Below are 144,179 nucleotides of genomic sequence, written 5' to 3'. Positions count from 1 at the left end.
TGCGGCTCATAACATCATGAACAAATGGCATGTGTCCCTACACTGCTATACCATCACCATGCGCTGCCCCGTCACAAAGTAACTTTATAACTTTCTTAAAAGTGTATTTTTCTTTGTCACTTTGTGTCATTACTTTACAATTACTTTGACAAACTGCAGCCTGGGATCCCTTGACTCTTTCCTCTCAGACTTTTTTAGTCGATCTGAAATCCTCCTTTGACCCTCTGACATGCTGCTGCCTTCATGCTGGCAGCTGTAATAGCATCCTATCCACAGAGACCTGACTTCTGGTCTAACACTGCTTCTTCCGCTACCACACACACACACACACACACACACACACACACACACACACACACATACATACATATACACAGTAAATCAGGCTTAGTTATACCCTGCCTGTTACACTGATTACTGATTCTTACTCTCATTCTCTCTCTTTCATTCTCTCTCTTACTCTCTCTCTCTCTCACACGGTTTTTGAATTAGAGGAATTGATGTATTGGTACTACATTATACAGGTACACACACACACACACACACACACACCACACAGGTCGTAGGTATATTAAAGACATACACACACGCATACACTTTCACCTGCTTGAAACAAAATAACACACTCTGAAAAACTAACAACGATACACACACTGACACCTCCCCCTGTTACCTTGATCTTCAGGGCCGTCACTGGCTTGGTGGCTGACTGAAGGTGGAGACTCCAATCTTAGAATCCATGGCCACACACACACACACACACAGGCAGGTCATGTAGAGCGGCAGCAGGAACAGGCACGGGCCGGGAGAGAGCTGGTCTACAGCACTCACAACATACCAGGCCTAGTTATACCCTGCCGGTTTGAGGTACACTGATTACTGATATTACACACACACACACACACACACACATGCACACACACTACCTTCACTGCAGGGTATGTGTAAACTCACCATGCAGAAGCAGGTTTGCTGCATTAAACACAAGCATATGCTAGCAAGGAGTCTTACTATGATCTTGCACACAGCACTCCACTAGACTGGGCTTCAGCACGCTACACTAGTCGGTATTCCAGTGCATTACATTGGGCAAGGCAGGCTAATGCTAGGTGATGCACTGCCACAGTAGCTACAACAACTGCGGGCCTTGCTAGCAGGATGCTAGGCTAGGCTAAGCTAATCTAGGCCTCCTGCAGTCATTGGTGTGAGAGCCCATTTTCACAGTTCACACCCGACCTGCTAATGGCTGATCTTTCATTCACGCTCTCTGTTGATTGTGCAGGCAGGGGGTTGGCCAATCGTACAGTTCGCTAATGTACCGTACATAGCGAGGATAATCGGTGAGAGCAATATGCATGCTAATGTTCTGTTGGCCATGAAAACCGAGGTCTGGTAATCTGGGAATACTTTCCAGCAAGATCCTCGAGTGAGTTCTGTGTGTGTGTGTGTGTGTGTGTGGGGGGGGGGGGGGGGGGGGGGGGGGGGGGGGCTTCGATGGACATTTTGAGATTCAATCAAGGATACATGCTACAGTACTTTTTTGAACTTGCAATCAGTGAAATCCACTGATAGGTTTTCCAGTTAGGGAAACAATATGTGTATGGGATCTACATATGTAGCCATCATAGAAGTCCACCGTTTTACTGCGTGTGCTGCGTACAGCAGTGAATTAGTGCGGTCCTATGCAGATCTTGTGTAGGGAATTGTTTAGAAAACTTATTTTGTGTCTTTTCAGCTGTCAGAAAGCGCAAAGAATGAAATGGAGGTCAATTCATTTAGAGACAGAATTTTTTGTTACAAATATAAGCTCTGCCTCTTGACTATTAATTGAAGAAAGATATTGGACAGGTAAATGAAGGGGAACTTCTCCAGTAGGGCTACCACTGTGTGATCTCTGAGTCCTAAGCTCTTTCAGGCTGTATCACAGGGATAAACAACCGATGGAGGGCCGAGAGTCTGCAGGTTTTCATTCCAATCAAGCACTACAGCGGCTGATTTCACTGATTAGTTCCTCCTCTCTGGTTGAACGTGTGCTAATCAGTGAAATCAGCTTATGTAGCCTAGCCTTTGGTAATGAAAAAATGCATACTCTTAGGCTTTCATGGTTACCCAACCCTGCTCTCAACTATCTAACCCCCAACCAAACATTTCATATACAACGAAGGAGAATAAATAATGGGGTTTTTCTTTTTTCCAGCTCCTTCATCCCCACCTCTATTTTATATTATTCGTAGGCCATTCCCTATTGCAATGCTAATCCTTAATGTCACTAGACTGCTATTACGATTTGAGGTGATGTCCAATTAATTGAAATGTAATTTGCTCACTGACAGCATAAGCCAGACAGCAACCTGAAAATATATTTAAAAGTTGTGAAATGTCTTTATTCCAGTGCAAAAGAGTTACTTGTTTAGAAACATCCTGCCAAAGTTACCAAAGTTGTGCCTAAAAAGCAGAAAGATGTCTACAAAAGTGATACAGTAGAGTGTATAATGATGGAATTCATGGCACTGGATTGAAGAGGGTTTATCAGGAGCATGTTCGGTGAAGTTTTCAAATCATCAAGAATCTATGTAGATTAATACAGCTTTAATCTATATGACAACAAACAGCCTGATGATGTTACTGAGCGAACAGAGAGGCAGGGGAGCTAAGACTGAAGGAAGAATGGGTGGACCCTTGCAAGAAATTCCTCATACATCAAGGCAGCGCCCCCAAGGCAGTGTGGGGCTGTTAACGGCATAAGCACATTTCCCTCCCTGTAATTAATGTCAGTAAATACAGAGAAATACTGTACACATTCTCCACAGTTGCCTCGCCTTCATTGTATTCAGAAATTCTAATTGACGTTAAGCATGTATCAGTTTAGCATTTTCTGTGTCAGTAAAAAGCTATCAGGCGTGCTGATGTGAAACATGTTGCATCCGCCTCCCTCACAGGTTTTTCACAGTGCATTAGGAGAACCTTGTAGAAACAGTCACTGAGATCACACTGCATTTTCTGTGCGACTACACATCCTTCCCCTGTGGACGGGCTCGACTCTGCTACGCTGTCCATCTGCATATCCAAGCTCATCCCAGAGAGTCCAATTCCGCCAAACATGACAAACTTCCTCAACTAGATTGGATTATAGCAAGAGCGGGAGCATGCAGCCACAGCCACGGTCTTAAATGCTCTCCGGGCTAAAGAGAGACTGATAGAGTTGGTGCCAAGGAAGCATAATTAATGTTCCTTTCCTTACAGTGGCGAGTGATAGTCCACTCATAGCCAGTCGTGGCTCCAGGGCCTCTGCTCATGATGTGTGTCCTGTGCTTGTCTGATCTCATACGGTCGCTGGCCTTTTTTCTAAGAAGAATCTGTCTCAGACAACACTCAGCTGTGCTCTGTGGTCATAGGAGATACACTCTTACAAAACAGGGCATCGAGCCGCATAACAGAAACCCTTTACTCTGCTCAGACAGAGCACGTCACGCAAACAGCTCATAGCTATTTTAACAGCTGATTCAACCTCTGTTTTTCATACTTCTTGAGCGGCTATCTTTATCAGTGACTACCCCTCTCTCCCTCTTGTTTTGGGATAATCTGCCCCCTTTGTTGAATGATGAATTGAGTCATGGCGAGCCTCTCCGTGTCCCTTTTGATCGAGACCTTTGTCTAGTACAAGATGGCTTTAACCTCCTGAACCTCTTCTCCCCCAGAGGTTTTACTTACAAGCACTCTCGTCCTCCGTCTGGCTGACCCGTGGCTTTAGAGGCATCAGAGGGGCAGCGAGGTGTAAATCCGTTGCTCTCACAGACCCCTACCACCAACACTCTCCCTTACACAATTAACGCAGAAGTGACACATGAAGCCTAGTAGGCAGGGAAAGGTAAATCCACATGTGCTGAAAGACTGCTTTTGTGGTAAGGCTTAAGCAAATTATTGCAAAGGTTCGCTGCTGTTTCCAGTGATGTAGAAATAAAATAAAAATAAAAGCTGTATATATGACAAGTCCAGTTTAAAGACAGTCAGAAGTCAAGCTCCCAGCAATAGTGGAATAGCATGCATTTATGTTTTATTTTCTGGAAAAGGCCATATGACACCACTTTCTACCATCTAGGTATGAAAAAATATGGATAAACTCTTTTCCAAAAATACAAATAACAGCAGGTAAACTTAAGTCAGGCAAACTGGACTTAGTTGAGTTCCTAGTTCATTAGATTCCCGGTTGTTTTGGGAAGCATCAGACCAGCAGGGGTCAGTAGTGCACCACTGTCAGAGTTTCTTATCACTGGCTGAACCGCTTTCTCTCACAAACCAGCTGCACTGAGCTTTTACAATGGGAAACACAGGCAACACTCATTACACAGTCTACAAGCATTACATAAAATATATTAAATATCATAAAGTAGTTGTTCCAGCATGTGTATACCATATAAAAAGAGGATAGTGATATCAATAAATATTTAGCAAAAAAAATAAAAAAATAAAACTAGAACCCTAATCCTATCCCTAACACACAAATAAGACAAATTATTATTAAAAGCCCTCAGATTGCCAAAACATAAAATTAATTATGTTCTTGCTTACAAGTTTCCCATTAAAAATGAGGATGAGGAACACAACTTCAGGGAAAACCCTTAACAGCGGAGGGCTCTTATTTTTAAATCATAATGAACTTAGGTTAGAGTAAGAGGCTGAGACATCACATGGATGCACAAAGGTAGAGACAGCCATTACCTTGTAATTGTTAAATTTAATCAGGATTTATAATACACACCTCAGTGAATTCAGATAGCCCCTGACATTCTGCCCTAAATTTAATTCACTTCATTTATAGGTCTAATTAGATAGTATTAGACTGCATGTCTAACTATCTATTTTTGCTGTCTCTGCATAATGCTGTCAATGTTTATCATGCAGGGCTGAAATGTGGCCACAATTATTCCATTGTGTGACTATTAAAAAATAACATATCTCAATAAAAAATGAAGAAACCACTAACTTAAAAACAAACGCCTCATACTGCAATAAACAAAGCCTATATATTTGCATCAGGATACATATCAGCATGCTGATATGCCATGTTTCTCGGCTTTCATGGTTAGAGGGACGGGGTGGCAGCGCAGCGTCCAGCATGGGGAGAGACTGACACACTTTCTCTCTGTGTTTTCACCCTCAGGCAGAGAGCTAATTAAGGAGGGACTCTGGTTTTATTTACTGTCAGCTCCTGGCCCCTGGGTGTGTGCGTGTGTGTGTGTGTGTGTGTGTGTGTGTGTGTGCGTGTGTGTGTGGGTGTGTTACACTGATTTTGCCCTACCCTATCTGAGACCGTTCTCAGTCACACCAGTTTAGTTGGGCCTTGCCATTTTGCCCATATTCAGCCGGCGGCACAATGATAGCAGTAATGCTGACCGTTATCCATTAGCTAAAGCTTCTCTTAGAAGGGTATCTCCGCGGCACGGGGAGGTGCTGGGCAGGGCAGCCAGCGCTGTGGGGAGAGATGTAATTACTACGTCCTCAATATGATACAGATATCACACAAAACCAAAGCTGTGATCTGGAGATTCCCTGTGCAATTTGCATCAGAATGAAGCAGCAGAGTAGAATGGTTATAATAGAGATCATTGTAGCATCTTTCAATCATAATATATCATAACATATACACTGAATGTACAAAGTATTAGGGACATCTTCCTGATATTGAGTTGCAGCCCCTTTTGCACAATCCACATCTCAATTGTCTCAAAGCTTAAAAATGTTTCACTAACTTCTCTTTATCTCCATCTCCAAGGGAAATCAATAAAGGATAATGACTTTTACCTAGATTCACCTCATCAGTGTACTTCATTAAAAGATTAAGTGTTCCTATTCCTAATATTTTGTACATTCAGTGTGTTATAAAGCACTTGACATTATCATGAGTGCATTTTCATCATGGCTAGCCCCAGGGAGAATCAAACCCCTAACGCTCTACCCACTGAGCACTACAGGACCGGTTTATTTTTCATTTTTACTTCATTGTGATGCTGTATTTTTAGCAAATCAGACCCTATTCTCGTAAACTGTAGCTAATCTCTCTCAAATGTATAGCCATGTATAAATAGCCATTGTCTGTGTGTTGACTGTGGATGGCCAGTTGTAGTTAAGCTGACAGTGGACGTCCTCCCGTCCAGCTGATGTTGATCAAACAGAACCTGCAGTCCCCCACCGGCCCCAAACTGATTCAAACAGTACCTCAGCAGGACTCTCTTTACAGGGTTCCACTAAAGCTCCATTTGTTGGTGACAGCGCTGCTGCAGAGGTGACACACCACAGTGACAGGGGCAGCCTCCCCCCCACCCCTTCCACCACCATCCACTCACCCAGCGGTGGTGCCCCAGCGAGCCCTGCACCTCGCCCACGTCAGTCAATAAACCGCAGGCGGCCACACACAACATCCCTGACAGACTGAAAACGTTGAGGAAGTGTGGGGAAAGACAGGATAAATAGGGAAAGTAACTGAAAGAAAGGAACTGATGGATGGATGGAGAAGAGCGGTTCAGCTGTATCTGAGCAGCGAGCACAGCAAGAGGAACTCTCATTATGTGCTGTTGTTTCTGACAGCGATGGTGCTGTAGCTGTTATGGGGAGTTGATGACCCAAGTGACCCGGAAAGCAAGGCGTGGCCCACACAGCTGTGGTCACCGTGGTGATCTCACACAGTGTAATTAATGCACGCAATCAGAGGTGTCTACGTATGTGTGTGTGTGTTGTGTGTGTGTGTGTGTGTGTGTGTGTGTGTGTGCGTGCGTGAACACGCGTGCAGGGGTTTGCCTGCTTATTACAACCAAACAGTGAGTTACAATCTGACAACAGAGAGCTCTGGGTAATTTCCCATCATGCCTCATCAGGAACAGTGGGGGGCCAAGAGCCTCGCCACATCAGCTCACACTCGGACCTGGGTAGAAAATTACCATCATTAAACAGCGATGTGTGAGGGAGAGAAAGAGGGAGCCAAAAAAAGAGAGGCCGTGATAGACAATGGGATAGACGGAGACAGGCGGAGTGGGAGACAGACACTTGAGACGACTGATACAAATGGAATCAGATGAAAGGAAAGAGGCAGATAGGCACACGCGCACTACAGTACATGCCAAAATCACGATGCAGTATTGATCAAGGCGAAATGGAGTTCTCAGCATCCACGGACCTCAAAAGACAAATCTATAATATAATTCCATCTTGACAAAAAAAAAAAGAAAGAACCTGGCTTCACCATTTTTCTCCTCTTTCTTTTCTCTGTCTGTCTTGTTCTCCCTCTCATTAGCGAGTAGCTGTGATTGTGTCGGATCGAAAAGTGTCTCTGTATCGATCCAGGCGCTCCTCTGGGGACTAATGCAATCAGTGCCCTCTGCCTCTGGTTTTGCACGTTGTGGGCTGAGAGGCAGGTGGTGGAGGGTGAGATTAGTGGTGGGACAGGTGGAGGTATAGACAGGAGTCTTGTTATTGTTTGCACATGCCTTGTTGATCCCTCATACATACGCATGCTTATGCACACGCATTGTGTTCCATGAGAAAATATACATTTTTTTTTAGAAGTCATACAGAGTGAAAATAGGTTATTTAAACCCTTTACTTAAAGCAAAGGGAGACAATCTGTTGCCTGTCAAATTTCAGTCTTTGTTTCATAACTGCAATGCAAACAATGTGATCGATAAATGATCTGTGGGGAGGCGCTGAGCTAAATCCCAATCTGTGACCTCTCATCTTAAATCAGCTTAACGTAACAGCCAGGGGTAAATGTCTGGGTGGAATATGAGCAGATATTAAAATTGCAGTTATAGACATATCACTTAAATCACAAGCATGTTGTGTGCTAGGCTGAGTCGTGGTTGTTGTGGGAGGGACAGGATCATTCCTGACAGTCCACGGTCCCTCAGCTCCCTGGCTGTCTTGACAGCTCCACTGGGCCCATGGCTCTTCTTAACTCCTTCTGTCTTCCTATCTTTTTCTCAGCCCCGTGCTGCAAGTGTTTAGCCTCCTATCCTCTGCCATTACCTTCAGTGTCCTTGCACATATGTCTACAGCTTGCCGTTACCCACCTTGACTCTCTCTCACTCTCTCTTTTCTCTCTGTCCAATCCCACAACTCTCTTTTACTTCCTCCTCCTCCCCGTCTCTCTCTCTCGCTCTCTCCCTCTCTTTCTCTTGTGAAATTAGCAAAAAATAGCATCACTTGATCACTTGGCTGAGAGTTCACCTGGCTGCTTTGCTGGCTGGAGATGAGAGAAAGGAAGGAAAAAAAAACGAATGAGATGGAAAATAAACAGAGAAAAGAGGAAAGAGAGAAAAACCCAGGAGGAGAGATGGACATATGCAGAACAGAATTTATGTTTTGTTGAGGAGGGGTCACACTTTGCCCATCACCCCCGGCCCCTTTATAAACACATACTGTATCCTCTTTAAAGGCACACACGCACACACACACACACACACACACACACACACACACACACACGCATACAACACACACACACACACATTCCCCATGTAAAGGCCTACACAGATGCGCTCTTGGTGAGGAGGAGAGAGAGAGTCTTTGCATGGATGACCCAGTTGGGCTTGTGCCAGTTCTGGAAGAGCCTGGAGCCAAAGCGTAGACCTGGAGACACACACATACACACACACACACACACGCACGCACACACATACACAGACACACACACACACACACACCATCTGGTCCTGTGCCTTTTAATAACTGGAACAAGGCACAAGATGTAGGCAGCATGGTGCATGGTTTCCCATCAGCCTGGCAGCCAGAGAGCAGTAAGTAACAATAGCAAGATCCTTAGCCCTCAGAACAGTAAATACACAACGCATTACAGGTGTAGATGGAAACGCAAGGCAGCGGATGAGGCCTTTGTTTGCAGAAAATTGGGGAATTTGTTGAAGGGGTGTAATGCTTTCTGGGTTTCGGCACGCAGGATGTTCAAAAAGATGCGGCTGCTCTCCCGTACTCTCCGTCTCGCTATACCCAGCATAAATTCTTTCTCTTCCTTTGCTCTTTCCCTCTCTTTTCTTCCTCTCTGTCTTTCTCCCCTGCTGCGTACAGGAGTCAGTCTGACTTTTGATCCTGACATCTGCGTCTTGCAGGAATGTCTGTGTGCTCTCTCTGCCCTCTGATGTAGCTCCAGGAACTAATGGAATGTGAAAGAGACAGACGGGCTTCTCGTCTGAAAAACACTGCCCTCTCTCCCTACACGTGTGTGTGTGCGTGTGTGTGTGTGTGTGTGTGTGTGTGTGTGTGTGTGTGTCGGGAGGGCACTCTCGCTCCCACACATATCTACTGTCTGCTTCAATCCAGCCATTTCCATAGCATCCCTGTGAAATGAAATGAAGAAGGGGGGGGGAAGATGACAAAACGAGCGGAACACCTCAATTTACATTTCATTTAGAGTGTGTATCACTACAGACCAAACCGAGATAGCCTAGTCCTGACCCGCACACGGCAATACGGTACATGGTTTTACATCGGCTAACCTTTGAGCTGCAGTGTACGGGTTAATCCCACAACTCTTTCACTTTCTCTCTCTCTCTCTCTCTCTCTCTCTCTCATTCTGCAGAGAGAGTCTGAAGGTCTAAAAGGGTGTTTACAATTCGCTAATCTGACTTCAAAACCAGCTTAACTCTGGGAGACATCAAAGGTGCGCGCGTGATGGCCCCACTGATCCCAGTAAGGGGGGGATGTATGATAGACTGGAAACACAGTGAGAGAGGGGGGGGGAAGAGAAAGGAATGGAAGGAACAAGAGGAAACTAGATATTTCTGAGATCTTGTGATGACTGTCTCACTTGATCCAAAAACAACTGTTCCAGACTTATGATAAGGCTTAAAAACAAAAAAGGACTTCATGAGGAAGGTCATACTTTTTGTGTCCACCATATCCCTCTGTGGGTTGATTGGTTTCAGATCAATCAAATCAATGAAATAATCAATAGAAACATGTGTGTTCATTAACATGGAGGGTAATCACTGTCACACACATCTAACAGTCCAGCTATAAATTGTTTGTGTCCCCATAATTAATACATCCTTCTGGGTCTATCATTTTATCAAAATCATTCATGATGAATAGCCAGTTAATACATCTGCCTCTGCGTTTAATAAACATATTCATTAAGAATTGATAGCCATTTTCAAATACAATTTCAGGAAGTGGACAGGGAAGGCTTTGTCCTGGTGAGGCTAACTAATGATGGAGAGCTCATTTAAACAAGAATTGCATGAATATCCGGATAGGAGGAAACGTAGGCAAGGTAAAATTAGCCAGTAATAAATGAACATTGTGGAAATACGTCTGGCATTAATTGTCATCCAAAGGTCACGGTTCATTAAATTACCATTAAAGAGTTTGACAAAATATATTTGGTGCTCATTGAGGTATGCTGGCTTTGTGAAGTAAAATGTATAAATAACTGTAATAACTATAGCTGTGTTTCTAAGACCTATTAATATCAGATGGAGAGGAGAAGCCTATTCTGCAGGGACATTATCAAGGGATTCGCGCTATTAACAGATGTATTTTTCCTCCTCCTTGAACACGTAGAAATAATGCAAATTATAATAAATTGTAATCTAATGAATAGTCAGGCCAAAATGAGGACAGTATGATTTGATGGAGATGAACTGATCGCAATCCTATTAGTTATTCAGTATGTGTGTTGAATACATCTCAATGCAAAGTTCTTTGTGATTTCAAGTTTGTCCCACATTTCTATTGAGCTATCAGGAACAGACATGCGAGACAGCCTGGAGCAAACATCTGCTCACATATGTACACATATGTATAAACATACACAGGCTGACATACATGCCCACGCGCACACTGGACCCGTTGGAGCCCAAACACTTCAACAGAAAACAAAGGCTAGACAAGGGAGAGAGGAAAGAGAGAATGGAAATAAAGAGAGAAAAAGAGTGTACAGTATGTGCACATTTGACTAAGTCTAGGAGAAAGAGAATGAGAGAGAGAGAGAGAGAGGGGGGGAGAGAGAGAGGGAAGGGAAGGAGAATGTGTGTGTGTGTGTGTGTGTGTGTGTGTGTGTGAGAGAGAGAGAGACAGAGAGAGAAGGAGAGAGAGAGGGAGAGCGAACATGAGACGGAGAGACTCGGGTGGACAGACACTGATTCCCCCAGGTGCATGTTGGGTAAGTCTTCAATAATATGGAGTGACAAGGAACAGAAGGAGCCGATTTCTCCTCATGTCATATCCTCTTTCTCTTCTCGCTTCCTGCTTCTTGTCAACAGGACTTTAAACTGGTGTTTGTTAAATTGGATGTCAGGGGCAACAGAGGACTTTGTTACATCGAATGATTGTCTGTTATTCGTGTGCATGTGATGTGTTTGCCCGTGCACGCACGCACGTGTGTGTGTGTGTGTGTGTGTGTGCGTGTGCATGTGTGGGTGTTCAATGCCGGCGTTTAGGTGTGGTAACATGTTGTCTCGTGGTATTAGGAGGTCCGGGCTGGAGAATGAAACACTGTTGAAAGACCTTAGCGCCAGAAATTTTAGAACCCAGCTTCAATATGTAATGTTACAGCATTGCAACACGCGCCATACAAAGACAAAAACCTCCATTATACTGATTCACTGAGCTCCCAACCACAGTGGAATCCCCACTGTATTGGATGGCAAAGCCCCTGGAGCCTTCATTGTGCACCCATGCCACTGTAGCAGGTCTGCCCTGCCTTTCCAGGAAGCCTCAGATGAGTAGGAAGCCCCTGGACATCTCTGCTAATCACTCATCCCTAAACAAGCACTTTCTAAATGACCTTAGAGAGACAGAAACAAGAGACAGACAAACCACACAGCCAAACAAGGCCCCCAGGCCTCTCACCAATTTAAATCCCAATTAGATTTTCAGATACTCTCAAGAGGTAGGTGTGTGTCCGTGTGTGTGTGTGTATGTGTATGTGTGTGTGTGTGTGTGTGTGTGTGTGTGTGTGTGTTGTCAGATAACCAGTTCTTCATATAAGCAACAAAGGTCATTCCCTGTCTGAGTCGGTGTATGTTATTGTTGCGATTAGTGTGTGTGATATTGTTTTGACTGTCATTGTTACAATCACAGAAGCAGCTGACCTATGACTGGAAAAAATAGAGGATCACATTATTGTCATTGTCAGAATATTTTCAGGTTCGCTATCTTGCTATAGCAAGTCAATACTGATAATGAAAAAGTGTTCGACGTTTAGAAGAATCTAAAACAACTGGTGGAACACACACACGCGCACACACACACACACACACACACACACACTACCTGTATTATTACTGCCGTAGGTTCCCACATTATGGTAGGCTTGCTAAAGGCATCCAGAATAAGTAGCTAAATTGTATTTGTTGTGATACACCATGTCTATGAGGGTTGTATCAAGCTGCCTCCAAATAATAATTTAAAAAAAATGTTTTGCACTAGCCAAACTCACCACCCATTTCCAACTTACTTCCTCATATTCTGCAGTCTTCAGCACAAGACTGAGTCGGTTCCATATATAAGTAATTGTTTAAACAGTATTTCACCCATCTGAACAATGACCATATGGATGGTGTTAAGCATTTTATATGTTAAAGAGTTTCAACTCAGTCTGTTAGGTTGAAATCACAAGCACCTTTATCTACAGATAAAGAAAAATGGGATGAGTTTTGGGTAATGGCAGCTAGAGCAACCCATTGACTTTATAATGGCACTAAACAAACACACACGCACACACACACACACACACACATGCACACCCGCACAACACACGCGCACGCGCACGCGCACACACGCACACACACACACACACACACACACACAGCAGATGGCCCCTCCCCCCCTCACCTCTCACATTAGGGTCCCCGTGGCAACAGGTCAAAACAGGTCCCACCTGAACGGGGCCTTTCTGGTTCACAGGTGAGCCCTCTCTCTTCCTCTGCCTCTTCCTTTCTTTATAGTCGTCTCCCACATCTCTGTCTGACAGCAAATGAGCGCAGGTCAGAATGTGCCGGGTTACTTCTGCAGGCCAGATGGGATTCGATAGAGATGACAGTCGGTGGATGACCCACCTGATGTAACCATATTGTAGCTAGAGACACCTTTTCTCGTCCTTTTGATAACCCCAGCGCAGAGGTGAACACACACACGTACACACACACACACACATGCACACACAAGCGCACGCAATCATGTGCAGCCTTGACTTCAAATGGATGCGATATTGTAATACTGTAAAATGAAAGCAGCACACATATCAAGTAGGGTATTAGTCTTTTTGTGACTACTGTGGCAGGACTGAATGAGGTTTTAGTCAGTTAGGCGGTCATGCACCACTGCCTCATTTCCCCCACAGCCTCTAGGTGGCAGTATTGTCATATCAACCTCTCAGACTGACAGCTCTGTGCTCCAGCTTTCTCAACTCCACAAAAATCTCCACACCCTTCATCCAGACTAGAATAATACAACTCCTGCTAAAGGTTCATCATCTACCTTGCACTCTTTCAATGCAGCGCAAAATATTCAATGCTACTCAAAATATTCCATCCCCCCCCAGAAGCTGCCAGAGGGTAATGGCCATTCTGTTTGCATTTGATGCTGCATAAAAGATAAAGCTGTCAAAGTTATTAGCTCAGAAAAATCTATTATATATACAACATATACACAGAAGACCACAGCATAATGTTGTGGGTCTTGCACATTAATTGGAAAGCATCTATCTACTGATGTAATAATCACTTCCCAATTAATATGGTTTGAACTTGACCCCCAGCTGACCTTGTTGACTGAAAAATAATTTTGCTGTTTTGGTTAATTCTCTGCACAGTGCAAAAATACTTTTCATTTTTTCAAGAAACAAGGACACAATAAATAGGCTACAGTACATGACTCAAAGGTGAAGTCAACAAAAGCTCTCATCACCACAGTGATAAAGCCATCTACAGTGTTTTTTTGTTTTTTTTTTTTTGCTTGGCTTTAGCCTCAAAATCAGCCGGGCCCACATATGTGTGTAGCTCTTTCTTAATGAGCTATAGGGAGAGAGGTGTTTGGGGTCGGGGTGGGTGTGTGGGTGGGAGCATTGCGTGCAGAGCAGCACTTGTTCTGACGACAAGAGTGAGCGAAGAAGCGAGGCAGCAGCAGACGCATGATGTGTACAAGTGAGCGACACACAATTAGACTCATTATTGTATCCTGGAGATGAGAGAAGTGCATCGTGGGCAGTTCCCCCGCTGTGACTTGGCAGCCTTTTGAGACGGTGAGTCACGTACACATGTGCACATCTCCCACAACAATACACTAGAAATACTTAAAACAGCCTGCACTATTCATGCTCTCTCCAGCCATCAATCACACAATTTACACACATCAATCAAATGATATTTAGGTATCTCGCCAACTCACCAACTCACCTGCACTAGGTACAGGTTTCTCAGCAGATAGACACTCAACTGCGGGCCCGTTTTCCATCCTGGCTTGAGGACACTGGGATATGAGCGGCACAGCTATCCTGCATCACTAGACACAAGTCCTGAGCACATTCTGGCCTTAGTTCTCCAGAGAGATCGTTCTCCATGTGGACAGGCCTCATTGGCTTGTACGGGGTTGACAGTAGAGCGGATATAGCGAATCTCAGGCAGCACAAACTAATAGCCACCGTTAATAGTTTGGGTATTTATACACACGGGCTACAAGACGCCTCCTTGCGCCCTTGTTTTTCCCTCCTTCCTTGGCTGCAGGACTGTGGGTGCACCTGGACTCCCCAGTAGAGTGCAGATCTGACAGCTAACAGTGCACTGTGTCACGGTGTGCACTGATTGTCTTATCTGCTCATTTATCACAGCTGAATTGGAACCATCCTTGCTTGAAACCTGCTTTCAGACTTTGTTCGGGTGACTTAGGATGCATGATGCTGCAATTGTTGAGCTTTCAGAATGGAGGTTCCGTGGCAAATATATTCAAGGTTATTTTAACAAACCAAGATAGTTGCATTTCACGACTCTATTTCGCCAGCCTGAGATAATAATGACAATTAGCCTGCCACTACGGCATAGTAAGGGTTTAGGATACAATGTCCTGTGCAAAGACTGTTTCAGCAGATTGACACAAGATTACTCCCTGACCAGTGTAGGTTTCTCCCGCTCCGAGTAGCCTTAAATGGGATCTTGCATGATTGCAAAATTTAAAAAATACATCAATGTGCGAGAAGTGGCTGGCTCCGTAAAGCTGTCCACACAAGCTGTTTGCACACAAACCAGCGCTGATGTCTTCTGTCAGCCCTCATTTTGGTAAACACTGATGTCTATGTGAGGAAAGGGAGTGACAGGTGCATGATTGAGGTACTTAAAAGCAGCCACTCTCAGCAACTCTCCCCCTCTCTCCCTATCTCCCTGGGTTGCTGTGATTCTCTTCATGCACTTCTATCCTGACATTATATGCATCAGCTCTCTTTCATCTCCTGTCTCATCTTTTGGGTCACCTTCGGCTGAACTAGTGCACCTTTGGCAAGCTTTAGTTTTGATTGTAAAATAGTTTAAGACGTAATAACATAACAATAACATCACCTCATTATCTTTCGGAGAGGCAGAATATCCCACTGTTTTGACAATAAGAACAGTAGCGCTTCTTCGGGATAGGACGAACTTGTTGGCTTCACGTGGACTTTGCCATCCTTTCAAAGACTTTGTGAACAAGTCCCCTTTAACGAGATCTGTAAAAGATAAACATTAAATATGCATCCGGATCTTCTGCTTGGGCGAGTGGACTGAATCTGTATGAATGGCTAATGTGTTGCTGTGACGGCAAGCAACTAGATTGATCACTCATTACGATATCTGCTCCATTGGCCATTAACACCCGCAAGGAGCCTAACCACGGGCCCCATCACACACCAGGGTTAAATTGAGAGTGAAGAAGTGAAGATCTGCGTGTGTGTGTGTGTCTGTGTGTGTGTGCGTGCATGTGGGAGGTATAAGGTTGGTGCCATGAACTGAATACGGTCAGCTGTAGGCTGCAAGGGGCCTTAAAATTGGTGAAGGACAGAATGATAGCGTAGGTGTGTGTATCGGGGTTCAGGTGTCTAGGTGTACATAAAGTGTACAATACATTGCTGTAGTTTCTCACCGGGGAAGCTGCCCCCTGCATTTATCACACTCACTAAACACATTAGGCCACAATGCAGCAGATCAAAGCCTCTCCATTAACCCAGATGGCTCTTCAATGGAGGAAAATCATATGTGAGATATTATTAGAAATGGACTGGGCACTGTATAGGCGTCTGCCCTCTCATGTGGCCCGCTGGAGCCCAGAGGAGCTCGACTTTCCCTCCTGGTGGCCTAGTGCTCACAGCTGATCCAAGAGGAGGAAAGAACAACACATGTAAATTTAAGTTGAGAGTTGAGAGGTGTTTCACACCCAACGCCAAGGGCCGTTGTCAAAAGAGCAAAATTTAATAACCTGCCCATGACACCTGCACACACACTCTCTTTTTCACACACAAACACACGCACACTTTCTCTTTCTCTCTCTCTCACACACACACACCTGCCCATGTGAAGGATTTACTTCTATTACACACAGAACATTGAACATGCCAATCACCCAAGAGTGCAGCTGTCTGTGTGTTGTCTGTGAACTGTCTGCATTCCTTTCGAAATGAACTGTGCACCTCAAACTCTCAGACATGCCGCTTTAAATCGTGAAGTGGGGACAAATGTCATGACACACTATTCCATCATTTTCATGTCAAAGACGCTCAAATCGGTTTTAGTTATCATAATCGAAACGAGCGATGCTGACTCAAATTTTAAAAATGTAATTTGTACCACAGTCATGCGCTTACTGTACCATAGCAAAGAGAAATACTTACTAACGACTTTCATTCAGAACACAAACAAACACAATAAGCACATCCACTCTGCTACTGTACAGTCTCACACTCCCTCACCATTCTTTGCTTTAATCCCAAGATGTCAGACCTTTTAAGCTTAGCTGATGCACAGACTTTACAGTTACAGACAGCTGTTGTAATTCTGGTTCTGAACTCATGCTAGCAATAATGAAATTGTGAATCAAAAGGTGGGTAAACTACAGTATAAACACCGGTCAGTGGTCACCATAGGCTGACAACAAAGAAACAAATAAATCAATGTACACATATATATATATATATGTATATATATATACATATATATATATCGACATTCAGAAAGTATTCATTTTGGGATAATTTCCTTGAAAATAACTTATTTTCATGCAACTTGCATCAGACAGATACAGTACTACCTTGTATTATGTATACTAGCCCAGTGGTTCTCAACCACTGGACTAGTAGACCCCAGGGGTTCCAGGGGGTCCCCAGCAAATTGATAAATGAAATGAAATTGATGAAATTGATAAACTGTTAAACTTCACCATTATTTCATTTACAAGAAGTTAACACCATTAGAGAATGTAGCAGAATGACTGTTTTGATCATAGTTTCACTGTTATCTCTCTACCTACAATACAGATAGTCATGGAATTCTGGACAAAATCATATCTGACAATAAAAATATTCTCAGATTTGGGTCCAAGAGACAAAATCAGATCATATGGGGGTCCGTGGCCCTAATGTGGACTAAATTAGGGGTCCTTGATATGAAAAAGGTTGAGAATCACTGTACTAGTACTGTATCAGTTTAAAAGAGATGTGGAGGAAATTAATTTAGGTGTGTTCTCCCTCCACAACGTTCCTGCATACTGATCAAAGCCAAGTTCCCCAAATCAACCAGCTTCAAACCCAACTATAGGAGGGCCGGCAGTGGCTGTGAAGCGCTGTGTTTAAGGAGATGTCAGAGATGCGAGAGTGTTGACATAAAGCCTGTTTACTCCACTGTGCTCTCTCTGTAAAGATTCTGTCCACAGAGACCTCATACGGGGTGAGGGGACCCCTATTCATCTCCTCCCAAATGGGATAGCATCCTCCAGGGGAGAGGGGTGACACAGTTCCTGCCAAGGCGATGGGGAAGTCCTTCTGTAGATAATAGCAGTCGGCGGGGGGAACAACCTCAGCAGGCACCAGGCCAGACAACTGTCAATCAAAGTACCTCTCTTCTTTCTCCAATTTTGGTCGCCGCTGCTCCTCCCCTCTACGTGTCTCTCTTTCTTCCATCTCAGCTCCTCTTCCTCGCAGTGCGTACACTCCACAACACTCCAGTCCAGATCTCCAGTCTGGAGATACATAATATCAGTGAACATAATAGGCATGTGACTACGACATGGATTTGTTGGGGCTCAGACGAAGACGACGAAGACAAACATCAATTACAGATGCATAATTGTGAATAATAAGCCATTTTAATGGGTCAGCTAATTGCATATTAGCAAGGACATCAACAAAAATAAAGACAAAAAAAAAAAAACATCAGAAAATTCTGTCCGACTAGTGTTCTTATTTATACTTTCCATTGCTTCCCTTAGTGCATTAGATAACAAATAACAATCAACAATTGTGGATCCCTTATACCTAATTAGTAATTACCACAATGATAATTACACTACTGTGCAATGGCATGAAACAAATTGTTATGAGGATAAAGTGCATTCCCCTCTCAATTTGTTCAATTTGTAACTTTGAGTCTAAATCATCCATCCATCATTTCTAAAAAAAACAACAAAAACAAAAACAAAAGAAGCCGCTTGGAAGAGAGAAGAACAAGAGGATTAACAGAGAACTTGGGTTGATGGAGGCAACGAGCTTTTGCCAGTATCATATAAAGCTGACTGACGTTCCAAACAATAAACTGATACCACCTCACATTTGAAGGATTCCACTTTTGTAGAGGAAACCAGTTCTAATCACATTTCCTGTGGCATGTAATATTTTGAGACAAAATGCTACTAAACTTATGCTGCATCTCATTTCCTGTGGTCGCAAAGCCAGAATATATGACAGACAGCAGGTTTCATGTCAGCCCACTTTACCATTTCCTAATCTGCTTTGAGTAAATTCAAAGGAAAGAAAAACATTTCAGTGATACATAATATTTGAGTGCCCACAACAGTCAAGTACCTCAGCACAGGCCTTTGTAAATAGCTAATGATTTTCTACAGAAAGTAATATTGGAATATAACAAAATACCTTGATTTTAAAGTAATGATGTTTCCCAGACACTAGCATGAACTTTGAATGAATTACATGAATGGCTTCGATGTTGAGTGTCTACATGCACATCCAAGTATTTCACAGGTTCCTGACAAATGAATAAAAAAAGCAAGAGAGTCTGCATACCACACTACTCTCATTTGCACAGTTATTTACCAATTACCAGCTCTGTTTTTTATTTTTCATTATAAATGGTTTAGATGGCATCACAGAGAGATGGTACCAGGTGGATAACCAGATATTACTGTTAAGCAATGTAAGAATGGGAAATTTGTGTGGAAGGAAGCAAGCTAGAATGATTATGCCAATTTGTTGACATTTATCTACATTTATTTAAGTACAAATTCAGTTTCTAGAGAATCCACTCCTTTGCTGGAAGTTGCAACACTGCATTTATTTAATTTGTCTTGGAGATCAGGTTGTGACAGTGCTGTAAAAGGGAAAAGTGATATTCTGTGATATATTTTTACAGAGGACCTTAATTTATTGAGCCTGCTTGATTAACAATGACATTTGAAAGTACAGTAAACATTTAATAGAAATTACCAAATACTAGGAAAACCTTGGTTGTATTCTAATAGTTATCAAGATATCCAGTGGGAACGTTTCAGAGCCATAGAGCTTGTGGACCAGGGAGGCAGAAAGACACTCATTCAACACTCACTCGCTTTTAAATGCCAATCTGAAGTTGTGAGGAATGCTTGCTGATAAAAGCAGAACTGTCACCACCGCCCTGTAAAACTGGGAGAGATAACGCCATGCTTTGGCTTTAAGCTGTCTATTAATGAGACATCACTCCATCAGGGGTGGTCTGTTATGACAACTACCGGAGGCATTCTGTGTGTGTGTGTGTATGTGTGTATGTGTGTGTGTGTGTGTGTGTGTGTGTGTGAACGTGTGCTTGTGTGTATTTGGAGGGTTGCCACACATGGCCCAAAGCAAAACACTGAATAATGCAGATTTCCAGGAAATGCTTTTTAAGTAGTGAGACCTACTGTATGGTATTTGTCATGATGGATGTGGGCATCATAATTTGGGGGAAGAGGCATGAATACTAATCACAGTCTTTTGTGATATACTACATATTCAGCGGGGAGATCAATACATCATCATCCAACAGAATGCAAGGCTAAAATAAAGGATCAACTCTCCTCTAACTGCTGCACATTAACACTGAATGGTGTCTGTCAGCAAGCCTGAAAGTACTGATACTATACAGCAGTTTTCAAAGAATACTGTGCCTACAATAAAACAGGGGAGAAATGACAAGTCAATTATTGGCAATGATTTGTATAATATAAGTTGTTTGATCATGTTTATCATAGGTCAACCAGTCAGATCCTCCAGCTCAGACCATCAGCAAATCTTTTCAGATCAGTATAGATTTCTAGAATATGTTGATTCTGTGCCTATTTTCCCCCAAAATTGTGACCGTTCTTTCCTTACTTTCTTTCCTACTCAAAAAACATAATTGTAGCATCAGCGGTCGCTTCATTGGTGAAACAACGCAATCTGTCCTTGCTAAGACATCGGGGTTATCTAGGTTAAATAACTATACATGTACTAGACTTGCGTGTGTCACCATAAGCGCGCTGTGTATTATGGGATGGATCAGTCTTACTGAGGCAGGGTGTCCACTTCTTTTATAAGCAGGCTTTTTACATTTACTCGTCGGTGTGTGTGTGTCTTAACCAGCTACATGTATAGCAGGTATGTGCGTGCCTTAGAGTGGCATGGTATAAAAAGAAACCCCAAGACTCATGAAATATATAACACGCCCCATCTTGCAGATTTTCCGATTGGAAACATTGGCATTGGCGCACACACACGCACACACAAACACCCACACACACACACCAGTATGTTATTTTAAAACAGTAGTTTCACTATCTGTTGGAAATGGTCAATCAAAAAGGGAAATGTTGCCTCACTTAAATGCCATCTTCATTCCCAGTGTTACTTGAAAGACTAGTTACTAAAAAAATACTAATACTGCATATAATACATTACTTCTTAGTCAATTAACAAAGTTACAGTTGCACAGTATTACTTTTGATTAACTTGATTAACTTTTACTTGTTTAAAAAGTAATGTTGTTTATCTATCAGTTTGGTAATGTGGGGTTGAAGACACATTTGACTAAAATGTTTTTTGTTTTTTTTTGGCTTATCGCTCAATTGATTTTAGTTAGTGTTAATGTGCCTTAATACTCTGACTTCATAGATCCCTCTTGAGCTCCACCCTCACTGCTTGGCTCAGTCATTCTCTCTGTGAAGGGCATCCTCCCACATCTTCTCAGGTCAGCTGATACAACAGTAACACTTTCGCTGTGGGTTAACTGTGACTGTGAGACCCCTCTTCATTCAGCTTTAGAACTCCTTTTTTTTTTTTTTTTTAACGGCCTCGCAAAGTGGCCTGGCACCGACAGAACGAACACAGCATCCTCTTTTACACAATGGATTCCCGAACACACCAGACTCCCATAATGACCATGTCTCTCAATCCATGGATGGGGTTGATGTTTGGCTTGCACTGTCGCTGATATTGCCCCCTCCTCCTGCTCCATCCTTTCAAGTCCACCCATTTGACAAAGTGAAAACAGCAACAAAAACACAAACAAAAACCTCCCCCAAGCTCAGGCACGCACAGCCAACCCTGACATTCTAATTAGTTTTAAAAGTAATTGCTCGAAATGATTAGTTGAGTTGGGCCACTTTCCCCCGTTACCTCTGAATTGGAAATATAATTGCGGCGGACAGTAATTGGCCAGCCATAGACTGTTGGTTATTGTAGTCTGTTGTGGCCGGCTGCATCATTACCAAGCCTTGGACGCGGTTCAGCTTTTGAACTACAGTGACCGAAGAGGAACACAAACACACACGCACGCAATGCTCTGCTTCCCCATGCCAGCTCTCCATCACCACTCGGGCCCATGCCCCGCTCTAAGGATCTAAGTTGTTTTCCATCCTGACCTCTCTGTCTTTCTCTCCTCTCCCTCGCTCTTCCCCCTGCCCTGCGCTTTCCCCTGCCCTCCTCTACCGAATGAATCGCCTGTTGAGAGAAAGAGAAGCTGCAAGCTCTGACCGGGAGAGGCGAATCTTCGTCTGCCCCCCCATTTTCCCATCTACAATCTCAAGATTCGAGAGAGAGAGTGAGACAGGACCCGGGTGGATAGTGAGAGAGATCCATCAGACTCAGCAGGACAGGGAGTTTGCTTCAGGCCATCCCAGCCTTTCTGAATACCAATCAGTCCACAGTCCGACACGGACTACAGCTGAAATATTTCAAGAGGTTTGCAAAGAAAGTTCAGAAGTGAGATCGCCCTCTGAAACCCTTCTGAGCTTTCATATTACAGTGTGGAATGTATTCATTTACCCCTGTCATGCACACATTAATTACTATGTCCTTTCTGTACATATCTACACATGCGTCTGTGTCTCAGTAGTGTGTGTGTGTTTCATTGTGCATGCTCTCTCTGTTATTGCCCGGATCAGTCTGTCTGTGTCTGTTTATGTTTGTTGTGCAGAGTTTCCTTTGCTAAATTGTCTGGAAGCCGAACAGCCCCCATCAGTAAACCAGGCAGAAAGGGCTGTGTATCCCACTGCAGGATCCAGGACATGCCAGGGGGAGCACACACACACTCACACACACACAGACGCACAGACCCACACACACACAGACCCACACACTGTACCTGATTCTCTCTGACTCACACACATACACATACAAACTGGCTGACTAATTGATTGACCATCAGACAGACTAACACATACACACACACACACACCTCTGTTTGTATCAGCAATACAGCCATTAGACTTACTTATGCTCATGTAAACAACACAGTGAAGAAAACATAACCAAAAGTAAATCTGCAGTAACAACCTGCAGTAGAAGAGGATGCCCAACTGTTTTGTTTTTTTTTGTTTTGTTTTTTTAGTCAAAGAATAAGTATATCTTGTGCCAAAGCTTGCCTTTGTTGTCTTGAGCCAAAGGTGATAGACATCGTAAGAGCGGACAAACAACACAAGACAAATCCTAACAAAGAGGTGAGGAAAACCCCAAAGCATGCGTCTCTCTTCTCTCTTGGCCACAGAAAACACTTTCCAGAGACAGAGAGAGAGAGAGAGAGAGTGCTCCTAACAGCAAATGTGTATCTGCCAATTACTCTCTCTCTCCCTCTTTCTCTCTCTCTGTAGCTCTCTCTCTCTATTAAGCAAAAGGGGGATATAGGTCAGGCCTGTCAGACTAAGGCTGCTGTCATCCCCCCCCCCCCCCCCCCCCCCCCCCTCCACCCCCACTCTCTGCATCCCTCTTCGCCTGAGGATAGAGGTCCCATAGCCTTCCATTAGGACCTTCGATGACTGTATGTACAGCAGAGGCCCCCCGCCCCGCACATACACATACATACACATATACACAATCCCGCCCACCCGCACCATTAGGGAGAAGAAGCACTAATAGTGTCGACTGCCTTTGGGGGGAAAAAACACCAAGGCCTGGCACAGGCATGCTAACGTTCTCACTTAGAGGCTCAGTTTATCAGTCCTGCAAAATCCACAGCTTCACTGTATTATTGACTTGAACAGTTGTGCTCATTTACACAATGTATTTGTACTGAAAAAGGAAAAAAAAAAATAACATTGTGTGATACTTTAGAAGAAAGTTCATGGTCTCAACTCTTTAATGAAATCCAGCCAAAGTTAAGTTTTCGCCTTCTAAATCGTCTTTGTGTTGCGTTGGGTTTTTTCTTTGATTGCTGGGCTGTGAGTATTGACAGCCTGGTGTGTCTGATCATCACAACAAACTGACGGTAGGGAGCTCGATAGCCGTCCTACCCAGCCTCCGATACCATCTGTCTGGTATGGATCTCTGGGGGTCGACGCCTGTTGGCTTGGGAGATCTACACACCACAAGCCTCAAGGGCTGGCAGAGTTAGAGGAGGTGTATTTCCCCCAATTGAAGCTGTTCAGTCATCTTTACACACAGAATAGGGACTGGTAGAACATCTCACTCTTTCTCATGCTCTCTCTCTGTCTTTCTCTCTCTCTCACACACACACACACACACACACGCACACACAGAAACCAAGCATGATCAAACGCAGCTGTGATGTCTTAATTAAGAAGTACTAACAGGCTTGATTAAAAGGAGAGAATGAAAGGATCCATCAATGAAAGGAGCAATTCCCTCATCAGCTAACAGAAACACAAGTGGAGAGGAGTAGGGGGAGTGAAAGCAAAAGCAAAGGAAGAAAGCTGTGTGTGTGTGTAGGGGGAAACGGGATGCATCAACAGAACAGAAATATGCAAAGAGAGAGGGAGGAGAACTGAAGCGTGATGTAATTCATGCAGCAGTGTGATTGATATGGCTTCAAGTTTGTTAAAGGGTTTGACAAGCAAAAGTTTAGTTTGATAACGGCTACACAGACTTTCAGTAGCGACCTCCTCCTGGTGGAATCTTTAGGATAAAGATATGTTTGTTTACAGAGAGAGACATTTGCTTGTCAGACAGAGGGATGCAGTCACACTGTTGGTTGTCAGATACAGCAATGCTGCAGAGACTGACCCAAGTTTACTTTTGGGTCAGGTTCTCTACCATGGATATGAAAACAAACAACCCATTACCAACGACGGGCGGTTCTCTTACTCTCTTTAGCCCTGCCCCCCGTCTCCTCTATGAAGTGTCTCTGCATTTCTAAAGAATTCAATTAACCTGAAATGAACTAAGGAATCAAGCAAACAGATACAAGCTTTCTTTCTGTCTCTGTCCCATGCACAACTATTCTCCACTTCATTTTCCTCTTGTCCCTTCTGCCCTCCAGGTATTTATCTTCCTCCCCTTACTTCACTCCTTAATTTCCTTTGCAATACAGTTTTAGGAAAATACAATGGCCAGGGAAAGTACGGGGACCCTGTGCCAATTTGTTGTTTTGTGGCCTCATTTTGAATTAATTAGTGATAATTGATCATGTAAATTTGAGTGAAGAATTGTAAAAAAAAAAAGATGATTGAATGAATGATTTGACATATTTTTAACACGTTTTGTTTAGTCAACAAAACTGATTAACCATAGAGTGCATCTTTTGGAAACAGTAAACCAAAATCTATAATGTATCCTTTAAAAGTATTAACTTTATGAAAAGGTTGAATTTGTCACATAGTAGAAATGTTTCATAGTTAGACTTGTTTCACAGCACTCTGGTAACACGATTCAATGCTGAAGCCCTTGGTAAACATAAGTAATTTCTCAGGGTAATTTGATGTGTTAATTTTGTCTCTGAATGCAGTAGAAAGACTCTCTTGAAAAAAAGGTGATTTTTCAATGATTGGCTCGCCTAGGACTTGGACACCAAATTAAAAGTAATGTTAAGCTGAATCAGAAGAACACAGTCGAATGCTAAAACACGTGCCATGTAAAAGAACTTGCCAAACCTGAAACAATTATGGCCCAAAATTCCTCTCTGGCACAGCAAGTGATTGATCAACCTTTGACAGCAAGCAACTTTACTGAGTTGAGTTGACGTCAAGACATTTTACCTGATACTTAACAGATGGTTTGATTAGTTTTTTCTGCAATTGATACTTTAACGTTTAGCAATTCTTTTGGAAGAAGGAAAAAGTTGTAAAAATTAATGTGACCCTTTATATAACAAATTAGCATGATCAAATATTATTTGATGAAAAATCACAGAGATCAGCTTAACAATCTGCTTAATTTTAATGTTTATATGACATCACACATTTTGCAGAATGTCTGTCTTGCAGCTATGTCCTTATTCCAGAGTACAGAAGCATGACACTCTGCTTCATCCCGCCCCCATCTTCTCTTACAAAGGCAGCAGACACACCTCAGTGCTGCTGACAGCCCATAGCCTGACTCTGTGCTGCTGCATAGCTCAGCACAGCTGTCTATCGTCCGTTTCTTCCGATCTCTATCTCTTCTTCTCTCACTCCCTCCCTTGTGCCCAGTCAGCATAATAATGATATACACCTCTGCCCGGTCATCTCTTTGGAACTCAGGTCTCCTTGGAGAACTTAAGTATCAACGTAGGCGACATACAAGAAATTGCACCAAATGATATGGAGCGTAAATTCTGGTATCAGGGAGGTCTGGTCAGCCTACTCATACCACGTTTGTGACTAATTAGAAAGCTTATGTTATGCCATTGAAGCTTTGTGAATACACAGTCCTCAACTTTAATTTTACCCGCATTACTTGAACCATATAAATCTTAATGTCCGCCAGTGCTTGAGTTACATTAGGAAACAGTCAGAGCTCCCTCTATGGGGCACAAGCTTTATAGGGACATAAGAGAGATTACTTGTGTCAGCATTTCAGCTGAACACTGACACTGTGTTGACACGCAGCAGATGAACATTAAACCTTGAGAAACAAAGATGTGCTTGAAGCAAAACCCTGCATAAATATTTTTCATATGCACGCACAGACAGACACACACACACACACACACAATCTTGAGCTTCCCTCCCAGCAGGCACGATCACACTCAGGCAGATAATTCAGTGTCACAGGGAGCCTTGTCTCTGACCCTCTGGCCCCCTCCAGACAGAGGAAGCAGCTGGACAGGGACCCACGGCTGCCTGGAACTCACTTCCCCCGGGGAGCTCTAAGGAGAAGAGTCCCTCTCTTCCCTTGGAGAATGACCAGCTGAGCTTCCACAGCTCAGTGTGTGAATGTACTGTCACGTCCCCGCGTCCAGGACGGTCTGAGCGGGAGGAACGGGGGCCTGAAAAATGGCAGCAGGGACGGGGGCCTTTTTGCGGGAGTCAGCGAGGTGATGAAACAATGTGATGTCACGAACAGCTTGGTTGTTCCCTCTGGTCAGACTTTTGTAAATTTTCAAACCATCCCGCTTCCTCTGCCTGTGATACACAAAAGGGTTGGCTCCATACACACACAATCTATTCAGTGGCGAGCGTCGCCTTACTAAGTGCTTATTAATATTGTATGGTTAAATGGGAAATGTTAACATTTTTTCAATTGCCTTGGCAGCCTAATGAAATATTAAACACTAAGAGAGCTTTTGTTTTGCCATAAGAGTAAGAAAGGGTAAACATGAAATTAATAACATCTTTTTTGAGGGAATGAGACATGTCTTTGCCGAGGCTGATGTTTGTAGATCTCATTTTATCCCTGCTTTGAAAGCACATCTTCAAACATCCTGCAGATATGTGCTTTAAATGTATTTCAGAACTAGTACAACACATAATAGGTTTTGAGGCTTAAATATGTAAATTCTACCACAAATAAACCATCCAAATATCTGTACTGTTAAGTATGATTTGTTGTTTAATTCTTTGGAAACATAATTCTTTTTATGTCCTTTTCCTAAAAAAGCATGATCCCAACATCAAACCTGTGGAGAGAGTAGAATCGTCCCGTCTTCGCCTCTACCCACTCTCTGCCATTAGCAGCTCCATGGAGACGCAGCTTTACTCACTGCTCACGCAATGCTGTTCTTGCGGTGCTGCACAGCCACAGCCAACACACTGTAAGCCCCAGAAGACAAGGCCTTGTAAGTTATGAAATAATAAAATCAACCTGCAGATGAACTATGTATGGCTCCAGAGTGTTTTTCCCCCCCAAAAACATACCTTCCAAACACAGGGCCGGAGCCAAATTAATTAAAAGGGATGAAATAAAATGTAGGCAGGCAAAGAATAACCATTTTATAATAAATATGAGCTTTATTTATAAACGATTAAAAACAATGTAACGTATGTACACGGTGTATGAGTCAGTCCGAGTTACTCTGAGTTTTAATGATCCGTCCGGTTGGGCTTTCGTCGAGGGTGCCGAAATTATGTGGAGGCCAGAGCTGGATAGGACAAAGGGCACAGAGAAACGTGGGGTTAAAACAGGAGGACAAACGACTTCCCTTCATATTGTAATGTGTTTTATCATTACTATTCTAACAATCTCACTTCCTGGAAGCACTTGCTAATATGGCTTTTAATGAAGTGTTCGACTTCGTAAAATATCTTGTTATTTCGTCAGCCATCGTAATAGGGCCTCCAGTGGAGTGCTGCTGTCCAATCAGATGGACAGAAGGTTGGCTGACCTGTTTCCAGGGTCATGGTTGCTATGACATCCAGTGACATGACAACACAGCAGAATGGAAAGCTAGACAATATGGTGTCCAGGCCTTGGTCAATCAGACAGACTTGCTTTGAACTTCTAACTGACTCACGTCTTTGAATTGTGCTTCAAATGTCCATACTTGACCATGCAAAAAAAAAAAAAAAAACACAGAGAAAAAGAAAGGACCTCAACACCTAAGAGTGCAGTGTCAGAACCCATATACGTTTCATCAAAACTGGTTTCCCGATGAAATTGAAATGAAATTTTCCAATATGAATACACTGAGCCACTGAATCTGTTTGAGGGGTTAAAATGTGTGCCAGCTTATATCTCCTCTGTTACCTTTAAGCAAACACGGCCTCGGATGAGGGCGTAGGGAACTGGGCCATAGCTCCTGGAGTCAGTGGAATTCCTAAGGTTATCCCCTTCTAGCCATACATGGCCTTTTGGAACCTGAAAACATCACCGCAGGGGAAAAGAAGGGAAAAATGATCTATGAAAAAAATGGGTTTTTTTTCCCCCACAAAACAATGGAGTCAAATACAAAACCATTGTCAGAGATTATCGCACAATTTAACTTTGTTTACATGTAGAAGTGAGCCTACCCGCCTCCCATCTATTATGTAGTGAGAATCTACCTTAACCCCTCCCAAGTCGCCTCAGCCATCCCTCCCTCCTCAGCCTAACTTATCGTCAACCTCCCTGTCCCTCTTTAACCCCATACCGTCTTAGGAGTGGGGTCATGGGTAACGGGCAGGGTCGAGGGGGATTTAGAGGAACTTCAAACGGGGTCATTAGGCTGTTGGCTGAGATCTGCGCCCCTCTTACCCAGGGAGGGCAAAGCCAGAGAGGGGCCTGAGAGAGCCAGGCATATAGAGATAGAGAGAGAGAGAGAGAGAGAGAGAGAGAGAGAGAGAGCGAGAAGAGAGAGAGAAAGAGAGAGAGCGAGAGAGAGAAAAAAAGAGAGAGAGAGCGAGAGCGAGAGAGAGAGGCCTAAGCTGCGGCTAGCAGCAGTGTCCAAGGGTCTCCACCACGGTCCGACCTGCCAGTGGGGCGGTCATCCAAGCGAGCTCTAATTCACAGTGACACCAATTATGATTAATCTCATCACTTTAGGAGAGTAGGCTTGTCAAGGCCCTAATTAAGTGCGCTGTCCCCCCTATATGTGCAGACAGGATCAACAACACATTATATTGTCATAATGGGCATCACAATCCGCGAGTCTATTTTTGTGTTGCCTAACTTTTTAACGGCAAAAGTCCTCTGGAGGAAAGAGGATAAAGAGAATAAAGAAACAGAATATTATCCAAACTGAGGTGACGTCACAGATGTCTTCGCCTCGCCTCGTCTTCCTTGTTCCGATCACCCGGCTCTCTGATTAGTTCTACTGTGGGATGCTGTGTTTCGTTTCATATTCGATAATTGAGACAGATGATGTGACATAATCACGAGGCAGTGACATGTTGACCTAACATGAGGTAAACAACTCGCTGAATAACGACGACACAAATGAATATCATTAAAGGAGTCATCTGAGAACCATATGTCAGCATGCTGGATTCCCACCATTACACCTCATTAACATGGTAACATATGCTGGCTCCCAAGCACAGGAAAGAGAAACACCACCGTTTGTCATCTGCCAAACCAGAACCCCCTGTTTCTGCTCATCTTCCATCTTAAAAACATCATTTTCTTTGTCCTCATTCAAGAGCTTAGGGGTGTGAGACAAACATTTCAAGCGTTCTGCCCATCATCCTGTGAAACTACTGCAGAAAGGACAGCCACAACAAACACACTTAATTACTTCAAAAGGGGGGGGAATCTTTTCATAACCCATCTTCACATTAACTCAGTTCTTTTCAGGATCTGGCTTGAGTGAAACCACTAACAAAGTCGATCAATCCGATCGATCTGTGGGTGACTAAAGAAACTGCCAAAAACAAAACAAAACACTTTGATTTTTAGTCTAATAATACAGATTAGAAACTTAAGCCTCAGTAAGGACAAGATTACATTAAAGATCAACCAGGCAGTATTTTAGAGTAGTGGAGGTGGTTAGTTTAGAAGGAGCCTGAAACCTGACCTGTCGAAATGTGGTCAGAGAGAGAATGAAAGCTTATGCATATCACCTTGCAGGTCGCAGGTGTGTGGAAGAGAGAGAAAAAAATATAAACAGTCAAAGGCAAACCGCTGAATTAAAACTGGATGGTTGAAAAATGGCAATATGGCCAGAAAATGTGCCATCCTTGACTTTCCCTCAAAGATAACTGCTGTTTCAAGCACCTGCAAACATCCCCTTGGGCTGTAACCCCACGGGCCTCACTTGATTTCTTGCATGTATATCAAGGTTGCGTCTGAGGAGAAGCTCCGTGATGGACAGGGTGATGAAGGCATATTTGAATCATTTTATCATTTCACGACACAGACGGCATCAATATGCTCTCTCTCCTCACTCCCTCTTGAGTCACTGGAACAGAATGAGCTCAGCCAGCCAAGCTGTAATCAATCGACGTTGTTTCCAACCACACAGATTTCCAGAGAAGCGGGCAGGCCCGGCGCCCAGTTGTAGTATTTCGTTTTGATCAGCGCTGCCGGCGGCTGTGATGTGATGGATGGCGGCGATGGAACCTGTTCTGTGGTTGTGGGCTGGGCCGGGCCGGTGCAAGGCTTTGTGTACCTGTCAGAGAGACGTGTCGGGGAGCAGCGCTGAAACTGGAGCTCACCTCGCTGCGGAGGTGTGTTGTTTAACAGCCACACCATTACAGTGCTCATTATGTTAACATGATTGAGGTGGAGAGGTATGCTCACCTTAAATACATACTGGAATTGCTCTTTCACTATCTTGCTTCCTCTATCTTTCCTACATGGTACAGTATGTGTGTGGACGTTTCAACTCTCTCTCACCGTCTCTCTCTCTGCTTTAATATTAGGGATCAAGTGGCATTGTTTTGACACAACAGCTCAGACACAGAAATGATTCCTAAAAGGTGACAGGGCAATTAGTCTGCTGCTGAATCTCTGAGGGCGGAGAGGACCTGCCTGTCTGTCAGAGCAGAAGAGGAGGTGATGACAGGGTCTAACACCGCCTTCCAAAATTCATCTGTACCCTCTCACAGGTCCACCCACAATGCCTCACACCATGCTAATGCACACACACACACAAACACATACATGCTCCTGCATACAAGCTCCCCGAGGGAGGCTAAACATTTATGCGAACAGCGGGTATTTTCTCAGTTGCCTAAAATGCTGTCACACAATGCCTCCATTTCATTAACACTAAAAACTAAAAAAAAAAAAAACAACCACCACAAAAGAAAATCAAGATGGCAAAGCATATATCAGGCTAAATGAAATAAACTCAACGCCTAAGGTGACAATCAGCCTGGCTTCCCTCCACTTTTTAATACGTGAAAACTAGTTTAGTGTTAGTTTCAAGCTTGCCACCTGTTTTGTCTGTGAATCTTGACCAATAACAGCTTAAAGCAGGGACAAGCAGCCATGGGCCATGGAGGGCAGAGAGTCTGCAGGTTTTCATTTCAACCAAATACTAAACCAGCTGATTTCATTGATTAGCATTTCCTCTCTGGTTGAAGGTGTGTTAATCGGTGAAATCAGCTGGTTTTGTTTTTGGTTGGAATGAAAACCTGCAGACTCTCGGCCCTCCATGGCACATGGCTTCCTATCCATGGCTTAATGTATCAAATCCAACTACATCAATTGTACATTCACAATTTCCAATAATTCCCAACATCTAGGCTGAGCTGAGGACAATACCACACAAACCACAACAATACAGACAGAAAGCAGGAGAGATAGAGTGATAAGTGATCATCTTCTTTCATTCAGACCTATTTTCATATTGAATTTACACAACTCAAACAGGGCCACCGTTTTCCATTTGCAAATGTATTCCTATTGCATATTCAGCACTACCTCCACCCACCAGGCACCAAGGAAAATTCAGGTACATTTATTATATTGGCAAAGTGTTTTCTGCTTCTGATTCTGAATGCTTAGGGAACTCAGTCAGCTCTGTTCCACTTTTCTATATTTGAAAAGCAAGTGTAAATGTAAAAAATGTGACAAATAAAATGAATGCAACGAAGATGTATCTTACTTGTGTATAATGTATCCTCTTAGAAAGAGTTTTTAGGATGTCAGTCAGCCACATTGCATCAATGCCTTAGCCTTGACTGGGGATCAAACTGCAAACTCCCAGCTCAACATTTTGCATTGCCACTGTCTGCTCAAGACTGGTATGTTAATCAGAATACTATTTATACAGTAGTTGACTGAGGAAATCATCCATTAATGCATCATCTCTACAATGTCATGCAAAACGTATTATTTGCTCTCTTTTTTGTAATACAAAATTACCTTTTAAACTGGAAAAGCTACATGTTTCGAGATTCCTGTTTAGCTGAGGCTGCTATTAAAAACGATCCATTTTCAGAAAAGCCGCTAACAATCAGTATTTTTTGGCATAAGGTAGGTCTAGGCATATCAATGACTTGCAGTGTTTTGTTGACACCGCCACATTGATTCCCAGAAAAGCAAAAGCAAACCTTTCATGCGCTACCAGTTGCAATAGGTAAGCACCTCAGTCATCAAGCACACACTAACATGTAATTACTATGCTTGGATAAAACTTAAACTTTATTTACATATGGATAGGCCAGCTATGTCAAAATGCATCATTTGAATTGCCGATCAGATTGGTGATCAGCTGATCACACCATTACAAAATCAGCAATCTGTATCGGCTCCAGAAAACCTGATCGACCCATCCCTAATACATATATCTTATTCACGACAGCCGGTCTCAAGCACTAAAAACACAAAAGTTGGCCCACTCGGTGCCATCTACTGACCGGTAAAGGCAACTGCCACGGATATGAGCGAATGAAGTGAATAAGCATCTAAAATGAATGGAAGTCAATGAACATTGTCCCCATATGTCCTCCTGAGAGACAAACCATCATTTTGAAGCTCTCCACCTAGTGTCAAGCTTAAAAATTACATCTAAACCTAAAGCCTACATGATCATGACCTTTGCTCCACTGGAATATGAATCAAACCTACAACAATGATGGCACCTATTACCAGTTCAGTCCTCTATATGTGGAGGTGAAGCTTGTAGCATAGGAAACATTTTTTTATTTCCTATTTCATTTGCTGAATGACACTTATAGGCTTGGCCTTATGCTGTGTATTGCTGAACCCATTCAATAGCATACCCATAAAGTCTATACAATACACAATAAATACAAAAACATGCAACATAAACACAACCTTTGACTTGCGCACTCGCGCACGCACACACACACACACACACACACACACACACACACACACCTCCGCCCACCCATCAGTCTGTCCATTCGGCTGGCACTAACTCTAACAGGCTTCAGAGAGATTGCAGGCCTGAGCTGTGGGCGTTGGGGAGAGTAGTAATAGAAAAGCAATGACAGTGGTTTCACCAGCAGAACCCCTGCTCACTCTCTGGTTTTATCACTGTTCTGAGGAAATATAGGTGTTGTCAAAAGCTGATATTTTGACCAATGACACAAAATGGATGTGTGTGGTCTAAAATGTAAACAACTACAATGGTCTATAGGCTGGAGTACACACACAAAGAAGACCAAAGACAAACTCGGAGGCGGTTTTGCATTATGCATGGAGATTCTGGCTGTCATTTTAGTAGAGTGTGAAACAAACTATCAAGTGTTTTGTTGTGAACTAATCATTCATTCATTCACTACTTCACTGTATCCTTTTAACCTTTCTCTTCCAAAGAGACTCCTCTCTGAGTTGTGGCTGTTGACGGCTGAAAAGTAAAACTGCCACCAGGAACCTTACTTGGTAAAGTAGGTAATGGAAGGATGTATAAGAAAAAATAGTTGAAAAGCTAGACTCTTTCAACAAATGTGGCCTTTTATGTTATAAACTCATACATACTCACATATGTGTGGGTCTTGAATATATCCGAGGGGGTACTTGTGCAGACCTTGTCACCCTCCAACCCAATGACCCTTTTACAAATGTTCATATGTGGATCAAATGGACTCTTTGCAATCACTATATCACCCCTGAAAGAAAACAGAAACACTGTCACTTACTTTGCAACAATTCGGTGTGCATTAAATCATTAATAATGCTTGAGATCTCATGGTACATCAAAAATGTAAATAGTAAAATGTTAATACATATTCCAACATGGTTGCCAGTTGCCCTCTTTGCATATTGAATGTGAACGCATAAAATGAAACTCACTTTTCTATTCTGTAAAGATGACGGCTCAGCCGTTCTGAGAAGACGACGTCATGGTTGATGATAGTGGGCTCCATGGATGGACCGGAGCACTGCAAAATTAATGACACAGCAACAGTTATTTCTACTCCAACTCGAATTGATATGAATGTGGAGACATGTAGTCACTCATTAACAATGTAGTCTCAGTAAATACGGACCACCACCAACTCTCCAATGTATTCAAAGGCACAATGGGCGATGCAGCCGTACTGGATCGTGTAGCCCACAAACCCAAAGGTCTTCCCCAGCACCTGGCGGAACATCTCCACCTGCAGTCACAAAGCACAATCATCAGTTAGGCCTCCAGCACCATATGGATACTAGTTATAAAATGCATCATACAGTGGTGAGGAAGCCATATAGTATCTGTTCCAGTTAGTGTAGGCCGATGTCTTTTGCAGGATTTCTAAAAACAAAAGCTCTTCAGGGTTTAATTTCTAAAGGTGTGGACAAGGTTGTCACAGTTGGCCTACTGCTAAGATGGCACATTCCCTGGTGTTTCATTCTCAGGGGCTCAGCAGCCAGTTCACACCAGAAAACCGCCCTGAACTTTGATCCTGCGTAGGACGGCCCAATCAACACCTTGCTCTCAGGTGATGGACAAACACAGAAGCTGTGACACTTCCAGCCAAGCAGCTCCATACTGTCTACAGCTAGTCACTGACACTGTGCTGCCTCCACTACAACCAGAATCATCAGGGCGGTTATCAACTTCTGTCAGCACCATAGAAACACAATGAGCCCCCCCACCCACACGGACACACACACACACACACACACACACACACACACACACACTGACTATAACAGTGTGTCTTCTGAGCAAACATCACTGCAACACTCAGACTATTGACTTTTACTCAGGCTGCAACCTGCCGGATGGGCAGAAGAAAGTGAGTCAAAGTGAGTCAATTATACACTGTCATGCACAGTATGGATGCAGACCCACATGCACATACAGTACATACACAGAAGAGATTGAAGCTATAAGATTAGAAGGTATAGATACAGCGTGGCTTAGAGGATATAGATACATATTGGCACAATAATGAACTAGGCAGGATTAATGCCGTATATGTCATGAGAAGTTCATATCACACCCGGGTACAGGAGTTAGTCTACACTTCAAAAAAAATTTTTGGCTTAGGCCCCTGTCCTGCCAGTCCACCACAGGGTAAAGAAATCTTCTTTTTCTCTCTCTTCCCTATTCCTTCTGTTTCTTTCTCTCTCTCTCTCCATGTCTTCTATCCCTCCCAGGGTATTATTAACCAAAGCAAGCAGAGCGGAAACCAAAGCCCCAAATCCGCAGAGCTCTGGGAATGACTTCCCAAAGATGGACACGGATTAGACCCCCAACTTCTCCCTTGCCCCACCACCTCCTCCCTTACCCCACCACCTCCTCCCACTCCCCCCGCTCTCCCCAGGTCCCCAACAGACCGGGTGTCAGGTGGCTCTCCCGGCCCTGCCAAAGGTGTTACCCCTAATCCCATTACCCCCCTCCTAACACACACACACATACACACACACACATGCTATGCTCCATCATTCATGCCAACTACATTCCACCTATTACACCCTCTATCTATTCTTTCATCCCTAGCATGATTCATCTCTTTGGCCCACTCCCCAACCTCTCTGATCCAAAAAAACCCCGGACTTCATCCTTTCACCTCCCCGTGTGCTACTACCCCGCTCTCCCCTCTGTCCCTTGATCACCCCCGGCAACCCTCTGTTTTTCACCACCGCTGTGAATGACAATGCGCAAGCAGGTGGAAGGGGACATATATATATGCACAGCGCAGGGCCCAATTGAAGTGCCCTGTTCCAGCCACGGACCTGCTCCGGTCTCTTGTTCTCTTCCACGGGAACTGTATGGTCTCAGTCCTCCCCCAGCTGGTACAATAACACCTCTGGCCCTATAATTCCTCTGTTGGGAAGCAAGTGGTCTAAAGGTTAATGTGAATCTCGGGTCTGCGCTAAGGCGACACGTTCGGCTCTATTTGTCTGGTTCTCATCTTCCTCCTCCAGTAGCCCTCCATTTGCGGCACTGTAATGCACTCTCAGACACATGATCTCAGATGTGCTCTTCCTTCTACTGGGATCAGGAATCTTCGCCGTCATTACAGCGCTCATTCGCAAAGGCACAGTGGACAGCCTCCCATACAGCTGCCCTCATATCTGTGTTTCAGCCCCCCCACCCCCACCTCCTCCTCCATTCCTGTGTGCATTCATCATAGGTAGGGATTAAGGGACTTTGCATAACAAGATCACACGGCCAGTGACTGATATCAAGAGAGAGTCCATATGCAGCCTCCTGGTTTTCTGTGGCACCCTCTGTCATTGATAGTGTGTGTGTGTGGGTGCGTGCGGTGTGATGTGAGTGTGCACACAAACAATAGTGTCACCTATGTGTTTCATAGAAAGCGTGTGTGTGTGTGTGTGTGTGTGTGTGTAAGCTATGGTGGCTCATTTGGGATTCAGTATGAGCTGGACATCCACAGAGACCTCTGATTGGATCTCTATTACCTCTAATTCCCCTGAGTAGAGAGTCGAGAAACCCACACTATCTCTTGCCCCTAATACCCAGTGTGTGTGTGTGTGTTGGGTAGTACTAACATTAATTGAATGCTGCATTACAGCTGTAAATTAACACAAAGTCTCTCTGTTAATCCAGGATTACACGCCAAACATGTTCATGGGAAAACAAAGAAAGTCAACGCAGCCCTCTCTGCAGAACCATCTGTGGCCAGCGGCCTCCCATGGTCACGGCACAGCGCTGCAGAGGGGAGGACAGGGGGATCCCAAATGAATAGCTGCCGATGGAAACACCCCGTTGTGTGTTTAACTCTGTGATCCTCTTACTAGGGGAGCCTCATTCACTCGGGCCACACTTCCTCAGCAATCACAAGCAGCTGAATCAAAACTGAAAATTTTTGCAATATCAACAAAAAAACCCACGATAGAGCAGAAGTAGTGGGAATGTGTATCCATCTGGTATCACTAGATGCTTCCATCCAGCCGTCAAGAGAATTTCGAGTGAACTCCTGAAATGTCGCAAACAACAAAACGTGATTCTCGTGTATTTTCATCAGCTGACATGAATAAATAGCCTTCCTGAATGTTGCTATGTCAAGAAAACACAGATGATCCACGAGAAAATGGAAAGAGTCTTTCAAGAATGGATAAGCATTGGCCCACCAGTTGTTATTGCTCTTTCATGTCAGATAATGTTTGATGCTTCCTGAAGACGAAAATAAGGAAATTCACTTGCCAGTATTCTAATATTTAAACAAAAGGCCATACAACTATGACTGGTGGCTAATACATGCGAGCGACAACACGTATGACACTTCTGGAAGGTTGTGGTGGACAGATAACTACTGCTAATGTCATTATTAATTTGATAAAAGCATTTCCAGTGTGTTAGTTCTTCACTGACAAAAAACTTTTCTGTTTCAAGTGAGCATAAAAAGTTTTTAACAATATTGAGGATATTTTATAGAAATTTGCCATTTCCATACAGCTTTTCTAATTCGATCCATGATTTGATAATTTACATTAAAATGCTTGGATGGAATTCCAGCTAATAAGGGGAAAGTAAGCAAAAAATGAATTAAGAAAGTGACCCCGATAACAGCATAGCAAAATTGATATCCAATTAAAGATACATTATTAAGGCCATAAGGAAAGATTCGGATAAGAATCACTGCTCCTTGTCTCTAGAGATTTGGGCCTGCCATTGGTCTGGTAATGCTAATTGATATACATGCCCTGTCTGTTAGAACCACAAAGAGAATCTCAATCCAAACAGCTCACAAGGGCCTTGCAGTAGACTCCTTACACACCTAAATTAGGAAAACATGGGCTGAGAGAGAGCTGGGCAACAGGGGGGCTAAGAGGCTTACAAGCCCCTTGTCAGATATGCTTCTTCTCCCTGAGGATCCCAGATGGAAGGGAGTCTGGAGGAGCAGGCAGGACCAGAGAGGGAATGAATCCCACCTCTGATGTCTTCCTCTGGGCAGCAGAAGGCAGAGGAGGGTGGGGCATTAGTCCTGTTGTGCAGAGCTTGATTTGATCTTAATGTGAGCTATAAAAAGGGGGAGGTTTGGCAACCAGGGGGGTCTGTTTGCAACTATCAGTCCAATCAGAGATAATCCTGCTGATTTAGACACAGACACCTGTCTGGATGGAGAGTGACAGATGTAAAAGTCCCAGTCATAGACCAATACTTCTCTCCACTAGGCCTGCTTTCTATCAGAGGCTTTATTGAGGCGACTGATCTCCATATTGCTCTTTTCATTGTTGCTAACGGCAACACAGCCGTGAAACAGCTGAGCAAGGTTACTATTTGAGGAGCTAGGGTTTAAACCTACAATCAATGGGTCAGCCAGAGCAAATAATGGCCAAGTGATATGAATACAACTGCTATGAATTCAAAGGAAGTGTGGGACGACTGAGTCCCCTGCCAATTGCATTGAATGGAAAATCAGCCACTAAGCTTTATTGTATTGACCACAGGCGTATGTGTGGTGCTGGCATGGTGTTGAGAGAGCTGAGAGATCTTATCGGGTGTTGTATCAGTTTCACAAAAGAGTTTGTGTTTTGCCCTGAACAGCTCATAACAAAGCCACTAGCTAATGACAGACACCTCAACTGAAATACAAGCCTACGATATGGAAGACTCGTCTAGGTTTTAGTTCTCATTTCAACTGAGCATATATTTTTTTCTATAGCCTTTTTCATTGTAGAGATATCTTAAAGGCTAAGCTAAATATGGCTCTCTTGTATTTCACACAACAGCTGTTGGACATCCAGCCAAAACACAGCTATTCAAACCATTTTGGATGTTGGACAAATGGAAAAAGTCAAATCCTTGGTCAAAATTAGCAATGCCGAATACAAAACCCATCCTAGTCTTATTGTACTTTTACCCTTAGAATATAACTTTCCTTTCAACGCTAACAAAACAAATGTGGTGCATGTTGATGATAATCTTGCATCCCCCGGACACAAGACGTCTACTGCTTCTCCCAGTTCCACACTGTTGGCAGAATTAGACTGAAGAAACCAAAACAATCTGACCAGGAAAAGTCTGACATGTTATGACTGCTACCATTATATAGCACAATCAGATACAGAGACTGATAAAACTAACATTGCAGAAAAATACACATGGACAGATGACACATTGAAAAAAGGGGAAAAGATGTTATTTTTGTAAAATTAGGCTGCTGTGTTTACACTGCCACACATTGAATTGTGCTGTATTGTGCCCAGGGGTTAAATCGGGATTTAAGAGTAGTGGAAATTAGGTGACTGGCACTGTACAGTAGATGAGGTGGAACTTTCCACTGTAATGACCTCGAGCATCCCGCATGTTCACTGCTGAAGCAGGCTATCCTCCTTCTGAGATGCAGGTCAGTCAGAGCCTCTTATTTGTCTCTTATAGGCTTTCCACAATGCCCAGCGTTGTCAGTCATGATATATTCCCTTGGTCTCCTGTCAGCACATGTAAAACTCAACAGTGCTGTCAAAACAACAGGACTGCCTCTGCTGAGAGCATTTGTAAAGTGAGCAGTTGGGCGATTGCTTCCTCTGGAGCATTACTGTATCCTGTGCTGCCTCAGCCCCTGGCCAATCCCTGCTGCACAAGGCTCTGCTGCAGCTGTCTTCGGGATTACTCTGATCAATCAACCATCAAACAGTATTAACAGTGGACATATTCCGTATTCAGTGCAGGATCTAATTTATTTACTCACATATCAATTCAAAGCATTTTAGGCTTGGTTACCGTTGGGGACATCACCATACGCTAAAGCAGCCAAAATCTGATTGACTGTCTTGAGAAACAGTTTCTACTATTGCAATACTGCAACTACTGCAATTCTCAAAAATCTTGTGTCTTGTGTATTTGTGTTGTAAAATAGGGCCATATTTTATTTTTACCATTGGTATTTGTATATTAGTATAATAATGAATTCTATATATAGTTATTATATTATATAATTTAGATATAATCCATTTTGGACAACTGTAAATCCAAATTATGTAAAACAACACACAATGTAATTACTGAAATCAAACTTCCTTTTTTAACAGTGGTAAAATCTCCACTATTATTGTTGCAGCTGTAAAACAGTATAGGCTAATACTCAAAATGGAGACAAATACAAATATATGGATATGCATTTTTTTGCCCTAAAGTAAATAATTTAGTCATTTTCCTGTTAAAAGAGTAGACTACTATAACTAGCTCAGAAAATGATCCAGTAGGCCTATGTGTGGGGGTTAAAAAACCCCAAAACAATCTTGTCAGTACTGGCGGTATTTCTAATTAAAAAACGTGTATCTATATCAGTTTGGAAACAAAGATACCAGCAGGTTCATTATCAGCTTGCACTCACTGCCTCACTGGTTCACTGCTACCTTCCCTGTGTAGGGATTATCCAATTTAGGCCTAGCGCTCATTAACCTTTAACCATTATTCACAATGCTCAGGCCATGAGCACCAGTCAGGGGATGCTGGTGCTCACCACTTGACCTATCCACAGCTAGTCCTGGTTTCTGTGTTCGGTGTTCTCTCTGCTTGTAGTCTTCCCCTCATTTTTACACCTTTTGAGTTCTCCAAGCTGAATGTGATTAGGGAAATGATGCAAAGGGATTTACACTGACATTCACTTAAAATGACTGCAGTATACGTAACCACAAATACATCAGTTACAGTACATATGCAATTTAGAGCTGCTGATGAGGAATGCTCTCCAGCAATAACAAGTATTGCATCTTAATACCTATTTAACCCTCCCAAACACCCAATATACACGTGCGCAGGCACATGAAGCCAGTCTATATCATGATACCATTTCACCACTGCCATCCATGACCTAGTTAGTACATTACATAAGACTAGGCCTACATGACCTAAAGATGTAGCTTACTGTATGTGATACGTTTTGACAGATTCAGATCCATTCATGTTGTCTGTAGACAAGGCCATGACTTGACGAATAGAACAGAATAGATAAAAAACTACATTATGGCTCCAACACTATAGACTAGACTAGACTAGACTAGAATAGAATAGAAGGGAATAGAAGTAGCTGCTCTCAAACTACTCAATAGTTTGTCTCAGCTCATATCACTAATCATTCACCATCCCTGTGTAGCTAATTGTTGTGTGGGTAACTATTACTAAATATAACAAACTATTAAGTAGGCTATGATGCGAGAGTGGACAACGACGTGTAATCTGTTATTCTTCTCTATTCGTTCAAGAAGTAGACATGGACTGTGTTTGTAAATAAAGCAGCTGATTTAGTTTCTCTGATATTATGCAATACATCAGCAAGGTCATGTCTGTAATCGCACAGAGACTGGCGTCAGACGATTTTTCAGAGGCATGGGATTGTCGGCTGGTTGGTTCGGCATTAGCAAGATGTGAGACAGAAATGCAGATAGTAACCAGAATCATCAAGTTCACGTTTCTGTAGAAAGCGGGAACATTCTTACAGCGAGAGTGGCTACGGTAATCAACTGAGTTTACTCACCTATTCACTGTCTGGTTCAATGCCCCGGTGCACTTACCATGACAACTGGAACTTCCTCCTGACAGCTACCACACACCGCCCCGCAACAATCGCTGCTCTCATTGGTTGACTCTTAGCAAATCCTTCTCTGATTGGCTAAGACGTTCCAAAACACCGACAAGCGTCACCACGTTACAAGCAGCATGGCAGCTCCCATGAAGAGTGTGGGTAAACTCTCAGTTGAACGCTCGCCGTTCAGTGCTACTAGTTTTCAGAAGAAAACAAGAAGCAAGTTAGTTTCGATACCTGGCACCAGACCCTCGGTTCAAAATGGACAGCTTATAGTTTCGACGGGTGTCACGTCACTCGACTATTTGCTCGGTCAGTCTGCTATTGACATATAGCCTGTGTAGCTAGCGTTACTTAGCGACAATATTTCTCAATGTAACGTTAGATATAGTGAAGTTAGTTACAAAGCTTGAAGTGTTTTGATACTGCATGTCTTAAAGGGGGAATCTAACAACCATGATACAGTCGACCCGTTCCACTGACACAGAATGGGAGGTTTTGGAGCAGTGGGACAGGACAGGGTGATGTGGATTCTGCACATTCCACCGAAGTTTTAAACTGCCAATGCTGTGCTCACCTCCAGATGAAAAACATCAGACATTAAATCTTGCTTTGGGAAATTGTTTATATTCACAAATGTCGAATTCTCTATGATCATGGTAAAATATAAATTATGTTATAAAAGTGGAGGAGCTAGCATTGTGGCTAGTTTACTACAAATTGTAAGCATTTTAGGGCCCTGTTCACAAACTTGAAAAGGCTGCCAATTCAAAATCTCTGTTGCATTGTTCCCCAGCCCAAGGAAAGCTAACTTGTTTTATGTTGTTTAGAGTTTTATCAGGTAAAGTTTTATGCTGATGGCTCAAAGACAGCTTTCTCTATTCCAGCTGACTGTATATTTAGGCTAGTAAGAAGTGACCAAAATGGTCCAAGAGTTTTGAGATGGGTTTATATTTCCTCAGGTAAATGTTATAATCAAAAGTTCATGTGTCAGCTTTTTTGTTTTGTTTTGATGAGATGTCTTGTCAGAATTGGAAAACCCTGTTCATGACTTTCAAGGCCCCCAAAGGCCTACTAATAGATATATAATGACAGTTTTGCCCAGTAGTTACAACTTGACCAATAAGATAGAAGTGGGCATCAAAAGTTTTGTATCACAAGTTGTAGTGACACATGGATGGAACACATTTGGCATGCCTTGAGCACAGGGAGGAGCAGGACACAACTCAAGTGAGTGTGTGGGTGTGATAAAGCTGGATCAGCACTCCTAGAGATAGGTCTATACCTGGGGGGCATGGAAGCTGCACTCTGCCTCATTATATTACAAATTTGCCATGCTGCAAAAGTGAAGTCTCTAGATTGTGTAGTTTCTGTGTAAACAATTGCAGCAAATGCCTTTGCAAATGTTTAATGAGGAAGTATGATATTTATTTAGCTTGTAGATTGGGCTCAAACAATACACACTCAAAGTCTTCAGGGAAAAATAAGAGTGTAAACAAATCCTAATCATTCTACAGGGGAAAATCCATTGGAAATCTTTAAAATGAGCTTACACAAAATAATCCCCATCCTGGATGAAGAGGATGTTATATATATATACCCCCAATATGTTTGGGGACACTCTTTACAGCTTCTAGATGTTTTTTGTTTTTTTTACGTATGGTCAAAATAGCAAGACATTTTGGGTATCCAAAGGGAATATAGGCCTACTTTTTGGCCACTCTTGCCCCCTCATCCTACAGACATAAATGTTGCACCCCTGGGTAGTACATACATAGCATGAGCTCAGAGATATTCATGAAAAGTAATCCTATATGAATATCATGTCTGACAAGGACTATTACTTTCAACTACTTTCTTCTGGTGCAAGTGTTTTGTCTCTTGCAGCAAAACTGTCAGAGTTATTAACATTTGAATTCGCCTGCCCCTTTATAGCGGGATTTCTAAGGAGCTCTGAAGGGCAACAGTGTGACAACACTGCAACAGAAACCTGATGAAACCCCTGGTTTCATGCTATTACTTTTTTTATACCTGTGGAGCAAATGTCTGGTGTTGGGTTCACTGTGGAGTGTGGTGGGAGAGTCAGATGAGAGCAAACTTATAGCTTCCATCTCTGTGAACCTGTTATATGCTTAGTCTCTATAGCTAAACATGTTTGTACCTTAACTAGCTTGCAGCTAAACTTTACATGTTGCTCACCAGTCACCACTGAAACTCACTGCAACCCAACATAAGCACTCTATTCAACCTGTCTTCTTTTATTCAACATAAAGCCATTAAGCCTACTGTAACCTTGTGTCTTGAGGGAACAACTATATCTGTGTTATGTGCTACAGTGATATTGTTTTATTTGTCTTCACAAACAGGTGGAGGGTTAGCAGTTGGAACACTACTTCTCATAGGTGAGCCTTACAATTATCAAATGAAGCAAAGCAATTTTTCACTTGATAGCAGATGTTTAGCATATCTTTATTTGTATAGCAGATGCATATTTATTGGCTAATTGTTATCTAGTTATCTTACCCAAAAGTCTTGTTTTCTGGGTCCCTAGGTAATTGTGAAGATTCATTTTGAGTAAAAAATACACCTCAGTTTACACAGCCAACACTGTATAACAGAAAACAATTGACTCCCACTGAACTACAATTAGCCTCATCATCATAGGCTTTTTGAGCAATTTTGATGTTTGTTTTCATTGTGGTGAATGGTCTGTTTTGAGTACCTCTTTCTTGGGTGGAGCAATGGAGGAAACCTTGCAGTAGTGAAACACTGTTAACTTTGATTGACATTGGTGCTGACTGAAGGAACACAACATTGGTGTCCAGGAGGCTACATCATATGGCATATTAAAAACTAGCCAGGAAGACACTAATATGCTACAGTTTTGTTAAGCATTGGAGTCCTCAGATTAAATTTAGATACTACTAAACTCCTGGTTTTGTAGGTCTGGAATGATGCTGCAATAACGAATCAACAAGATGTCACCTACTATTCATAATCCAACCAAAAATCCAACATGTTCCCTCAGTTGAATTCAGTTGCACTTTACAGCATGCTATAGTATGTGATATATTTGTCTGCTCTTTGTGGTTACAGTGTGGGACTCTCTAGCAGAATGGCAAATAGACTAATGACCTGAGGGTCACTGGTTAGAATCCCAGGTGTTCACACTTCTACTGTGAGCCTTAATTAATATGCCCATCCCCAGATGTATTATAGAAGTTGCGGTATTACATTCAAAGCAAATGTGGTTTTCTAGGGACATAAATGTCTTCCACTGTATTATTATTATTATTATCATTCATCATAGGCTATGCTATATGCACTGGTAGACAGTAAGGTTAAGGTAGTCGTGTTTCCCCTTGAAGCTGTAATTTGTGTGTAGCCAAGGCCTATACCAACTGATGATATTGCTTTGCCCTTTAATTCATCCCCCCAATCGATGCAGGAGTCAGTGATTACACACTAATGCGTTCTTCCCTTCCATTTTGTGAATCAATGTACGGTTGGTTTCATCTGGTAATGAGAGACACAGTAAAGGTGAAATGTGTGTGCGCACTCTCTTGTGTTTGTCTCCGAAAGAGTGGCGTGTTGTGAGTGTGTGTGTGTGTGTGTGTGTGCGTGTGCATGCGCTGTCCGTGTGTCTGTTTTGTTGCGTGTGCAGGGGAGTTTGGAGTGTGTATTTGTTTGTGTTAGTTTCAGGCGGTCGTCTCCTACAGTCTCCCCCTTTAGCTGTGATGGCCTGTTTGTGAGACACAGACATAAAATTATCAGACTGGTCGTTGTCTGCCTTTGATGTGTCTTGAGCTGTCCACCCAGATTTGTCAACCAGAGGGGGATCAGCCCAGTATGGCTGCTGTCTGAAGATCTCTCATCTCTTGTGTTTTTATAAGAGAAGGAACAAAGCTTGCTAGCTCTTATTAGGTTGACCATGTATGGTTGCATTCCATTAACTGAGGTGAATGTATTTTTCCCTAAATGCATTCATGATAATTACTATAAAATTTGAGCAAATTGTCCCACATATGTGGCGTTTTTTCACAGCTTTTAGATGTGCTTTGAATAAGAATTTTAACCAAAGTTTGAATTTTGTTTATGTAGTAGACGATATGGGACAATTTGATAGAAAGTTTTTTGGTTCATTATGATTCTCGCTGTGACTGAACAATCAGGCCTTATAGTTGGACAAATACAACATATTTAAGCCCTAGTATAATTACAAGACAGGCAATGACAAAGTATAGCAAAATGTAAAAATGTAGCCTAAATGCAGTTGAGGTGCTTAGTAGCAATAATAAAAGACTCTGTAGTCCAAAGAGTCATAAAAGGGGGAAAACATTCTGACCTAGATATTTTTTATCTCCTCCCCCTGCAGCTTTAGCAGATATGATTCAGGACTTTCGCACTCCCACTCTCCTGTTCAAAGGCAAATTAAGTAGAGGCGTCCCCCCCCCCCCCCCCCCCCCACCTCCCACCCCTTACTAAACCTTAGTCAAAATAAGCAAAAAAAGAAAAATCATCCCATGACTGTCCAGAGTGACTGATCTACCTCAAAGATATGACCCTCCCCCACCCCCTGTTGCTCCTATACCCCCCCGCCCCCCCACCCTCCCCTTACCCCCCGCCTCGACAGCCTAATGACTCCTGGAGGTTCCATTTGTAAGGCTCCCATAGAAACACAGCCACAATAGGCCCCATCTTGAGAGGGCCCATCTGGGAGTCTTTGTGGGGCCTGCTGAAAGCCACAAAGGCCTGCTGACCTAGAAACCCATCAATAAGAGAACAGGGAGCCCCACCGACAACAAATTGAAGAGCCATGGAATTTCCTGGGCCATCCTAAGTCCGTAGGTGAGGACATAGACCAGGAACGTGGGAGGGGGGGATTCTCCGGATGTTCGGGATGACACGTCAGGATGTCATTCCCAAGCTGTCGGCTGCATACCCATTACCTTAAACTGTCACTGCTGCCTTTGTCCTTGTGCCCACTGTTTGTCATTGTGTGGAGAGGCCTATGACATCCTTACAAAATGGTGGTTGTGACAGGAAGCAGCAGTAGCATGCTGTGTAGAGTTATGTGGCCAGCTGAAGGGGGTTCATAGTGATGATGCCGGCTTTTTTGTGGTTTCGGGGTCTGGAATGGCCGGGTGGCTAGTTTGTGTGGTCTGAGAATAGCTACCTTTAGGAGAATGAGCTTTATGTTTGGCATCACTCACCCGCCCATTTCATGCCAGTTAAGTCTGTGACTCTAGTCAAGATGAGATTGCAATGTGCACTCACCAAGCCAACATTTTGGCATGAAGGTGCAAAATTTTCTTGGCAGAGCAAAGGTGTGTTCTGATAAAAACAAACATGCGGCAAGCACACCTCCCGGATGTCACCGAGAATTACCCTCTCTTCTCGTGCTTAAAAATCTCTCTTATGACTTGTGCACGCCTCAGATATTGTTTTTTGTAAATACATAATCTAGATGTGAAAAATACAAGGAGCACATGACAATGAAAGGATGCCATTGCCATCAGAATCCGCATGAAACACAGGTAGATAAAAGTGAGCTGGATGTCAAGGAGCATTTTGAGGAGAGTCACTATCCGATCCTACTTCCGCCTCCCTCTGTCATTTGGCCTGACAGCTGAGCTATACCTTTGGGTTCAGCGGGAGGGGTCAGGTGAATGCTCCAGACAGGTGTCTCCCTCTCACCTCCTGGGATATGATAGGTGAAAGTGAATGGGAATACTGTTGAGACCTTGACAGGGGAGGTGGAGGTGTCATCCCTACTTTGATACCCAGGTAGCAAGATGACACCTGTGTTCCTGTGCCATGTTGATTGCCACTTCATCGCTTCCTACAAAGGGTAGCCAGGATGTGGTCCTTATATCAATTACAGTCAGCCACTGTGATGTGGTAATGAAGCACTGGACCTGCGGTGTGTGACTGAACGGACAGAATAGAGAGACAAGCTACACTATATGATGGACTTGTTGATCCTTGTTAGGGTTATGAGACAAGAGGTTGATATATTTATTTGGAGGGAACATGTTTTGGTTATTTGATCAGTGAAGCCTGTACTTAGATCCCTACATACGATGTTTGCTCTATGGCACTGTATGACAGTTTCTTCTCTCTGTGTGTGTGTGTGTGTGTGTGAGAGAGAGAGAGAGAGGGAGAGAGAGAGAGAGTTTGGCTGTGTGTTTTGTGGTTGTGTGTGTTTTTCACTAACACTCAGATTTAGCATTTATTTACTTGTTTATTCTTTCTCAGAGGAGGACCGATATGATAGCTACTCTCGTATGATCTTAAAGTACTTCCTGGCAGAAGGAGTGGTTTGTCGACATGAACTCTTCGTGGCGGCGGCTCAAGACAACCCAGATGACATCCTACAGGTATGAGAGGAAGTGTTGTGCACTCCTGTAGCGACAGACTTCAACAAACAATCCATAAAGAAGTGAAAATGGCCTCAATATGTCTACTTTAACATGCTTTGTCCATGCTAACACTGCTTTGTCCCCTTTTTTACTGTTTTGAGTTGAAATTATGTACAGATGTAGCTATCATAGAAATCCCAATATCTACTGCATGCTTGCTGCAGTACTGTTGTACTATTGCTCCAGAAAAGAGAAAATTGTTGAAAAACTTTTTTGTGTCTCTTTTTAGCCACCAAAAGATATAGGAAATGATCTGACACCTAGCTGTTTAAGAAGTGGCAGTTTTATGTGGGGGGCTTCTTCAATGGCTTCTATTGTACAGTATGCAGCCTATTTTATGTTGTTCAGATCTGTGATGCAGCAGGTATTAGAGGCCCACTCAGCTTTCCCCAGGGTGTGTGAGGGTCAGTGGGGGTATCTGAGAGGTCGAGGGTGGCATGGCGGTGGCATTGTTGAGATGCTTCCCTCTGTGAAGAGGAGCGGAGTCCCAGAAGCTGACTGCCACCCAGCATACAGGAGGTGGGCCTCTCTCCCACTGATTGATAGTGGGAGGGGTCACCACCTCACCCTCTCTTTACATATCAAAGGCTTATTAAGAGAGGGGGACTCCCTATGGGGATATATCACATCGTTTAGTGTTTTCACAGCTAGGTTCACATTATGCTAATCTTTAGAGGCTGTGGTTGTAGTTTATGAAGGAGACTGTACTGTCTTGTACCTCTGTGGCTAGTTGCACAGCACTGTTGTGCAGCTCTGTTTTTTACATGCCAATGTGAATAACTAAAATGTCCCTTTGACCTTTCACAAACATTATTTCATTTAACATAGTAAAAAAAATTGTATCAGATTACAGATTATGTTCATTGTCTCATTCTGTGCAGGAACTCCCTGCTCCTATCTTGGATGACATTGCCATCCACAAACCAGTGGAGCAGCACAGGCTGCCATGTGGCCCTCAGGACAGTCTGGACTCCATGAAGATCGCCTGGCGCTATCAGAATCTTCCAAAAGTGCAGGTAAGTAATCGGGGTGTCTAACATGATATACTTCATATTATCAATTATTTTTGTTGTCTTGTAGCATCTCTGTACTACAGTATAGGCAACACATTAAAATATAGGCAGCATCTTAATCATTTTTTTAAAGGTCCAATGTGTGTCTCTGTTAATGACGGTATGAGAAAGAACAGCACTGCCTCTCAGGTCTTAGGGGTTTGGCAATTGTCTCCACCACTAAATCCATCAGCTTCTAAACTCCTTTGAGGAGTGAATGAGGCTTCAGCCTCTCTTTTCAGAGCTGGACCAGATTACTCACACTTAGCTGGCAATAGGTAGGCTTTCACTGGTCCCCAACACACACATACACACATATACACATGCTTGCACCCCTGCTTAGCCTGGGAAACAGGAGTACTTTGCAGCCTGTGCATTGACATGTCTGCCCGCTCAACCCTATGACCCAGACCTGCGCCTCTGTCTTCCCCCAAATCCCTGCCTTTCCCCCTGCTAGGGTCGGCAGCCCTACACTCTTTCTTCCGCTTTGAGGAGAGGTGACCCTCCCCTTCTTCTTCTCTGCAGTCTCCCCCCTTCAGTCTATAATCCATATCGCTATGTGGATTAACAGCACACAGAGTGTGTCCCTGGGGATCCTCTCCCTCTTTCTCTCTCCCTGGAAACTTCTTTATATCTGTGTCCTTTCCTCACCTCTCCCCCTTCCCCTGTAAAATCGTCTTTACAAACCGCCAGTAAGCCCCACCAGAGGATTTGCATCCCAAATTCACCCCTAGAGTCCACGCTTAGTTTCCCCTTACACACACCTCTCCTGCCTTTGCCCACTGTGTCGTTCTCCCGATGAAGACATCAGATCAAAGGTGAGGCCGTCAGGGCGGGGATGGAACGCTAAGCGGGTTGCCTCGCTCACAAAGAGAAGATGAGCCCCTGACCCCCCTGCCCTGCTGACCCCCTCGTCCCGCCAGGAGAGGGACACACCGGGGGCCCTAATCCAGATTAGGAGTAGATTAAGGGCCCCTCTGACAATGGAGTCCCTGCTTTCACTGGGAGAGAAGAGCTAAAACTCTCTCTTTCAGCTGCAGGAAAACATCCGCCTTCCCCTGCGTCCCTGACACGTTTGCTTTCACAGCCAGAAGTGGACATTTATGTGAAGAAATGATTAAGAGCATGGTCGTAGTGGTTATTTAACTTCTCTGCTGTAGGAATGTTGAGGAATGACCCATAAACAATGCAATTGCATTACCATAGTGTTGTGAAGCACACTCATTTAACATATTAGAAAGGCAAATACGATTATTTTTCTTGATGAATTGATTTGTCCTTCTCTGGAATTAGCTTTGAATGCACATGATTTGTTGTAAGAAGTTGAAAGTGAGCAGTTGAGTGGTACAAGGGTGATTGAAAATTTGTTTAAATGTTCTTTAATGCTAGGGCTTCAATTTTCTCACCCCTTAACCAGTTCTTAATTTGTAAATAATGAGGTCCCAGAGCACCAAGTGGTCGGTGTTCCCGCGAGTCGGTGTGGAGGGAAAAGGTTCCAGAACATATCAAGACAACAAGCGCATTGGAGGCACGGCAGTGCTCAGTACAGCCATATAGCTTACTGTAGACCTAACAGCCTAAACATTACTAAATGACCGAATATATGACCGTAGAGCTCCGACTACTGGGGACCTATAACAATATTTGATTATTGCATAGGCTACATAATGCTCATTTTGTCCAAAACGATGGGTTTTTACAAACCTGCCCTTGATGTAGTGGACTAAAGATATAACTGTGCTGTGCATAACATAAAAATGCCTGCATACTTGGCTGTGAGATATCCTAATCATAGCCTACATAAAAACATCAAGGAAACTGCAATGGCTTCAACCATTTACCAAACAAATTCTGGCTCGAGTAGTTACACATTAACAAAAAAAAAAAAACTTTCATGCCACCAGAGGTGGCGGGTCCATGCAAATAAGTACCGGAATGCAGGTAGTTGAAAACCGCGAGGTGCCGGATCCTGTTTCCGGTAGGATCCGGCACAAATTAAGCACTGGCCTTAACACAAATTTGACTTGTTGACCCCTCAGAGCGCCCTGGCGTCCTCATCCAGGTTCGGGCACTACTATGACGTCTCCAAGACGATGGAGCCAGAAATTCGCCAGGCAGCCAACTGCCACCGCTTCTACCTTCCAGAGCATCCCGCCCAGTCATCACCCACACACAGGTAAAACGACCAGACATCATCCACAGAACACAGGGAAACCAATGAGACATCATCTGCAGAATACAGGTACACAAACACGACATCATCCGCAAAACACAGTTACACAAATAAGACATCATCCGCAGAACACAGGTAAGCAAACGTGACATAATCCACAGAATACAGGTAAATCAACAATACAGATTGACCACCATAACATAAAGAGCACATATAAACACTTCAACCAGCATATGCAATTAGCCAAGAATCAATCAGAGAGGAAGAAACTCCAGATTAAACTGGTATAATGTGCAGCCCATCACTAGGATACTCCATTGTAAGAGTTTAACAAACTGTGTCATGGATGAAACACTGAGACTGAGCTGCATTCATTACCCGCAGCAGTCGAAAAAGACAAATACGTCTAAGTTTTGTATAAATAATGAGTGAGATGTCTTTCCTTTGTCACTACACTGAATTGCATAAAAAAGGTACCAATCATTAATAGTCATTAACTGAAATTTTCAGTCACTCTGTTCATTTCCCTGATTACTTACAAAGATGAAAGCATCAATATTTAAACAACAATTTTTAAACATATTTTAAATGCAGTGTCCAGTTTCAACAAAACATGTTTTTGGTAGATTTGTAGTACTCTTGAATAATCCAGTATCATTACAGCTCCATGGGTTGTATGATTTTATGAGGTTTAATCAGCTAATAAAAGCTTCAGAAAAATCGGCTTGATTCGTCCTTCATTCTGAGTAGCTTGCCATAGGCCCCAGACATTCAGCCCCTTGGAAAGGTTGTGTATGTCTATTCAAATAAGGGTCTTGTTTGCTCAGAGTGTTTGATTTCTCCTATGTTAAGTGTACTTAGGGTTCAGAGGTCATGCAGGCTCTTTACTTAGAGAGTGCTGCTGAACACACAAGGGCACACGTAAGCACACACACACACACACACTGGGTAAATACAGCAATCTGGACCACAGAGGATGAGGAGAAGGCTTTATAGAGCCCCTCTGCTTTTATTTCAGCAAACAGAGACTGTTTAACACAGCACCCATGCAAACACATTAGATACTGTGTATATTCAGTTTAAAGTATGCATTTTCACAAACGTAGTCCCTGGAATGGAATAGCCTTTCATTGCTAATATTGTTCTGGTCATCAAGTTAGAACTTAAATGATACTTATTCATTGGGAACAAATGAAATAATCAAATATCTTCTCCATTGTCTTATCCAGTATTGTGCAGTGGTTTAGTGATTAAGAGTCTGTCAATGGCATGGTGGTGCTGCTGTGCTGTCTTGGCCTCTGAATGGGTTATAGATCTGACAGACATTTTGACAGCAGGAAACTACACCTGCACTGCTCCATTGTGCCCCCAGCCCCGCCCCAATACAGACACACACATACACACACACATTACACACACACACACACACACACACACACACAACACATTACACGCGCGTACACATACACCACACAGACTCCTAAGCAGGCTACTCCCCCTTGCACGTGTCCACAGCCCCATGTTGATACCCTAGCTGTTAAATTGCTCCGTTTCACTTGAAGGCATAATTGGCACAAATTGCTCTCTAGGTGATACAGATCCTGTTGTTTAAGACCAAGCATCCCCTCTCCCCTCCTTTCTTCCCTTACTGAAAGAGGAACACTGAGCTAAAGGAGCTTCCCCGTGTATGTTCCTAATTAGCTGACGCACTAGCCCCTGTAGCTAAGCACCTAGACCTTATTGCTACCTGAATGAAGGGTGCTCAGTAGGGGTAGCTCAAACACAATGCCCTCCTACACAATGGCCGCCAACCAGAGGAAACCAGTCAGGGGCAGCCTCCCTGCTCAACCGCATGTCAAACCATCCCAGCCCCCTAACCTCAGAGCAGGGGCAGGGGCAGAGAGGCCAAGGAGGGTAGGTGTCCCTCTTTCACCAAACCAGCTCTATCATTAGCCTCAGCGGGGTCAGGAGGCACCATTGTTTGGCTGAATAATTGAAATAGAGTACATGGATATGCTTGGCGCAAGTGTAAGCAACACGAGCGTGTATCACTGTTCTTTATGCAGGGCTGTTGGCGTGTGACCAATCTATGTGTATCAGCTTTTGTAGCCCGCAGGTCAAATTGACAAACTGACATAGCAGCCCACTGTGACTCGCTACAGAGTGGTCATTACAATGGTGGGGTGTTCTTAAGTGGAGGGTCCTGTGTAAAATGATGGGGTTAACATTCCTATTGGCCATGCTATAGACACACGGCTGGCTCAGCAGTAATCCATCTCTCGACTGTTGCTAACCGTTGGTCGGATGGAACTGTATGTCCTTTGTCGGCGGTGCACATCTTACCCCTGATTAAACACCAAAATGCTGTTCCCTGCTAATTTTAGATATCAACCCATTAATTCCCCCCTCCTTCTCAGTTATCATCTTTATTGTGTGTGCGTGTGTCTGTTTGTGCGTATGCGCGTCTCATCTGTCTGTCTGTCTGTCTCGGCACAATCAGATCCTCAGGGAGCTGACAGAGGACCAGTCATGTTGTAATTTAATCAACCAAATAAATTAATTGGATCTCTTGATATGGATCATCTGTCTGCTTCAGCGGTTACAGAAAAGCACAGTCAGGAGGAACATGCTGCAGTCATAGAGGATTAAGCTACTGCGGTGATAGGCTTGGCCCAGTTTTATCAAAATGGTTTCAATTACAACTTACATGTCCTAAATAACCCTTGTTTCTTCTCTTTCCGGTCATCATCTTCTCCTCCACTACGTCCACCCTCTCCTCCATCCTGTGCTCTCTCCAGCCCCATGCTTGAGTCCTACTCTGCATTGCTTAAGTCCCTTCAAGAGGTCATACACAGAGAGGGCTTTGATGGAGCAGCACCCATGGTACGAATCTTGGAAAGTGTTTACATTAGTTTTGGACGTGTCTCTCTCAGTCTGAATTCAGAGATTTCTCTTATGTTGTATTGTGTTATATTTTCAACCATTTTAAACAAACCTTTTAATAAACAGCAATCCTACTGTTACTGACCACTAATAGTCCAGTCAAACCTCTCTGGAGAAGCTACCATGTGTTCAGTGCAATACACTACACAAACATTTCTTTTTTTAAAAGGAGGTAGATCTGCATCTCTAACCCCAAGCTCTACTGTCACATTCCAACCACCACCTCCCTCTACTCTGTTTACCTCTCCTCTCACCTGCCTGGGTTGGCCTCACCTGTGTGTCCCAGCTGTGTGTGTCTTACCTTTGACATACATCTTTTTAATAATCATCAATCCTCCGCAGAATGCCAGAAACGTCCTTGGCCCCGTCTGTCTCTCTTGGCGTTCCTATTTATGTTTTCCACAGGGCCAAGTGTACTTCTGTTAACGCTGTGTGGTGTGGTGTGGTGTGTGTGTGTGTGTGTGCGTGTGTGTATGTGTGTGTGTCTTATTCACCTACATTCTGTGACCCCTCTGCTCGTCACCTGGAGCCACCTCTCCCCCTGTCATTCACACACAGGGCTTACCTCCAGTACGCACCCCTCCCTCCCCAAGTGCTGTCACTCACACGCCAGATTAACTGCTGACATCATCAAAGCGCTGTGGCCGCCTGACATGCTGTTGGCACAGTCCAGGAATGCAGACAGGCACAGAGCGACATGGGCACTGGCACAAGAATGCTCAGTATGGGTGATTGTGAGTGTGTGTGAGTTTGTTTATTTGTTTATTTGCTATATCTGCCATCGTGGACCGTTAACTGGACGCACATTTCATATAGATTGGAGCATTTCAGGAACAGATTCGAACAAGGCTTAATCTTCCTGAGCTCCATATTTGCTTGGAGCCTTTTGAGATGAGTTGAACAGGAGTGGCAGCAGGGTTGTGAGTCTCCGCTGAGGCTGGCTGGTGATTAGGTTGTGGTCCCAGGCTGGCTATAGCCTATATGGCTGGCCTCTGGTCCTTGGCTGGACTCTACTGGCACTGTTCCCTGGCTTTTCTATAGGCTAAACTATAGGAGTTAAGTTTGGCCTCTCCTCCTGATGTTGCCACAGCAACAGTCGTGTTACCACAGTTCCCCCCCTGCTGGGCTCCAGACATAGAAATAGATTTCTAATTCTATGGCTCCCAAGACCTGTGTAGGCAAAGCCTGATAAACAAAGAGAGGGAACATCTAATAACGACAATGGCAAACACACACACACACACACACACACTTATGATGGTAATACCTAAGTTTGATAAGGTATAGAGATGCAGGACCGAGGGTGAATGGTCTGGAGGAGGATGAATGTAGAGTCCAGTGTGAGAGCCCCTCCCTGGGGAAACTATGAGCCAACTGGAAACTCCCAGAAACAATGGGGTTTATTTTTCTTAGATGCCCGCGATTCTGATCCAGACCCAAACGAAGCTTAGGTCATACTGTAGGGAGAGGAAGAGAGAAACAAGGAGATGGGGATTGGGGCGGAGGAGAATTGGGGAGGGTCAAGATAATAGAGGGGGAGGGCTAGAGTGGGCAGAGCGAGGAGAGGTTGGCAAAAAAAGGAAAAGAGAGCAGATTTTAGGCCAGAGCTTTGTTAATCACTCTTGGCTCTCACCTCAGTAATCAGGACCCGTTCTGAAGAAACCCGAGATAAAAGGCAATTGTACTAAAGGTTAAAAACCTCTCACAGTGTGGACAGGCTCCTCCATTCTCCCAGTTTCAGTGATATATGTCCCCACTCCAGCACTGTTTGACCACTTTGTCTCTTTCTGCATTAGTGTAGGTTACCGTTGATCTCTTGTGGTGGTGGTGGTGGTGGTGGTGGGGTTTCAAGGGAAGGCACTCCACCCTTACCCAGGCCCCCTTGGCTGCAGAGCATCGCTGTGGTGCCAAGAATGTGCTGGGGTTTCTGGGTGGCGGCCATATTGGAAGCCTGTCTGACAGGTCCATTGTGCGTGTGTCAGATGGCCTCTGTGATTGGGCAGTTGTGTCCAGTCACGTTTGGGCACTGTGTTCCGATCGTCTGTGCTGGTGAGCAGACTGTCCAGTTACTCGCTCCCAGAGTTTGGTAACACTACTCAAAACAACAGCACCTTTCCAAATTCATCCAAAAGCAGCAATCTGATAATGTTCAAATGTATTGCATGAACTTGATTATTAACTGAAATGTATTAAACTTTTGTGTTATTGTATTAATAGAAAATGACACACATGTTCATGACTTCAATTTTCCAAATTTTGATATATTCTTGATCCCTTTCTCTGTTTCTTCTTCTTTCTCGTAGTCAAAGTCGAGGAATATCCTGCGAATCGGGCTTCACTCTCTCGGCTCGGCTCTGTGGGGTGACGACCTGTGTTGCCGTGACAACCCCAGGCACAGCCACGCCCTCACCACCTTTCTCTACGGACTGCGTGCTTTGCTGAGGTCATCGCTCTCTGTTGCTGTAGTTACTGTGCCTTCACATCTCATCCAGGTAAGTTGATGTTTCACACATCAGACACGCTGATGCGACTCCCATCAGCGTGACATCAGAATACGACTTTTCTGATAAACAACCACTGACTGGCCTGATATGTACACCGGTGTTCATAAGTTCAGTTACAGTGAGAACAGCCTGTCAGCAGTTGGGCTGCAGCTCATAACCGAAGAGGGTTCTGCTTTTCTGACAGTGGACAGTTAGGATTTTGTGTGTGTTTGAGTTTATGTTTGGCCTATGTAGGTTTGCTTTGTCTCATTCTTAATGGGGCATGAAGTTTCTGTCTTTTGTGAAGGGGCCTCCTCTTGACCCCGTGGTTCAGTGTGCCCCTGGTATGACTCAGGCCTGTGAGGGGCCTCTTCCTCTGAGCATCCGTCCCACAACAGACCCAGTCGAGTGCACGCTTCATTCAAAGGCCTTTAAATCTATGTTTGTTTGTTTGCGCTTTTAATTACTTTCAACTGTACACAGTGATTGTGTGCCTGTGTGTGCACTTTATTCTCTTAGAAATATCCTTCTTTGTAGTTGTGTGTGTGTTTGGGTGTGGGTGTGTGTGTGTGTGTGCGGGTCCGCGTGCGTGTGTCTGTGTCCAGTCTGGCCTCTCAGTGTGAAGGTGGAGTCATCTGCTGAGGCATATGGCAAACCGCGTCCCTCCCCCAGACGGTCGACCATAGAAGCACACTCACCAGAAAAGCCATCTGAGACCTTTTCCGAGATGTTCTGTCTCTCCTACAGTTTAAACATCCAACTGCCTCATACTGCTGCCTCAACGGCATGGAAACGGCATTATTTGAGATCCCTTTATGCAAAGATATAACTCGATGCTTAACTTTCAGAACAGCTGTGTTACCACGACATGCTCTGGCTCCAGGCCTATATGTTCAGTGCACAGCGGCCTTGGCCTAGTCAAAAAAGGTAGAGTGGCTAACTAGCAGATGTCAGCTGTGGTGGGAGCGGTCCCCCTGTCCCTCTCTGGCCTGGCCTCCAAACGCTTTAATCTGTCACCTCCCCCTCCGCCACCCTGGGGAGTGAAGTGCCTGAGTGGGTAGAGAAAAGGAGGAGAGGGGGAGAGTTTGGACTGAATCAGGTGTTGGATGATTAAGCCAACATGGAGGTAATGAGAGGCTGTTAAGATGGGCATCTACAAAATGACCGTGTTATTAGTTTAACATAGTGAATCTGCCTTGACATTGTTGTCATAAGAAAAGATTCTAATTGACCGACTGATGTCACTGCCGTGTGCACGCTGCTGTGCACGCGCTCAGTCACTTTAAGTTAATGACCGCCGTGTGCCTCTATGGTATTTTAAGAACAGACATGCGAGTAGAGCTACTTTCTGCCAGTGTCTTTGCTTAGATAATTAGCTTAGTTAGTCTGGCCCTTGGAAGACTGTCTAGACTGGTAGCAGTGGGCTAGCTGGCCGAGACTGCGCTGGACTCCCCATCCATTATTGAGCAGCTTGGGAAGCTGAGCAACTCACTGAAAGCCTCCTCACAGCAGCCCAGTGCCACAGTCCATCTGAAACATTAATTAGGCTTGTCCTAGCCCAGTTCTCCTCCATCATACTAATCTCCTGCTACCACACCCATCCCCATAAGTAAACACACACACACACACACACCACAGTCCTCCCTAAAATGCATCTATATGCACTTCACCTGCTGCTTACAGTAAGTGGTGTCCTGAGTCTCCCTATGCAAATATTTAGAGTCAGTTTTAGGACCACAGCCCTCTGTGGTGAGGCTGGAAGAGAGGGCTCGTTCAAATCACCATCGCTGTTCTGTTTACTTTTGTTTAACTTTAATCATTCAGACTTTTTTCCAGGCCTGAACATAGTAACACTTTCCCGACCTCCTCAGTGCTGATGTTTCTAGTGATATCAAATATGTCATTCTTGTGGATAAGAAAAGGGTCAAGACACCCTAATTTTAAGTGAAAATGTGTGTCTTAAATCTGAAAGTATCACTTAATGTGTAGACATGCAATAGTTTATGAGAGGAGATAAAGAATAAGTGCATAACATATGCAGGATATAGATAAACTGTATTTATTACCTTTGAAACTACTTAGCACAACTTTTTGCCATGTCCTCATTTAATATCTTATATTTCAGAACAATTCTCATTGATTGTGAAATATGAATGTTTTGCCACATTTTGTATGATGCTTTTTGTTAGCTTATGTTTCTAGAAAAGTGGGCTGACTTTAGTGAACTAGCTACCATCACTAATGTTACTGTTAATTGTGAATTTCCAGCAGTTTTATTTTTCCATCTCAATCTGTTTAATATTTTTATATTGCATATTTCTTTATTGCATTTTTTTTATATCAATCTTTACATAACTAGTTCTGAACCAGGAAATGTAATCATGTCTTACTACCATATATCATATCTTTTTAATTTTAATGGGGTAACGACCAGGTCTCTCTTGAGAATGAGACCCCGTGTCTCAATGAGATTACCTGTCTAAATAAAGGTTTAATATAGAGCTGCAACGATTAATCGATTAATCGATTAGTTGTCAACTATTAAATTAATCACCAACTATTTTGATAATAATTTTTTAAGAAAAATAAGTGAAAATTCTCTGATTCCAGCTTCTTAAATGTGAAAATTTTCTGGTTTCTTTACTCCTCTATAACAGTAAACTGAATATCTTTGGGTTGTGGACAAAACAAGACATTTGAGGACGTCATCTTGGGCTTTGGGAAACACTGATCGACATTTTTCACCATTTTCTGACATTTTATAGACCAAACAACTAATCGATTAATCGAGAAAATAATCGACAGATTAATCAACAATGAAAATAATCGTTAGTTGCAGCCCTAGTTTAATAATAATAAAATCTCTATGTCTGTGTTCCCTGATGACATCACAGTTTTGGTAGGGCAAAGTCTCTTTCCTCCATTACTAGCTGTGGAGTTAAGATATATTTTCCTAATTTACAGACTGTACTATCCCAAGGCTTTAGACTAACACAGACGTCATCCCTTCCTCCTTCCTTTCAGAGTAATAGATTGAATCTTGGGCAGATTCTGGGACTGTTCACTTGTACATTGCTACATCTGCCACCTAATCTGACCACATGCACACACAAGGGCACACATGTTGTCAAACAAACAAACAAATAAAAATAAAACAAATAAACCATTGTGCCAAACAACCGTGGTCAAAGCCAAACAAATTGGCGTCCATCAGTGATCGGTTAGATGAAACGGCCGGGCTTTCCCCACGCCTCTCTTATTACTGGGTAAGATGAAGGCTGGCCCTCCCTGTGCCCTGTCAGTCAGTGGTAGTCAGCTGAGGTTCAGGGCATTCAGGGGATTTACACTGATGGAATCCGAGCTCATTGAGCCAGCATAGCCCTTCATAATGAGCTGGCAGTTAAACTGAACTGCCTCTTGCTTGAGCCCGTTATCAATTATAGATCGCACATCAAAAAAGATTGAGGTTGAGGTGAATCTTCCGCTGACCACCTCCTCCAACTTGAGGCAGCTGTGTGAAGCATGTGCATGTATACCTGACCTCACTCTGCCCTATACTACCACTGCACCTAACGGGTCTGTGTGGACACTTTGGATTCCAGCAACTTTGAAACTTCTGAGTCTACGCCAAGGAGGCTCATCTTATGTTTAAGTAAGCATAGAAGAAGCATCATGGCCTAGGCAGACAAACAAGGGTAGAGTTTTAGTCAGCCGCTTCAATCACACAGACACTATTTGGCCATCCTGTACCGCTAGTACGTGTCCTGAATAATTTGGTCAAGCCAAACTCTTACACTGGCTTTAATTGCTGCATGTGACTGACCTCAGATACCCTGTAAGTGCTGGCAGTCCTGACTGGTGGGATATGCATACTTTAAAAGTAGGACAAAAATGAAAAGGAAGAAGAAAGAGTGGGGAAAAGACATGAAGGCATGAAAACTGCATTAGGCTGTGGCAGCCAACACAGAGAGAAGGATGTGAATGATTCAAGAGGCAAAGGTATGAATAATGCAGGACTCCCTCTCTCCCTCTCTCCCTCCATCCCAGTGTCCCTCTCTCTCGCTCTCCCCCCTCCACTCCCCTTATCCCCTCTCTTTCTCTCTTGCTGCCTCCACCCCTTTTGTGCATTTCTCCTTCCTTCTTTCCGTCTACTGTATTCAGCCTTCTCTCGTCTTCTCTGTTGTCAAATCACTAACCTAACCAGTAGGGGGAGCTCTCCTCCTCAAGCCTCTCCTCTCTTTCTCCCACTTCCCCTCTTTCCTCCCCTGCTGTGTTTGGGTGTGAGAGTGTGCACAAAGTGTTAGCCTTTGTATACCATTATTGTTTGATGAAGTAAAATAATTCCAGACTGTTGCTTATTGGCCTATCCCATGGCACTTTTGTTAGATGTTTGCCTAAGGTGTGTGTCCATTTGCCTGCCCCTCCATCACCTGTGTGACCCCCATCCGCGCTCTCTCCACTCTGTACCTCGCCACCCTTACCTAAGCCATGGGCAGAAATGACCTGGCGACGGGTAATGATGACCTAATTTAATTGCAGCACTGATGGCTCGTCAGGAGGTTTTTAATTACCTGCCTGTGTTTCTCTCTCTCTCCTCTCTCTCCTCTCTCTCTCACTCTCTCTCTCTCTCCTCTCTCTCTCTCTCTCTCTCATCTCTCTCTCTCCCACTCACTCTATCCTACAGAACAGAGCTCTAATGGGCAGCATAACCAGGCTATGTGACAATGCCATCGCCCTGGAATCATTCAAGGGCTCTGAGAGAGAGACCAACCCACTCTACAAAGATTACCATGGTAAGAACACACACACACACACACACACACACACACTCGCATATCTTTCTGTCTCTTTTCCATCAAACACACACACACACACACACACAAACGTACACACAGGCAGTGCATTAAGGCTGGGGCTGGGCTGTGGATGGAGGCAGGGCAGCCCCCTTGCAGGCCAGGCTGTCAGTGCGTGTTAGTGTGCTGCTGCTCAATCAGACGTGCTCCTCAGTAGACAGGCCGGGGGGGATTCAGCTGCCACGTCGCACCCCCTCTCCCTCGCACCCTCACCCCCCCCCAAGCAGAGCCCCTCTCCCTCTCTCCCTCTCGCTCCCCCCCCCCCACCTCTCCATCCCCAGTCCCATACCCCTGAGGCCTGGAGCAGAGCAGACCAACACTGGGGAATCGATATTCTCACCATCACTCTCTCTTCCTCTCTGCCTCTATCCCTCTATCCCTCGCTCAATGTCTCCACGGCCAGCATGCCCTGGTAATAAATGGAGGACAAGGCTTTCAGTAGGGGGAGAGGACACCGGTAAGGGACGGCGGGGAGAAGGAGACGAGGGGAAAAGGGAGGAGAGGGCGCCGTAGTTTTACTCTGCTCTCCTCCCGGTCCTCACCATCACTTTCTTTTGCTGTTTTGCCCATCCCTCTTTTTTCCCCGCACTGCTTCCCTCTTTTCCATCACTCTATCACACTCTCTCCACACATAAAGGTCAGTTTAAGCGAGTGGGGTATTTTTAGCCGTGCCTCTCGAACTCTCCCACTCACTCTTGCTCTTTTCCTCTCGTTTCCCCCCCCCCTCTCCTCTCCTCGGGTTAGACAGCCCTAGTTGTGACAGATGAAGGGATGAGGAGTGAAAACATTCAATGGCAGCTTTCGTTTCATCCAACAACATGTTTTATTTAGATAACACATCCCATAGTGATCACATCCCTACGCATGTTAAAGGCGGCCAGCATGCAAGGCCATTCAATATATTAGTATCGCACATTATTTTTTTAAATCATTTTGTATTCGAAAAATAATATTTATCACACATTCTGAGATTTGAATCTCCCATTCAGAAATATATGTGCCCTCTGTTTAACCAGCTAGAGAAATTCTGGTTGGGTTATGAAATACATTTATGTGTATGATTGTTTTGATGTGTGTTCATGAGTGCAAACGCATCTGGTACGAGTGTGTGTGAGTGCGTGTGCGGTGGCGCGTGCGTGTGTGTTTGCGGCAGCAGTTCAGGGCTGCTCAAAGCATGCTGGGAAGCCTGTCACTGCAAATCAGGCAAGGGGAAATCACCCAAGTGCACAGAGGAGAGAACCCACCATCCCCCACTTTCTCTGTCTGTCTCCCTTTCTCCATTACTCCCTCGCTCTCTCCTTTTCTCTCTCACGCTCCTTTTTATACCACCCCACTTCTACAGTACTTTTGCAGTTTTATGAAAATGTCACTTCATGGTAAAAAAAAAATGAGAGAAGAAGAGAAAAAAAAGCAGTCTTCTTTTCTCCTTTTGTAGGAAGCCCTTGCCTATATATTCCTTTTCTGCCCCCCATCCCTTAATGCATCCTGCTCACATTATGACCACCGTATAGTCAGTGAGGGGAAATAGCTGAGAAACTTCCTTTATAATACACACACAATAAAAAATCTCTACTCACACATCATACTCCATAGATATTCCAGCCTGTGTAAGAAAAGAAGAGAGCAATTAATTTTTCCTTGAGAATAGATGCAATGCTACTGTTTTATCTTGTTCTGCTTCATCACATGAGCATAATAATGTTGCCTGAGTTCTTCAAGTGCTGAGTCTTGCACCGTCTGTGATTTGGAGGGAGAGAGGGAGGGAAGAAGAGAGGGAGGAAAAATTAGTGTAGGGGCCTTGCACCATTTTAAAGAGATTTTATACTGAAATAAGCAAGCATACCTCTCTTTGGCTCAAGGTTGTTAGTGCTTGGCACAGTAAAGCGCAACTGGAGCACATTGTGGGTAGGAATGTAGCTGTGCTAGTTGTTATGCCGTAGTTTTTATGCCCTGTTCTGGCGCTCCATCTTTAATCCGTTCTCTCTCTCCTCAGGCCTGCTGCATGTGCGCCAGGTACCTCACCTGAACTGTCTGGCAAGTGAACTCCCTGACCACAAGGACCTGGCCTTCAAACTCAAGAGGAAACAGTTCAGCATTGAGGTATGTCGTCATGGCAACCCAGCATACCCGGGGTTTACTCGTAAACAAACAATCGGTTCAGTGGTTGTATGCCCCTCTCATGCTCGCTGTATTTTTAATGCTGTCACTCAGTCTGATTTTTTTTTTTTACTAAATCTATTCCTCTAATGTATAAACAATGCTTTTTCTCAACTTGTTAGGACGTCATGCAACCATTAACTTAAAACAAGAGCTCCATTTAGATGTAAAGTAGTAATTTATTATGAGAGCCATTACATTTGTTACCTTAGCATTCATCCCGTTCACTGTGGTACTGACATTAAGTGCTGTTGATTATGAGGAGTGTCTCACGTTAGCCTCGCTCTGCCGAACTGTGTTTGCTTTTGTCTGCTATCGGGTGGCAAAATGAAAGGTGAAACTATTGATTATACACTGTTGCTGTCACACCTATCCCAGTGTAACTTCAAGAGGCAACAGAGTGAGAGAAATGTGCATCTATCATCATGAATATGCAATGGAAAAACACCGGTTGTAGTTTTAAGTTAAGTCTATAGAGTTCAGATAAAAGGGTATATACACAGCACATAAATTTATAGCCTTCCCGTTTTCTACATTCATTTCGATTTATGATTTCTCACCCTCTCTCTCTTTCTCTTCCTGTCACGGACACATCCATTTTGCCTGCGACACATCATCACTCTCACTCAGAGCAATCAATCTGTCACTGAACTACCACTCCAGAGACAAATTAAGGGGCCCTCCTCTTAGCTCAGGCTCATGATTGGTCCTCATTACATTATCATTACCTTATCACACCCTCTGCTCCTGGGGCTCTTAGTGGGTCCTATTGTCTCAGGCAGGAGGTGAGGGGGAGGAGAGGAATGCCAGCCCCCCCCAAACCTTCCCTGCACCCCACGGTCAACCCCTTCTCATTTTCTGCCAGCTCTTCACCATCCTTCTCTAACCCTTTCTCCTCTCCTCTTTGCCCCTCTTCTCCTCCTCTCCCCGACCCCCTGAATAGGCCACTCCAGCATAGATTTATAGCATTCGTAAAAGTCAAGGTGGTTATCCTCAATGGTCTTTTAATTAGGCCTCTGTATTGGGCAGGCCAGGGGGCTGTGGCCTAGAGCATCCTCTGTAGCTCCGTGGGGCCTGGCTACTGTGTCATATATCCCAGCAGCACATTGTTGGGGCCAGGCTTTGTTTGCCTCCCTTGTTTAAGGCACTTTATTGGAGTTTTCTATTGAATGGGACCATACTCTTGTATAGCACACGGAACAGAAAATTAAAAGAAAAGCAAAGAGAGAGAGAGGACTTTTCAAAATTCTAAAATAGCTTACAGTGTTGACATAAGAGGATGCATTATATGAAATGTCAATCAAAATCCCTGACAGAGATCATCATTGTGTGTCTGGGAATTTCCCAGAGAACATAGCATCGCATCACCAGTCACGCATCAAACCAATCAAAACACAGATTATCCATTGTAATACACTATTACCGTCTTGTGTTCTGCTCTGTGGCACTGTGATTGGCTGTCGTGTCGTCAGTTCAGATATCACCGGAGTTGGAGATGTCACAAGAGTATGAGTGAGTGCATGTTGGCTCCGTGTCTAGTGCTGCAGAGTCATCGGTTTATGTCAGTATACCTGTGTATATGTGTACGCGTGTGCATGACTACCGGTGTGCTCCGACTATACGTGTCTCAACGTAGCTGTGTGTGACCGACTGGTCAACTGTCTCGGTGGGCCGTTGATTGACACATGAGATAGTGATCGGATTCTCAGCCCAGCGTCTGACGTGTGACAGCCCACACCAGCCCTGCTAATCACCTCATTTACTCTAGCTACAGGACTCCTATGCCTGGGGCCACATACAGCACTCTCTCAATGGGTTTCTCAAGGTTTGCACTGCTCACAGCTTGTGCCCCTACTTCTCTCTTCTTCTACACATCCATCATAGTGTAAACGTTTGAAGAGTGTCTGATTTTCATGGCGCACCTCTCCTGCTGCTGTGCGCTTCTTTTAATTCTCAACTCCTTTTCCGTATTTGAAGTACAGTACATTGCATCTCTCTCTATCTCTCCATCTGTATTAATTTGTGATGTGGAGGTGGTGAATGACAGGTGATTGACAGCGCTACGTCCTCGTCAGTGGGGCCAGGCAGCTACATGTCACCCGAACTGCACATGGAGTCATGATGCTAACTAATTTCTTAACTGCTGTTTGACTCACGCCTCTATCACCTAGCACCTTAGGAACGCGGAAAAGTATTTGTTTGCCAACATGTATAGGTACAGGTTTTGTCATTAAAGGCATGTGTAAATATATTTAATTATTTGTATTAATTCAGGTTTTGTATATATCTGTTCATTTGTATTGCCATCAGTCCCACCCCAGGGCCCAGCACCAGCATTAAATGGTTCTATTGGTTCTGTGATAAGGTTACCATAGTAACCGCTGAAGTTTCAGAGAGTTCAGGCTGCGGTTGATGAGCAGTTATTAGCCATGAAGCCTGAAGCCAGAATTAACCCATGGCCCTGTCTGAGCAGGTAGAGGAGTGTTCAGTGTTTGGACAAGATTAACACATACTCACAGACACATATACAAACATGGCTTTCTCCCACACATAGAGATATTTACATTCATGGGGTGACACAGGCGCATACTTACTGAGAAACGCATACATACACGTATGTGACAGAAACATTCACAAGCGCATGCATACTCATGAGAATTTTCCCATTCCCTCATATTAAGCTGACACACACTTCTGTCACTAGTTTCACAATGCAAGATGCTTTGAAGACGAAGGTCTGAAGAATGCAGAAGGCACGCAATTACATTCGCTTTACCTTTGTTTGACCCTTTAAACTGACAGGCAATGCGCCTGTGGGGTACTGGGGTGCCATAGGCAGGTCAAGGGGTCAAATACAGTATAAGACAGGGGGATTTGTGTCAAATTAGTCCTGTCTTAGAGAGGCTGTTGGGAGGCATCTGTGGGACTGACACAAGCTCTGTCAGTTGGATGGCTGGGTAGTCAATGCATGTGTATTGGCTTTAAGGTAAACCTTTTACTCTTTGAGTGAAGGTGTGGAGGACTTGCATTCATAGCTTTATCTTAATGCATTTTTGTATTTGGTTTGTGTTTTTTTTATTGTTTTTGGGGATTTGAGTTCACAGTGGAGTGAGACAGGAAAGATTCAGGGGGAGAGAGAAGGGGATAAGTTCTGACAAATGTCCCGGGTCAGATTCGAACCCAGGACGTTGCAGTTACATGGTATGTGCCTTAGCAAACTGAGCTTTTTTTGAAGATGAGTGGAGCGGAAGCGAAGAGAGAGGGAAAATGGAGAGGAAGATGATGATGGTGTTGAGGAGAAGAAGAGTTAAGGGGAAGAGGAAGTCGAACTGAAGGAGTCCGAGGGAGGAGTGGTAGAGTAGGTTAATGTTCCTTGGCGTGTCCTCAAAACGTCTTTAAGACAACGCCTGTGTCTGCCCCCTGTTGAAGCCTGTGGGTGCCGAGGGAAGGGTGTTAATGGACCTATGTGAGGAACAGAGCGAAGGCTTGGAGGGGAGGGGGGAGGCATAAGCGGAGAGGAGCAGTTAAGTGATTCTCAGGTCAGGTCTAATTAAAATGAGGGCTTTTCCTCAGAGGCACCAAACTGCCTTATTGAGAGAGAAATAAAAAGGGAGGGAAAGAGAGAATTGTGGAATGGAGAACGAGTTAGACAGAGACCCAGTCCATAGGGCTTGTTTGTGTTTTTGTTTATATGTTTGTTTGTATTCCATGCCTGGTCGTATATATCTGCTTCCCCACTTTTCAACTAATGCGTGGTACTAGATCAGAGAAAAGCCGATGTTGAAAAGAACCCATATGGAGACAGAACCTAACTGGGTCATTCAATATTTGCTTCCAATAGAGGATCGCAATGAATATTCACTGACTGAGAATAAAAACAATAGCCTTTCTGGATGCCCCTAACCTATTAATGGGACACAAAAAATCCTATGGTTTTCCATACATCTGCCTGTGATTCCATCGCCCGTCTTGGGAATCACAATCAGATGGGAATGGACCTTTTTGAATAATATTCCCAGTGAATAATTTATACTTCCTCCCTCGGCGCACACCAGCCCCTGTCGCATTTTGGAACGAGGTGTGCGTATGGTTTGTGCGTGTGTGTAAAAGAGGAAGAGCTCGGTGCAGGCCAGTCCACGGCACGCGATCGGACCCTTCAGCCGAACAATATTCACCACATACATCAGATCTGCATCTATTATTTAGCAGAGATTTTATCTATTCTGCAAATGTGCATGCGTGTATGAAAGGGACCAGCTCATAAGGACTCTTATGCCTGTGTTTGTTAGTGTGCGTGTGTGTGTGTGCGCACACGTGCATGTTTTTTGTGTTTGTTTGTGATGATACCTGTCTAATGTGTTTCAGGTTTGCTGCACTTGTACAACAAACCTAAATTGACATGCTTAATGTCGATCTCTTTTAATCCTGTTGAATTCGAAACCAAACACACCTCACCTAATGCCACACCTCACCCAGATCTGTTGTGAGTTTTATGTTTGTGTGGTTAGAGGAGCAAATTAGACCAACTACATTGGCATGCATAGGTGGTTTGATGTGAATTCAAGGTAGCCTGGGGATAGAGGATGTGTTCATCCTGACAAGGTCAAGGTTCAGAGATCAGTGAGTACGCTGGGTAAAAACAATCCCCATGAGCCCTTTTTCCCCATTGTCAGATGCCTAGGGAGCAAAAGCAATAGCAGTGGTGATTGTTGTAGCCGAGTCAAAGCTCAGAAAGAGAAGATCGGGGACTTTGCCAAATGTGCTGCCCTCTATGCAACATCAACACAGTGCCGAAACATTTCTTACAAACGGACAGTATTAAAACAAAACAAAACAGGGCATATGTGCCCCTCCTGCCAGACTGAGTAAGAGTGTGGTCTGCCTGCACTCGCCCTGGAAGTGAAGCTGTTTCATCAGTGAGCAGTGAACCCTTAACATGGTCTGTGCACCACTCAGCCCCCATCAGACTAGACTGGCTTAGCATGGCCACATTGGACTCAGACCTGATTAAAGTAGCTCTAGTTGTCTTCAGCTCCCATTAGAGAGAGAGGCTATTCTACATGCATGCCACCCTACATCCATGGGGTCTTGTGGTACTATAGGGTATGTGTAAGTGTGTTCAGAAAGGGCTCTCCATTAGCATAATGGTAGTGACTGGGGAGCCAAAGCCCCCCTGGTGCTTCTAGATTGGGTCTTCGCTGTATCCTTGGGTTGTGAATTATTTTATTGTTATTGCCTAGGCCTTTGTAAAATAGTGCCTAATTTTGCCTTAGGTCCATCAGCTTTTTGTGTAAGTCTTAAAGAATTGTTCGCAAGACTGTAAGTCCTGTGATAAACCTCTACAGTTATTTCTTATAACCAGGCATAACTCACAAATCTTAAATCTTAAACCTTGTTTATCTGAGCCTTAGATATTTTAAATGACTAATTAACCAAAAGTGTATAATAAACATACAGTATGATCAGGCAAAATGAGAGTAAATATTATATTATATTTTAGCTGTTTTAGCTGTATATTGTAGCTGTTGAGAATTTTCTTGGAGAGACATGCAAATAAAAGTATTTACACTGCAAATTAGACTACAGTGTACATGACATCTTAGGATCTGCACGCATGCATATTTGATATTTTGAAAAAGCTATGGCTTGATATTGGAGAGTAGGGTTAGGTTCAATGATCCAAACACGCAATAATCTGAACATTCAGTGCTCTGAACAATGCATGTTGTTGTGATAAACGAAGTTCAGTGATCGTCTTCACTTCACTTAATAGTCAGAAAAGTTTGTCCCGTCAGTATGGCATTCAGGAGAATCGAACCAGACAACAAAGTGGAACAGTCCCCTCACTGCTGCTGGTCCACAGAGAAAGCGAAAATTGTCATCATGGGCACAAACAGGTCCATGGTCGGAGTGGTTCAAAGGTGGAATGTTGATCCAGAGCAGGAGCGTCGAACTCAGGAACGCTCTCTGCTTGGGTCCTAAAAATAACTTTCCCACACTCTCAGCGCTCGGTGTCCTGGGGGGTCAGGAGGAGGAGTGTGCGAGGGGGTTTGTCTGTGTGTGCACTCTGCATTTGTGTATGTTAGTCGAAAGGTGTGTGTGTGTGCGTGCGTGTGTGTATTATGGAAACAGAAAGAGAGTCTAAAAAAACTCCACGGATTTCAACGCCATGCCTTTGAGAGCGTTTTGTTTTTGTTTAGCTGACTTTGGAGGATGGCTCACCTCTCTGCTGTAGCCAGAAATTATTGACTCATCACAATAGAATATCACTTTGCTCCAGAAAGTTTATGCTAGATCAGTTTGACACATAGCCTGTTTTACATGTTTTCGCTGTGAGCAATCCCTCAATGAGTCTTTGCTTGAAGAAAACAAACTGGGCCTTGATCCTCTTTCTCTTTCTCTCCAAGCAGACCATAAAGACATTTGTTTCAGCTAATCACGGCAGCCACTTAACCCCTGCCACTGTGAATATGGTTAGGAATTGTATTTAAAAAGGATTCACCTAACAATCAACAGATGAGTTGTTTAAAGTGGTGTTGGCCATTGAGGGAAGATGAGCGGCTGCTGAATGTAGCGGCGCTCATGAATTTTATGAGGGTCAGTGTCCCCGTCCTTCAGAGTTCACAGGTGGCTATTGAAAGGCCTGGCCAGATGAAGGAGGACAGTTAGGACGCATATAGAGCTCTGAATAGACTTTAATTACACTCAGTAGATTATTCAGAGGGCCAATCAGAGGACAAGCCTGCACTTCAAAAGGCAAGTTTGAGAGCAAGGTGATGGCGCTTTATCGGGGCGCTTGTGACCCCAGTCAGTGGTCTTGTGTTTATGCAGCAAAAATAGAACAACTTTGTGTGTGTGTTTATCTGTGTGTGTGTGTGTGTGTGTGTGTGTGTGCGTGCGTGTGTGTGTCTGCGTAGCTAACGCACATACGTCAATGTGTGATGGTGGGGAAGGCATGGGGTGGGAGAATACTCCAGTGTGTGGCTTAACCAAACTTTCCTTTTGTCCCTAACAATGATGAGTGATGATGAGTGACAGGGGTGTTAGGAGTGGGATCTGGGGAACAGAATGTGCCTGAGCAGTGCGCACCCAAGCTCACACAAAAGGCAACAAAAGGTCAAATCTGAGGCAAGCTTCTTATTTACCGACATTATAACTGCATTAAGCTATTTCGTGCAGCATACAAGAAGCCAAAACATTTCAGGATGTCTCTTTGCCAGTAAGCTTACATGAATTTAATACAATTGCACTTTTTTTTCTGATATGTCATTTTGAAAAGTGGCTTATCATCTGCCAAAGGACTTTATCTAAAATACTGGTGAAGTATACAGATGTAAAATTATTGATCATGGAATCCTTGCATGGTGTGCTAATTGAGCCCTTTGATAGTAACACACAACATTCAGCCCCCTCAAACACTCCCTGCCTTTTCTTTTTTACCCCACTTTAAACTATAATAACAGCAGTAGTAACTGGAAGAAGGTCTCCTATTGTCAGCTGCACCTCTTTAAACACCACCTTATGTTGCCCCAACCTAAATACGTATCAGTATATCCCTCTCAAATGAGAAAACATGTACAGTTGTCCTTTTTTTTTTACTTGAAATCCATACATTTCTCTGCCCGTCCTCTTACCCTCACACACACACATTCTGCCCCAGTGCTAGCTCGGGATGAGGAGGACTCTAATGTTTGCGTGCAAGTGTTTCCCAGGAGGCGGTTGTAGACTGTGGGTTCTGAGGCCTGGGGATGGCTCTAGATGGCGGTTAGCGAGGAACCAGTTTTTTTTTTTTTTTTTGCCTTCTCTCCTCCTACCCCTCCCCCTTTCTGAGCTCAGGCAGTGATCGTAATGGGGGGTGACAGCTCACCTCTCCCTAGCGTGCCTACGGTCCTCGGAGCGTTAGACCCCCCCGCGTAACCCCATCACCACCCCCCAACTCCCGGAAGGGCACCAAGGTTACTCCATATGTTAGTCTGAGGATTCTTATGATGTTTTCTTTGTTTTGTTTTGTTTTTGGGTTTTTTTTCCCGTAAAGGAGTATATTTGCAGTCAAGTCCAGAATGATTTTGTTTTTGTATGAATCAAATCAAATCAGGGATATCGCCGTTTGATCCCCTCATCATAAATATATTTGTCCAGTATGGAGTCTCCTTCATCCCCCCCTCCTTGTTTTTTTTTTTTTTTTTGCTCTGTCATCCTGTGCCTCCTGTTCTTCTGTGTGAGTTGCGACTCAGTGGTGTGAAAAGATCCAGGGCCCGCAGTTTCACATCTATTAAAGCCTTCATGTTTGGAGAGGGAAGTGATCTGATGGCCTGATGTTGTACGCTCACTTACACAGCCTGTTTGTATGGGGACGTCATGTACGCTAGCTTCATCTCCCTCTGTGTACACGTGCGGGTGTGTGCGTGTGTGTGTGTGTGTGTGTGCATGTGCGTGCGTGTGCCTGTGTTTAGCGTGCACTTGCACCCGACAGTGTACCCATGCATACCACTGCGGTTTTATAACATTAGTTGTGTGTGAATTCTATTTTAAAGCTCACTTTCATCATGTATTTTATTATTTAGCCAAACTCAAAAAGTTGGAGGAAATTAAACAGTGTGTGTATACTTCAAGGTGTGACTGTTTGCCTTTGCCAAATCAGATTGGATGGGAACATTTCAGTTCTCTGTGGTAGATATCAAAGACTTGACTCAGTGAGTGACTTGATTCTCTGATCTCCTCAGAAGTAACCTGCTTTGCTCCACAACAGGAGAGATCCCAGTGAACGTCCTTCCACAGCTGAATCTCATAGGACATTGAAAGTTAAACAGCCTGCTTTGATGCACAGCCTTAAACTCACTCCCACATTCGGCAGTCGTCGTTTGAGCTTTCTGCATCAACAGAAAACTCTCGCAGAGAGAGGAGAAGTAATGTAGAAAATTATAATTAAATCAGTAAAGTGAATTTCTTGCACCCTTCAATAGATTGTGCATCCTTGTGTGTGTGAGTGTGTGGGTGTCTTTGTGTGTCTTTGAATGTGTGTGTAAAAGAGAGTGGATGCGCGTGCAAGTCTTGGGTAACTTTGGCTAGCGAAATTGTGTAATGAGTGGTGTGTATGTGTGTGCTTGTGTGTGTGTTGAGAGGAGGGTTTGCGTGCTTAGATGGGCAAGGAATAGAGCACAAAAGCATGTGTAGTGGTGAATATTAGAGTAGGCAGAGTGTTAGCAAGGTCGCTCTGTGTACAGGAGTGCTTTCTCCTCTCAAACTCTCTCACTCTCTCTCACTCTCTCTCTTTCTCTCTGTTTCTTTATTCACAGGCTTTCTCCCTCTGCTACCCCCTCTTTTTTTTTTTTATCATAGTCAGCTTTTTAAGAGTGCTACTCTCACTACACTCAGGGCCCTTATTCCAACTTAACAGCCTTCACATTCACCCTTTCACCTCATTTGCTATTAGACACAAAGTCAACCTGGCATTTTATAAGCCGGTGCCTGTTTTAAGATGTTGCAATCATGGCGAACATTCAGGCTAAACTCAATTGCTGAACCTCATTTGCCCCCCAAAAAGATAAGAGATCTCATTTGGGTGGTAGAACGGAAAGGCTTCGGCACGGCAGCGCTGTTGTGGGAATCAATCTGCGAGGTTAGAATATGTGAGACAAGTGCCAAAGGGGGTGTGTGCAGCTTCCCGGCACCCTCTCCAAAAACCCCGCAGGCTAAAGTGGAATCCCAGCCACGCCCCGCATATCACCCCATGTGATGGTTTGGGATGCATTTGACATGCTACATCGTTCTATGAGTCTTTTTTTTTTTTTTTTTCACTACAGCAGCCCTCTTGCTTTTTTCAGTGTGGTGTACAAGTGCACAGCCACTTCTGGCCTTAATGGCAGCCTACATATCAGAGAGCAGGCATTGGGCTGCTGTAATCTGACTGGTCTTAATTACAGGCAGTATCCAGTAATAGGCTGCTCCCATAGATATCAGCCATTAGAGCAGTGTCTCTGACGGGAGAGGCCTGATTGGCTACGAGGTAGGTGATAAAGAAGCCATGCCTCATTTACCTCCAATTCTTTGTTCACACATCTCTGTATTAAAGTCAAGCGTGAAGATGGCAAAGGACTGTGTTAAACTGATTTATGTGCGTTCCTATGTGGTGGTAGCTAATCTGCTCCTCCTGACTGCATTGTCAGCAATCGGAGTGCTGTACAAGTAAATGATTCACTGAATAGAAGTTGTTTCAGTTAGACCGGAGCAGTAAAGTCTGAATGCTCAAGTTTTCATTAAATGGTCCCTTTTCAGGACTCATTAAAATTGATGTGTACAGTGCATCGTGACTCATACTCAATCTGTCTGTTGTGAACCTGTAATTATTTTTTTTTTCTTTTAATAAGCAGGACCCTTCTCAGGCCTTAGGCTTCCCTCTGCGGTTACATACAGAGTTCAGTTCCAAAACCTCAAACCAGCAGCTCTTGTCTGCTAATTGAACTAAACCACAATAGTGTCCTTAATCAGACTTTACAAAGTTGAGTAAGAAGTTCTTTCCGGAGGCTTTTACTGTTTCCCCCCCAACTATGTTTACTACTCTCCCTGTCTCCTCACATCTATTCACACACCTTCTGACTGACTCATGGCAGTGCTTTCCTAAACGGTGAGCTTGGATGCTACCATTTACATTACTGCTAAATGGTGACCAGGAATATTGATGATGCGTTCACAATCCTTCCATCTCACCCAATCGTTTTGTCTTTGTTAGCAGCAGAACAGCATGTGATCTGATGACATGATATGTTTGAGTAATACCACCGACAGCTTCACCATCCATTTCAAATGCCATAAAACAAAATCAAACCATTAAAGATGATATACCCATTATTAGTATGGAAATTAGAAATGGAATGCCATAGAGTACTGAAAGCTTGTCACTTGAATGACAGTTAGACACACTCCTGGTTCAGTGCACTGTATTTAAGATATGTTTGATGTTTTTCAAACTCCATATTTGGCACATTATCCTCGGGTGGCAGCTCACACCTTGTTGGTATTTAAGACAGATTTCAACGAATATTACTGGATCGTGCCGGCGGTTGGATTTAAGGGTGCATCTCCCTCATAACAGGGAGGTGTCGTCTGCTGACAGATCACTGTCTGGATGAGAGAGCACAGCAGCATCCCACCTCATTACCGTAGCAACACGCTAACCGAGGGACCGACGCACTGCTCGCCGTGATTAAGATGTAAATTTCCTCTAATTGGAATGTAAATTCATACATTTATATGAAGACGTCAGCTGTCAGATTGCAATATTGTGTCCTTTTTTCTCTCTCTCCCCTGTTCCCCAGGCTAGGGACTAGGTGCCTGTAATCTGTATCATTCTCCCGCAGCCCATCCTGGGATTTGCCGTTTGTTTAATGGTGGGCCCATTGTCCTGCGTCCAGCCCGTCATTGTAATGCCCCCCATTCATGTTTCTGTGTTTTGTTGCAGTCTGATTTGCTCTCGCTACCTGTGTTTGTTCCTCCATGCATGGCTGAGCCGTCAGGGCTTTGGGGACGGGGAGGGACTCTGAGACGGGGCCGGGTCATTGGGTGGCCGTATTTTGCGTGTGCATCGATTACTTCTGCTGAATGTTCCTCAATGCAAATAAGTCTGCCACTTTGAGAGGAAGCACATGTATCTGAAGTAATTAATTTTACCCTTGAATGCCAGCTGTGGTGTTGGTGTGACGTTTTCCAAATTGAGCTTTCTCACCAAAAAGGTGTTAATTTAGGGATTTGGCAGATGAAGTAAGTGTGTTTGCCAACATACATATATAGCCCATATAACTGTATTGGGATGCATTTTTTTTTGTTTCCCTATCTGACTCTGGGATTGTGCGATAATGATTGTGAGATTATATCCTGATATGGGACAGTGAGAGACAATTACTTTTAAATTGGCCCCGTATAAAATTCTCCCCCTCTCAAACATTAAGTCGCCTGATCATGGAAGGGTTTCATCATGCTTGATTCTACTTACTATATATGTGTGTTTGTGTCCTCGCATGTGCATATACAGTATGTCTGCTTTCGTGTGTGTGTGTGTGTGTGTGTGTGTGTGTGTATGTGTGTGTGTGTGTGTGTGTGTGTGTGTGTATATGTGTGTGTGTGTGTGACTTGTCAGGGCCAGGAGGGTCAGCCCTTAACAGTGAGGGCAATGAGAGGTGAACAGTAGAGATACAGACATTTAAGCACACAGTCAGGTTACGTTATCACAGCCTTACTTATTCCTCCCTTTAACAGTGTGATGTTTGGATCAGGTTGTCTGCTGTGTTCATTATTGATGGCTTTTTCACGACAAAAAAGATCTCTCCAAGCCGAATAGACATGGGCTTACAAGCACCATGCATTGCAGTATGTTGGAATGAATAATTACTGTATTTTTCATGGAGGATGACAGGAAAACTTCACATCACTTTAATTGCACTACCACTGTGACTAGTTTGAAAGTTCATGTCCTACTGTAGTCTTAAACCCTGTATGTTAATTCAGATAGGGGTATTTAAATAAACTATACTTGTCCAAAACCCACATCCAATAATTTTAATGAATGATTTTATATAGCAAGAAGAGACTCACTATTTGCATTGGTAATGATAAATTCAATAATTCATTCAAAATAATTCTCTGGGGTGGATGGATGGACAGAGGCCACTGATCTTGCAATGTGTGTTGAGTTTTTTGATCATTTTTTTCTATTTTTAACCTAAATCTGTCTTGCAAGTATTGTACATTTGCCTTGTTTGTTTTGCATATTTGCATATCTGCATATCCAAATAAGAACCCTCTGGGGAACAGGGGTTTTTGATGCACCTTGTTGACGTTCCAAAAAAGCCCAACAGACAGAAATATATCTGTCAATAATTCTGTCCATTTTCCGACAGATCAGTGTGGCCGCAGGCTAAGTGTCCCTAATAACAGTACATATATGTATATATAGATATAGGTATGAATAAACATATTTGCTATATAGGTATATACTGTATATATAATGTAAAATATAAAAACATCAATATGTATACAGTATAAAATAGTGGGACCCTTATGAAAATAAAATATCATTAGTGTATGCAGAATATAAATATAAGTGTGAAACTGAAGCATCCTCATGAAAACCAGAGGGCTTTAAAAAGTCTGCACAAGTTGGTGTCAGCGACAATCCACCTGTATTTGAAATTCAGCATTCTTCAGGAAATATAGAATTTGAAAGTTTATAAAACATTTTCCATTTGTTCTGTAAAAGACCAACTGGCATGTGAGATCCAACCTAGTGAAGATTTCCTTTTGTTTCTGTGTTTGTGGAGCGTTCACATCACCAAGCATCTGTGGGTGTGTACTCTCTGGGATCGTGCGTGGCTTCTGTACATTCCTTCCAGGCGTAGGTACCTTGTGAAACCTTTGGGTCACGCAAACCTTTCTACAAAGGAAGTTAAGATGCCAGAGAACATTGTCAGCATGTTTGGCTGCACATCACTTCCATGTTTCACACACTTTCTGAATGTCTTGTCTATTGAAGTGTAAGTGTGTGTGTGTGTGTGTGTGTGTGTGTGTGTGTGTGTGTGTGTGTGTGTGTGTGTGTGGCATCATTGCATCATACCATTTCCTCAATCAAACCAAAACAGCCACAAACATTAACCTTAAAGAGAATGGGATGTGTTCATCAGAACAACAGAGTGTGAATGGGGTTGCAGGCTTTGACAACAGTATGTGTGGGTGTTGTAGAGTGCAGGAAATTAACAAAAACATTGCAGCTCCCAAAAGGAGACTCCAGGCCACATCAGGCAGGGAATATAAAGAGAGAGAGGGTGAAGGAACGCCTCTATTTATAGACCCAGCCGCAGGTACCAGGAGTCATTGGTCCTGCGAGCCCAACCTGTGTTAAAGAGACAGTGGTGAGTGAAAGGCCAGACTGAGGCCTTCACAGAGTTCATACTGAGCGCTTTGTGTGCATGCGAGAGAGTTCGGGATTCCCATGCAGTCTGGCGGTTGTTCTGTACACCAGGAATCCCGACTATGCTGCCACAGCATGTCGACGCTACTCCACCCACCTGTGGCACCAGACCTGCCCAGCATGCCCTCCCTCAATTAGCCCTCCATCAGGAAGGAATCCTAATGAACCTGCTCCTTTCACTTCCATTCCATCCATCACCTTCAATCTAATACGCAGAACCAACGGCGTGGAAAACAGACACGTTCCCAGCCGTTGTTTCTGTTGAACAGGAATCTGCCTCTGGTCAGGTGAACCGGCCGGCTCATGTGGGTGTGTTATGCGGTCGGGATGCGATCATGCGTCCTGGTGACTGGAGAACAGCCTATCAGGGGTGACATCCCGATGCACGCCCTCCGCCGCTATACAGATCCACCCATCACCTGACATGTCCAGGTGTCAGAGGGGGAAGTGAATCATCCCTCCCTTGCCTTTGGGTGCCATGAGAAGTTGAGCTACTGTACAAGGTGTGCCTTGATTGAGAAATATCATTTGAATACCTCTTGGTCCAGATTATTCTATGATACACAGCTGTGATTAAATACCGAGTCCCCATGTTCATGTTCTGATATTTCACTTATTCCTTTAGTCCTTGGGCCCTTTTTGCCTTTCAGTCCCGCAGGACTAACTAGACTTGGCTCGCCGTAGTCTTTCTCTGTAGACCACAGTCGCAGCACCGCCACACGAGAGGAGAGGTAGGAAGTATTTGGGGCAGAGAGAGAGACAGACAGAGAAAGAGAGAGAGACTGTTTGTCCCCCAGGTACGACAGAGTCACTCATGCAGAAAGATCCCACATGGAGGGAGGTGGGGGGTGGGGGGGGTGCATGAAGGAGGGAGAGGAGCTGGACTTCCCTTGGCTTCCTCTCCCAGTTTATACCCCCCCTCCCTTTCCCTGAAAACACATCTGTCTTCCTTTCTCCTCCACACACCTTTTCTCCATGTTTCAAATCCTTTGCTATTCTCACTCCTATACCAGAGGCTTGTCATTGTTTATTGCTGAAAGTGGTTTCTCATATTTAGGGAGGCAAAATAGTTCTTGTTTCTTGTCACATACCACCTGCCATATTTTGTAAAACTTTCTGGGGATCAAGCCTTTTGGACACAAGTGCTGGTCCATTCTCTTTGTAGATGCACTGTGGTTTAGCTGATGTTTCAGAGAGCCCTCTTTGGCCTGTGGACACACTGCTGTTACCGTCACCCCAAGCGGTCCGTCTTACATGCAAATATGTGTCGGCTCTACAATGATCACCATTTTAGTCTGCGCCAGAGCTATCTCATGGCTGCTTGCATTAAAACAATTAAACTTTGCCCCTCCCCCCACACAACAATCATTTTCGGATGTGTTGGGTGAAATTTAGCAAGAAATTATCATTTTCTGAATCACTTCACTCTGCTTGCTTGGTGTTTGTTTCATTCTTTCTCTTTCCCCATTTCGTCTTTGAGCTCTTTAAAAGACTTGGAGCCCCCTGCATGTTCTTCTTTTCTCTGTCCTCTTTTTCATCATTATCCAACAGGACTTTTCTGTGCGTGCAAATGCTTTCTGAACGGCGTCCTTTCTTCCCTTTCAGGCTGGATGTCATTGTTGCTGCCTGTGGGCTGGGTGTATTTATTTAGGGGTAATTGGTGTGTGGATGAGTGAGGTAATGAGGTGCATCCACACTTGGCTGCTCCCCTCCCTGAGAGCCTGAGACAGACGTAGCCTAGCTGGGCTCCGGCTTGAGCTGTACCACACTGCTGTCTCCGCCACGCAGGCCAGAATGGCTCTTTCATACCCAGGTGGACAAACACAATCACTGGGGCTGATACCTCAATGAGGCGTCTGCAGTTTGAAGTGGTGTGTGTGTGTGTGTGTGTGTGTGTGTGTGTGTGTGTGTGTGTGTGTGTGTGTGTGTGTGTGTGTGTGTGTTCCGTGTGTGCTTGTGTGTGTGTGTATTTGTGTGCACGCGTTTGTGTGTGTGTGGAAAAAAAACAGTGTGCGATTGTTTGCCCGTGTGTGTCTTGAGTCCTTATTTGTCTTGGAGCTTGTGTTTGTGTAAGTGATTTTCCTTGTGTGTTTGTAAGTGCATGTATATCAGGCTGAGTGGGTGTTCAATGGAGCTCAAGGAGGACCTTTGGCTCTCACAGCCCCCTGCCAACCCCAGACTGCCCCTGATGCCCTGCAGAGTTACCTAATGATTTCACTTACACCTCCCTTATCTGGCTGGCCCGTGGAGCAGCAACCGTCTGACGCTTCAGCCTTTACATGCCATTTGCTGCCTCATATCCTGTGAAATTCAATTGCACAGCTCCAACTGTAGCCAGAGTAGGGGGATCTCTCTCTCTCTCCCTCTCTCTCTCTCTCCTCTCTCTCTCTCTCTCTCTCTCTCCCCCTCTGCTGTATTTGTAAATACAAATATAAACAGTTCCACCATTGCACCCTTCTTCAATATTATTTCTGCGCAACCTTACATTTTAGTATTTTAGTAGTCTAAAGTTGACAGTTCATTTCGCTGCAGAGTGTCGGTGACAAGTTTTGCATGCAATGTAGAAGTTTTAGACGAGGAAGCTTGGATGTTTGGGGCTGCCCACAGGTGTTCGGCTGATAATATTATGCATAGATTGTTTTGTTGTTATCAGAGTAATTGGTGTAGACCTGCCAGCCTTTGATAGACACACAATTACTGTATGTGATGCATAAGTGGACTCATTTTAGGGCAGGATTTTGAGTTGCTAATGGTGCATTATTCAGCTTTTGGTCTGTCCCCAAAAGTGCCGGGCCAAATCAAACAAGCCGCTCCAGGGTAATTGAGGCCCACTCCGCACCCCCTGCAGTGAGCAAGGCAGAACTGTAATCCCCTGACAACTCTGACTTGGCCCCAATCTGGCAGGCCGCCCATTTCCCAGCAAAACGCCTAACTCGGCATCAGGGAGAATGAAGAAGCTGATAGTCACATTTGGAATGCCTCCCAATTTTGTTATTCTTTTCAACTCAACAGTCCTCTGTATCTGTGTCTGTACTTAGCCTTATTTTTTATTTTAAACTATAGTTAAGACAACACAATTGGACAATAATTGCACACTATCAAACCAATATTCTTGCTAATCAGTCCCTTCAGGATTTTGCACTTTTATGATCAAAGGTTTTTGGCAGAACGAACAGTTCCCTGACCAGCATTTTGAGGTTTTATCCACTCTCCACCCTATCCACAGAAAAACTCTCACTTTCTTTTAGAACAATCAGATAGCCTGAAACTTCAAATCGCACAAATTCTCTCAAGCAAAGGAGTTAACATCAGATCACAACTTTGCCCTTTTGCCGCACAATTTTTCTGAAAATCCTCTGCAAAATCAAACACTTATTACTAATAACTAATTACTAATAATTACAGAATGCAAAATCTTAGAGAGACTGACAGCAATCTGTTTATTTTGTCAGATACAGTTTTGTAAGATAGGGATTGTTATCTTTAGTTAGTCTGATTGTGACTGTGGAGTTTCAGTCGCCTTGCTAACTAACTTACTGTGACAGCAGCTTGTTACCTGCAGATATACCCTGTATACACATACAGCACACTTCAGACTGAACCTTTGTTTTGACATTGATGATCCCTCCAGCTCCAATGACCTCTGAATCAGTTAAAATAGCTGCCTGTGTGTCCAATACATTCCCACCTGGAGCTGGGATGGTGCTACTGTTTTTCCTCACTTTTGAACGACTAATATCCTTGGACCTTTACACCTTTGAGGTTCTGTATGATTTGTACAATTATGGCAAAAATTATAATCCTGATAATTTTGCTATATATTGTGATTACCATTATTTGTCTTGGTTTCAGGGGGGAAAAAATCTTTTATTGCACTTTTGTGCTTTTTTTTACATTTTCACCTCTTCAGTGCTGTATCTGTCAAAGTAGCAGCAACTAGAAAGTGTTGTTTTCTTACTTCTTGCTGCTTACTCTTATAGTGATCCTTATTTACAAAATTCAATTAATGAATAATTACTGCTTTATTGCTTTGCTTCATATATAAATATATAAAACCAAATATATATAAAACCAAATCTTCAATCTCCAAATGACAGACAATGAACCACTTTTAGGAACTAAAACATTTTCCACGGTCTCTCTGTCCCATGGGCACACTTTGCACATTCAAAGGCTGTGATTGGTCTCACATAATGGAAGAAATTGATATACCACACCGGGACTTTCAGAGGAATTGAAAATATAACAAACATTTCAATAACATCAAATTACATTAATATTAATCGTGGAAACATAAAATCCCAATATGCGATTACGATTAATTGTTCAGCTTTACATGGTATTTTTTGTGATTCATACCTACACAATTTAGATGTTTGTGTAAACTTGTGGTTTATTTGTGATATGCCACAAGACATTGGAACAGGTTTGGTAATATTAGCCAATAATGGTAAATTTACAGCAAACATTTGGCATTCATGGAAAATTGTATGTGAAACAAGAGCTTCTGTTTAAACAACTGGAGCAGAGGAGCTCCTGTAGATAATTAGTGGATCCACTGGAGTGACCAAGCGTGACACTCATTAAGAAGAAAACGCCTCACCAGGATTTCACTACAGTCTTTATCAGACATCTGATATTGAATATCATGTTTTATAATAGCCTTGTGGTTACAAATCTTTAATGGAGAGAGTATCCAATCTGGTTTTTCCAGTCTCCATAAACTAATCTGTATAAATTTCCAATTGAAAAGTCATTACCACAAACGTTTGGCAACATTGCTGCAAACCACAAGCTATATTTTTTCTTTTGTAAAAGAAAAAACAGTTTTTGTATTATTTTGTTATGTTTGTTGTCATTCCTTTAAAACTCCAAATGGTCTCTGTAGTGCCAACTCTTATAGGGGTCGTTTGCAGAGAGGGTATCACATGCATTTAGCACTGTCTGTCTGATTTTTAACTTTAGCATGCATTCTCCCCAGGCCCTGGCTCAGTGTTTTAATAGCCTTAGTAATGCTTCACAATTAACACTCAGCCGGTGCTCAAGGTTAGATAATGGCTGGTGTGTTTCAGGCTAAATTAAAAAACACAAAACAAGAATCCCCATCACCCATGGTGCTTTTTGGACCTAGGGGTTATGGGGAAAATGGAAGGTGGTGAATTTTTTGACAGGGCAGTTGAGGTGATGTCTCATTCCCTCTGACATCCTGAACACCCTAAAGGTGGCTTTGCCCACCGTCTACCCAGGATGCACCTCACCTAGCTGTGGCTAAATTTACACAACCACCTGCCCACAGGGATGGTGCTGGAGAGGAGAGGTGGAGGTGGGGTTGGCTGGGTGGGGGGCACATAGAGGGAGACTGTCGGGTGTCTGTGTGTCCTATGATCCAATGTACAAGGTTACATATTTAAGTATCTACATTCGGTGTAATTGGCAAATTAATTCAAGCATTATTCACCCCAGATTTTGGATCCAAGAATTTTGCCACGTTAATATTTGGGCATTGCAGTTAGTACGTTGTCCCTCTAGCCTCGGCTTGTCTTTTCAGCATCTCTCCTCTATAGTGCAGCGAGTTTGCAACAGAGTGGAGATGCATGGTGAATAGGTCAGATTTGGTTTTTCCAGAGTGCTGTTAGGAGTTCAGTAGGTTAGTGGAGCAAAGCTTTTCAGCCTCCAGCGATTCCAGTGGAACTCAACTGGGAGTACACCAGCTTTCCTCTCATAGCATTCCACTGTGTAACTGTGAAAGGCTTGACCCTCATTTCAGAGTGTCACAGTGAGAGTGGTGGTGCGACGATGAGTGGAGGCGAAGGTATGCCACAGTATTGCAATATTCTAGGCCAGAGCTGGGCTACCGCAACTAGGGCCTATTGACCAAATGTGTCATTTCATAAGAAACTCTAGCCTTCAAAGTGTTCCAGGAAGCGGTAAGCGATTCTGTATTTGTTCTGTTCTACTGCAAGTTAATTACTTTTGAGTTGTGTTTTTGAGAACACTTTTTTTATTACAAGGCATTTTAACAAGCTTCATAATGATGCAAGACTTGGGAAGTTGTTAAAATTGTAAATTACCTTATTTCCAGTAGCACTTGTGTGGCCTGCAGAACGCTAAAAGTTTACTTTTTGGCTGTTGACTGTCCACATCAAAAAGTTTGTGCAGCTCTGTTGTAGGCGTTCTGGGCACTGGAAGTTCCCACATGTCTCATCTTACTTAACATGGTTGTAAATAGCTGTTATCTCTAATGGGAAAGAAAGAAGTTCCCTAGCAACCAGTGTTTTATTACCCCACCTATTATATTGGACCAGCTGTTTTAGTTTAATGCCCAGACTGGGTTGATACTGAACCATTATCTTAACATTTCTTCACCTCCTCTCTGATAGTAAATCATCTTTTATCCCTTATTGCCACATTTTCATGAATAGGCAAAGATTCAAGGCTTGCCCTGTAAAACTGTAGATTCAAGCTTTTTATAAATTTGCTCAAAAGCTGCATATATTCAAGCGCTCAAGACGGACAGTCGAATAGAATGGTAACAATTCCTGATGCTCCCCAGTGGCAGAGTTCAGGCTGTTTGCCTGTGGGCTGATGTGGAGTGAATGGCCTTAGAGGCTCTAGGCTGGTCTATGTGTGGCCCGGCTGGTCCAAGTCAGCAGTAATGACTGGCTTTGGCCAGCATGCCTGTTAATGTGAATGGGGTTACTCTGGGCAACACCTTTTCAGCTGGGTCCTATGAAGTCCCCAGTATGGTGGTCTTTGTCCGCACAAGGGCTGTCCTCTCAGCAAAAAGGGCTCCTTTTTTGTGAGGACTATCAACTGGTGATGGATTATACCCACCCCCCTTTATTCATCTGGGTAGTCTAGCAGACACGGATACGCGCAAACACACACACACACATGAACACGTACACACACAGACACCATAAGTATTACAAACACGCTGGCACATTATCTTGCATAATTGTGTCATCCACAATTAAGATGCACACATCTCTCTTAGGTATACTCACAAAAGGTCAAGATCACACGCTTTCACACTGTTGACCTGCTGTCCCTTTCACGTCACGTAGACATGAAGGTGGATTTTCTTTTCAATTAATCTCCTCTCTTTGTCTTGAGTTACAGAGAAGAATTAGTCTTTTCCTTTTACCATTTACCCCCATTTATTCAACTTTTCCCTGTCGATCTTTCTGTCTCCACCCTTCAAACTGTTCCTCTGTTTTGCCAGCAAATAACGTTGGAATCCTCAGAGAATAACCAAGAAATCAGACACACTTACCTCCTGCATGCAGGTAAATGTTGTCAGTATCCATGTGATTGCTTGGATAGTTTCTGAAGATTTCAAGATGGTTGGCTTGCAGTACATAGTCCTGTACTAGCAGTACCCACTGCAGAACTGCGCCGAAGCACACCTCTACCTTTGTCTCGTCTATTCTCTGTTCCACCTCCTCTACTAAGGAGTAAACATATGTGCTGCCGTATTGGGCTGTTTCTTGTGGCGCTGAGCAGGGAGAAAGACAGACTGCTTAATTTTGCTCTTTTCCTCACAGGTCCGGTGCCTTACAACTCAACAAAACTCTCAATGCACAGTACAAGTAGTAGCAGGCAGTGCGGAGAGATGTTCACAAACTTGTGGTGACAACCGTAGCACTAACATCATCATGGACGACACTGAAAATATTTCAAATGGCAGATAATATATTTTCATCTTTCTCCTCTACCTCCTCTGCTGCTACTCTTTCCCATTCTGATCTGTTCCATTCCGTCCTGGTCTTTATCTAGCACAATAACAGACTATGCTTGTGCGAGAGTGATTGCCCCGCCACCCCTCCCAAGGGGTCAGCCTCTTACCCAGGCTGACACAGTAACCTCCAGACGACCTTTCGCTTTGCCAAATGTTATGCCTGTAAACTGTGTGAAACCCTGTCACGGTGCAAAAGAAGAGGGAGAAACTGAAGGTTCTGTAGCAGGGAAGGCTGGGTTTAAGGAAGGCCAAGTCGTACTAGTCAGCTTTGTGCGCTCGTGTTGTAAATACCTCTGTGTGACACACGCATACGCAAGTGGCAGTGTGTGTGTCTGTTTGTCTGTGTGTGTGTATGCGGGGGTGTGCATTTGTAGAGCGAGTGCAACAGAGAAAAGCATGAATAATGCATGATAAAATATCCTTGGTAATACTCTGGCTTTTATTCATGGTGACTGATGCTGCGAGAGAGAGCCAGTTAGCAGGAGGATCTTAAGCCATAATCTGACATTGTCCAAGGAATTACAGTCAGTTGATTTCTCATACTGTGTGCTTCCGTAATAATGTGGTGACTTTATTACTGAGAATAATTGGGCTACGTTGCTTATAGTGAATTGGATTGTGGGGCAAGATATAGCCTTATTCAGCTCTAGCTGTTGCTATCAGAGCATTTTTATGAGATTATGACCAGGATGTTTAGGAATTTTTTCCCATCTGAGTGTGATTATTGTAACAGGGCATCTATATTGCACTAGAAAATCAGCTCTTACCCAAAGTGTCAGGGGTGTTTTAACCCAAGGACTATAATATCAGAGTCATGGTTTGAGGGGTAAAATGTGTGTTTGAGGGGTGGAGGGCACAAGAGGTCCCCCAGATATGCTGTCATAACCCATGCAGCCGTGCTCTTTGCTATGGGCCTATCGGTAGTGAAGGCAGCACTTAGACATGTTTGTACTCTACGCCCTCTACCCCTCTCCCTCTCTCCCCAGGCACCGTGTCACTCCAGGGGTGGACCAGCACTCTCTGGCTGTGCCCAAGTCCATAACACCAACTAACCCCCCCACACACACACATACACACACACACCCTTCTTCCCCACCCCCACAAGGGTCAACGTGCCCTCGCCCCCCTCACCCTACAACGCCCACGGTCCAAACCAACACTGCCCTCCAAAGAGAAACAAAACCAAACTGAAAAGAGACAAAATGGCCCCACGCTGCCTTCCCTGTCAAAGCTCTTGACAGGCCGGAGCAGAAGCCCCCAGCGTAGGCTGCAGCTGAAGAAGATGATGATGACGACAGAAATAACAAGTCAAGTTGTTGTGTTACAGTACAGTTACACTTTGGCCCTTGTTTGTCCGTCTGGTTATTCAGAAGCATCGTCGGAGCTCACTGATTCCTATGCATGTCGTGCTCGGTAACATGACAGATACTATCAAACGCTGTTTTACATCAGCCTCTGGAGCGTGAAGGGTAAGTGAGGAGCTGGCTATTCAAGAGAAAAAGAATAAACATTCCATTAGGTATTAAAAACCTAGAAATATTGTCAGCTAATCAATTTCCTGTTTGGACATGCTCCGTTTTAATGAAATTCAGTGGGTTATTAGTCCCTTCCCATTCTTTCAATGTTTGGGAATATAATTACACTCAGAATGCTTACTCATCCCTCTCCTGCCTGCCTACTCTGTCAGATGCATTAGCCATGAAGCAGAAGAGATGTGGAGCCTGTGTCTGTATCTGTCTATCTGTCGGTCCGCCTGACTGTCTGTATGCCTGCCTCTGGGATTATCTGGGGTCAGACGGCAGGTGACATGGCAAGCAGGTGACCATCACCCAATTACCGAAAAGAAACATGAGATGAACTCCAGATTTGTCTATTAGCCTACTTTTGCTTCTTCTTCTTCTTCTTCTTCTCTCTCTCTCTCTCTCTCTCTCTCCCTCTCCCCCTGTCTCTCTCTTTCACTTACAACACTCTTTCACATGCATAATTTTCAAACAGCACACTTGCCAATAAAACAGAGTAAAATTACATCCAGGAAATGCATATGAGGGATGCACCTGCCACTCCATGTTACATATAACATGTTATACTTTAGGTATTCAGCTGATGCTCTTATCCAGAGCGACTTACAATGTTTGCAATGGTTGAATAAGCATAAATTCCTTGATCACCAACATTACACGTGACCAAAGGTGAGGAGTGCAAGGATCAGGTCCATAGTGCCCTGACAATATTTGTTTGACAGTAGAGTGATCAGGTAAGAGAGAAATACAAGGGGGGAAAAAAATAAAATAAGAGCGATAGAAGGATCTTTTTGTTTTTAATTGTAGAATTGCCAAAATCCGAGGGATGAAAAGCTTCCCAGTCAACAGGTTATTCTTAGGGCAAGGCCAGGGATCGTGTTGCACTCTCTTTGTAACCACAAAAGAAGAGGAAGGTAGAGCTTCTTGTCAGCCTTTGTTAGGCGCAGGTGGGCTAGAATTACCAAAGTGATGGGATTTATGCTGGGCTGTTTCTGCATTTTCTCTGGCAGGGTAGCGGAAGTATTCTCTGAAATTGCCAGCGTAAATGTGATGATAGTTTGTTCCTAGAATAGAAAAGAACATCACCTCATTATGTGGGTTTTGGTTTGCTGAAGTTAATACTAGTTCCTATAGGTTCCGCAAATGATTTCCCACACAATGCAGTGTAACTTTATAGGTGTGAGGGATTACGGTGCTGGGAGGTGATTTAGCTTGGTTTTAGTGACTGGATAGAGCTGTAAGTCTGGGAAATTTCTACCAATTTCAGCTCGGAAACGTTCTCTTACCATTTTGACCCTTGGCCTGTGGTAGAAATGGGATTGGAAATGGAGGACATTGACCTGGTGTCATGGACAGATGTAGACATTAGTTTACAGTGGCTGCACTGCAGCTTGGCTGCTCGGGGAAATGGAATTGGCACAAGGTTTCACCCCTAATGTGACCACTGTCCATGAATACTGGACGTATAGCATATAGATCCATGCAAACTGCAGCATGGTGAAGGAAAAATAGGTTCATGTGTTATTTGGCATCAGTGGAATTACCGGAATTGCTTATTCATGCATCACAGCATATAGCTTGGTCATTGTTTCTTCTGCGGTTGTAATGATTTTAACTTAGTGATAGCCCACTATGTTTTGTTTCTGTCATTTCACTGACTTAATAGATCTTATGTGCTGACAAAATTTCAAGAATGATTGTGTTAAGTAGGTGTTTATGGTAAATATCATGTCATTTCCATGAGCATGTTCCAACATCAGCTAATCTGATTGGAACAGCCAGACCAATCGTCATGTGTTCCAACAGGGTGTTGGGTTTCCCAGAGTTCTAAGCTGTACAGTGACACGGGCCTTTTGAAAGTGTGGCTAAAACTCTATGGAAGAAATGACTCGTTAAATTAGCACCTAATACTCCAGTCATTAGCAAGCCGTTACCACCAGTGGAATGCCTTTGATGGGGCTGCTTTGTGTGAGTGGGCTCCTTTTAAGCTCCAGTTGGGAAAATTAGTCTATTTGGATCTTGGAAAATTATGCACTTACATCAAGTTGTCACACTCGAAACAAAAGCATAACAAAAATGTTAAAATCCTTAACTTGGTGCCTTTTCTGGCCCCTGCTTCCCATCAACCACTGATGCGATATGTACATGCAGCCACTGCTGTATGTGGAGATTGTGAGTGACTAGTTACGGCCAGCGTCAAACACCATATTCCTTAAGCACCTGGTCTTTGGGGTGTTTAGTAAGCTGAAGGGAATTGTCCATTGTGGGGTGATATTAGTAACCCTCTTAGGCAAAGCCAGTCTGTGGGCCGGCCCTGAGGGCTCATTTCAAGTGCTTAGCGCTCGTTTGGGGCTTTGTCACCCCTCACCCTGTTGCCAGCATGGCCCCAGCCCCTCTGGCTGTGGAGCGGAGCTGAACCACAGACCTTTACCCCTGCCTGCCACCAGGGAGGGAACACTGACATCACAGCTCCAACACACACACTCTCACACACACAGTCTCACGCTAACATTGTGGCACATACCCATTTTCACAATCCCCCCATGTGCCACAGCCAATGGTCTTTTTTCCCGCCGTCCACTCCCACCCCACACCCCCCCTCCTATTTTTTTTCTCTTTCTCCGCCCCCCCTGAAGGTTGCCAGGCAGCAGAGAAAAACTTCACACACACATACACCCCACTATGCCTCTGAGGGTTTTCCGGATGTCCTTGTTTACATCATGGAGTGTGCAGGTCGTAGGGAAGCAGACTCAGAGCCTCCCTGGCTATGTCTGTCGAAGTCCTACACTGACCTCCATTCATTTGGTGTCAATGCATATGTTCATGGCAACCCCGCAGTTGGCCTATCACTGCTGAATGTACCATGGTGCACTGCAAACATCGGTCTAAGCTTTACATTATATGTGGGTGTACATTTCAAATCAGGGTGAAATGAACTGAATCTTGTACTTGGATGGTCTTCATTCAGTTTAGTTGACTTGAGATTAAATTTGACATCAGTTAATGGGACATGGGGCACAGTGGGACTTTGTTTTGTCATCTTTTCTTATATCTGCCGTCACTGAATGTCCTGGGATGGTTGCTGACAGTGTTACTGGGCTGTCTTTTCCCTCTGTGTGTCAAACCTATCGATTGGTTTTGTCTGCTCCTCCCTCCAACTTTGATGTTGCCATTGATTGTTCTGGTCTGCCCCTGAACTCAAAGGTTAGGGGAGCCGAGCTGCACTTCTGGATTGGTTTGACCTTCGCTCTGCACATGCTCAGTGGGTTCCCAGAGCCCAGAGCCAAACAAGACACGGGGTAGCCAGGCCTGTGGGTGCGTGACAGCCAGACAACGGTGTGATGTCTTTTTTTACTCACCCACCGAGGACGATGTATATGTGATTGATTTTTCTCCTACCCTCTCTCTACCGTGTTTCCGCTGCAGTGCACTTAGCAGGACTGAGCCCAGGCTTGATCAATGCATTGTTTTTCTTTTTCAATCACACTCGAGTGAGCTGTAGACACGAAAGGTTACACAGGTGAGCTTTGGCAGGGGTGGAAGCAGAGCTTCTGGAGGCCCCCTCAAGGCCAATATATGAGTTTGCATGGATGTTGGAAAATTGTGTGTGTGAGAGAGAGTCAGAGAGAAAGATTTACATACAGAGTAAACTTAATCGAATTTAGCATGTATGTTTCTGTCAGCCTATTAATTCTTATTGTGGTTTTGTGTCGCAAGGGGTTAGTTTATGCCCAGCTACACATTATGTATCTCCATCTATTCTCCCAGTGGGAATCTTCTTGCCCCTTTAAGGCCTCTGTCACCTTACCTTACCATCCCACATTAAATTATAGGTCCTTAACAATGTCTCAAGGCTTCACCTGCTCCCAGATAATCTGCAGGGCTGCATGACAGCTATTCCTCTTGTTTCCTCCGCTTGCCTGACAAACGGTCTTCTGACACACACAAAGGAAATGTGTTCAGCAGACAGAAGGAGACCACTTGGGCATGACACACCTCTGACCTCTGAGCCACAGTAGCAAGAGCAGGAGGTTTCATATCAGGCATGAAGATTACTGAAGAGAAAACATTCTGCAATTCAAATTCAGATATTTAGACATCATAAATCCCTAAAAAAACAGTATGCTGCAAAAGTAGGAAGCAGTCTTGTCTACCCTAGAGGGGCGAGGGGTGTTGTGTAGTCCTTGTGAATTATCTCCTAGTAATGACGTTGTTAACCCCTGTACCCAAACACCTAGTCATTAGGAAGGAGATAAGTATCTGTGGGAGTGGAGGGGCTCTTGTAAAGCTGCACGGCTGGAGGGGGCAAGGATGTGGTGGGCAGGGGAGGTTTAGAGGGGTGGGGTGGGGTGGGGTGGGAGTGGAGGTTTTGACCAGTGGGTTTCAGATGTCATGGCAGATTCTTTCAGGGACAAATTACAGGGTTTAACTTTCCTTGTACCGGGGATGCCTGCATTCTGATTTATTTCCTCTATAGACACTCATGCCGCTCTCCACCATTGTCAGGCACACACTTGACTCTGGAGATACTTCACCTCCTCTCACGCTCTCAACACCTCTTCAGGACTTTGTTTGTGGAGGGCCATTGGCGGCCTTTCTTGCAGCGTAGCCCCTCTAAAGCTTTCCAGCAGTTAGCGTGTTGGCGTTAGGGGGCTTTACGTGAGTGGCCCTCATTAACCTCCTTGGGTCTTTGTGCTTCGAGTTGGCACAGGGCGGCTCCACAGATAAGCTTTACTAAGGAACAAGTTACTCAGCTAAAACGCTTGATTCTAATGACTCTGGTATTAGCTAAACCTAATCATCTGGGTTACAAATACTTTTGCAATCTCCACAAATGCAAACACATACACATCCGGAGCAGGCACATGCGCGTGCACACTCATACACACACACAAACACACATTCTCCTTCCCTTCCACATAAATTCACGCTCTCATGTCCCATACATAACTTCTCAAAACACCCCACCGCACCCCTCCTGACACACATACACACACACAGCATATTCCCTGTGAGCTGTAACAGACCTAAAGCTCTCTGAGGCATTTAGCAGCACGCTAGCAGGTTTACTCCACACTGCCAGTGCTGAGGGGAGTGCTGAAGCATCTAATGCAATTTCAACCCAACATGGCTCTCTGTGAATGAACATCACTGAAGTGTACCATCCATGTCGATCTATGTGTTTTCTTTTTTTTCACCCATACTTGCTGATCTAATACTCTGTCCCTCTGTCTCTCTCTCTGTTTCTCTCTCTCTCTCTCTCTCTCTCTCTCCCTCTCTCCCTCTCTCATATCTCTATAGAGACTGCATTTGCCTCCAGACTTGTCAGAGACTGTGAGTCGTGTGAGCAGGGGGGAGCTGGCAGGAGCGGCCATGGCGGGTTCAGGCTGTGGCTCCGGCTCTTCCGGCAACAAACACCTGGACTTCTAGAGCTCCCACACAATCGCCAGGGGCAACCAACACCTGGAACTCCAGAGCGTTGTCCTCTTTACCGTGGCGACCAGGTTGTTCCCTCACCCACGTAATGTCAACCACAATAACCCTGCCAGCCATTTCCACCTGCCAACTGTCCCAGCCAGGGGTGAAGATCTAAAAGTCCACAGTACCTCCCCTCCTAATGGACACATTTCATCATATAGTTCAAGTCTTTTTTATTATTATTAATCTACAGTACATGTACTTTTTTTTCTAACTCTGACAGCTAATAAATGTGCATTCCAAGCTGTCATCAGAAGTTCATTTAACCTTATTTGCCAAGTTGTTATCCCCATGATTTGCTTTTCTTCACTGGTAGCTGCGATGAATGTGAACCCAAGCGTGTCTTTAAATGTGTGGTATATGAATGGCAGGGCGATGAGTATTTAACCCAGTCAACACCCAAGATGGAGGATTATTTTAGATTTTTGGTTGGCCTTTTAGTCTTTGTTTATAAGTATCGTATAATCTTTAAATATTTTTCCATGCATTACAAATTGTCAATCTTGGCTTACAATTTGTGCTCACACTCAATTTGAATTGCATTCTCCCAAAGTGTCCACTGCCTACGCAGTTATTCAGTAGGCAGTTATTCTCCAGGATAATGGAATGAGACATGCTTTTGTTAAGTTAAATAAAAGATTATCAATATCCAGTACATGTTAAATAGTCTTTTTTCCATTATGTTTTGTTATTACTTTGTTTACTGCATCTCAACACCAGCTCTGAAAGCACAGTTGACTATGTGAGACTCTGTGGAGGTAGGATGTAAGGTAAGTGTGTTGTCATGATCTCTGCTGTGCCTCACTGGTTTCAGGTTGGAATAGCGATGGCTGCATCTGACCCCAAGACTGCCGGTGAGTGATGTCTACCTCCAGTGGGCTGCAGAGCAGAGCAGAGCAGGAATGTGGGCAGAGGGTAGGAGAGCTGGATTTGGGTGCAGGCTTCACACCTCATCAGGCACGTTTGCTGGATGAGCTGCTTTGCCATGACAAGCCCAAAAGAACAAATTAGGTCAAATGGTGACACAGAGAAATACAGAATATACTACATGAAGAATTAAATATTTCATTTTTGTTTTCCTTTGTCTGTTGCAGTTGTCAGTTTGAATATTTTTGTCTGTAGAAACTGGCAGTATTGGTAACCATCTGCAACACACGTGTGGGAGAGGGTAGTGTGTTACCTGACAGTTTCATGCATGATTGGAGTCCTCTTATATGGGGTGTACGTTTGTGAGGAGAGAGAGAGAGAGACACAGGTCACTTCTACAGGTAAACAACAGCTTGTGTTGTTCAGATAAAAACAGTCATCCAAGTTGTTGTTGTTGAAAAGCTGACAGATTCAGGGTATCCTTCTGAGGTCGATTAAAATGAAATGGATTCATTTTGGCATTTGTTTACATTTCCATCTATATGTCTGTTTTCACACTTGCTGTTGGAGAGACACTCTTATTCGACTCCAGGGAAAGTTGTTTTAATGATGTAAACATGATGTCAATCCTGGAAATGAGCCAACCTGAGGAAGCAACTAGCGAAACAGTTGTTCACTTCTCAAGCCTAATTTTCTAAAGAAAATAAAGATGTAAGTTAACAACAAAGTCTACCAGTGTGCGGTTGGATAATTCCTTTATATGGACTATGATGTCGATCATGCTTTACATAATGCTGTAGTTATACATGTCTGCATATTTGCGTTACGGTCGATTCACTTTCAATTCAGTCAATTCAGAAAGTGGATTTTCTTAAAAGTTCAAAAACGAAACATTCTTATGTAAATTGCAGTTTCTATTTACATTTAGAATTTAGTGAAATAAAGTGAATTTATCCCAACCCTGTTACATATGTTGGGGGTCTTTATGCACAATACATTTAATTATTTACATTCAGTTCATTATATCTATGTACTTTTTCAATTAACAGCTTAAAGTTTGTATTCTTATGATCGACAATGGGTTTCTCAAAGTGTCCTGCTACCTAATACATGGTTGCTGTGATTATGATTAGCCATGCATGCTTCTGATACAGACTGTTGGTTTTCAATACTGATTCAAGTACCAGGAAATCTTAGTTCTTAGTAATCTTAATTTAACTTCCTTTGTACACAATAACTGTAACCTTGCAATCAGGTAGAGGTAGCAATGCCCTGTCTATTTGCTGCCATTCAATGAGCCACTCTGCTATAATAGTTTTTTAAATAAATGATTGTATTTCCACGCATCACAGGTGCCTCTTTGGATGCCCTTATTCCCCGTACCTGCCGGACCATGGTAAGAGACAGCTGTCAGTGAAGAAAACCAGACAACTTCTCACATCTCAATTGTGGTTTTTTGATCAACTTCCCTCCTATTCTTTCTCTTTTTCTCTGTCGACAATATATTTAGCAGCTAACACTGGACCAGAAAGGGGAAAAAATATCAATAATATGTCTCAAAATAACATGTCTCAATAACATTTCTCAAAATAATTTAGTATATACTGGAGGCATAAATATGTAATTAATACATATTGCTTTTTTAAATGCATTTGCATTCTTAAGTCATGGAATCTGCACAGATTCACCATAGGGCTTGAGACAAGGCGTTTGCAAAAATATTGTTTCTATTTGTGTGAGCTACTTTAACAGTTTCCCAGGTCTTGATTGTTTTAACAGCAGGAGGTTTTAAAGCTGAAGGGAAGGCCATGGGATTTGATGTAGAGAATACCCATAATACCATGCCCATGCTGGTCCTCCCACAGTGGCTCTTACAGTTAATAACATTGAATGGGCCTCACTAAGCTATGTAACACCAATATGGGACAATACATTTTGGTTATTTTTACCGTATTAAAAACTTATCTCTGCCAGAAAGTAGTTTAATGTTTTTGTTTTAATACAAAAATACTGCCTACATAAGTGTTTTGTTACACATTACATCATGAGGATGTCGTACCTGTCAAATACAATTTACACAATAAACAAAACAGAGTAACCATTAATTTGAATATGTATTTCCAATACAGGGGCAATACTTCCCATCTTTGCAATGAGGCACACACACACACACACACTCAGCGCAGAACTTTAAAGTAGAACTGCTCCGTTAATATTGTCTCATTCTGATGACGCCTCTGAATGGGAGAGTGTCACCTTCCGTCTGCTGCTGTGGGTTTTCAGACAGATTTCCAGGCCGATGAGTAATGTGTCTCACTGCTCTAACCAAGATAGAACAAAGAGTGCAAAGTTCTCAGGAACTTTTGCAGGAACTTATATTGCTTAACTTGACTTTGTTCCGAGCAAGAATTACACTTAAACCTTTGTATCCTGAAGCTGTGTATTATTTAGACTTCCACTAATTGCTGTCTTTCTTGCATGTTGAGTCTCTCTTTCGTTCTCTCTGTGTGTCTCTCCCTCTCTCTCTGGCTTGCTCTCTGTAATTATTAATGTTCCCTCTCTGTCTCGGCACAGTTGTCTAGCCTGTTCTCTTCCCCCCTCTGCTCTCAAAACATTATTCCTCTGTCTTTGTGATAACCTGAGTAAAGTGAATAGAGAAATTGCATCAGCCCAAGGAAATTTCCTCTTAAAAATCTGATTAACCTCCAAACCTAAACTTCTGATTGGACTATTAAATATTGAGTGGACGTGTAGATTGAATCAATCAATTTAGCAAGACCTGGAGATATTTGGTGATGTTGCTGTTTAGGCATGCTGTGTGAATGTTACCTGACCTCACTCTCTCCTGGACACCCCCTCCTTTCAGATGCACTCCTCTATGCACACACACACACACACACACTCTCGCTCTCTCTCTTGCACGCCCCCTCAAATCCATACACACACAGACACAACCCCCCTGCTGAGGCAGCAAGTGAAGCAAAATAACTCACTCTGCCACACAATCACTCCTCTGCCTCGCTCTAGGCACTGACTGCTTTATTCCATGACTTTTTTTTCTCTTCCCTGCTCCCTCCTCCTCCTCATTGGTTGTGTTTCTTTTTTTTTTTCATACCATCGTAACTCTACTAAAACAAGGGCCAGTGATGGTGAATTGCTTGACCTTTCCCATTGTGTGTTGGTGTTGTGCTGTGTGGTCTGTGTGGAGTTGGATCAGACCATACATCAAGAGAGGTTTGTTATTTTGGACACCTTGTTTGGTGGGAATTGGATGTCTTGTTTGTGTATTAGAAGATCTTGCTTTGTTTTGTTTTCAGCGTTATATTCACAAAAAGTTGATTTTAATTTGGCAGAAATGACACATCTTGTCAATATTAAGAAGTGTCTCTACCCACTCACTAAAGACTGACAGTCAGTCTGTATTCGGCACAGCAGTGAACAGGCAAAAAGGCTTTCTTTAAGACACAATTTTACTGTACAAAATGTTTTATAGTTTTCACAAAATACATTTAGAAAGCTCCATTTTAAATAAAATTAAATTGAAATATTTAAGAGACAGCGTGTAGACGTTTTATCTCAGAAGCATTGCTCAGACGTAAACCCAGTATATGTGTCCATGTTCTACGTACACACTGAAATAAAAATGCATAACTCAAAAGAGCATGACAGATGATGCTAGAAAAACCCTCCCATGGTCTTCAATTATAAATAAGGACTGCTGGGTTAGACTGCAGTCTTACGAACTCGAAGCCAATGTAATTGAACAGAACTTGTTTACAAAATTTTGCAACACAAGACTAATATCTTTTTTTTTAAAAAAACATTGTGTACTAGATGAAATACAAAGGCTTTGGTCTGTTTTACAATCAACAATGATTAAATCTGATATGTACTTGTAAACAACTGCCAAACACTTATGTTTAAAACTCTGTCAAGCAATGTTTAATCATAATTATAGGAATTAAATATTTCTAGTTGCACAAATTTTTTTTTTGACCATAGGACACTATAATACAACTATACCTAAGAGACAAATTGTACCTGACCCTAAAGAAATGTATTTTATGATGCATGAAACATTTATAGAATATTCTCGGGGATATAAATGAAATCAACTTTTATTGGAGAAATCTTTCTGGAAGATTTCTAGGGAAGACAAGTACTTTACATTTTGACATAAACAAACTGGGTTATATCGAAGACGCAGTCTACCATTTACAGACTACAGGTATTTCTTACACCTGTTTTCCACATTTAATGTTCTTCATGGTAATCTAGAGTCAATCCAACCACCGAAGCAGAGGTCCAAGTAGTGTTGCATGTCGCACCGTCTTTGCACACCTTTAGTTGTCGATAGAGATCCAGGTCAAATACGCCTACAACCGAGGCCCAGTCAGCCCGTCAGATCTTGGAGGAGTCAAGACCACGGCCTCAGTGGGTGGATCAAGTTTGAACTTCCTCTGCTAATATCCATTCGTAAGGAATAAGACCAATAAATATTTTTTTTTTTGACACAGTAAGAGTCTTCCCTCCAGCTTTTCCTCTTTAATGATATGCAACAGCGTCCAGAGACCATGCAAAGTCTGGTAGAAAGTCTCGATATAAGCAGATTAAAAGATAGTCATGGCAGAATCTCTCAGGTTCTCCTCTCTCAAACAAACGCAAGACCAACATGGTTTTCTAGCAGTCCATCTATCAGTACTTGATCTTGGTTTTTCATATTAACATACAAATGGCCATTTACAAACACACCAGAGAAAAAAGGAAACAATGACTGAAGTTGGAAATAGAAAAAAAAAAACAGATAAGTTTTTGTTCCATAAAAATTTAACACCGGGCACTTTACAGAGGTCCATTTTTTCTGTCTGTCTTTCCATTGTTGTTCTCTCTTGCAAGTCCTCGTATGAATGTGCCTAGAGCTACAGAACAGCACACAGTCCCATTGGAAAAACAAAGCCCAGACGTCCCAAGGCTCTCCCAGAGTCTCTCTCTTTTCTCTTCTCCTCTCCTTTCCTCTTCTCTCCTCTACCCTCTCTCGCCTTCTCTACTCTCCTCTGCTGTGTATGTGTGAGGAACACTGCCGGAGGGCGATGGTGGAGTGGGTAGTTACAGGGTGAAGTAGCTCTTCTCTCTACTGTAGTCTTGACCAGTACTGAGACATGTCAGGCTCGCTCCCTGGGACTTGGACAGGGACAGACACTCCAGGAGAGATGAGTCCTGCAGAGACAAAAAGGAACGACATCAGTAAAAATGGCCCAGAAGTCAACATGGAGCACATGCTAAATTAAATGTGTGGATGCACTGTGCACAGTTAGTGTGACAGCTACCACTACTTAGCCTTATAGTACAGAGCATCGTACTTTAAAGGCTTGCAAATAGGTAGAGGAGCAGTGGAGCCGCAATGAGTCACAATGGTCTGCACATGGTTACACAGTAAAATGCTTGCAAGCTCGATAAATTGAGGCTTCGGCAATGGCATTTAAACAGAGAGAGTACAACAGCAAATGAATCAAATTAATTAGCAATTTAGCACAGAGGAAATGTGGCTATGCATGATTAACTCTTCATGACTATAACCGGTATATATGGCTCTCTGTAACAGCATTCTAATGGGGTGGAACTAAACTATGGGCTGGAGTAGTTGGATTGACATGATGGCATTGAGCTGAGATGAAATGAGCTTCGTTCATGCAATTGGAGAAGGAAAATGGCATGCAATGTAGAGATATTGATCCGCAGATCTATTAAGCCATGAAGTTTCTCAAATAGAAGGAAAGGAAAAGGAGGATTGCTATGAATGATTATGAATCAAGGCATGTATGCATGGCTATGCAGTACCCCCTAATTACGGGAAAGGTGGCAGATATTAAATCAGTAAATCCATAAGTGTGCTATTTGTTTGCATTAGCTGCCAAGCATGTTGGTAAACAATGAACTTTCTGCCTACCTGTTGAGGTGGTACCAGAAGTGGTCATTGATTGGCTGTTCATATGTGCCTGCATATGAGGGGGCGTGTATGTTTCGTAGCTCCGCCCGTTCACAGGCGGACTGGTAGGCAGCATGCAGGAATAAGAGGAGGTCTGGCTGGGCTATAGATGGGGAGAGAATATTACATTAGCTTCGCCAACCATAGTTTTCAGCTCAGTAGTCTGTACAGCAGGGCCTTTAATGCTATCAGCTTTCACAGGCAGGCCTGTCAGTCAGCAACACCTATGACAGTGACTTGATTTTATTTGCAGATTTACTTATGATCCTATGAGGACTATAAAGGCTATACTTTAATTTAAAAAATATATATATCTTAAGGAAGACTTTGGTTTGGCCAGGCAATACAATTCAATTTACTCATGCTGTGTTTGATTCCACTCTTCACATTTCACAGAAAAATATACTTAAAAGACATCTATCTTTAACACAGTTAATATAGACAAGCATGACTAGTAAGGATCATGGTCATTTACTTACTTGCATAGGTAGGTTGTTTGCCATGGTGAAGCTGGGCATGGGGGGCAGCGCACTGTAGGTGTTTGTGAGTGCAGTGTCAGGTCTGCCCAGCATTGACCCCGAAGTGAAAGACACTGTAAGGATGAGGGAAGAAATGTGATTAGAGCTGCTGAAATCACACAGTGCTTCAGTGTAAGAGACCGTTTCATAGCGTTAAGTAGTGCGTGCGTAAAGTGACGCCTTATTTGACAGACTGATAGGCCTCGACAGATATGTGGCTCAGGTGATTGACTTGTGAGCATGCGTCTTAGCTCTACCGCTGTGCCCTCGCGCCTGACGCGCTAATTACACAAATCAGCTGTCAGCTGAGAAGTTTTGTTCAACCAACCATCTTTGGTGCTTAAGCCATGAAAACAAAACGAGCAGCGCGTCTTCATGTGAACTAGAGCGCACAGCCAACAAGGCCTCTTCTTTTCACTTCATATTAACATGTAGGCTACACATAGTAATAATTAAAAATCTTCCGTATGGATTCTCTTTCAGACGATCTCATGAACAGTGTTGGATGGCAATGCGTTACTTGTTAGCTACTACTTTACAGTACATATATTAGGCTACTTTTCCCAGCTGTGTGGGCTAACGAATTAGTTTCATTTGAGTAGCAAGGTAAGTTACCAATCAAAATAACAAGTCGTTACCGTTGTTATCACTCCCTCTAAATATCATGTTGAAGTTTCCAAAAACTATATTCCATCACCACCCCCCGATGCGTTTTCGTCTTAATTAGTCGTCGTCATTTTAGCCGACAGCTTAGACAAGAAAGTTATTCCACTACTTAGATTTTTTTTTGAGAGAGAAAAAGCTGTCAAAGCGCTATTTTGTTCCCCCCGATCGGCCACAGGAAATGTAGACTGAGTTTTTTTTAAGGCAAGAGATTTTAAGATTTTTTTTTTATTTTTTTTTTTGGGAGGGGTGTAACGGAGACACGGTGTCCCTACCCGGTGTGGTGGGCTGTGGGATGGCCTGGTAGACGCTGGTGCTGAAGCTGCTGCTGATGGGGATGTGACTGGAGGAGTTGTTGGCCTGCCGGCGCTGGTTCCGCAGCTTCTCCTCTCGCCTCCACTTTGCTCTTCTATTTGAGAACCATACCTACACGAAATCACAACAATTAATTTCAATATAACCAGTTCTTTTTATTTTTTACGAGCGCTTGTTTGCAGCCCGAATTTGATGTTATAGGGTGGAAGAAAAAAAAGTGTGTTCACTCACTTGTATTCTTGCTTCAGGCAGATCTATTTTCGCTGCTAGTCTCTCCCTCGCGAAAACATCAGGATAATGAGTTCTTTCAAATTCTGTAATGCAAGAAATCACACAATAAAAGTGTTAGTAAATAAGCAATAAATTATAGGTCGAGGCTAAATGAATTCCTATCATATATCAGGGGCGTCAGTTGACTAAACCTTAAGGCAAAGCTCCTGCATCTAATAGCCTATCATTTGCAACCAAAACTTCTTAACCCGCTAATATAAACTGTATTTCTGGAAACAAATTGGAGCAATGACTGATGATGACTGACAAGATATTATTATTTGATCAATGTGATAAATTATTTGACCTATCAAGTCACTGAACTATGTCACTCAGCTTAAAGGGAATTTTATGTTTATTTTCAATTTGGACTAAGGTGCGTGTGTGTCTGTGTGTGTGGTTTATTCATAAGAATAATAATAGCCTACTATGTGATAACATTAAGAAGAAAAAGAACAGTGGATAATATATGCCCGATATAAATATATAAATTATTCATTGATTAGTGCGTCCCCACCTTTTTCCAGTGCTTCAATTTGCTCCTGAGTGAAGGACGTGCGGTTTCTCTGTAGTTTTCTCTTCAGCTGGAGTCGCATCTGTGTCTCATCTGAATCCTCCCCGTTCGAGCTGATGGAGTTTGTGTTCTCTCCTGCACCGTCTTGTTGTTGGCAGCCATCTGCAAAAATATAATAACAATATACATTTAATTAGGCTAATTGAATAATTCATTCTCGCGTCTCATGTTCTATCAGCCTACAGCAAATTATGTAGCCCGTGGTGCGACATCATTAATTACCGGGATTAAAGCCCCTATCGTGGTTGATTTAATTCAAAATCTGAGAAATTATTGCTAATGTGTGTTAATGTTTCAAGATCATATAGGCGATTCCTTACAAAAAATAGAAACAATATCCAAAAATAAGGCTGTGCACTTAACACTGTTTATAAAATATTGTGGGAAAAACAGCCTGGCGAGGGAAAGGCTGCACAAACTTATCGCTTCCCAACAATGGCGTATGTTCTCAAAAGGTTAAGAGAAATGTGACAAGATGTGGCGAGCCCCTTTTCAGAGCCTATGAAATGTATTAAAACCCCAAACTCTCTAGCCCCCTTTTTTAGAGCAGAGCAATGCCTCAATGGTCGTTCCCATATGGGCGTTGGTATAGCCATTGAGGTGACCACCAACTTTTGAATAGGAGAAGACGCTTTTCACAATGATACAATGCCTTCAGGAGTAAGGGAAACCATTAAACTATGGACACAGCCAGGGACGACCAGCGAGCCTTGGTGGGTGTAATATATGGGAGGAGGAGGAGGGGGGGGGGGGGGGGGGCTATTGCGGGAGATGACAAAAGGATCCTCTCTCTCTGGAGGCGCACAGGCTATAGTACTTTGGCATTGTGCACACGAGGATCCCAGTCAACAGAGCTTTGAGTCCAGTGTGTTAACCCTTATCCACTACCATCATTAATCACGTCCCCCGGCCAGCTACACGCCAGTCAGGATTTCTGTCTTCAATTGGAAACAAATGAGTGAGGAGAGAGCATGCAACCCCCTGAACAACCAAAATAAGGCCAATCTATTCACTGCTCCTGGTTGTCCGCGGTGGGCCCAAAGGCCCCTTCAGTTGCAGGGCGAGGCTTATCGACTAATGTCTGTCTTGTTGTTGGACATCATTATCACACCGAGAAGTTAATGTGAAATTAAGCAGGGGGTGCGTTGATAGTCACAGAGTGGTTTATGTAATATCTGACTGATGTCTCGGGCGATTGGTCGAAATCAAGAAGAGGCATTTCTGCTTTTGTGTGCAGATTGCATTTGCATTTTAGGCATTTAAGCCGGCGCTTTTAACCAGAGCGACGCACTTTGAGTGAGGAGGTGCAGTGCCTTGCTCAAGGACACTTCACCAGGACACAAGGCTGTGGCTGGGATTGAACCTCAGACCTGCTGACTAGGCCGCCCTGCCTCTTGAAGAGCAAAGACATTTACTAGTCTCAAATAGCCTAACTTAATTTCTCTAAATTTCCTACATTTTTCCAGATTTTAGGAAATAGTTAGAAATTATGGGAATAGTTTGCACAGTCTACACAAGCTGCTCTAGTTATGCATTTGCTCATAATTCTCCTGCAGGATAAGTGCATCATGCTTGCCGTAGGCCTGACAAAGGTTTGGTGTAGCTAAATGTAAAAGTCTTGTCGATTCATTGGGGGAAACCTGAAAGTAGATACGACAAGTTTCTTGACAATTTTCTCTGGCTGCAAAATAGGCTAAAGTATTTTTCTATAGGCCAATAGTTTGCGTCCACGCTATTTGTTTCTTCACTGCGGATAATCCATAAAAAGGAGTGAATGTGCAGCCTATTATCCGTCTGCCAGACCCACTGACGCTAGGTTGGGATTTGTTTTCTTTATAAAAGCGCTGGGAAATAAACTCATTCTTTAGTATCACGATGTCTCAACCAGTGAGGCGGAAAAGCAGCAAAAGAGATACCGAACCAATTGCGGCACCTTTCAGCTGCTGAGACCGGATCAAAACACTCTTGAGAAACCGCTTAAAACTGAAAGAGAAAGTGAGAGACTAAATCCTATAGACGGGATTTAGTGCCATATAGCCAACGAATGAGAAAGAGAAAGAGATAAAAGACAAAATCGGTAAAGAGTTTTATTCTTTTCTCTTTGGATAGAGTTGTCTTCTTTGGGGCCCTGTCACTCTCCATGTATCCATTATATCTGCTCACTCGGTTGTCGCATGGAAAACATATTTTCGTTCCCCTGAGACAACTGGCTTGCCTAAATGCTTATTCAATTAAAAACAACAATCAAATAGCAAACGTGTAACAATAATACTACTAATAATAAAAAAAATAATAATAATATTGGATGGTAAGTAATAAGGAATAATAGTAATAATAAATAGTAAAATAAATAACAAGTAGCCTAATTAGTAGTAGCAGTATTTAGGGAATAGAGTTAGGCCTAATATAATTTGTTTTGTATTAACAATTAATACTAGGCCTAATTAATATCCAATAATTAATATAATAATACAAATAATTACAATAATAATAATAGCTATTATTGTTGTTGTTGTTATTATGATATTATTATTATAACTTAATGATAGTAATACAATAATGATTTTATTTTTAGTAGCCAAGTAGTAATGTGTTTCCTAAATGAAGTTAATCATTTTAGTTGTTAATATGATCCTTTCCGCTTTACTACTTGTTGATAACAGCCCCACGTGTCCAAATGGTCATCAAACAAATGCAAATTATTATTTACAACGAATGAATTCCAGCACTTGCATTTTCCCGTCCTCATGAATATAAAACAGACATAATGCTTCCTTGTGAAACTTGTTTCATGAATGAATTTCAGAAGCAAAGAAAACGTGCAGGTGGGTTTCTTAAGAAAACCTAATTTCTGCTTGTATTTGGCCAGTAGGCCGACAGGAACTCTCTGAAGTGGAACATTTCCATAGCAGCCTTACCATCTCCACACTCCTGCATGTTGCCATAATGAGAGACAAAGCCCTCTCTAATGAGCAATTACACGTAGTGCGGGCCGTTCCCATAACCAATCATTGCGTGTGAAGGAAAACATTCCTTTGTACTAATATCCCCGCACACAGCTTTCCAGCGCTATTCCCCATCAGGAGGGGAGGGAAATACAGGCTGTTGGATGGACACCTCCGCTGAAAGGACAAGCCGCTGTCACGCACATCCATGTCTGGGACAGTAGAGGCATTCAGACTGCATGCATGGCCCATGGCATCCTCTAATCGACTAGTCTTAATTGGGGGTCTTGTTCTGTTCATCAAAGCATGCCAATACAATACCTTCCTGAAATAAGGGCCGTGGACCGGGACCTTAAGTGCAGCAGTGCAACTGGAATATTACCCCACCAGAAAATATTAATAATCATATGTGCCACTGTATGGTGACCTTTGTGAAGACCTTATGAATCCAGCCTAAAACAATCGCTTTGTCACATTCAAAATTATGGAGACTGTGATTTTAAACATGTAAGTCTAACAAATTTGTGATTGTAGTTTTAAACGCTTGACTGTGTGTCAGATCCCAAGTGCCAAATGAGCGGGGTCTAAAGGCCCAGTCACAGTTCACATGTATCCCACTTTGATATCCGTTAAGCAAATGTGTATATCGATACAGTTGTACATGCGTCAAGGTGTCTTTATTGCCACTGTGTGATAATGAGGCTCACCTTGGTTGGGCTGCCCTGGCACTGATGTTCCGGGGTACCAGCCGGGCCGGGTCCCCCAAGTTCCTGTCTGACCGTTGAGCATTCTCAGCTTGTCATACATGCCATCTGCGCCCATCTGTTGCTTTTCACTAGCCAGGTTGCGGAGGACTCTGTTTATCGATGACACCTGAATGACAAATAAAACACGATAAAAGTGAGGATTAGGATTCGTCTCAGTCGCAACGGCAGAGCATTGTTGTCCTGTAGGCACGCGACCTCTCACCGACACAAAGATGTGGGTATGCGTGTGCGCACAGGTTCACGTCATGCATACACACACCTTAAAAATAAGCAGGTCAGGACAGAAAGATGCAAAAAAAAAAGCACAACGGGTTCCTCATGACTAATGTTTGGGTGATCACATGTATGCAGTAATACGTGTCCCTACACTTTCAAATGCAGTGTATATAATAAGACTGAATGGTTGGTTGCCCATCACTTTTTCCTCCACTGCACGAGAAAAGTCATTTCATGTGGCAAATTAAATCATGCACATAACTTACAGTCAATACACTTACGCTGGGTATATTGTCGTTGGTGCAGACCCCCTCCGACAGAAGTCTGTCACGGATCTCCCACGCAAAGATAGACGGGCACTCCCGCTTGTACTGCGCGATTTTCCCGACCACCTCTGGAGTGGCGACCCTGGGCTTGCTGCCGCCTATTGCTCTCGGTCTTATGGAGCCAGTTTCATAGTATCTGCCAAGAATCTTGCTCACACAACCGTTGGACACCTGGATAGAAAACAACAGACACAATTCACATACATTATTTAGGACTATTTGCGAAATTTTTAAGATGGCTCAAACAATTATCAGCTTACGTTTTCATTATCCAGCACTTGGACTTTTGCATCATCATGGGTCTATAAACACAGAAAATATGCCTTGAATGGTATATTAGGCACTCTCTACAATAAACCTGTTCTTGATAAGAGCAGGCAGGCTATGTTCCTTTTTCTCGGCCTCATTACATTTACAGCGGTACTTAAGAATAATTTTGTCTTAAAAAAAACTATCAGAAAATATATAGCTAACATTTAGGCTACAGGCAACATGGATTTTATGTGAATATTATACCATAATGCCACTCCTATTTTGGATTGTTTTGCTTTATTTTTAAAGTAAGCCTACAGATCTTGGAACGCATGCATCTAAAAGAAAAAGCCTATAAGTCAATTTCCTAGGCAAAAAAGAAGAGAAGTGTCCTTGTCACCTGCAGTATCCTGGAGATGTCGCAGGGTCGAGCACCACTGTGTGCAAGTTCAACTATTTTCTGCCTGGTGGAGTCCGGCAGTGGTCTACCATTAACAAACACACCGCCAAGCTGGTTTACGCCACTGTGACCTAAATGGAGACAAAAGCATCGCAGTCATCACACCATATTACGAGTCCAATAAAAGCATATGTGATCAAGCAAATTATTTTCATTTAATGGTGAAAAGAATGGTATAAGCGTTCAGGATAACCGAGTTAAAGATGGAACATGGAGGGAGTATAGAAAGGAAGGTTAATTGCAGTGGGCTTTAAAAAAAAAAAAGTTAAACTGTCATATAAAAAAGCGTCTTAAATTGGGGTATAAAAGTAACCGAATAGTTTAACAAAATGTTAATCCCGCTCGGTACAAGCTCCACTCGAGACAATCACTGCGCAGTAATTCAATAACACATGCAGAACATCGATTAAGCGTCAGTAGCTTCAAATGAGCTGGACCAAAAACATCTCTATTCAACTAATGAAATCAACAATTCAGACGATCCTCTGCCCCGAGGAAATTCTAACAAGCCTTTAAGAAAACGGCAAAAAAAAACTTCAGAATTAAAACATTTGCACCGTTATCCATCCCTTCATACAATTACGCATCACCAAGACGGGCACCTCACTCATAAACTATCCCCAAAATAATAATTACGCATCAGCAAGACGGACACCACATATAACACCAGCATTAAAATAACAATATAATAGGTTATCATCCAAAAATGTGGCTTTTGGTAAAATATCTGTAAATCGGAAAGTCCTTTCTATGATAGTTCTGCAAAGCACAGCATAATTACGCATCACCAAGACGGGTACCACATAGGATACAAGCCCTAACATAACAATGTTTATAATATGCTATCGTCTAAAAGTATGCGTTTTTGGAAAGTATTCGTAAATCTTACTATGGTAGCCCTGCAAAGCACAGAATAAGCCCGCAAACCTTAAGCCAAATGGGAGAGCTGACTCCCCGGAGTGCCTGAGCTGCTCTCTGTTTCTCCGCTCCCTTCCCCTGCGCTGCCGCCCGGTACATTGACTCCGGGAGCAGAGGCTCCTTAGCAATAAATAAGCTCCAAATATAGAAGAGGGGGAAAATATGATGAGCCTGCCTGACATTTGTCTTTAAAATAAAGCTAGCTGCACGTCAAGTTTGAGCTTAATTTCTGGAAATAGGCGGAAGTCGCCTCGGATCATGCATGGGAGGCTAATTGAAAAGATCAGTTGGAGCACTTGTGGCAGGCATGTCACTTTATGACACCGCTCTGCTTTTGAAAATCGCATCGTCACGACAAATAGTAGCATGATAAAACGACCCTTTCTGTCTGCATTTGGATATCACTCAGACAAAATTGGACGCTACTCGTTTACCCTCCGAGGGAGACTTCGTTTTAAGGTGGCCAGGGGCTACGCGCGGTCACAGAAACGAGGGCGCGCCTAGATTCTTAACATATTAAAACTGACATGCAGTTTTTTCCCCTCTTGTTTGTATTTGACAACAAATGCTCACAGCTACTGCAGTCCTGTTGTGTGCAATCGGTAGGCTGTCTCTGCACAGAAATATGTCACAGGACTCTGCTTTAAACTGTAGACTTTATTCTTTATAAATGGACAAAAGGGCCTATATGCGCACGAGCCATGTGGGCCTATAGCTGTTTGGAGTAAAAAAATAAATCTGTTTAACTGAGTTACACATCCCTTTTGGCCACTACGTGTAATAATCTTGCAACGTGGATCTGATTAATAGTAAATCCATTATCATCCCTCTTGCTCTTTGGTAATTCCAGGATTAAGTGGAATTAATAGACTTCTTACGATGAAATTGGCCTGCCCGCATTAAGCAGTCGTGCTCTGCGGGTTTTCCAGGGCTGCTCCATCACCTCTGATTTATAACTATCATATAAATCCTCCGGATCGATAAAGCCGTCAGATAAGGACATCACATAAAAATCAAACTCTCCTAAGGTTAAGTCTTAATCATGGCACAATTCCCTAAAGTGCCCAGAGTCGATCTCGCCCGCTGGCGCTGATTATGCGCCTTGTATTCTATTGCAAGTCGACTAATAGGAAAACATATGGTGTCAATTTGGACGCTCCCCACCATATACACCCAGGAGTTATTAGCACAAAAGCCACCGAGGCCGTCGCGACCTTTAGACAACCCAAAGGGCCGGGCCCAATGATATCTCTTCGGCAATTCGCACCAGACATCACACGCCAAGCCAGGGGAGCATCCCATTAACATCAATCCGCAGCAAAGCAGGAGCAGAGGGTATTGTACGCAGCTTTGATAAGGCCCCATCATCTCAATAATGGACAACTGGCAAGCAAAAATCTTCCGTGATTGCGCAATCAAAGCAAAGCGCTAAGGCCTTGATACTGAGAGGTTGTAAACCCACAGAATTAGGCTTGCCTGTTACCAGCTTTTAAAAAAGTATTTTTGCTGTTCATCATAGATCACCTCATACATGTTTCCCAAATGAATCACACCTCCAGACATCAAAACAGCCCAACTATGTCACATGGTCTAACATTGGATTCAAACAGTAGAATTTGACTAATGCGCACAGTTTACAGCACAGACACGTCATCAAGGTGAGGAGAATAATAGGAGGAAATCATTCCACACACCTTCATCACAGATGTCATACACCTCTTGTCCAGCAGCAAGAGAGAAAATGTTTCATGTTTATCCTTTTTGTTTCAATACGCCAGTAATAAGACAATATTAAACTCATGGGCCATTTTAAACACAGAGGCCTTATGGCAAAAGCAACTGAATCTACGATGTTTGTTTTTTTTTTCCTGATTGGCACCCACGACAATATGGTTGTTAATATTTATCTAGCGCTATGAGTTGAGTCTGCACCTAACAGTGAGGCCTGCAGTTATAATATGAGCATTTTCTTTTTAGTTCCTGCTGTCTGTCCATGAAGAATATGGACTAATCTACATAAGACATTATTGCTATTCCTCATGTTTCATGCAGGGCGCTTCTCTACGCAGCTAATCTTGTATGCAGCCTGGCAGCCAGCTCTAACGCTAATGCAGACGGCTGTGCAATTATTTAATACCAACTCAAGCAGAAACAAAAATCTCCCTTTCAACCCAACCCCCTGTATTCTCTCTCTCTCTCTCTCTCTCTCTCTCTCTCTCTCTCTCTCTCTCTTTCTCTCTCTCTCTGTCTCTCGAGAACAGGACGACATATGATTAACTTGTTCAATAATAACTTGCCTACCTATCATTGCAAAGAATAAATTAACAGCAATGAAACGGCCATCAAACAACTGAGAATATTTCGCCCCACCTCAAAGTCATGCAAATATAAGCCTAGATATATATATATTTTTTTTTTTTCCCAACGTTTTCCAAAAGCACTGTCAATATAAGTTATTGTTCATTAACAACCAGTGCATAATGTCAGTGGGTGTTGCTTCCATGCAATCATATTAGAACTTGCGGTTGTTATCACAGTTTAAAAAATAAAAAAATAAAAAAATATGTAAAAACAACTTACTGTTCTGCATCATTGAGGCTACGCCAGACTCCCACGTGGCTTGGTTGTGGTATTCTAAGCATCACAGGGAAATAACAAAGCTGGTTAGCATCAAATCACAAACCCACATGTAAAAGCTTTACTGTCAAATGATTTGCAACATTTTTACAAAGATTTCTCATCTCGTTCAATTTGAATTTCAAGCAATTTTGCGGATAGTCTGGTGCTTAAACCATATTGGTGTGTTATCAATTTCACAGAAACTGTTAAATCCTCAGTGTATGTATGTATTTCAGTATTAAACTTGCCTGGAAACAGAGTTGTCTGTCCACTTTATAACAATTTAGTCAATCATCTGCCGTTTTCACTACTTAATGTCTCCCTAGGACAAAGCAAAACAATATATTAGTACAGCCACAGCTATACTGATGTAGCCTACTTAGACCTATCTGCATGTGTGCCCTACATTTAGAATTAACCTAAATGTTGCTGCCAAACTAATGAATTAGTATTGACGCGGGACACTTATTTGTATTTATTTATTTACTTATTTAATCTCTGGTAGGCCTATTTCCAAAAGCAACTGGCAAAATAAATTCAAACAAAACAGCCTCGCCATGATATTGGGCCTACAACTCCTTTATAGTATTACGCACAGTTTCCTGGGTTTCTTTCAAAGGTTTTGTTGTTGTTGTTTTGTTTTCTACGGGCTCATAAACAGCAATCAACTCTCATCGTGTCTCAGCAAGAGGCTTATAATTTTTTTTTTACTAGATAACCCTCCTCTTGTGGACTCTATCGGGGAAACTGTACAGTGACACACGCTGTCTACCTCGCCTCACTGCTCTGCAAAAGTCCCAACCAGGAGGGGGTAGAGAGCTGGTGTACAAAGCCTGCTGGACTCCAACAATGCTCCCCCTTTTCTGCCTCCGTATACCTCAAACCCGGGGCGAAAACTCGGCCTCCGCGACTAGAAACACACAGCTTCCCCACTAAACACACCAACAAGTTCAGATTAATACAAAGAGCCGGAGGCATGCATCCACCCCCTCCGGGAACATACACACACACACACACACACCGCGACCGTGACCCCGGTGCTACTAGTGCGTGAATGTGGGTTTTGTTTGCCCTGCTTTTAGAAATAAAATTTGTAAAAAAGTAATTTCTTGTTCTAAATATTTGGTAGTTATTTTGTGTTGCTGGTGCGGGTTGTAAAGCGGTTTTAAAGACACAACAGCTCAGTAGGGCGCTCAATTGGAAAAGACAAATGCAATAAAGAAGCTATTGAATGGGGGAGAGATAAAAAGGGGGCCAGGGAGGGAAAAGTCTGAAGTTTCATTTTCTCCCTCCACGCAAAGTTGTGTTGTGTGCTAAATCGTATAGTCTAATACTGAGTCGAACACACTGTGTTTAGTCCAAGCAATGTCTTGTGAGATGCATTTGGGCCGCACTGCGTTTGGATTGCAGCCTTTTTCTTGTTTAAACAAAATAGACTGCTCGGTCATTAATCAAATTCAGATTCCATCACATTGGCCCACATAGCCTAAGTTAGCCTATTTAGCATAACCTAAAATGCCCGGAAAGCAACCAACAAGGAATTCAAATATTATTAGTATATATGCGTAAACTGACAGTTATAAAACACACACACTAACAGCCAATTAAGTAACAATATCTATCATGTCGGCGCGTTTAGTTCCTGGAGAAAGTGGAGTCCAGTTTGTAGCTTTTAGCCTCGTAAGGTCCAAGTGGTTAATCATTTATTTAAGGTCGAAAGCTCAAACGTTGTTGTCGTTGAGGTTAACTAAGATCTAATCTGCATTTCTTTTCCTTTAGTAATCCGTAACAACAATGTCTTAATTCAACATGCTTATTCTGGCTGCTGGGTCCTGCGCTCACAACATTCATATGCAGAAATAGTCTATAGGCCCTGCTTCTGCAACAGCACGATGGTAAGTTACAGGCTAACAGGGCAGACATGAAGTTGTCTTGAAACATTTCCCACTCATTAGCAGGCCTATTTATTTACTATTAATAGTTGTAATTAATCGGAGTATGTAGCCAACAAAGAATTATTTAGTCTCAGCTCAGAAGATCAACAATTCTAAATCTATTTCAACATATTTTAGGCCTGGTGGATTTTGGTACATCAGTCTATTTTGTTTAGCTGAACTATACTGAATTTATCTTATAATTGACACATTTAAATAATGCACAATTAAAAGTAAATAAATTAACATGTTGTATTTTATATTTTGACAAAATATTGCAAATGCAGCCAAAATATCTTGCCATATTTTATGTTCACTAAAACACCGGAACGTGTGAATAAATTAAATTAAGGTTTTGATTACTATAGGCCTGTCATGATGGCAGTCTCACTATTCTAATAAACACTATAGCCTAGCCGCTAAAATGCAAATGTAATTTTATTCGCTGTCATAGGTTAAAGTGGCTTGAAGAAATTAGAAAAATATAAGTTGTGTTTGACACACAAACAAAACAGCTAAAAAAGGGCCTCCTCCTCCCCAAGTGGTTCTTGGAGCTTTTTTTGAGAAGGCGCTTGGGTGACTCGCCTGCATGAATCAATCTGACACCTTTCCTCAACGGGTCATTGCGCCCCATTCTCCACGATGATCACTGTGCTGGCCCAACGTGACTTTTTACTCTTTGCTGTCATAAATAAGCGGTAAGCTATCCGTAGGCCTAAACACAACAACAAAATCGAGCAGATAAAACAGACAGAGAAGCTATAGGCTGTTCGCACTTTGAGGGTCCAGTCAGAAGATAGGCTGCACACTCCCAACGATAATACATCCAACCTCAACACTGAGCCTGAGCCTGTCCGATAGTCAGTGGCCTACAGTAATAATAATAATAACAATAATAATAATAATAATAATAGGCTAATAATAATAATAATAGGCTAATAATAATAAAAAATCCGAAATGTATTATATGTAGGCTACCAAATATTAATGCTGTGATTTAGCAGCACAGACAAACTTTTAGTGAGAGGATCTCACCTTTTTGGGGCATCCTGCGTCGTTTGTCAAAGTCCTTGGCAAATTATAGCCTATAGTTCTCCACGCCACAGAAAGAGAAAAAATGCGGATCAGGATCAGTCTCTTTCGGAAGTTTAGAAGAGGAAAAATTAGTTTCCAGTGGTCTTCGGCGGAGACGGAGGGGATATCCCTGCGAAGGAGACAGAGATTGACAGTGAACTCAAATGTCAGGACGCACGGAGTTTGGCGAGGATGTGCGCTGGCGTGTGAGAGAGCGAATGAGAGAGTCGGAAAGAGAGAGAGTGGGAAAGAGAGAGAGGGAGAAAGAGAGAGAGGGGGAGGGAGGGAAAGGGAGGGAGAGTGGTGGTAGAAGGAGGGTGGGGGTAAGAGAATGAACACACCTATGCTGATTGGCGATGGAACAAGTGTATTAATGTATGTGTTCCTAGTCTGCTGTGTGCGCCTCGCCTCGCCTCCCTCCACCGCTCTTCACTGGCCCATTAGCGCGACCCGACCTCTGTCATCATCCCCCATATAAACACTTCCCCCTGCGCCACAGCCAAAGCGGGAAACGGGGCCGAGCCACAGAGAGAGAGAGAGAGAGAGAGAGAGAGTGAGAGACAGAGAGAGAGAGAGAGAGAGCGAGAGGGAGTCTCGTCTTCCCAACCCACTAATCAGCCCACGCATGCAAATACCCTGCGCTCACTTGCTGAATATTGCCCTATGCAAAGCAACTGCTTCGGAAATGCCCATTGGACGGAAAGCTCTATTCTTCCAGGCTGAATTGGGTCCGCGCAGGGAATCTCAGGCATGTTCAGCTCCGACCTGAGGGAAGCCTGCGCTGCTAGGGAAGTGAAACTAGGAGTGGAGCAATGCACACGTGAATGTTCGAGTTAATGCCACCAAATTAAAACTACGAAGACCTGCAGTGTGTATTTCGCCAAGTAGGGTAGTCGATGCTTTATATGTATAATGGTACAGAGCTGCATCTAAAGTAAGATAATTATATTGTTTAAAAGTTTTGCGAAATGGTGCAAATGCCATCTTTGCTTTCTTGCTATGGCCCTGCATTCATGTGTCTAATGTAGAGGGAAATAATAAGGTGCATGTCCAACTATGACAGTGATCATCATGGGGAAAACACAACCAATATAGACAAAAAACAATTATATCTCTTAGAAAGGCATTAACTACTTTTTTTTTTTTTTTAAGATCATGTCCTCATACAACTTACATCAGTTTTACACTACTCACTATGATGTATACTATTAATTTATGACATTAAGATTTAGATCAGTCTAAACAGGTGGGTGAACTCTGGGTAACTATTTACGCAAATAAAAAAGTGGTTAAACAGTTTTTAGGTGGGTTTAGGCTCCTCTACACCCTGCGAGGTGACCTCTGCTGCCGCATAGAAACTAAAGACAAGAGCTGGGAAGAGTTCCTCGCTGCCTATAAGCTCTAAATGGGAACATGTTTACTTTGTGTATCTAGTGCACTTGAAAATGGCATGGCTGCTCTCACCCACTAAAAACAATGAAAACTTTCACCACGTGCTTTTGTTGACTCTTTTGGGCATCACCTTCTCTGAATAGACTTACCCCTCCTGTCAACAAGAACACACACACACACACACACACACACACCAACATGCGTAAAGAGCGCCGCGTTTAGGCAAGCTCCGCTGCTTTTTATGGACACATTTGCGAGGCGAGGCAACGTCACTCCTGCGACCTGACAGCAAATAGCACGCGTAAATAAAGTAAAGCAAATGACTGTGTAGCCATGACCACACGCTCCCAAACTGCGCTGGTTGAATGACTGGCTATTAATGCACACCTCAACGCACCCAAAAGCAACCCCTCTGTGCCCGTGTTTGAGCATACACCCGGAGCTTGGGCAGCACCAGTCTCCGCACTGAGGATCCCCGCCGCTCATTCCAAAGGAGGAGAACCGAAGGGAAGAGAATGAGGGCTGTATGGACGTGGAAGCCAAACTAAAGCAGAAAAAGGGGGTGCATGAAAGGGCAGAGAGAGGGAACGACATGAGCAGGGGGAGGGGAGCGAAAGAGCTCTTGTTTTTTTTTTTGGTTTTTTTTTTGGAGGGGTAGGGGGGGCATGAAATGAAGTCATGGAGGCCTACACTTGACTTCCTTTGACATGTGAAAAAGTAGGAGAAGTCAGAGCTCATCAATAAACCACTTCGGAGGTGAAAGAGGGCTCCCTAACAACCATCGCATTCCTGACTATGGGTTCAATGAGTAGACAAACGACGCTGCCAGAGAGAGAGAGAGGGAGAGAGAGAGAGAGAGAGAGAGAGAGAGAGAGAGAGAGAGGGAGAGAGAGAGAGAGAGAAAGAGAGAGGGAGAGGGACTGCCCGGCTTGAATGGGGCCCTCAGTGGGCCGGCGAGATAATGAGCTGAGAGGACCGGCTCAAACTGTCACCCAGGGTCCCGCGGTGAGGAACAACACTCTGGCCAATACTCCTCCATCAAACAACCCGTAAACTAAACGAGCACATTCATCTGTTTCTCCTTCTGCATTGTTTCTACTCACTTAGACTGGTGGCTTAGCCTATAGGCCTACCTTGAATGGCCGCAGCCTATAGTATCAGCTAGGGGGTTCCCAAACATTTTCGCGTCAAGGACCCCCAAATAGATGGGCTATGCATCTATGCGTTAGACAACAACACCCCCCCCCCCCCTTCCTCCTCCCCCGCTCCATTTGATACGATTTTGTCCATCTGAAAAGATTGTTGTGGTTGGTTATGATGTAGTAGAACTGCATAACTGTCAATACTTAAAGTGAGAGTGAAACCTCCAATCAAAACAGTCATCCTTATGCATTCTCAATTAAATAAAACTGAAGTTTAACTATTTCACAGTGTGCTGGAGCTCCCCTCAAGGAGGGGCCTGTGGAGGTCCCCGGACCCCACTTTGGGAACCACTTGCCCTATATAATGTTCTACCCACCGGAGATGATCAGAAAAAAAGTAACCTACCTGAACAGAGTTTATGCCCGGTAGACTGGCATGATCTACACAATAAAGCACAACCAGTGGAGTGCTGATTGCAGAGCCAAACTTGCAGCCCCCCGCAGTGTTTAGTTTCACTACATGCGTCCTCACGTCAGTCAGCCATAGTGACTGTGGCATGGCCAGCTGCATGTGAGCTGTGGGACTGCTGAAGTACCAACCCAAAGCTCTGTAGGCACATTATTGTTTTTTAGTCATAAGTAATTTAATTGTTAATCGAAATATGATCATCTTTTTTCTCAACGCCACACTTTTACTTGACATTAACACATAAGCAGAGCTCAATTGTTTCAAAAGATACTGCATGCTGAAATTGTTTTGTGCAAAGAAATTAAAATGCACATGACATCTCGTCAGATGAAATGCTAATGGAAATGTGATCTGTAAAAAAAAAAACAGCCTGGATTCATACATAGTAGATTTTCTTTAAATGCTCGTGTATTAGCAATAGCCTGCTCATCACTTTGTAGTGCAAATGTTATTGCCACTCACTTGTTACAGACTGCAGCTGTCAAAAATTCACACCACTAACCTGCTTCACTGAAAGACAGATTCCCCGATGAGTGTGTCAAGTAGTTTTCTTTGGAAACAATACCTCCAATAGGTTATTGATTTCTTTAGTTAAGCTGTAAATCCGCTCCGAGAGCTAATTCGTTGTCTCCATTCTCAAGAGATTTCTGTTTTTCCTCGCCCTCACTTGCATGCCAAGCAGGCCTACAGCTTTATCAGCAGTTATCCTCTGACTCAGATAAAAACCTTGATGGAAAAAAACATAGGCCTATATTTTTTTCTTATTCCTCTGTTTTAGCTTCTGTAAGGGAGCCTCGATAGCTGTAAAAGTGTCTGAAAACGGGATAGGCTGATGTTGGAAAAGCAATTAGCCCAATTCGGATTAGCAGCAACTAATGTCACAGGCTCTGAAAGGAAACCCTAATCTTGTCGCTATTTTCCCCTGAGGCAAAGTGGTATTTGTACCCCTCTAAAAACTTTTAAACACAAAAAAGGGAGAGAAAAAAAATCATAAGGGGAGGGAGCTGGGGTGGAAAACAATGACGTTGTTTTTGGACAGGGACAGGGATGTAGTAGTAAACCCACCAAATTTAGCTTTTATTTGTGGATTACAGTTTATTCACATTTACAGGCTGACACAAATCTTTATGAGATAAATTCATGGTGTAGCTTACATAGTAAGTGGTATCAAACTGACTGAATCTATAGGGATTTGGTCCTTTAAGAAAAAATATATAATTAATAATTATAAAAAATAAAATAATGTTTTGTTTTGTTTTGTTTTTTCTGAAAATCATGATTGATTTTTATTTATATTGGTGGTTGTTTGCCTTTGTGATTATCACCCACTGGAGGTCATAGTTTACACACCTTTTGATTTAGCACGACATCACTGGGGAGGTCTACTGGAAAATATTACAAAACATGAAGGGTGACTGAGCTGGGTCCCTCTGATTTATAGATCAGAAGAAAAAGAGATGACCCAGGGAGTTTTATCATCTCTGTAATTTTGTAATATTGGGGCAGAAGAGTCTTCAGGGAGGACGTGTCACCACTGGACACAAACCCCTGTTTGTTCTGCAGGACACTGCTCCATGCACATTTATAATATGACTTACAGTTATTGTCTCCCACAAATCGCCTCCTGAGCAGAAAGAGTGTCAGACAGCTAACTGCTGCACATTAAAACTAATTATAGTTATAGGTCTAACAACAACTTCACCTGGTTTATTAACTGAGCTGAGCAAATTAACAAATCCATTTTCAAAACTATCTTCCCCTTCTTGTCTACTTTAGATTATTATTATTACTTGTACTTGTATTAATAATAATAACGATCATTATTATTAATATGTATTATTGTTATTATTATTATTATTATTATTATTAGCTAATTTTAGCTATCAGATATCGGATTATATTGTTGAATTAAATGATTACTATATGATTAAAGCAATATAACAGCAACAACAATTTTCTTTTTTATTGTTATTATTGCTAATATTATTGCTATTAGGCAATATCACATATTCTTCTTCCTCTGTTTCTTCTTCTTCTTTTTATTATTATTATTATTATTATTAAAATTATTAATATTAATATTTTGTGTTGTGTGTTGTTCACTGTAATTAAAATGCTCGTGAAAACGTTGATCTAAATTTGCCTATAGCTGGAAGCTGAACTCTTGGTGAAATGGCATCTCATTCATCAAAAAGCCTTGGACAGTCAGATGTATTAACTTCAAAGAGATTTATGGGGATATCTGCGGTTTATTTGCATAAATCATTATTTGCACTTGATTTCTACGAAATGTATAATTCTGTTATTATCAACAAGAATTAAACAATCACATGCTTCCTCGAGTTTTGCACAGATAACCTCATCAATCTGCTTATTTTATGGCGTGCTGCACTTGGAGCGCGCACCGCAACAGAAGCTCTCTATTAGTGTCTGCTCCTCTATTTCTTTGCACATTTAATTAAAAAAAGAAAACATAATTCCATCGCGGCGTAAATGAACAAATCCAACGTCCTTACGAGGAAATGTTTGCAGATGGTCATCATCGCGCCTGGCCTAAATGCCAAAGGCCTAAAATACTTGTCATCTCTGCCAACAGGAGCCTCCACATACACAACACGCACAAACTCACAGGTTCAGAGGAGCTTTTCAAACAATGTCCCATGAAAATAAATATTTCAAGCATAAGAAATAAAAATACTGTATTGTCAATTGAATTAGGGTTACATGCCCCCACCCCCTCCACTGTGTGAAGGCAAGTTTGTTTTTAGACCATATGTTGTGGGATGTGCAGCAAATAAGTTCATGCATTGTCTTTTTTTTTTTTTTTTTTTAGGTTGCTCGTCCAACTTCGACAGGGCGTGATCCTTCAGTGACCTTTTTGTGGGAAGATATGGAGAGGATTGGAGATTTCTTATGTAGCCCAGAGAAGGTGTATTATGGTCCACAGAAGCCCTCTCCTGGCAAAAGGCTGGGGTAATCATCGGGGCTAATGGTGTCACAGGCTGCTCGGCAAGCATGACAGGAGAAAACACTGGACCCAAACATATAAGCGCCTGGACCTGAGGCATGCAAAGACTCCCAACTACTGTCCGTAAATCAGATTGCATCTTTATGCTCTCACAAGAAAAATAAAAACCTAATATCTAAATATAAATAGTCTAAATATATATATAGCAGTAGCCTATACAGATATCAGGCCCAAGCTCCTGTAAAGGGATAAATCAATCTGAGAAGCCCAAGGGGATTTCTGATTTCCCTGCATGTGTGGAAAATAATGCCTGATATCTTGACATTCTGTTTTGTTTGTAGGTTGACACTTTTCTGATTTTATACCATAACATAATCCATAACTGCTTTACTTTAACATGTTATGACAAAATATCAAGGTGTTCTTTCCAACAGCATGGGGAATTCAGGGCGATGAAGAAGCGCAGTTTGGTCTCAAACTGTAGCCTACAAATTGAGATATTCCACTGGTCATGGACAACGCAATTTCCAATGCGCACAGGGGTCGAGTAGAGTTGAGTAGATCCTACACATTCAATTTACTGTATAGGTCGACGCCTTTGGATCCGTGGCGTAAATCTCAGAATAATAGCCGCTTTTTAAGGAGCGACGTGCGCTTAATACTTCAGTGAAGATCGCTAATTGCACGCTACGCAAGTCTTTGATAGATGACAACAAAAAGAAGTCACTTCTACCTCGCCGTGGTTACACACAGTAACGTGGAACCTCCTAACCAGTCATTTGTACCTAACTTTGCCAGTGCATGTGGGTTATTATTCTCTATTTACATCCACATGCAAGTCTGTGCCTCATTCTCAACACACCGGTCAAAGTTTGGAGCGCTTTGGCAAAGCACAAGCATGCAATTTCACAGTGGTTCTCGTGTCAAATATTCTCACAAGAAGATTTTGTATAGCCTAAGTGTCAGTGCTTTAAATATTAAAAAAATCAGATTCAAACGTCCGTCAAAACTCACCGGCTGAAAGGCAGCAGACCACTGACCGCTATCCTGTGCGTATAAATGCGCTTCGTCTCTTCTCCCTCCAGATCTGTCTTCTGTGTCACAACGAGAGAAACGTATAGCTCCCGATTATAACCTATCTACGTTTCGATCCGTCGTAGAGTTGAAATGTCAATGAGAGAGGGAAAAAAAAGCTGCAGCTCTTACCAGCAACTTTCCCTCAGCATCAGGCTCAAAGTTGGCAGTGATTGGCTGGAGCGACGGGTCGACGTCACACCTTGGACAGGACACGGCGCACAGAACGGGGAAGTGCACAAGGTACATGTGGAGCACACCGGCCCGCACTGTCCCACTCTGTCTTCTGTTCCCATGGACGGACAGCTGACACGGCTTCACTCGGGGCCATTTGATCTGTGTGTATGTGTGTTGTTTCAAATTTTATTTTTTTTATTTTAGCCTATATTATTTTATTTTATTATTTAATCTGTGTCTATGTATGTCGTTTCATTTCATTTTATTTTATTATTTATATTATCACATCTTTATTGACCCCTATAGGAAATTTTCTTTTGTTCCACACCGACCCAAAAAGTCTAATATTTCCATGGACGGACAGCAAACAGTTCTTCACTCTGGGACACTTGATAGGCTGCGCTATTTACTCTCTGTGTTTATTATTTTCTTTGCATTTTTATACTTTATTTGTCTGTATAGGTAGAGAAGCTCTCTTTTGCTCCACAGATCATAGGCTCAGCTAACAGAACAGCGCCCCTGGAGCCGGTAGGGAGTCAGTGTCTTGCTCAAGAGCACTTAGGCAGGGCGATGCTTGCCGTTCAGGGGTTTTGAACCCAGCAGGTCCTCCGGTTAAAGGACGGTTTCCTCAACCACTACGCCATTTGTTCCGGGTGTGTTTTTCAGTGATATAGCCGAGAAATAAGGCTACTGTAAGAGGTTCACTGAGCCTATCCTGGATTTGAATATACTGAATAGTAACACACTTCGAGGCAAAAATGTTTAATCCAAATGTAAACAAAGGTGTAGTAAAATCCAGTCATGGTCTTGAGGCGTTTTGTTTTGGAACTGATTGACGGAACTCTTGGCATGAGGTAAATAGTAGGTGTGTTACACTGCATTTTGACTTTGCAAAAGCTTTGTCCAAGTTGGTGTTGTTTATGAATATTAGATTTATGAAGACATAGCCATTACTATTTTCTCACATCTTCTCAAGGTCCTCACTGTTAACATGCCAATCAAATTAATAAAAAAAAATAACCCCGGTTTGGGGCTTTGATGGAAATTGAGCGGCAAAATAAATCTAACTGATAAGACATTGTTCACTTCAGTTGTTCAAGTGCTATTCTTCTTTTTCTCTAAATCTTGCATTGTGGGACCAGTTGTTTGAAAAAAAATCAAGGCAACAAGGCCAAGAAGAAAAGGATGCATAAGTCTTTTACAAGCCTACACAGCCAAGTTTATGTAGATCCAAATGCATCTGGATGAAACCAAACCTACAGCCTACTGTGTAGCCTGGCTGATATAGGGGGCAAACTGTGGAGCAGGAGGATCTGACAGCGGACAGGTGTGGAGGTAGTTTATGGGTCGGTGCTCCACCCTCTATTAGACAGAGGTGCTAGGCCACACCGGATTAAAGCACGGCCATTGTATAGGTCCGATTTCTTTTTTAGGATCTGAGCATGCTCAGTTTGCAACAGGTGTCGGCAGAATAGGTACAGGCTAGTCCCACTCAAATTACTCTCACTAGTTACTCTCGCTGTATTTCGGCTATAGGCCAATTTCCAAGGGTCTGGTATTAAACATTAGCATGTCCTGGTAGACTTGTGTAACCCCTTACGTCTTTACTGCCGTCCTTTGCCAGGATTAAAAAACTGTTATCATAAATATAAGTTATGTAGGGTAGGCAATTCTACTGTTTTAGCCTGCTTTACAAAATGCCCTGTATAAAGGCTAGAAATAAAAACGGGTTTTATTTCTAAAAACGTTTTTTATTTCTATAGCCCTATAAAGTTGTCATCCGTACCTCATAATGGGGCTTTAGTTTCCCTTTTACTAAGGCAGGCTAAAAGCCTCAAATCCCATTTCACAACCTTTGATGTTTGTGTCAATTTGAACAAGACAGTGAGTAAATGGGCAACCGCGCCACCGCTTGTCTCTCAGGAAGAGACCGGGGCAGCGCAGGTACGGGCCAGTCAGGACTGGCTGTGTTTGGGCCATTATTTGGAGAAACAACCATTAAGGGGCCTTGATACTGTGCAACGCAGCAGGGTGCTCGACATCCGCGCTGGAAACCGCACGGCTTGCTCCCCGCTTATCAGGCTGTCAATAAAACGAGATGGGATACAGCGGTCGAGCCAGGTGCTCCCTTTCCCTTCCCACACAGCCCCGCTCTCCAGAAGCAGATCAGGCGTAAACGCAAATCTGTCCAGCCGGTTTTCCCTCTGCCGTCACCACGCTTCAAAATGCATGCAGCACTACGCAGCCACCCCCCCCCCTCTCTCCCCCCCCTCTCTCTCTATATCTCTCTATCTCTCTCTCTCCTCAGGCTACAACAGTTATTGTTGAGGGTTTTTTTTTATTATTTTAATCCGAAAAAGCATGGCAAATTTGAAGCTAAACATTCATGACTGAATGAATGAATAAATATCTGCATATTGCAATACCTGGTTGAATTGCTAATTTTGCTTATTTAGTAATCACTGGAAGCGAATTGCAAACTTAAAGTTATGACATAATTTCCCATTGCATGTTGGTCTGGATGTGAATAGGCCTAGACAGTATAGGGAAGTTGGCTTATGGAGCATGTTTTAAAACTAGGGGCCCTGCACGAGCTTTCAAGGGAATGCCAATCTCTTGCTCGCTCTGACTGATCAAATTTAAAACAAATTGTGTAATGATCGACCTCCCCTCTCTAGCCATGCAGAACATTATGCTGCTATAGCCTACGCCTCATGAGCTTATTGTTTACTGCCGCTGTAGCACACAGAGAAAAATGTCCAGGGGACCGAGCACGTTACCAGAAAGCAGAGAATGCATGCAGGGAGCAGATATTGCGTTCAAAGCGGCATTTCATCCATCTAAATTAGGATTAATTGCAATGGAGACAAGGAGGTAAGTTGTATCTGAACCTCAACAAGTTTAAACTGGCTGTAAAATAGGCCCTACAGGTTCCGATGTGCTTTGTTATCTGTACTTGAAATAATACACTGAGGTTTGTTAGGATGTTTACTCTCGTCGAAAATCATGTGACATGTAGCATAGTCAATATAATGTAAAGGAAGGCCTCGATTAGTCGAATTGGCAACGGATCTGGCATGATGTGACTAACTGCTACAGGCCTACTGCTGACTGTGAGAGGCATGTGGGTCCAGAGATGTTAAGGTTCATCATTTGGTTTCTTCAGTTCAGTTTAAGATAGATACAGTGTCCAAAGAGTATAGCCTAATTACCGCCGCCCCCCCCCCCACCCCACGCACGCGCGCACACACCCCGTCTCTCTCTCTCTCTCCCCCTGTGTGAAATGTTTTAATAAGCCCTACACGCTCTGTGTGCAGAGTTTGATTTGTTTTCTCCCCATGCTCCCCGGCCCTGGATCGAGACATTAGCCGAATTCCCCCGGGGTGATTGGATGCAATTTGTCCGGAGTAGACAGGCACGTCCTGGATGTTAGGAATTCACTTTGGCTCAACGTGACAAGTCTGACTTCGATCTACAATTGCATCTGAAAGTGCAGCGAGCGGAAAGATCCCATGCCATTAAGTGTTCTTCTCCCTTTTTTTGCAAAATAACAAGATCCTCCATTTGCCCACAAATATTCATAACAATTCCATTTGCGACACCTCTAATCTACTAGTGAGGCCTGCGTCTAAAGCTAAACGCATGCTGTAATTGTGATGGCTCACATGGTCACTCCGCCTAGCCAGAGTGGAGAGAGAAAGTCCTAACGAGGGGATATGCTCCAGATCTATGACCCTTGAAATTAGATTAAAGATTGACAGTGGGCTGGATTTAAAAACGCAAGATTGACACCTGCCAAGCAGACTCGCCTGTGATTGATTCTGATGCTTCGTGCTGGCAACAATAATGCTGCTGTTTTGCGCAGGGCTGAGTAGGCGCATTTATCACTCACTTGCCAGGAGTGGCTGAAGTCAGTGTCCGTGTCGCGCTGTGAGCTGACAGGGGAAAATGGGAGCTAACGAGGTTGTCAGATGTCCTGACAAGACAAATGAGAGCTCGTCACTCCCTGCGCTTTAATAACGTTTAATGGAAACGTATTGCACCGTTCAAAATAAAGTGTTACACATACCGGGGTCTGGCGGCGACGCAGTTAATTACGCACGGCGAGGTAAATTACGCATCAGCTAAAGGGTGTTGGCCTGGATTCAGCACCACCAAAGAGGATTGTATCTATATAACACGTATGATTTGCAGTTAACAGACCATCTCGACCTTGGACTTTATCTGTTGTTGCCTTCAACGAGTAATTAATATAGACTAATGTAGACTAACAAACACAATTAAATTAAAACTGACTTTTCAACATGTGAAGCCTCAATCACAATTTGGGGAGAGCTCTTTTCCAGTGTTCCCATCTCAGCGACAATTGGGAAATGCACTCATGTAATCATACTGAGCATAATTTTAGTGAGTGAGAAATCACTCAATCAAGAGAGGGAGTGTCTGAGTTTTCACTTGTAAAATTGATTTCTACTAATCACACCCACTAGTTGGCCAATATCCTACATATCAAATAAGAAATTCACAAATAGACCTGCCATATATTAAGACTAATTTATATATTCTTGGTTCTAAAGGGTTATGAAACGAACCCTTTCCCCATTATATTTTTTCCTGTTAGATTCAGAGCCAAATGATTAAATAATAATCAGTAACCTCTCCATTTGATCTATGTTCATTTGCTTCATATTAGCGATTTAACATTATGTCTTCTCATAGACTATAATGATAAAAACGTCTTGTAAGAAAATGTGCTGTGAGTCAGAAAGCCAATACTGTTGCTCCATCATGTATAGGAATATTTGCTGCTATCTCTGTAGCTTATTTAATATTATAGAAGTGAAAACAGGGTTTGGGTTCAAATCCAACTATAAAATTGGAATAATGTAATAACACTTTCGTGTTTTTATTTTTCATTTGTACATAAAGGGCTGTCGGTGACAACACCTCTGGAAATGGTCTACATCTAAAAGGACTCTCCATTACTTCTGTAGGGGCTTTCGACTAAATGATTTTTGAGGACATTTTTCAGCGCTGAGGATGTGCATTCTTCTGTGTAATTTATGGTGTGCGATATTGCCAACACACGGTATGGTTGTTATGGTCATGATACATAATCCCTAGGGCTAATGCTATATGCTCAAAGTAAAACATAGGCTACTACTGAGAACCTTTAAAGGTTCTTTAGGTTCTAGGAGACCCCTTAGGTGGGCTGTCTAACCCGGTTTCGGGTATTTGATAATACTCCAGAGATTTATCTATTAAGAACATTTGAGTTTTCCATTCTGTAAAGACCCATTATGGGCAAAATTATGTCGCTCTAAGTTTCTGGTTGCTCTGTGAAGCCAGGATCTAATGATCATTACTATGATGCATGATCACATTATCAGCTGAGCCAGACGGGATGACTAGGCTACAATCAGCATTTTGTTTTTCGTGGTAAACATAAGGAGCCTTGCAAACGTGATGTTCTTATGAGCTGCTGAAACAGTAACACGCCATGCAGAATTTTGAATCACAAAACTAAACTGTTGTGAATTGACTTAGTAACGGCCAGGTGGGTAAACCATGACTTCCAGTCTGTGATCATCATAAGGCAAACAACCACCAGTATAAACAAAATTCAATAAAAAAAAAAAATCAGAAAAGCATTAGTTTCCCTCTTTAAACCCAATCCTCACATAACTTCAATCACGTTGTACGCAACATGATGAATAGTCTATTAAAATAATCACACGGATTAAATCACACAGATTTATTTCAGCCCAAAAAGGTGGGAAAACTCTCCTCCACAAATAAATAAGAGTTTAGCTGGATCTAGCCTCCACTACATGATGACAATGATTAAATACTTTGCATGGATCCACACGCACCTCGAAACGGTTCAATAAGCCCGGTGTAAATGACAGGTGACAGCGAGGCTTTTGTGAAGTATCTCATTCACCCCTGCTCATTTCTGTGCTGATGGAGGGGGCGGGATGTACGAGTAAAAATAGACATAATTTCACTAATGCCATCACCTGCCCTTTGGCACTTTTCTGCGTCGGTCTCCGCAGGGTCAGAGGGAAGGAAGAGCACCTGCTGCACGGATCCGACTGGAGTCTCTGAGCAAGACACACAGCAGAGGTAATTACACTGTCGGCACCACAGCGGCCACAGAGCACCCAGACCCATTCAAAATAGGCTGTGTGTGTGTATGTGTGTGCGTGGGTGTGTGTGTGTGTGTGTGTGTGTGTGTGTGTGTGTGTGTGCGTGTGTGTGCGTGTGTGTGTGTGTGTGTAGGCTATGAGCAGATAGAGATAGATAGATAGATAGAGAGAGAGAGAGAGAGAGAGAGGGAGAGAGAGAGGAGAGAGAGAGAGAGGGAGGGAGAGAGAGAGAGATCCACCAAACTATTTTTTGAAACAACGCCAAAAAAAAGGGGGAGTCTTCACAGAAAATGTTAAAATGAAACGCAAGTGTGGCGCATAGGCCATTAAGAGCGTCTACAAACGAGCCTATAGCTCCGAGCAAAGGGGAGACGGAACATAAAACACCAAATGTGACAAACTCAGCGCAGATCTCGGTGATATGTATAAATGGATGCAGCGGCACAGCGCTGTATGTGAATTCACACAGATAACTGGGCTATGTAAAACAACACACACTAAATCAGGCAATAACGACGACAAACCGTCTGGAAAATGGACGCACAGTGCAGCAAGAAATCACTTTTTGCTCCCTCCCTCCTTCTCTCTGTCTGGATGACAAATCCTGTCCTGGAGTAAATATTTTGAGGATAATTGAACTGATTGTTATTTGCAAGTTCCTCTGTCTTGAATATAAAAGGGCGGCGGCGTGCCTGCGCGCACTCATAATGACTTTCAGACCATTGGCAAGATATATTCATAATGTGGTGAATCTTAAAACCCTAATATGCAATTCTCCGTTCTATGACACGATGCATTATTGATTTGGCTTCCCCCCCCCCCCCCCCCCCCCCCTACAAATTGCAAATGTTCTTTTAAACTGAAAATATGGGTTAGATGGGGATCTCTGGGATCTGAAAGGTCATGAAAGAGCTCGTCGTTGAAACGTGAGATATGATGAGCTATGATACGAGCTGACCTCTATTGTGTTTTACCAAAACAGGCTCACTAAGGCCTATAGCTCTACCTCTAGACTCTAACTCTAGAAGGAAGGGAAAATCTAAGAAAAATGACACATGAAAATAGCTTGGAGACAAAGAAGACGAGGAAAGAAACCAGTGAAATTGTCTTAGCAGATGATTTATTTTGAAGACACTTTCATAGCCGACGTGTAACTTAAACATTGAGAACTTCTCCGTAAAAAAAAAAAAAAAAAACGTGTAATAGTTTTCGGGTCACCGGTTCACTATTGATTTTATTCACTCCATCCCTTAGGCCTCGGTCATTCACCGGCACCCCACTGTGTTTCCACCCTACATTTCATCCTACAATGCTATAGGCCTACTGCTCTCAGATAGCCTACGTACAGGCCATGAAACGTTTCTAAATCTAATCACAAACGAACCGTAATTAGACAAGTAATTAACAGCGTAATTAACAGCCCCTTTCAGCTTGCTGTGCTTTGATATGAACGGGGAGCGAGCCCCGCGCATTATGGCCCAGGCAGCAGCGGCGGCAGAGGATAAAGTCTTTATTATTATTGCTGGAAACCCATCTTAGTCTTTGCCCAAGACCTCCTCCCCCCTAATCAAGGTTTTAATTAAAGACGGTTGAGGGCCATGGAGAACATGAAGGCCAGTAATTAAGACTAACATTGGACCCTAACAGATGCAACCCTCCTCCTGCGTTGCTGGAAAAAAAGGCACTTCACAATTCAAGACGCACACAGAAGTTTGAACATAGATGTAACGCCGAATAATAAGAAAAAGACTGTTAGACTGATTGCGGTTGGTGATCATTATAACGCATCACAATCAGACAGATATATATAACAGATATAAACACAAATCAAACATATTCCTCTAAAGTCTCTTTCCCCATATAACTTACTAAAGTTTTATACTACTTATTATGACTTGTACCACGAATTAATGCCATAAAGATTTATGTCAGCCTATAAAAAGGTGACTAAACTCTATTTCTGCAAATAAAAAAAGGCAGGTACACCAAGTTTAGGTGGGTTTACCCTCCACTGCATTACTGTGCATAGAGCATAGTGTTTGGGTTAACCCCTCGTCCTGAGAACAGAAGCACATTCCCATTTAGTGAGGGGAGTCGCGGCGGTCGAGATGCTTGTTTTCATATTTCTTTGACATCTATTGATTTGAGGACAGCTGTAGGGTTTTGTCGCAGGAGAGAGCCCCCGGTCACCCTGCATTAGTGTGATGCCTGAGCACTAGCCCGACATCTGAGGGTCCAAACAGCCACTGAGACTTGATAATAAGGGACACAATATCATTATTACACACACACACACACACACACACACACACACGAGCACGCGCGCTAATGGTTGGAAACAGCCCCACAGCCTACAGTTTAATGCAACTTCACGTTACTATATCGAAATCATTTCACATGTTCCATAGTCCTTATCTTGCTGTTCAAAGGATTACTGAGCACAAAATAAATCCTACTTAATGGCTTATAGGTGTGTTTGGATTTTAAACTGAAATACTATTTAAAAGGAAAAAACAATAAAAGTTTATAGGTCTACTTAATGTCTTCTAGTCTAATATCTTGGTGTTATGTAATGATTCTCAGTTCAGGGAAAGCATTTCGGTCAGAAGCAGTTCCCATTAGAAAAAACAAAAACAAAAAAAAAACAAAAAAAAAAAAAAAAGTTCTAGATTAGATGTAATGCTCAAGTAGTTCAGCCTGATTAATAATCGCACACAAATGTTCCAAGGTAAACAACCGACTTCACCTTTGGCACCGGACCGAATAGCAAGAAATCAAGGTAGTAAATAATGGAAGTTATAGTTTTGCTCAAGCAGCTGGTTCAAACCTGCAAAATGCCAAAGGCTGCACGAAATATGTTGTCTATCTGCACCTGGTAGTTTACCCACTGCCGAGGCCTACCTACAGTACACAACCACAGCCTACATATTATACAAAATACAATAGATTTGTGTGTCAAGTGGGGCTATGAATAATCATCATTCAGCCAGTCAGTCCCCACTCATCCTCTCTCTCTCTCTCTCATAGTCAATTACACACACACACACACACACACACACAAACACACACACACACACAAACATACACCCACACACGCACACGCACACGCACGCACGCACGCACACGCCCAGACTTCCTCCATAAGTTGCCTTGTGAAAGTTTACTGCAGGATTTGCCCCTCTTCAGATGGGCAAACAGATGGGCAGACATTTAGCCAAAATCCCCCGCAAAGTTCCCTGCCTGCTCTCCCACCACTGGAGAGGAGCGGGCCTGCAAGGCAGTTGCACTTTGGCTTCTCGACCTCGCCACCTCTCCTTTTAACAAATGGCGTCCTTAGTTCTCACCTGAAAAAATGATTTGGGAGAGGTATTCCTATGGCAAGAAAAAACAGAGGGAGAAAAAAACTGTTGTAATGTGGAACTAAGGTACGATTTTAAGAGTAAAGCACTGATATATTGGAAGCCCTTCCCACTCTCTCTCGCTCTCTGTCACTCTCTCTCATATACACACGCACACACACGCACTCACTCACACACACACACCTATACTTTGACGAAATATTCCTATAATAGGTTATTTCTGTAGGGTCGTATGTTGTGTCTATGGAACTCAATTGTGAGTTTACAGTAACTTTATTTTTTATCTCCTATAGTGTTACTATAAGATTTTCTGTGGTATATTTTTGTCATATAGTAGCTGCATGGTATTTTGTAATTCTGTTGTAATATTTTGTATAGTATCCTTCTAAAATGTATTATACGATTACTATAGCTCTTTGTCACGCACACAAATTGTCTTCTGCGTACCTCGTGGGCGGGGCGTGCTTTTAATTAATAGGTAATTATGAATGGGGTCAGAATAAATAGCCAGTATAGCAAAAACTGCTGCACACAAGTTAATACAACCCTTTTTAAATTAAAACGAAGTTGGAATACAAAATGTATGAGCCACTGTCTTACAAAACTGGACTTAGATGATGACAAAAAAGTACAAAACTTGGCCTACATGCTGCGGTCCCCACTGCCAACCACACTGTGCACCATCATCGCCACTTGTGGAGCTTTTCTGCCCCCTAGCGCCGATTTAGAGGTACACAAATCTTTGTGTGCAAGAATCCTGTCACCTCTGTTGTGTAGTCTTGTATTGAAATATGCTGCTGGGCTCATTTACAAATGGCTTAACAATAGTGACCTTGCACTGTTTATATACAGGTGCCCCGGTCAGGTAGACATGACTGGGCCGACTGACTCATATCGCTGTTCAAGCCAGTCCACAGGCAGTGCTTTCAATGCTGACATTAGATTATGTAATTAACTGAAAACCTGAATGCTTAGTTAACATTTGGTATGTTAATTGTATGTATGTTATGTTAATATGTGGGAGCACAAGCGCCATCACCTACAACTTACCCTATACAGGCCTAGTAATAGGTCGACACTGTGGCTCTCATGCAGAATAATCACTGATTGTAGTTTTACTTAGAAATACATGAACAACTTCCTAGAGGGAATCTTGCCATCTGAAACCAAATCTATTTTTTTGAGGATATAGACAATGTTTTTTTGGCCATTCAAAGACTGCAAACACTTGCCAGGAAACTATTTATTCAGTGAAGGACTTTCGGGGAATGTATCAAACAAGCAATCTTCTAGACTAGTATAGTGCAGTGAAAAAGACAATGAGGTTCACCCAATCCTGGCTTTACCGTTGACTGGTCACTATGGACAGGTCCCAGGCTGATAAAAAAAACTGGCTAATTCATCAGAGATATCTCTCTGGTTTTCCCACCTTAAATCAAGACCACCAGGATGGGAAAATCAGACGTATATCTTTAATGGTTGCCAAATATTACTCTTACAACTGATGTGATGACAAGATGTGTAATTTTTTTCTCTATCTGAGGATTTTATAATCTTCATTCACCTTGGAGATGGTGTTAAATAGAAATATTTTCTCAGCTTGAATCATGCTAACTGGGTCTATACACACACTGATGTCCTAGTGACTACTATTTCCACCAGCGAATAAATATTGATGTTTTTATGATGACTGCCATACATTGTCCTTTGATGCAGTTAATGTAAATATCTAGTTCCCTGAAGCGTCAATAGGGACGACCCCTCAAATCACTGAATTTACACTGGGGGTCTGTAACCCTATCTGCTTATTAAGCTTATTATAAGTCCACAAATGCCACTGTACATGGCCTTAAATATAATAGTTTATAACATTTTCCACACTATTTGTTTCAATAAACCTCAGAAAATGGTAAATGCGTTACAGAAGGAGAAATGGCACTCTATCTTTATGATTATTTATGAAATGATAATGATAATTTTGAGCAGTGGAAAATATACAGTAGGCCTACACGTGTCAGTAACTCTTCACATTTACAGTGTCGATGGCTATGTAAATTTAATAAATCACAATTCTCACGATTGAAGAAGGAATAACGTTTTTCAAAGAAGTAAATGTAAATGTCACAAATGGCAAAATCCAGGCCCAAAACAACAACTTAAGGTAAGAGACTACAGAGAAAAGGTGGAGAAAAAACAAAAATCATTTCACTGCATAAAGTTGTTCCAAGTCTGGGATGTGGGTGTTTGGATCCAGTGCTTACACTTATACAGTACAGTGTAGTTTCAGCTCTGATTGACTGTGTGTGTCAGGTGTGTTGACTGAACTTGCAGTTTCCCCCACCTAGATTTTAGCCACTTTTTTAGTCTGACATAGTTCTTATATTCTGTATAAATTCATAGCATGCATCTCAGTAATTGGTATCAAACTGATGTAAGTTATATAAGGATAGCGTCTTCTAACAAATTAATGTTTTTCTGAAAGTATAATATTGTTTGTATTTGTGGATCTTTGCCTTATGATAATCACTGACTGGAGGTCACAGTTTACCCATGTTTTTGTGTTTACCTCTACATCACTGGTTATAGCACAGCACTTCTCAGAAGCTTTCTGCTCCAGGTGATATTCTGCAGCCGAACAGCAGAAGAACAAAGTAGGCTATTATCCATAATATTCCAGTAATGTTAAAAGAATGAGAATTAATTTTCCATCTGGTTGCATAGAGATAAATGTCAAACGTATCGGATTGGGACCGTTATTTTCCTCATTAAGGGAGCACACTGAAGGTTGATGAAGAGGTATTAGGGTCTTGCTGCCCGTGCATAATTTAGCCTACAGATCAGGTGGGCCTACAGCCTGTATGGCCGGCCTACTGGCTGAATGGATTATTTTGTAAATCTCCAAAAAAAGTGTTCTGGATCTTGGAACATACAGTATCCCATAGAATATAACATGTAATATAAATCTGAGTATAAAATACATGAATTGATGAAAATAAAAATGATTACAGATATTTTAGCTTGACAAAAAACTCTTGTTAAATAGGCTAACAGTTGTGGCTTCTGCAGTAGACACACACACACATAAATTCCCCTTAGTCTACCGCAGTATTTTGTCTTGTAATGGAAATGTGGTCCCCTTAGAGGATCTCTCCCTCTCTCTCTCTCTCTATGCATGGAGGGAGGCTGGCATTTACTTGACAATTTCTGCCTTTAAGTGCATGCTTTAAGTGCAGTGTTTTTATCTACACCTAAGATAGCTACAGACCAGGACAATTTAACAGGCAATTTAACTGACCGTGTGTTAGTGAAGCTGTCTGAGTCCCACTCTCTGCCAGAGCGGCATGGCATGATGGATGTAGGCAGTCTGGGCTTGGTGAAGACACACACACACACACACACACACACACACACACACACACACACACACACACACACACACACACACACACACACACACACACACACACACACACACACGCACACACACACACACACACAATCCTATTGACTACGCAGATACACAGACACACCGCCCTGCCATATTTTCCCAATACAAACGCATATGGACCCATCCGCGGCCAACCCCCTTCCATTAAGTCAACATCTTGTGCTGGCGGTTGGAACAGTGCGGGGCTGGAGTCAGGTCGTCCAAAACCGTCAGTAAGAGGAGGCAGAGGCGTTTGTCATCCTCCTCTCTGGGCACCATCCTCCTGGAAGAGAGAGAGGGGGGACAGAGGGTGGTGCAGCTATGGAGCATCTGGCTCTGGTAGCTCCAGCTGCAGGGAGAGAAGGGGACAGGAGCTGCGCTGCAGCCCAGGGGAGACACTCTTTCTGCAGCCAAAACCACTCCACCACCCTATCTGTTGGATGGAGGTGGGGAATCAATTCAGACAATTCAAACAACAGTATGTGGATGTTGTAGATAACCTGCAGCGGGCAAGCAGAAGGCCTAGTACAGAGGAGATGTTGGGCGAAAATACAGATACTTAAGAACATAATGGATGCCTTCATTTCCAGTATTTCAATGCAGCTGAACACTCATTTGTTTATGTAACACACTGATTTTGTTGTACAGCAGTATATTGATCTGTCAATCTCTCTGTCACAAACACACACACACACACACACACACACACACAGAAATAGGGTCATTAGACTATGGGGACAAACCCCTTCACATCACATGGTATTAAAGTCCTTGTGGCTCTGTAGTTGTTCTCTTAGCTAGGAGAGAGTCTGCTACCACAGAAAAACCCTGCAGCAGTGGCAAAAAGGCTGGGCATGGCGTGTGTGGCACGTGCGCGCTTGTGCGTAGTTTCGCTCAAGCATGCCACAGTGCGGAGAAGGTGTAAAGGATGTACTGTAATGCCAACTGACTGGAATGTTGGACCAGAGGAGAATGTCACCCAAATGATGACCCACAAATCAAAGGCCACAGTCACGCAGCCAAGGCCTAGAGACAGTGTTTAGCATCTAGCGTCAGCACACAGATGATGATTAGCCAATGGCGGACATTTAGCACCAGACCCCATCGCCTTTGAGGGCACTTCGTCACAGATCTATGGATGATTCAAGGCCTGGGGACGGCATTTAGTATTAGCACTTAATGTCCAACTGTGTTCCAGGGTTTGTTCTCAGGCGATTTAGCTGCGCTGATTGAGGGAGGAGATGAGATGAGATGTTTTGAGGGAGGGGATGGGAAGTCCTCAGAGGGGCGACACATCCTTCGCTCCCTTATTGCGAAGTATGACCTTTGCTGAGGGAAGATCTAGGGGGCTGAGGAGCCCCTTCGTCACTGAGATGTCCTCCGGGATTAATTAACCCTATTCTCCCATTAGGCCTGTGGGATTGCATCTCAGATTGGGAGAGGTGCTGCAGGGGGCCGCCGTGCCCTGCTGCTCCGATCACTACCAGGTGTGTGCATTTCCTGTTCGAATTTTAAAGACATCATACACCCCAAGACCATTTTTTCAAGGTGTGTCATGGCATTGGTCAAACCTGCGCTTATGTATGCATTGCATCCCATCTGGGATGACTGTGGATATTACTCTCACTTTAAATGTTGTAAGCCACAAATATTAACACACAAGGAAAAAGATATGAGTTTGGAACATAAAGAAAAACAAAAGGATACAATTCAGTACTTACAAATCTTTCTAATCTTTTCCCTATAGGTGGGCTACTTCCATACATACAACATAGCCCTTTGCCACATTTTGCAGATACTGCTGTGGTTAACCAGAGAAAACCAATGAAATTAGTTGCACAGATCACAAGCATCTGTTTGATGTCACTAATGATGTGTCAAGGGGGCTGCCATGTGCTATTGTTCTGATCGGCTATAGTTGTGTGTCTCTATAATGTGATAAATGTCATATTCCCAACAGAGAGAACACAAATTTAACATTCTTTCCTAAAACCCGACCATTAATGTCAATCATGTGGAGGGCCAGGGAAAGCTGGAGGGTGCCAGCTAGCACAACAAACGCTGGTCCCTACAGTCTCATGACGACGCTCCCCAGACGGTCTGCAGCTAATCTTCTTTTCATGGTCTTCATTACGACCTGTCAGAACATAAATTGAGAGTAAATTGCCATGTTTATTAACACAGTACTAAAACAGCAACCTTAACTGCTCTGCCCCCTCGCGCAAATGTTAATGGTTAACAATGACCAGGAGGATAAATTAAGATCCTGCATAAAATGATGCTGCACCCCAACAAATCCTCCCCTAACATACACACACACATCCACAGAGCGTCACAACCACAATTCCACCTTAATATGCCTCCTCAAACATTATGTCCTCTGTTGATGACCCCCATTGAAGACCTATTCAGACAGACACTTGCTCGCCACATATTTGCAGCTCGAGTAACGATGGGAAGGGCTATGCTTCACAGAGCACCGCATCAACAGAGTCCTGAGTCTGAGACTTGCTGCGGCCTTTGCCATATAACACAGTAATTACTAGATCAAATCTGTTCAAATTGAGGCAACGCTGTTCTGTGATCCCTCCTATACTAATCAGCACGTTGAGGTATGGCTGTGTGACTATAAATTGCTGACTTAATTAAAACCAGGACCTCTCTGTCATCTAATTACAGGGAGAAAAGGTTATTGCTTCAATGCAATTTTCCAAATATGATTCCTTCACAGTTATTAAAGGCTCAGGCGTCGTTTATTGTTTCAGATTTTTCAATATGGAAATGGCCCCAGTGACAGACGTAATGACTCGGGGAAAACGCTTCATCTCGATAGTGGCCTGGCATGGCCATTTGTCTAAGATAAGTGGAGCGGACAGGAACGGGGAAATGTCATGGGAGGCATCCCATGATTGCCTCCACTTTACAGTTGTCATTAAACAGAGCAAAGGTTTCTTTTCTCCTACGCGGCAGCAATGAGAAGTTTATTAATCTATCTAGAATAGTAGGGGCGGTGAGTTATTATAACTATGAAAATTCACAAGGGAGAGGGGAAAAAGTGGAGAGTAATTGTATGGTGAGAGACTCCATACTCTCTGTTATTGTTCAGTCAGATCCACATTCTCTACTTCAACTCCTCTGCCAACCTGAAGGGGAACTGTTGTAGAAAAAGAAAGGGACACAAAACTGTCTGTGTAAGTCTGATAGAATGACGTGCCAGCAGTTCACACAAGGGTTATGTAGGACAGGGGTGCTCGTCCAAAAAGACAAAATCCTAATATTAATATAATTCTGTTGTGGGATGACAGCAACCCCAAGAACAGACTGAAACCACTGCTCCCTTTTAACGCACAGTGCTCTTTTCTTTTAAAATACCCAAGCTTGATGCATTTCAACAGGAGTCTTTGTCCAAATTATGACAAAGCTCAACAATTATGGGGGAAAGAAAAAAGGGAGATATTGAACTCAGCATGCCTGAAGAAAATAAAGAGTAAAGGTGAATAGTAGACAATAATAGACAATCTCACTGTAGTTTCAAGGGTCATAAAGCAAGGCTCAGATTTGACTGGAATAACCATGCACTAAATGCCCTTTTTACACAAATAGATGATGTGGGTTGGGATGCTTTGATGAAATCAGCAAATGGTTAATATCAATAGAAGGGATTCACTCTAAATGTGGCATTGGTCCATTCAGTGATCTGTCTGGTCTTTCAGTCAAATCTGCTTTTTTGTTGAATAAAGTGTAATCACCGGCATCATCTTTTAGCCACCGGCAGGAGTGGAAAGTCACTCTACTCAGTCACTTTTACTCAAGCACTGTATCTAAGGGAAGTTTTGAGGTACTTTTCTCAAGAGTTTCCATTTCAGGAAAGTTTACAGGTTTCCACTGATACACTTAAAGCACATATTCTTCTGTCTGAGGACAAAGGGGGATTAATGGGTAAGGGGACATTTCAGAACAGATATAACTAACATAACATTTGGGTATAATACTCTCTAGTCTCTGTGTCTCCAGTTCATTATCTATGAGGCAACTCGTTTTACATTGTCATCACGCCACAAGTTTGAAGCATTTTTCTCTGCTTTTTTGGCTTAAAGGTGCAGCAGGTAAATTTGAAGGAAAAAAAGGAGAGAGAAACAAGATGAACGCTTTCCCCTCCCTTCCTTACACACCCAGCCAGTGGCTATGAGCTGCAGCTGATTGACAACACTGAGTGAAGTCCTCAAGCTCTAAAGTTTTACTCAATAAGTCAGATGCCTGAATCTTTAGATGCCTGGAAATTTACTTTGGAAGCAAATAGCAGAGCAATGATGCTATCAATATCACACAGATTCTGAGATATAATCTTTCTCATTCATGTTCACCCAACATGGAGATTACTTCAAACAACATGTCAACTTATAAAACCTATGTACAGCAGCTTTAAGGAGAGAAGTGTTAATGTTTACAAATTTTTAATGGGCCGTTACAAACTATAGGAATAAAACGTGTGAGTTCTTCAATTGGGAGGCCTTCCCTTCAGGTAAATGATTTACATACTTCCACCAACAGCCAATAAGCAACGCATTCCAATAAGAAACGCATTCCACTTTCTACTGACAAGCAAATTCACTTCCATATATCAGTGCAAGATCTCAATTATTTACCCACATATCAATCCAAAGTAAGCACTTAGACATTCATATGCTCTTTTTACGCTTAAACAAACTATAAAGATATTTTGCACAAAAAAAAAGAATTAGTAAATGTTGGGGAAATAAAGTCTGGGGCAGGAAGAGGCCACAACAGAACTATATATCCTGGACACTAATGCTCTGTGTCTCCCACCATAGGGTTTTCTTAATCACATTAACCAAATGCCTTCTGCAGTGTGTGTAATCTCATGGTTAACTGAACACCCCTGTAGCTGCAGCCCCCTCCCCTTTTCTCTTCCTCAGTGAAATATTCATGTTGAAAGCCACTCTTCCCCCATCCACTTACTCTCTCCAACATGTTAATGCCCAGAGTTGTTCATCCATGCAGTTATTGTCTGAGATTAATTCTAACTTCTCAATTACCTTTACCATGTATATACCTCAAAAACTTCCTAAAGTGGCAGTATTGATCGGTCCAAAGCCAACAAATATGGTACGAACCAATCCTGGTGAGATTAGCATCACTGACATTATGCAAAAAAAAAAAAAAAAAAAAATTATAATAACAATGTTAACAGAAAGGTTCTTTTTCAACTTGAAATTCAAAGTCATGAGATGCATCTCCTATACCAACAGAACTACTATTTTAACATATCTCAAACTTTATAAAGTATGTATATATTGTCAATTAATACCATTTTTTTAGTAACTGTAAGGAGATGTGTCTCACTGGGAAAACACATTTGTATTTCTTCATGTCTGCACAACACACTGATTCAAATTGACCAGGCAAGACTAATTTAAATACATTAACTATTCATTAATTGAATAAAAAGGCTAGTTAGCCCCAGGGTCCCTTTATAATCATAAACTGGGGTGTACAGTTTATGCAAAACAGCAAAGTGCCATGTGCTGGCTTATTATGCTAATGATGAATGGCAAAATACATGTTTCTCCTGCCCACGAAGGAGGATTAGGCATGGCAGTGTCAGCAAGTTGTTTCCAGGGTACAGACTCTGCTCTTCCATATTACAGCATGTTGAGATGCATCTGAGTAATGTGATTCTTTTAGTCTTTCTAATGGAGATACGATCGTACTTCTCTCACCCCCCCTCCCTCACAGACTCTCTGTCTGTCTCTCTCTTTCTCTCACTCATGCTCTCTCTCTCTGTATCTCTCTCTCTCTCTCTCTCTCTCTCTCTCCAAACAAAACATTACAAGCATGGACAATACAAAGTCAAACAACTACATACACACACGCTCATAAACACACTCTTCTGTCTTTTTCAAGTAATCCCTCTCCCGCCAGTGCCGGCCTGCATTTCAAAAACCGGAACAAGCAGGAGTTGGTCAAAACTTTTCCGCTGCTGGACTAGAAATAGCTACTAGAGGCTGGCAACTTTCTGTGGCACTAACCAGGCTGCAAGCCTTTACAAGGCAGCAAGCAATCTTAAACCTAAAGACTCATCATAATATACTGCATCAAAGAAACTCATCCTCCCACTCTCAGAATGACTGAGGAATGATGTAATGGCTTTGTATGATGTTCAACAAGCCAAATATTATCCCTTGCCTAACTCTGAGGGTGTATTGTGCAGCTTTGAGTCTATACTGTGTATGTATTCCAAATAGAAAATAAATGTATGTTATTGTAGTATATCATTAATATAACTACTTGCACAGTATTCACTTCCTGATTTGGTCTAGGAAAGGTCTTTGTCTCTGCTGGGGTGGTCTTGATTACTGCCATAAACACACACACACACACACACACACACACACACACACACACACACACACACACACACACACACACACACACACACACTATCACTGGACTGTGTACAGAACTGTTGGGTGGGCAGGATACACCTAAAACCATTTTAAGGATGGTCAGGGTGCCATGTTTTGAGTAGGGTCCCGGTTTCGAAGTATATGCTGTTTTTATGCTGTTTTTATTTTTAGTTTAGAAACTCTGTGAGTGACCAAATTCTGGGGAGTGGCATATTTGTCAGTGGCAGGGCAAACCAAGGGCTTGAGCCCTATTTAAGTCCTATACATGAATGTGCCTGCACACTCGCGCACGCGCACATACACAGTCATATACCTTTGTGGCCAATGCCTCAATTGTAAACTGGTGTAAGTGAGGCTTAGGTGTGTGATATGAAACCAACCTGGGCCGTGAAGCAGCAGGACACCTGAGAATAAACTACTCGTGTTTCTGTCTCGGTTTGGACTCAGACATCCACGCTCGACTCCACAGCGCCAGTGAGTTTGCGTGTCAGCTTGCAACGTGGCGCCTGAAGTGTTCTCGTGTTACGGACAGCCCCTGAACCAATGGCAGAGACACTACCGCTGGATGGGGCTGAGCCCTGTCTGAAACGGGCACTGTGACTGGCTGTACGTAAGGCGGTAAGAAAACCCGGTTTGGTTGCATCCATATTTCGGCAAACCAGACAGGACTGCCGAAAAACCGTCCCCGGGTGTGTTGTAGTTGTTCTCCCCGGACCTGTAGGCTTTTTGGCACAGCTCAGAGGTTTGGTTGTTGGATCCGGCGCCGCTGCAACATTGTTGCTCTCCGCTGTTGAAGAGAGGGAGGTTAGTGTATAGAGGTACAAGCAGTCCAAGTGGCTACATCTGCCGCTTGCTCATTGTGCATTGCATAGTGTCACAGGCCTATTCAGAAACAGCTGACTTGACCTCAGAAAAACCCAGCTTTAGCCCTAACTGATGGACGTCTTCAGCTACGTTTGTGCTTTGCTTCTTTGCACTGTTGCGGTGCATGGTAAGCCAACATTAAGAAAGGAAAGGGTTCACCATGACCCAGAACTGAGCAGGCAAGCCCACGAAGACAATAAAAGCTACCAATACGACCATGAGGCCTTTCTTGGCAAAGAGGAGGCCACAACATTTGACCAGCTCACTCCTGAGGAGAGCAAGGACAGACTTGGGTAAGGAAAAACATTATTACTTTCACTAGTCCAGGGATGTAGGCCTAGACAAGTTGCGTAGTGCCTAGGGTTCATTTATCTTTAGCAAACAGTCGTGTAAATATCATCAGGGGGGTTAGTTGACACTCTGGGACCAAGCCAGTGTTACATTGTCACACATTTAGTCTGCCTTTTTGTTTTCGTAAATCACGCACGCCCACGTATCTCCTGCTGGAGTCTATTGCGTGTAACTGCTCAAGCTAAGGATATTAAAGTTTCACAACTTCAGCCCAAGTGCTGCCTGAGAAACGTGTGCATGCCAGCAAATCCCCATGATATAACTGTGCATTATTATGCGCAAATGAAGAGCCGCTGCCATTCGCACACATTTGTGGCGTTAATTGCCTAGTTTTAATTATAGATCACTCATTAAAGAACCATTTGTAGGTGAGAAAGTTGGAGTGAAGTCGTGAGAGGCGCTGTCAGCATCTTCATACGGTGCTGCTGTGGCAAACTGCAGTGTAGCCTATACGTTGCATATACGTGTCCCTGACGTCGGTGTGCCTTTCCATACAAAGTGTAGCTCAACAAAGTGATATTTTCGCCGCTGCTTGGATGACAAGTTGGCACCATGTAACACACGTTGGCTAAATGGGCGTTTTCCCCAAAGAAATCCCTTTCCTGTAGTGCTGTGAGTGGGAGGATCCTTGTAACATCACAACGTGGCAGCCGAGATCTAAGAATACACTACAACTTCACTGCATCTTTCCTAAATGGACTAGCCCATCCGTTATACTAGTCTAGTGCACTCTTCCATTGAGTCCAGGTCCCTTACAGCAAAAATGGGCCTACCAAATATTTATTTATATTCTGGCTGTCAGTAGTTATAGTAGCCCGTTTTGTTTTTGTAAACTATCAATGGGCTGGAAGTGAAATTGCACAGACACTTGAGTGAATGAATGCTTCTTGCCACATCAACACTCGTCATGTCCTCTGTCATTTCTTCAGAATATGCCAAATAGATCCATATTTGCTTTGATGTCAGATTTTTGATGCTTCTATCCTTTAAATAAACGACACTAACCAAGGCCCTATATGTGTGTTTTCCCTTTGCCGTACAGTAAGATAGTGGACCGGATAGACAGCAACGCAGATGGCTACATCACCACCAGTGAACTCAAGAGCTGGATCAAGCGGGTGCAGAAGCGTTACGTGTATGAGAACGTGGCCAAGGTGTGGACAGACTACGACCTGAACAAAGACAACAAGATCTCATGGGATGAGTACAAGCAAGCCACGTATGGCTACTACCTCGGTACGATTTCCTTCGCTTTTGGCACACAGTGACCTTGTTAGGATGTCATTATTACGCACAGTGTTTGAGTATTAAACAGCATTTTGTAAGTTTACTGTAACCTTTTGTCTCCTCTGGTTTTCATTCATCCTCACAGCCAACCCAGAGGAGTTTGAGGATGCAACAGACCAGTTCAGCTTTAAGAAGATGCTTCCTCGTGACGAGAGGAGGTTCAAAACAGCTGATGTGAATGGGGATCTGGCAGCAGACAGAGAGGAGTTCACAGCCTTCCTCCACCCTGAGGAGTTTGACCACATGAGGGATATCGTGGTTCTGGTAAGCCTACTGTAACCACATGGTAATTAAGTGTGATTAGAAAGAGTCAGGCCGGGAGGTGTCAGTCTTGTTTCGTTTTCTCACAGAATTGGTATAGAAGGCATACTGGGGAGTGTTAGGTATTCAAATTTGTATGTGAGAAAAAAAAAACCTCAAGTTGGATTTGCAACTTGTCTGCCCCTTTAGAATTATTATTTAATTCCAGGAACAGATGGGAGTTTCTATTTATCTGTTTAAGTCGATGGGCCGCTTGGATAAATGTGCTACATTTGGATAACTCCCTAATGAAATTTTAACTCGACCTGGAAATGATTGAGTTTATATTTTTTTGGAACAGGTCTAGTGGGATGGGCTGACTATCCCATTTAAGACTCAATCTTTAAATATAAATTTGGCTGTGCTGAACAGTCTCGTGGCAAACAGTCGAAGTAATGCACTATGCCTCTGTGTTCATAAAAGTTGTACAACCCATTTGACAGAGTTAATTATTAATAGTTCATTTTTAAGATGTTACCGAATGTTGCCAAAGACCCGTTCAGGCAGTCACATCTTCATTGATTGTGGTTAGTCTGGCTAAAGATAATAAGAGGCGCGTGTTTCACAAGAGGGTTGGATTCCCAAAACATCCAAAGCCACTTTAACACAGATCTCTTACACAACCTTGCTACGATGAGTCCTTGATGGTTTATCTAGTCATGGGAAGAAACATAATTCTAAAAAAGAGACACTTTACAGCTTTGGAAAGAGCATGATTATAGATCAGCAAGACAAACGACGACTTAAAGTTATGTGTGCGTCGGGGAAAAAGGCCCTAAATAGACCTAAAAGCGTAAGTGTTCCTCAATTTCTACATGATGTGACGTGCCTAATGTAGGTAGAGCTCACACACACTCATGGGATGTACAGGAGATCTCTCACACCAGCCAATGTTTACAGAGGTCTATATTGGTCTATAGGTTTTATATTTTTAATGAACACATGTTCCTGTTTATTATTAGTCAGCCACTAGGCTAGAGAGGCTAAATGGCCATTAAACATTCATCAAGGTTCAGGGAGGGCATCTAACCTGCAGGAAAGGATGTGATTGGATGTGTGTGTACCTGCATGCATGTGTTGTGCCTGTATGCATTGCATTCGTGTGTGTGAGTGGTTGCTGTTTCACGGTCGTTTCACAAGGCCAGCCTTT

The 144,179-nt window shown here is 43.1% G+C and overlaps 4 protein-coding genes across 16 annotated transcripts in view; 2 read left to right on the top strand and 2 right to left on the bottom strand.

The window, feature by feature from the left end:
* Positions 1–27,539: 27,539 nt before the first annotated feature.
* Positions 27,540–42,164, bottom strand: immp1l (inner mitochondrial membrane peptidase subunit 1). Of its 2 annotated transcripts, XM_071529733.1 has the most exons (7): positions 42,109–42,164; positions 34,720–34,830; positions 34,523–34,611; positions 34,212–34,338; positions 28,586–28,696; positions 27,888–27,980; positions 27,540–27,651 (listed from the first exon to the last, which is right to left on the bottom strand). In XM_071529733.1, exons 2-6 carry the CDS (start codon positions 34,822–34,824, stop codon positions 27,900–27,902), a joined length of 513 nt encoding a protein of 170 aa, XP_071385834.1. In that variant the 5' UTR covers positions 34,825–34,830; positions 42,109–42,164; the 3' UTR covers positions 27,540–27,651; positions 27,888–27,899. The 2 variants fall into 2 exon arrangements, with proteins under 2 accessions (XP_071385834.1, XP_071385833.1); XM_071529732.1 differs by lacking the exon at positions 27,540–27,651 and having other exon boundaries at positions 27,824–27,980.
* Positions 42,165–42,290: 126 nt separating this feature from the next.
* elp4 (elongator acetyltransferase complex subunit 4) lies at positions 42,291–93,548 on the top strand. Its single transcript, XM_071529731.1, has 10 exons — positions 42,291–42,468; positions 44,523–44,558; positions 48,415–48,536; positions 49,460–49,594; positions 51,670–51,806; positions 54,602–54,686; positions 57,050–57,238; positions 61,914–62,022; positions 64,076–64,182; positions 92,762–93,548. The coding sequence occupies exons 1-10, from the start codon at positions 42,291–42,293 to the stop codon at positions 92,888–92,890; spliced, it is 1,227 nt and encodes a 408-aa protein (XP_071385832.1). The 3' UTR covers positions 92,891–93,548.
* A 5,388-nt stretch (positions 93,549–98,936) lies between these two features.
* Positions 98,937–110,644, bottom strand: pax6b (paired box 6b). Of its 12 annotated transcripts, none has more exons than XM_071529714.1 (12): positions 110,596–110,644; positions 109,710–109,739; positions 107,038–107,168; positions 106,646–106,687; positions 106,326–106,556; positions 105,784–105,949; positions 102,075–102,233; positions 101,519–101,601; positions 101,248–101,398; positions 100,271–100,383; positions 99,753–99,894; positions 98,937–99,022 (listed from the first exon to the last, which is right to left on the bottom strand). In XM_071529714.1, the coding sequence occupies exons 1-12, from the start codon at positions 110,606–110,608 to the stop codon at positions 98,937–98,939; spliced, it is 1,347 nt and encodes a 448-aa protein (XP_071385815.1). In that variant the 5' UTR covers positions 110,609–110,644. The 12 variants fall into 12 exon arrangements, with proteins under 12 accessions (XP_071385815.1, XP_071385803.1, XP_071385804.1 ...); XM_071529702.1 differs by having other exon boundaries at positions 109,710–109,733; positions 110,596–110,620; XM_071529703.1 differs by having other exon boundaries at positions 106,341–106,556; positions 109,710–109,733; positions 110,596–110,620.
* Positions 110,645–140,891: 30,247 nt separating this feature from the next.
* Positions 140,892–144,179, top strand: part of rcn1 (reticulocalbin 1, EF-hand calcium binding domain) — a 6,107-nt gene continuing 2,819 nt past the window's right edge. The window contains exons 1-3 of the mRNA XM_071529727.1: positions 140,892–141,384; positions 142,485–142,678; positions 142,815–142,993. Of these exons, the coding sequence (XP_071385828.1) occupies positions 141,164–141,384; positions 142,485–142,678; positions 142,815–142,993 (594 nt within the window). The 5' untranslated portion in view covers positions 140,892–141,163. The remainder of the gene's footprint in view (positions 141,385–142,484; positions 142,679–142,814; positions 142,994–144,179) is intronic.

Source organism: Centroberyx affinis, unplaced genomic scaffold, assembly GCF_046629955.1.
Source record: "Centroberyx affinis isolate AG114_WGS23_722 - 3 ecotype Tasmania unplaced genomic scaffold, CSIRO-AGI_Caff_v1 ptg001835l_1, whole genome shotgun sequence".
NCBI lineage: Eukaryota > Metazoa > Chordata > Actinopteri > Beryciformes > Berycidae > Centroberyx > Centroberyx affinis.
This window is presented reverse-complemented; position numbering and strand designations above follow the sequence as displayed.

Coding starts and splice junctions, on each gene's coding strand:
- immp1l (XM_071529733.1), bottom strand. CDS start 34,824: ATGTTCCGCCAGGTGCTGGGGAAGACCTTTGGGTTTGTGGGCTACACG. Junction 34,339..34,522: donor CATCTTTACAGAATAGAAAA/GTGAGTTTCATT, acceptor GTTTTCTTTCAG/GGGTGATATAGTGATTGCAA. Junction 28,697..34,211: donor TATTCAAGACCCACACATAT/GTGAGTATGTAT, acceptor TGATGTTTTCAG/GTTCCAAAAGGCCATGTATG.
- elp4 (XM_071529731.1), top strand. CDS start 42,291: ATGGCAGCTCCCATGAAGAGTGTGGGTAAACTCTCAGTTGAACGCTCG. Junction 54,687..57,049: donor TTGATGGAGCAGCACCCATG/GTACGAATCTTG, acceptor TCTTTCTCGTAG/TCAAAGTCGAGGAATATCCT. Junction 62,023..64,075: donor ACTCTACAAAGATTACCATG/GTAAGAACACAC, acceptor CTCTCTCCTCAG/GCCTGCTGCATGTGCGCCAG.
- pax6b (XM_071529714.1), bottom strand. Junction 107,169..109,709: donor GTATGACATCTGTGATGAAG/GTGTGTGGAATG, acceptor GTCTCCATTTAG/GTCACAGTGGCGTAAACCAG. Junction 106,557..106,645: donor AAGTGCTGGATAATGAAAAC/GTAAGCTGATAA, acceptor TTTTCTATCCAG/GTGTCCAACGGTTGTGTGAG.